General features: G+C 37.8%; 1 protein-coding gene across 2 annotated transcripts; it reads left to right on the top strand.

Annotated features, from left to right (window-relative positions):
- Nucleotides 1–33347: 33347 nt before the first annotated feature.
- On the top strand, nucleotides 33348–85278 carry GABRG1 (gamma-aminobutyric acid type A receptor subunit gamma1; the record flags this gene model as incomplete). Of its 2 annotated transcripts, XM_082050796.1 has the most annotated exons (10): nucleotides 33348–33439; nucleotides 48232–48380; nucleotides 56385–56452; nucleotides 56657–56695; nucleotides 72565–72785; nucleotides 75194–75276; nucleotides 76526–76663; nucleotides 76788–76940; nucleotides 80022–80233; nucleotides 85000–85278. In XM_082050796.1, 10 exons carry the CDS (start codon nucleotides 33348–33350, stop codon nucleotides 85276–85278), a joined length of 1434 nt encoding a protein of 477 aa, XP_081906922.1. The 2 variants fall into 2 exon arrangements, with proteins under 2 accessions (XP_081906922.1, XP_081906923.1); XM_082050797.1 differs by lacking the exon at nucleotides 56657–56695.
- Nucleotides 85279–144179: the final 58901 nt, after the last annotated feature.

A 144179-nucleotide genomic window follows, 5' to 3' on the forward strand; every position in this document is an offset into this window, starting at 1 on the left:
TTTCCTTAAGAGGTGTAACTTTCACTTAAGCACAGATAGTCAGCGTCCGTCCTCCATACCTCTCATTCCTATTCTGAAAGCGTAGGGCTGCACAAATTGTTGCTTTGGCCTTTCACAAAATAGATGAAGTCCATGCTTCTGAACATTTCCATTCCTAACAAATTTGCATGAAAGATGATTTCAGTATGGATATGAAGCTAACATCAGTCTATACCCCATTATGTGTAGACACATAATGCTAAAATTTAGAAAGCAATGCAATGGGTTTTAAAGCAGAGGAAGAAAACTTCTGAAAATAAGCCAAGACAGCTTAACAGCTTCATTTAAAAAGAAAAAAACAAACAGCATGATAAATGTACAAGTGTCTAAAGAAATCTAAATTTAATGTGTGAGTGTGGTATGATTTGGTGTCATAAATAAAGTATTTGTCTTAAATACTTCAAAACGTTTAAGTAATTAAGTGAATTTATGTGAAAGCTCATATTTCAGCCTCCAGTAAAGTGAGTGGTTCTTCAGAAAACACAGTTTTAGGATTCCTTCCACCTCTTCCCAGGGACAGTGTACCTTCTGCTAGAATGCTGTCAGTTTGTCATATAACTTTAAGTATCTCTTTAACGTTACCTTCTTTTATTTACTATTTTCTTTTAGTCAAGGAGATGTCCTCTGCCTCATTTCTGTAGATAACCAAAACTCCCTGACAACCAGAACTATTAATCCTATTCTGAATCCAATTATTAATTGCAGCCATTTGAGAATCAGTGAGTGATTTGTCACTTTAGACCTTTAGTAGTAGAAGCTGAAGGCTCAATAATTTATTTCAATTAAAGGCAGATGTTAATCACATGAGTTTTTTATCTAAACTATTTAATTTTTCAGCTTCAGGTCTTTCTAGGTGAATCCTTGAACTCATGTTTTGGAGTCTGTGATTGTTTCTTACTGGAAGAAGCTAAACTTTGAGGGCTTGACTTCTCTGAGATCAGTGCAAAATTTGCACTGAATTTAAAATAAAACTAGTTAGCATCCTCAGGATATTCATCTATGTCACTGAAGTCAGTAAGGATTTTTTACAGAAGGAGAGTACACCTAAGTTGCTTAGTTCTTTAATCCATGAAAATGAGCCCCTAAAGGAAGAGCCAACCATACTGAAATGAAGGACTTGATATCTCTTTCTTTCCTGCTATATATTAATGCCTTTTAAGAATACTGTGAAAGTGCTGTGTGTTAGGAGTAGGTGATAACACTCACAAAAAGGAATTTGGAGGATGTTTTAAAATATGCAAGATGATATATACTCTTTCTCTAGTGTTGATGTCTACATAAAGATATATGAAGATATTTTTTATTTTTGGATGATTTAAAAGTTATATTTTTCATTTAAAATTTTAATTCCTTATATAATGTTGTGAATACTTCACTTGATTAAGTGACCTGGAGTGTGTCTTTATGTGCTCAAGGTTGTTAATGATTGCACTGAGTGCTTTCATTTATCTAATATTCAATGAGGTGAGCTTCCACAGGTTGAAGTATTATATTTGTTTGCCAGTACTTCATCCAACTATCTATGCTATTGAGGATGGATGGAAATAGAGAATGAACAAGATATTGCTTTGATCAGTTGCTTTTGATATTCTTTATTAGATGTTCATTTTGGCTGAATTTATCAGTTTATAGGCTACTGTAGCTTTGCATTAGCACGGAATGCAATGTAGTACTTTACATCTATTAGAATACATATGTACAATATGCACCGTATCTATAAACTGTTAAAAAATCAGTTCCCAAACGGCACCTCTTCACCCTCTGCCCTCTGAATAGTCACTTTATTAGGAAACATTGGGAAGGCACTTTAATATTAATTGAAGTGATTACACTAAATCTTGTTATACTTGATTAAAAAAAAAAATAGTAAAGATAATATGGAGTCTGATTCAGACATTGTTAGCAATTTCTCAGCTGGGTTGGATGACAAATCTACTTTAGTGAGTCACTTGGGCATGAAAATGTATAAGAGTTTGAAAATAGATGCTTCCAGTATATTAAAAAGAAATAAGGAAACAGGAAGAATGGAACCAATAATTTTAAAGAAAACTAAACACCAGTCAAATATGCACAGTAAGAAACTGCATGATAAATATAAGTATACTTAACCTTGAACATTAGCATCATATAAAATCTTCTGGGTGACAGTTCACTTATTTAGTAGGTTTCATAGTTATAAATAATTAAAGAGGATAATAATATTCTGTAATTTGTGACCTTGTTTTAACTGGAAAAAGTTGTTACTTTTCTAAAATGTAAAAGAAATAACTGGATTTATGTTTGAATGTGTCACTGCTTGCTGTTGAAGAATATTTATTAATCACATGCAAAATATTGCTTAACATTATCTTTTTGTACTTCTTATTAAAGTTAATTTAAATATAGCACACTTTGTATATTTGTTTTTAATGCTTTGACAGAACAAATGTTTGATTCCCCTCATAGCTTTTCTCTCAGGATTTGTGTGTGGGTTTTTATTTGTTTTTGTTTACTTGTTTTAAAGCAATCCATTACAGCCGCTATGGAGGTGTGTTTTTATTGAGGATGGAATTTCCCAAAGAAAGCAAACAATATTTTGGAAATATTCCTTAGCATGGTGAGAGTTGAAGAGGGTTTTCTACTTATATGGTGAGAATGTCCTCATGTATTCAAATTCCACATGTCAATGTTTTATGTTTTTAGAAGGTTATAAAACATATTGCTGGAAGGTATACACTAACCATCAGCTGATGTGGAATGTAAGAAACACTAGACAGCTTGGTTCATCAATAGGAGTAGACTGGGTAACAAAGCTTACTCAGAAACAACCCCAAATGTGTATACTGATAGTAGGGTGTGGGTTTGTTTTATTTTTTTTTGTTTGTTTTGTATTGTTTGTTTGTTTTAAAATAAGTGCTCTAGGTTCTAAGTCTTTCTGTGAAAAGGCTATAACTATTTCAGAGATGGCCCTTTGTCTTCCTGTATAGCTGCAGCTTCTCATTATAAATACATAAACATTCTTTATGGAAGATGGAAGTAATTTTGCTTATCAGAAGGGATTTGGGTTTCCTTATATCTGGGCTGGAATACCTGGGAATGCCAGGACTATGTGTGAGCAATTTATGACAAAAATAGATATTTATATATAGTAGAGTTGTAATGATTTGCATTGGAAAGGATCTCTGGAGGTCATCCTGTCAAATCCGCTGCTCGAATACAGCCACATTACATTAAGCTGTGGGCATCCTTGTCCAATCAAGCGTTGAGCATCTCCAAGGATGGAGATCACACAGCATCCCTGGGTCTCTGCTCCCCTGTCACCACCCTCACAGCATAAAAACATTTATTTGTATTTGATTAGAATTTCCCATGTTGCAAATTGTGCCTGTTACTACTTGCTCTATCACTTTAGACTTCTGAGACGAGTGTTCCAAGGTATATAGTCCAAGCTATAGCTCTAAGTGGTTTGTCCTTATTGCTAATTTGGATTGAAAATGCTAACATGTGGGCCCAGGTGACACCATAAGGGTGGCTTTCCTTGGGTTTTCCTTGCATGATCACTGCTTAGATCCTACTTGCTTGTATCCCAAAATAGATATCTGGGCTGGGGGATAACAAATTCTGCCAGCCTCCATGAATGAGGATAATATTCTCTGCATGTATATGCAATGACTTCTGTCAGTTCAGAAGATGCAGTAGAAGAGCCTTGCTATTGAATATCCTCACATAATCAAACTAGCCGATTTTTCTACTTGCTTTCCCACAGTAAATTTCCCACAGGTACCGAGGTGACACAAAATACTATATCAGGTGAGGAAAGCCCTCCCTTTTATACATTGACTACCATTGGTGATGAGGTAAGGGTTACAATGTGGGTGATAGACTTACTTAATTTTTAAATTTTAAAAGCGTCTGGGTACTTGACTATGGAGTATTGTAGCTTCGGCAGCTGCAACCCTCAGCTCAAACAGTGGCATGCCTCTATGATGGAACAGAAGTGTGATGCTTCGTAGATAACTGTCTGCCCTGTCAGCATTGGAGCCTCTTGCGTGAGAAGCCCTGTAGTAGCAGGATTCCTCCCATAATAGGTGCTGAAAATATGTGGGGGATTTACAGGCAGGCAGTGTGCTCCCTTAGGGAAAGGGGCCTGCATTGCTTGCACAGCCTTTTGATCTGGAAAGCCCTGTGCTTCAGTGCCAGTACCTCCCTGCAGGAAGATGGGAACCTGTAAATGCAGGGCTGGGTAATTGCAGTTGTGGTCTCAAGGCAGTGGATTACAGTTCCTGCTTGTGCTTTGCCTTCAAACAACTACTGGCAGGATAAGCTACACCAGTTAGTTGCCTGGTGTCTGCATCAGTAACAGCCTTCAATTCAGAAACACAGCTGTAAACTCTTTTGTTCCTTGTTGCCCTTGGCTAGCATCTCCTTAAGAGCTCCATGGCATACCTTATATAGTTCAAGATACTGTGTTGCTTGTAGTTCAAATTATATTAGATGCTGAATCTTGAATTTCAGGCTTGTAAACTCTGAGTGTCAAAGGTACCAACAAATACCAACAAATATATTCCCAGGTGTTGGAATATTTGTCAGAGAACACAGCCTCCTTCCAGCTCTCATAAAATGTCGAAGAAAGTTCACTTATGTTCTTCAGGTCAAATCGCTATTTACAGCATGTCTCTAAATCTATCATGCATTAGGATGTACGCTTCATCTACAGATCGGCACAAGTTGAGTGAGGGATTGCCTTTCTGCTAATGGCCCAGCATTTTTTGCATAGCACACCTTACATAATTAATTAGTCTTGATCCTGAGGTCCCAAAGAGCCTGTATTCCTACTTTAGAGACTGATGTTGAAGTACAACATTCTTAGTGAACTCTACTTCTACTACAACACTGTCACCAACATTGTTCCCAGGGAATAGGCTATGAACAGCACAGAAGTACAATGCACACTGAGAAATACATTGGGCAACATGGGACCTTATTCTTATTGCCACTTCATAACTTGCCATTTCTTTGCCACTGCTTCAAAACCAACACAGGTGCTGAGAGTTTGGCTGACTCCATGAAACAAGGGATTCACACTGGGATGATACCAGCGAAAGGCTAGATGTGGTTCTTCAAAGACCCTTATAGGTGTGTGTTTGTGCCATTTGGGCATTGCTCCCTGCTTTCTCTGGAAATGTAAATCAGTAGCTGTTGAGTGATGTTGGACAGGGTCCATTCTCAGCTGTATGACCAGTACATTTCTTATGTATCTAATTTACTGATTTATTAGGACACTGCAAATAACACCTCCTGGAGCCACCGGGTGAATTTGACTTTTTAAAAAATTTCTTCCTTTGCAGAGACAATGTTTAATATAAAGCAAGGCAACAAAATAATGTCAAGATAAAAATAAGGATGAAGTTATTGGTGAAGAAGCAGTCTGTTCTGCTTGTCTCTTTATACATTTCCTTCTTCATGGATGCAAAAATATATGCAGACAGAATATGCTTGGAGGGCAAAATATGCTTTTAGTGTTCTCTTATTACCAACTGTGCAAAGATTCCTGTTGTTCCATTGGAAAGAGTTTTTCTTTAGTTATAATTATTTTTTTCTTTGAATATTCCACCAGCATTAAAGAGGATTTCATTGAATGCTGAAGGATTAATAGCAATGCAGAAAATGGTCTATAACATAGTACATTTTTTCAGGAAACTTAATCCAAAAATCAGGTTTTAATGGATGAGGATTTGTTTTTCAACAGCATGCTTTATGTACAGATATGAAGTAAACAGGGGACCTAGGTAATATTTACAGACTTGCAAATCATATGGGAGAAGTATTTAACTAGATACAGCACTGAAAACATTTTGAACTGTTGTCTTTGCCTTTGTGGTGGACAGGAGCCATAGTGAAAGTGAAGGATGAATATTCATAACGTTTTAAATATTGAAAGCAACTCTGCTTTCAATTTCTTTGTAGATATTTTGAGATCTTGGCGTAAATTATTAAAGAGGAAGGATGTGAATGTCTCTTCCACTTTCCAAAGACTAGCATAATTTTTGGCTAATGCTGGACATGATTGGCAAGTATAAGGAATGTGACTGAGTTTTATGAAGATTACTGTTTGGGCAGAGCAGCTTATTTCAGGGCTGCAGTCCTCACCCTTCCCCCCCAAGTCAATTGCGAATATTTTGAGATAGTCAGACTTGGCAGTGAAAGTTCTCTTAAGTTGTGGCGTGGCATATTGCTGTTATACCGTTCTGATGGAACGTATTTTCCTTTAAAAGCCCTTTGTGTTCTTCCTTTCTATCACAGCCACCTGACACTAAACAGGTTAGCGTTTGCAGAAATGACAGTGATGAGAGTTTAGAGTCAAACCATGTTTCATGCTGCATTATAGAGTTCAACTGCTTTTAATGTAGGCTGTGCATGGTGGTCAATGTTTCTATTTTTACGAAAAGAAGTCTGACAGAATTAATAAAGTAGAACAAGTGTCCAGTAATGAGCCAGTGTCCAGGAGGTACTGGGAATATCAAAGACTAGACCCATCTGGTCACCGTACCATTTACCAAAGAGTACCTTCACAGTTCACACCGAGAGACATCAGGGAAAAAAAGGTGGAAAAACCCCAAAGCAGTACAGGCGGCTTCTAGGGTGCATGGAGGACAACTTCCTGACACAGGTGATGGAGGAGCCAACCAGGGAAGACTCACCACTCTACCTCACACTCTCAAAGAAGAATGTGCAAGCTTTGGGTGCACTGACCATGAGATGGTGGTGTTCAGGATCCTGAGAGGAGGGAACAAGGCAAAAAGCAGGATTACATCCCTGGATTTCAGAAGAGCAGGCCCTGACTCTTGATCTCCCCACAGTGCGAACTCCATCCTCAGACCCAGGCTGCTGAGAGATTTGCTTGAAAGAGTTCCTTGGTAGATGTTGCTGGATAGAAAAAGGGTCCAGGGCATCTGGTTGATTTTCAAGGATCTCTTTCTCTAAGCTAGAGAAAAGTCCTACTCAGTATGCAAAAAGTTGAGCCAAGGCAGCAGGAAGCCTGCATGGATGAACAAGTTGGTCCTGGCTAAACTCAAGTATAAAAAGGAAGCATACAGGAGCTAGAAGCAGAGAGAGGTGACCTGGAAGGAATATAGAGACATTGTCTGAGTATGCAGGGAGTAATGAGAAAACAAAAGTCCACCAGGAGACAAATCTAATGACAGACATGGAAGGCAAAGTTAAGGAGGTATCATCAGCAAAAGGAAGACCAGGGAAAACATGGGCCCACTGTTGAATGGGACCCTGGTGACCAAGCACATAAAGAATGCCAAGGTACTCAGTGCCTTCTTTGTGTTGGTAAGATCTACCTTCAGGAATCCCATGCTGCTGAGTCCAGTGGGAAAGTTGAACAAAGAAGACTGAGCCTTGATAGAGGATCAGGTAGGGAACATTTAAAGAAACAGGACATACAGAAGTCTTCAGGTTCTGATGAGATGCACCCAAAAATGTTGCCTAATCTCACCTTGAGGCCACTCTTAATTACCTTGGAAAAAAATCACAGTCATAAGAAGTAGTTTCTGAGGACTAGAAGAAAGCAGATATTACTCCTACCTTCAAAGAGGGCAAGAAGGCAGGTCTGGTGAGCTACAGGCCAGTCATCTTTACCTGGATTCTTGGGAAGGTAATGGAGCAAATAATCCTGGAAAGCATTTTCAGATGTCTGAATAACAAGGTGGTGATCGGGCATGGTGAGCATTGATTTATGAAGGGGAAATCATGCTTGACCTACCTGATACTCTTCCATGATTAGACAACTAGCTTTGTGGACAAGGGGAGAACACTAGATTTTATCAGATTTCAGTAAAGCTTTTGACACTATCTCCTATAAAATCTGATTAGACAAACTGATAAAATGTAGGTGGGGTGGCCTGAAAAGTGTCTGAACTACCAGGCTCAGAGTATTGTGATCAGTTGCTCAAAGTTCACTTAGAAGTCAATCACTAGTTTTTTACCCAGGGGTAGATACTGGGGCAAATACTGTTTTAAAATGTTGAATAATGACTGCACTGGTGTGATGAAGTGCACCATCAGCAAGCTCACAGGCAATACAAAACTGGGAGGAGTGGGTTGTGTTACCCTTCAAAAGAGCCTTGACAAGTTAGAGAAATAGGCAGAGAGGAACCTCATGAAGTTCAATAAAAGGAAATGCAAGAAGAATAAGTCCATGCACCAGTGCAGACTGGAAAGCAGATCTGCAGAGTGGTACCTTGGGGTCCTGGTAGACAAGAAACTAAACCAGCTGTGTGCTGTTGTGGCAAAGAAGGCCTTTTGGGTTGCAATAGGAAGAGCATTGCCAACAGGTCTTGCTGCTACTCAGCACTGGTGATACTGTGTTTGGAATACTGTGTTTAGTGCTGGGCTCCCCTGTAGTACAAGAGGACATGAACACACTGTGGCAAGTCCTGTGAAATGCCACAAAGATGGCTAAGGGCCTGGAGATTTTGAAACATGAGGAAAGGCAGAGAAAGCTGGGACTAGTCAGCTTGGAAAAGAGAAAGCTCCGGGAGCATCTTATCTATGTGCATCCATATATGAGGGAGTAAAGAAAACCAGACTAGACTTCTGTCAGTGATATCCAGTGAAAGGACAAGAGGCAAAGGGCACAAATTGATACACAGAATATTCCAGCTCTGAAGATCTCTCCTTGTGGTCAGAGGAGATAATTTTGGCCTCTTGATTATGCAGCTCCACCAAAAATTCCTTGCTAGGGTAGACTATGGGGCAATCTGACACCAACAATGGCATTCTCTATAACACATGGCTGCCAAGTGCTTCTGCCCTTTTCATGTTCAAACCAAAAATCTGTAAGAATAGCAGCCAGGTTTTCTTCAGGTTCCACTACCAATACAGGCTATATAAAGAAAGTGTGAGTAAGTTACAAGTCACAATGATAGCCCTTTAATTCTAGAAATAGATTGACTTGAATATAAATCTATTTCAAAAAGAAATGAATACCTATATTTCTAAAAAGGAGCCTATAGATACATGGAGAACTTAATTTATCAAACTCCCAAAGATATATCTAGCCTTACAATTGTGCCTGAGGCAGTATATGACTCATCTGGCTTTCTGGTGCCCTTAAAGTGATCTAGCTAATCTGAAAAGTTCAGAATTTGGTTCTTGGTGAATTACATGGTAAGTTAAGAACAGCCTAGATTAAACAAACAAACAAACAAAAAAACAAACAAAAACAAAACAAAAAACCCCACCGACCAACCAAAAAAACGAAGGTAGGAAGGCTTATGGTGGTAGACATAAATGCCAGTATGCATGCATATATTTCAATCTTCACATTCTAAAACACTGAAAGAAATTGTTGAGCCCAACAGAGGGAATATAGTCTATTTCTGTATGGGAACAAACACGGATCATTATAATCTAGCTAGTGATTTGCTTTCTCTTTCAGAAAATGAGGAGCCTGATATGAGGGGAGCATTGGGTATGACCAAAGGCAAAGGATTCAGCACAATTTGAGTTAACACATGCTCATTGCTATTTTGCCAAACCTGACCAATTTGCTACCCTTCCACAGCCTTTAGTGTCTGCTTTCTGATCACACTGCAAACAAAGCATATGCAATGACAATTGGCTCAGAAAACAGAATTTAATATACTTTGTAACAGTTGTAATCCAATTAAAATCCATGTGTGTTTCATTAGAAGCAACAGTCATAATCTATAAATATGATACAGCCTGGATTTTGTTATGCAAGTTTATGTTTTTAAGCAAGTCATGAGTATCTTATAAAGGTAAAATGTATTCCAACAAAAAAAACCTGATACACACTGAACAGGGGATATGAGTTATACCTGATGTTAATGAACCATGCATTACTAGGGAAATGTCCTGCATAAACTGTGGGCCTAAGCTCTGGCTTTATGGCAATTGCATTTGTGTTTTAACTTGTGAATAACTAAAATGTGTTGCTGGGATCACATCTTAAGATACCTAAAGCAGAACGGCTAGCACTTCTTGAACTGAACTGTTACATGAATGAGTAAGTTTCCTAATCTGCATAGCTATAACAGTACAAAATGTTGAAATGCTACTACTGGTAGCAATGCTAAATGCTTATTTTATTTATTTTTGGCCAGATTAGCTACTTGGTTTGATCAGCTGAGCTAAAACAGAGAGCAATTGCTGGCCAAAAGGAAGAAATGGGTATGAGCATCCAAAGGTGAGGGGAGAGATTAGTGTTGCTGTGAACCCATAGCTTTCAGCTTTGCCTGCTCTGTTGCAGTTTGAATCCTTGGGTCAATCCTGGCCTGATTCCTGCAAGGTATGAAGCTCATTTTAGTGTCTTGTGGACTAATCAGTTAATCATTTAATTTCTACTCCAATTAAGATCATTTAAGTCATTCACATAAGAGGTTTGCTTCCTCTGCTAGGCTACAGATACATATTTTTAACTGTGTATAGTGCTTACAAAATGGGAAAGAGGAAATAATAAAAGAAGAGCAAACTGAGATTTGTGCAGTACAACACTACTGTGACTCAAATGGAACTAAATATTGCAGGTTGTAAGGCAAGGAAGAACTTATTAAAAAGTACCTACAAAAGTTATTAGAAAGTTGTAGATCTTAGGAACAATACAAACATGATGGGACACAGACTAGAATTTCAGCTACACCTGATTTTGGTGGTGTTAGGGAGAATTATTTTGTCCATCACAGAAAAAAGAAGTGTGTGAGGCGGCTTCACATGTTTCATGTTGTTAGCAGTTTCTTTTCCTTGACTGGATCTGTTATTACATTATTTTCCATTTTTCTTATTATACTATTACACTTATTTTCAATGACTGGGTCTCTTATTATACTTTGATTTCTTATATTTATTAGTCTAAAATTACATTAAATCATCCTTTTGATGTTATGATCCTACAACCAAATGATTGTTTCACCTCCTAGTCATTCTCCATTTTCACCATGAAAATTTCCAAATTATCCATTTGCTCTTGTAGAGCATTAATGGCAATCAGATGATTTCCATTTATTCTGAGTGTACTATAATGTCATAAAGAGGTGACTACTTTAGATTATTGCCTTTTTCACTACTCACACATTACACTTGTTACTGAAGTTTAAGTATTATGCCTGAAATATAGTTGCTTTGTTGTCAAGTTCTAATATTGGCAACAAATGATCTTTCAAGGCTAGTGAGTATGATGCACATATCAATACTGTTTTAATTATTTCACTGTTGAAATAGTGAACGTCAGTGCTAAAGGAACAACCATAATTAAGTGAGAATTTGAGTGATATTTTGTTGATTTTAGTAGTGTATTTAGGTTATGACAAGAAGTATATCTCAACTATTACTTTCCCCGCTAACTCCTATTGCAGATCTCGATCAGAATTTCTACTTGTTTATGTTACATGGGTTTTTCTTATAGAGATGGATAAACTATTCCCTTTCCACATATGAGAATTACTTCTGACATTTATTTTTTATGGATGTTGGCATTTGATTTCTCATGGTAATAATTATACCTGCATGCCTTACACCTGCTCAAGAACCAGTTGACTATTATATATTTGCATGCAATTAAATTTCCCAGTAACAATTTTTTTTTTTATTTTCATTGTGGTATGTGATGCAATCACAGATTAAATACTGCTCTTCAGAACATTTCTAAGTCTCCTTCATCAGAATTTATTTTGATCAATAGTGAAGGATACTTGCAAGTTTTGAATCTCTGATTAATATATGATACACATATTATTCACATTGATTAATGATTTAATTTGCAATTTCACTTATTGATTACATTTTCTAAAATGTAGACCATATATAAAATCTGAAACAAAAGGCTCAGACCACCTAAAGATTTCTTCAGTGGGGTAATGGGTTACTGCATATCAGAGTTACATACTTGCATTAGAAGAAATTAACATTCAGAAAATAAAGTCTGCTTTGTATCTATTCCTTAAGGAAAACCATAGCATTTGATTTTGTAATTAAATACAACATTATACTGCAAACAACCAAAGAGGCTGGAGTTGCACAGGCAGGTAAGCATTTTTTTTTGACACAGTGAGCAGCTGAAGTTATGATCTATGTGATGTTCTTACATGGAATTCTCTACATGTTATATCTCATTTAAGGAAAAAATCAAATCAAACGTTATTAAGTATAATACCAGTCCTTCACCTCACCAGCTCAGGCTTCTGCTGAAATGCACAGCAAGCTCTCCTAGAGTGCAGTTGAAGAGGGCTGGTATGGGTTGCATTCCCACCCTGCTGAACTTCAAAGGCTCCCTGTCATGGAGTCATTTCAGCCTCTGACAAGTGACCAGAATCCTCTCTGGAGGAAGGCACTAGGTATGTCTGCATTTAAGGGACACTCATAGTGAACCGAATGGAGAGCAGGATTCTCTTGAGGCAAACCCCTCTGGTACTCATTTCAGGTCTGATTTGTTCACTTGCTCTTATGGTGCTTACTTTCCTTAAGTAATGCTGCTCAAATTAATGGAGAATGAACCAGTTCTCCTGCCCAGGTGGAATGGGAGGGCAGGTCTGGTCTGTGTGACTTTGGTTTTCCCCTTCGGGTTCTCTGGTTCCCTTCAACATCAACCGGCACCCTGTGGGACCCACTGTATGAGAGCAAAGCTTAGTTGCTCTCTGTCCCACATCTTGTGAGGTCCTGGAGATCTATGACAATTTATTTGGTTTGGTATATAGTTACTGAACCACTGAAAGCTGGTTGAGGAAGACAAGTGCCATGCTGATTGTGTTCTCATGGTACAGCTGTCCAGCAGGAAGGGAAGGTCCATGATTGTCTCTGTGCTCTCTGACCTGCTCATTTGCAAGCCTAATTGCAGCGCCAATGGAAGCAGGATGGCATGCTGTGAAGGTGAGGCCATTGCTCTGCCCTCCTGCTGCAGTGGTCCATAGTGTGGTCTCATCACAGGAAAGACAATGACATTTGCATAGGAATTGTACCAAGAATTTACTTCGATCTACCTAATCAAAGAACCATGCTAACAGTTAAGCCTGAAGACACTATCTACCCTTCAGGAACCATTATGGTTTGCATTTTGCCTTTTTGCATAAAAGCTTTTAAAATATGTGATGTTGAGGCTGTGAAATAACCTGGATGTCTGTTTAACCTCCCACTCAAATGATATCTCAGTGAATTCCCTACAAAACAAAAATGAAAATGGTTTAAATGAAAGAGTAAAAAGCTATGGAAATAACATCTAATGCATGATATAGTACCATAGGGAACCAAAGAAAAGGAAAATGTGCAAAGAAGCTAAGAAAATAATTACTTTAATTGGGAAATAGTTGGAAGGGGAGGAAATCATCCAAGGAGAATACTTCAGAAGATGACTCACACTATTTTCGTAGCAAGTTACAAACAAGTTGTTTAGAAATATGGTATATTATTTGTATGTTTAAACACTTGGAATTGATTTTAAAGGCAAAACCCTGTAAAATATTATTATTTCTAATCTGGATTGCCTCCTAGTCCTACCTACCTTTAAAGAATCAAAGCTTTTAATTTTCTTTCGCACTTCAGAAAATCTGACTGCATAACGGAACATGATTTATTGATACATTTGTTTTAAAAAGTAATTCAGTAAAAAGTGCAACAAACATTTTTCTTGTCAAGTCAGAAACATGGCCATTTCAGTAAAGTGTTAAATCAGGATTAAAAATGGAGATTGCACAAACCATATCATATACACAAGCATGAAAACAAAGTTTCTCATTTATAGGAAGCACCTATAACCAAAATAAGAGAGAAAAGTCTTTTATGAGAGGGACCATTGATGCTTTAAGGATTATTTTAAAAGCAATCGTCACTGATATTTAGAACTTTTTTTTAAAAAATGTGTAACTTTTCCGTTCTACCTGCTCATGCAACTGTACAATTCCCTTTAAATCATAAAAGTATTTAACAGGCACGTGGATTTCAATAAATTTAATGGGGGATGAGAGTTGTATTTTCATTTCATGGTATATTTTCCTCATTGTGAGTCAGAAAGTCCGTCTAGGGAATTGACATCAGTTAGATAATTAGGGAATAATTCAAAGTTATCTCACACCCAGCGCAGCAGAATATGAATAACAGTACCTGTATTATTTGTGAATAATTTAAAATAATTATTTGTTTGTGAAAATGTATCACTGACTTTTATGGCAACTCACATCCTGTTGAAATCTCTGAATAAGTGAACCCTTGATTTCATCTCTTCTTTCCCCAGGCAGATGATGGTGCAGAGGTGTAGCTCTCACCTGGGCATGTTTCCCTCTGACATGGGCACTCACGAGAAAAGAGAAATGCAGATACTTTAAATTTCATGCAAAACCATCTGGTTTTGTGAGTTGCTCTCTCCTCTTCTATGTCTTTTCCTTCCCCAAAAGATTAATACTTAGATGTGCTATTTATTCAGAAGCCATGCTGCTGAGGTTTTGGAAGAAGTGGCTGTACTTAATAGGACTTTAACAGGGAACTCTTGTTGCAGTTGACTTTTACAGAACCTTCCTGTACTTAAGGTACCTCCCTTTTTGTTCTTACAACCTTCTATCAGCTTACAAGAGGCTGTATAACAAAGGGCAGGTTATATAATAATGTGCTGCTTGAACTAAAATGTATTTCATATTCATTCTCCATACTATATATCCCTTTCATAGTCATACTTGATAGTCACCATAAATAAATTCAGGGTTAGATTGTACCTCTCAAGGTGACTTGTGCAGGATGAAGGCAGTTGTTATTGTGTTTCAGCTCTTTGTAACAAATGTAGAAAGCAATGAAGGTTTTATCAAAAGAAAAATATTTCAGTTTAATGCTTTTTTTTTTTTTTATAGCAGAAAGTCAGACAAATGGAACTATTGAACTTGCACTTTCTCAAAGAAAACTTGCTGAGCAATTGAGGTGGAATAGCTTTTTCAAAAATCAGTTTGTTTAAATTCCATTGGGTTAAGGGCATTTTTTTTTTTCTTAGCACATTTCATCCTAGTGAATTTTCCCTTAGATTATTGAAAAGAATTCTTCCTTGACATCAGGCTTTTTCAGATCTTTTCAAATATTTTTACAGCTTTTCCAAGACTGATTTGTTTAAATTACACTTGTTAGGTTTTGTTTGTTTGGGTTTTTTTGTTTGTTTGGTTGGTCGATTTTTGTTTCATTTGGCTGGTTTTCTTTTGGTTTGGGTTTTGGTTGTTTTCCTAACATTTTAGTGCATTCCTTCTTAGCTTAGTGAAATGAATTTTTCCTTGGCTTCAATATTTAACATCAGATTTCTTTCTATAAAAGTATGAGAGCTTACAAGAGCATTTCCAATTTCCTTATCTCCCCCAACCCCAGAGAGATTAGATTCAGTGCACTTCTTACTTCTGAGGCACAGAAATCTGAGGAGGAAACACTTTTCAGAAACTTCTGCATGCATTGGAGAGAAGTCAATAACAGGTAAACCTCAGCTCCATAACATCCTTCGCATTTAGTTTGAAGGTATGAAGGCGCAAGCATTTATAATGTATGTAAAGCCATAATCCTTCCCTTAGCTTTTCTGAATCTGCCTGGTTCCCCTAGGCTGGCTCAGCCACGGGGTCAGGGAGGGGATAAAGCAGAAGTTTTTGGAGCTGCAGGTGGGTGCCAGAGGGGCGGTGAGGCCCTGGCTCCTGCAGGGCCACAAGAGCTGGCAGGGGGGACCTGCTGCTGTTTTTGCTCTTCCTGAGCAGCCACACTGTTTGCTGTCCCTTCTTTCTCTTTTGTAAAGTGACTTCAGACTGGTGGTGGGTCCCAGCCTTTTGCAGCAGAAGGCTTAGGTAAGAGGAAACAGCAGTAATGACAGTTATTCCAAAAGTCTGTGGTGGAGAATTACAGCGAATTTCCTGGAGAGAGTGGGAGAACTTACAAAGACGTAAAACAATACATGCATTTAAGTCAATTAGAGGATCCATATTGTTTTGTTTTTTCTACAGAAACAAAAATTTGCCCAGAAAGGGCCCAGGGATGATTCAAACTCTTACTAATTCCCAGCAAATCCCATGCTAGTAGTCTGTAATAAAAATGATCAAGTACATTTGTTCTGATAGCAAGATAGTAGGTGCCTTAGAAGTTTTTTTGAGAATAAAATTCCTTCTACATGCATAAGATGTTAGCAATCATTTTACCTGACGTATTTTGGCAAAGTAGCTTGCTATATTTTTTCCATTTAGAAGCAACTGGGATTGTTTAAGTATTGGAATAATGTGGGAGAAAATTAGAATTTGTAACAACTATTAAATAACCCTAAAGCATCTTCTTGGCTCATAAAACTCCCAATATCCTGACAAGGGATATTTAAGTTAAGTTTATGTAAGGTATTTTCTACCCCCTCCAACTTGCCTGGTGTCTCGAATTATTTCTGAAATGTAGAGTGAGAGAGTGTAATAATTCTTGCCCTTGAATGCATTTGACTGATCTCCAGGGAATTCTCCTAAAGCAGATCACATTGTAGCTTTTGATAAAATACAGCTCAGACTTTTACAACTTCCATTCCTTCAACTTTTCCATTCTCAATTCAGTTAGTCTGAATTGCATGAAAAATAAATTTATTTTGCTTGTTCTTTAACTTGCCTCACAAGAATTCTTCTCACTTTGCATGCACAAAGCACCCATCTGTCTGGGCAGGAAGAGCAAAACAGTCCTGTCATTTCCTTCTTTATAAATAACAACAAAGAACGGTTATCCTCAGAATCTTATTCTCTCAGGTATCTCTTCTTAAGTTTGATTCGGAGGCTTATGAGGCTTTTGCTAGCCCATAAGGTTCTTCCTTCTGACACTATGAAGTTCCTAGGAGTCCGTCCACAAACAGTGGCCTTTCACTTGCGCTTCAGCCCCAAAAAAGTAATTGTTGGAGTAATGCGTCACAAACTGTTATTCTTCAGTCCTGTAACAGATTTCATTTATTAGTAAATTTACTTACTTACACAAATTGCTTTCATTTTAGTTGTCTTTTCGTTGGTGCAAGCATTTTATGTTTATTGGCAAAAGAACATTTATAACTCACTGTCTGTAAACAGAGATTTGCCCGGGATTTAGAGCTGCTATGCAATCCTCAGTCACCATGGCATCTACAAGATGATGCATTTAAAGCTCAGCTGGTGACTTTGCAATGAATTTTAAGTGGGAATGGTTTGGTTTTGTTTTCCATTATAGCAGCCTTTACACAGCAACAGGTACAGTTGCAAGATGACTAAGCAGCAGCCATGTTCAGTGCTGCATAGTGTAAATGGTGGAGACCAAGAAGCCTTTTCTTATTCCAGGCACTTCCGTTTAGAGTGTATGAAAAATTACATGAGACATAGACTAATACTTAGGTAGTGACTGTGCTCTGCGAGACCTGTCTTTTAAAATACTTGTCTACTATAGTATCCAACATTTTTGTTTTGTGGTTTTTGGTTTTTTTTTTTCCTAAAATGAATTTCCACACTTAGATATAATTTCAGTCTTGAAGAACTACTATTTTAATCTGCTGAATGCTGGGTGGTCCCTAAGGGATTTTAGGACACCACTTAAAGTAAGCTTTTATAGCTCTTATATGCTTTATGCCTTTATGACTAACACAGCTATTTTGAAGAGGAAAGAATGCCTACAAAGTAGATAGAGGGCAAAAAAATTAAAAATTATGCTTTGGCAATTCAGCATAAGGAAAGGAACAAGGAAACACATTAATAATTTGCTATATTTAATCACGAACCACTGTATTACTCCCTTAAAGATATATTTCCTAAAGACATTCTGCTCAAAGATTATTGATTTATGTTAAGATGACAGATTATTTAAGAACTTCTGTGAACTGAAGGAATCATACACACCAGAGAGGTAAAAAGACATTAATTACCTGGAAAGAACTTTTGGGGGTTTGTGTATGTACATATTTCGGGTCTGCTGTATTTAAGGATACTTTATAAAAAACATGCTATGGTACATACAAAGTGATTCATTGCTCTTTACTCACTGTCTTGGTCTTGAGGCCATGATTTTATAGAGGACTCCAGCAGTTCATTTCAGAATTATTTACCACTACTTTATAAACAATTGTTTTCCCCAAACTGCTTCTATTAGTGAAAAACTTTAAGTATCTCAAAATAAATATCAAATATATTAGGAAGTTTTTTTTTTCTGATGATCTCACTGATGTTTCAGTAATGTTATCATTTTAGACACAGAAGACTTCTGCCGTCAGGAGGAAGTAGGACTTTCTGTGCAAATGGAAGAGTTTGACCTCCTCAGGTGCTCCACAGGCTGAATCGTGTCTGTCTGAACGAACTGAGGGTACAGTTAACTTGTACCTGTGTGACATGGGACTCCTTACTCACATGATTTAGGGAGTGCTGCTCACTGACTGCAACTACCTAATGCATGTGTTTCTAGCTCGTGCTATCTTTGTTTCTGGAGCATTAGAGGCTAGGGGGCAACCATAAAAGTCTTTTTACCACATTGCCACTATTCTAATTTTGATTCTTGTGGTATAAAAGCTGATGAAACGCACCTACGCAGTAGGCCCTCATATATGCACAGCACTTCGTTCAAAGAAAAGCTGTCCTATTAATCTGTTTATGATTACACTGGATGCACATGTTAAGAAGCAAAAGAGTAGAAGATACCTGCATTCCTCTACATACTTTAAGGAGCAATGCATTGAAATTACAATCATGCCTCAAGAGTGGGGTACCAGACCAAACTCTGTGCTCACTCTATGTGAGCTAAAGAAGTACACCTTATGCAAAGTCAAGAATTTATTGTTGGTCTGATTAAAATATTAGAAATCTAATCAAAGACTTATTGCTGATCTAGTTACAATGATACTAATACAGTCAAAATTATCCAATTACAGCTACTTCTCATTTATAATGCAATTGCTGAACACAGACTTCCTACTATCCTTGTCTCTTTTATGCTCACCTTTACCACTCTAGGTTGGCAGATTGATGATGTTACTGTTACTTAAGCAGGTATCCTTGTCTCTTTTATGCTCACCTTTACCACTCTAGGTTGGCAGATTGATGATGTTACTGTTACTTAAGCAGGATATAACAGGGAGGAAAACTATACTGAGGATCCAGCATCTCAGGTGCTTCACTGACAAGAACATGGTGGTTATAGTAGGATTTCTTCCTCCTCGTTTCTGGCTTTGCTTGAGGTTATTTTTGTATGTTTGCTGACAAACATATTTGCTCTTTCTTCAGCAGTCTGCAGGTTCCATGTTATCATTGGGTTTTAGCATATACACTATGTTTTTCATGTGTTGGATACTTATCTTTTGCTGTCTTTGCTGTCCCTAAATCCAGCACTAAATGCGTTCCTCAGCCTTAAGGCATCTGCTGTCATCCTGCTCTTGTACTGTCAAGGCCCATACTGTCATCTTGTACTTGAAATTCTGGAAGCCCCTGCTTTTTCTCAAAAGCCTTGGATCTGTTCTTTCCCAATAATGTAATTAACATTATATTAGCACAACTTAGTAAAGCATACATCCTTACTCAAGGGTTTTTCAAGAGTTCACTTCACAAAAAGTATGCTCCAGAGGCATATCTGTTTGTATACTAATATGCTCTGGGAACTTGTTGCTATTAATACCTGTTAGTTATTGCAGCATCACTGTTATCAAAATTGCTTTACAACAGGAGTGATTTCAGTCACTAGAATTGGAGTTGCTATTTTAAAAATCTTACAGTCTGTGTTACTTTTGGTGACTGTCCTAATGCATGTTTGTAACTGATTAGTGCAAGTTAGTGACTTCTAGAGCTTGCAGCAGATTTGAACAGTAGTATACTTGGCACATGGTCAAAAGCTGTGTAGGATTAATGGTGGAGTAATTCTGTTTGAATGTACTGCATATGAAAAATTCATTGGTAGGTAACACTGGGATGTGATGCCTAACTCTTTGATTCCAGTTCATTGTTATTACAAACATGATTGAATTCTGGCCACAAACACAGAACAAAGGCAGCCTGATATGCCTGTTACCTCTCCCATCCAAGACCAGACATTTTGACAGTTACATATTCCAAAGATGGTTTGGAATTTCTTGTTGAAAACCGCAGAGTGGCCCCATTAGGAGAACAAGCTATAAAAATAAAATATCCCAGCTACCAGAAAAAATTCTGGTAAAAAAATAAAAATGTTATAGAGAAGGAGAACTGGGAAGAAAACTCCTAAGGGCTTAATTAGTGAAGCCACTTCTGGGTGCAAGAGTTTGAAAAGATTTTTGAAAAGAATATTTGAATAAGTTTGGCAAGGAGTTGAGGAGGATTTAGTGAAAGACTTAAAAGCATTAAAAGGTATTGAAACTTACAGAATTTGATGGAAATATAGTGTCTGAAGACCTGGCAGCAGAACACTCCCCTGGTGTTTTGAGAAATCTGCCTGAAAAGTCAACACTTCTTCAGACCTTCAGGCACCAAACATCAGTTCTCTTAGTCCAGCAACTAAAAATTCAGAGAACTACTTAAACCTAAAATTCTGATTCAGAACTATGTAGAAAATGGATCATTAAACCAAACTACTTTGTCTCCTACATCCTGTACTTCTTTAACAGGTGCTAGTGCTTTTTGCTTTCAAATTGTCTGTTTGACAAATACAACTATGTTAAATCCAAAGCAACTGCACTTAATCTCTGTTGTGCTTGGAATTTTTCACAACATTTTTCAGCCTTGGTGATAACATTGTGTACTTGCAGGATTGTATGCTTTTTGCAGCTATTTCAGCTGGTCTAACATGCTTACATCTGTTTCCCTCAGAAAAAGGCAAAAATAATCAAAACAGATGTGTTTCTGGTATCCTGGGTGGTAGAGCAATATGGGGATAAGGTTGGACAATCCACGGGCAACATAAGATTCCAGGTCTGCAAGCCTGAGCACAAGTATGTGTATGGTGAAAGTGGGAAAAGCCTACTCATCTTCAGAGAAATACTAGGTAGAGTTAGTTGAGCACATTCATCTATGACTACAAGATTTTCAGAGAAGTTAATCAGTGCAGAACTTCTTTTGGTTATCTCTAGTTGGAAAAATTCTCAGTGATTACTTGTCAAGGGTTAAGATTGTGGGGTGACAATAAAACCCTGGCAGATGTATTGTTAGCCCCCTCTCCCCCACCCACTTCCCCCTTTTTGCCCCTCCCTCTCCCCCCTTCCACTAAGGACAGGCGATCAGGAGGGAAGGAAGGACAGAGAGAAGAGTTGGAAAAATTAACAATGTTTTACTAATGCTACTAATAAGAATAGAGACAATAATACAAAATATACAAAACCAATCTTGAAAGTCTCAGCAACTGCAGAGCCAGCAACCAAAGTCCTGGATTGGACTTTGCAGCCAACCGGAGCTGGATTCAGTCTGTCACTAGGCCTCAGTTCGCAGGGATGACTAGCAAGGTCCTCTCCTAATGTCGGCCATAAGCAGAAGGGAAAAAGCAAAGGCAAAAAGGGACAAGATCCTCGTGATCTCCCACTTTTATATGAAGTATTCATGTGAATGGAATGTTATACACAGTTGGTCAGTTTCTTGGTCACTGGTTTCTCGTTGCCCCTCTCGCGAGATGTCCATCCATGCTTATCAATAGGTTTGCATTCCATTGCTAGGTTTACCAAAACATGTATCTGGTTCTCCAGGAAAATGCAGTTAATATGAAGGCTTTAGCTGACTGGCAAAATTCACTGAAAGAGAAACTTGTTTTTAACAAAAGAAGGACATTACTATAGGTAGCATTAGCAGCATGAGATCTGCGCTATTAAGTTAAGAATTTAGTAGTTTTCTGGCTTTTACCACCTTAAAACTCCAAATAGCTGCACTGTGCAAGCAACAGTGCAAGAAGCTGTGTGGCGGGGCATAAAGAGTGATCATATTGAGCTTCCAGGAATTAAGTGCACTCTACTAATTTATCAGAAACAGTAATTACCAGTAGTGATATCTGCAGTGAAGTTCAGCTGAAGGATTGAGAGGGAAGGACTAGTCACACAGCTAAACTGTATGCTCTCTATGCCTCTGAGAAAGAGGAACTGAATCCTCCAGAAGATAATTATCTCCCTCTCCAGACTGCATAGGGATCCTGGGAAATAAATCTCTTAACCTAAGCAATTCAGAACAACATCAAAGTCAATTACATGTCACATTTATCTAGTTACTTGCTAAACTGGCATCTTAGTTGTTCACTTCCCAAGTGTTTAACCGTTAAAATAGTTATAAGATTATAAATGTCTGCTTTCATGGACACAAATACAGGAAAAAGTTTGAAATATATCGGGTGGGCCAATAAAGAGGTGCAATTCAGAGGGCTTGACGTACAACAGTGAGCTTTCTAACAGTGGTCACTTACTTCATTCCTGTCAGAGTAAGAAGTCATTCTTGCTGGTGTGAGATGGCAGTTCTTCAGTATGAATAATAACTCTTACAGTTAATACTAGCTGATGTAGTCATCAGTTTCAGAAATGGCATGAATGTCTAGGCCAAAAGAATGAGCCGGGTTTTCATTCTCTTACATCCCTTAGATAGAAAGATATCATACATTAGGGTTATGTGTGCTGTACCTATTTTGCTAGTAAATAGGAAGGTCACAGGGCTGCCAATTCAGGTGCTACTAGGATCTGTATGTCTGCACCAAAACCAAAGATATCAGAGTGATGTCTATAGCAGCATACTCACTGTTTCTTGCCTTTTCTTTTTTTTCTTAGAACCTCTATAAAGGTGATGAAAAAAGCCACTAGATTAACTGGTTAATCTTTATAAAATAGCAGATATAAAATATCAGGAGGTTCTGCAGCGTGTTTTTCTCTTGCTCTGATGGGAAAATTACCATTAAAAGACACCATCACAATTTACAGTGTGAGAGTTGTGCTTTATCTGACCTGTTTATTCCAGAAGCACTACAGCATTACAGCCATAATGTCATACTTACAGGTAAGAGGACAGGACTGCTGCAATACTGTACTCCTAAGGCATATGTGCTAATAAAGAAAAGTGGTAGTTTAAATAATTTAGGCTAATAAATAAGTTTAGTTTTATGGTAGCACTTGGCTACTCACATAATTTTGCCTGTTCTCAGGAGCTTTTCCATTTGGAGACAATGATAATAATGAGGTCAAGTTGTCCCTTTCTAAAGATAAGCTACAACTTGGACTTAATTACTTTGTTTTCCAAACAGAGACTAGCAAGCCATACACTTTTTAATTTTTATTTTCCCCTCTCCCCTATGGATAGATAAAAGAAGCAATATTGTTTCAGTATAGTGAAAATTTTTACCTAGATTAATTCCCCAAGGAAAATTTGACAATATTTCAGAGAGCATTCTTACAAGATAAAAGTTTGTCCTGCTAGCTTGAAATGCCTCTAAACAAGAAAAAAATGCAGTCACAACAACAAATATTAGGTGACATTACATTAGATACGTCTAGTAAGATGTCCTGCTATTTTATATTATCAAAAATGTAGGCTTCAATTAAGTCTATGGATTTATTTTCAAGATGTTCCTAATCATCAAGGGCTTGAATAAGATTAATGAACTCATCTACTCTCAATAGATGCAGTGCGTAAGGTCACCAGGTTACTACAACTCTTGAAGATTATATGCTTGTGAATGGGCAGCTTACTCAAAGTGCAAACAAGAAACAGGTGCTCCTGACCTGGACATTCACACAAGGCTTCAGCAAGAATACTTGCTGCTAGCAAGAATCTCCATCATCCCAAGAAGGCAAGTGGCTTTATTTTTTTAAAGACAGTTTTTAGTGTTTACTCACCGTGAGAAAAATGTTCTGTGATATCTATTTGGCAGAGGACTACACCACTGCTATTCTAAGGTATTTTGCAATTGCTGTAGGCTCCGGCAATCCCTGGTACCCATGCAGCTATGACTCACTTTATCTGGGGCTTACACAGGGAATGCTGCTCAGCATAATGTGGCAGTGACTCAATGCCAAGAGATAGCAGGAATGTGTCTTTTTCATTGGTGCTACATTTATTTGAAGGGACGGATCTCATTCTGTTACAGACCCACTCTATGGATCTTGCCATGATTTACCTAGAGAGCACAGTGGGACTTCTGGTAATGTTCACAGCCCAGGCTATAAATGTCAAAACCTGGAGGCAGGGCTTTTTCAGAAGATGACATATTCACTGGAAGGAATTTGTGGAACAAGCAAAGTCAAGCAGGGTTCATGACAGACACAAGGCTCTGCAGAGAGACAACACTGAAAAGGGTGACCGCCTTTATATCTTTCTGTGTTTTGTTTTCTTTCCATAAGATTTTCCACTCAAACCCTACACTTTTGACTAAGTGGAGTGCTTGCAACCACTGCTGAAATTTAATGAGGTAGTTTACAAAATTATACAAAGTTGCTGATATTATAGTAGCTACTTTGATGAAATTCTGAGGTGAGAGAGATACAAGTTGGAAAAATGGAAGTGGGGGTATGGTCCTCTTAAAATAATCTTTCATTAGCAGAAACAGTGTGACCCTGGAGGTACTGTAAACTCTCTTGTAAATAGACACTCAGGTCCTGGTATTGATCTGGAAGGAAGTGGAGACTATGATAAAGAGCTGTGGAAGATGGATGGTGGAAATTCCTCAGCTATGGGACACACTGCCAAACTCTGCACGAATGGTAGCTTCTACTCTACACTAAGGCTGTGACATATTGACATTGGCAGCTATTAACATACTGCAGTCTTTGCATTGCTTCTGAAAGAGGAAGGCTAGCCTCTGGCTGGACAACATTTTGCCAGGAGCTAATGAGTATTTAATGGTGAAAAAGGATTAGCAGTTTAGAAGAAATATTTTGAAGGAAAGGAACTATGAAACAAAATAGATTAGAAAATTAACTTTAAATTACATTTTACTTTATTATATCAGATTAAATTATAATTGTGTTTTTCAGACTAAATAAAGAATGTGTTTTACATGGCTAATACAGCATGGTAACTGAGGTGAAGCTTTACAAACACATGCTTTTAACAGCTATTAGGGAAATCAAAGACTGTAACATTCAGAGTATCATTTGCAACACAGCTGAAGCAGAAGATAATATGAATATCACCAATCCTGTTAGTGGAATTATTTTAGGAGATACTTTCAAGAGAATGGTTGAATTACCCCAGGGAAGGATCATACTCAAGAATAATAGAGTCATCAGTGATACAAACTGAAACAGCTGTTCCGTTAGTCTACAATCAAAAGAGTGAATTGGTTTTGATAATCATTACTGATAATGACCTTCCTGAGAGCATATGATAAACTGTAAGATAATTCCTCCACTTTTAAAAATAGTTTATTTCTACGTCATTCACTGGAATTATCTCTGCACAGCAACAATTTTTTGTCATGCTAGAATGATGAATTTTCATCATATGCAGATGCTAGTATATGCAAGCCAGTGGCTAAAGACAACTGCAGAAGCAAGAGCTTGTCTAGGAGCAAAAGACCTAAGACTAAGTGTTATCTAGCCCTTCTTTTCTAGTACTATTTCAGAGAGAAAAATACTCTTCTGTGGGTCATGTTAAAAAACAGTATCAAAGCACTTTTATATTGATGATGCAATGAAATAGTTTTGAAAACTTAGCATGAAATACATCTTTAGAAGATCAGCAGACATCTGCATTTTGACAAAGTGGAATGTGCATATTTTTTTTCTTTAAGCTCCACTCTATCTCAATACTGCTTTGCGTTGACATGCTTGATATTATCAGCAAATGGTTACTGGTAATTAACAGCATTTTCTTTACACAATCTAGTAGGACCTGTTATGACACACTACTTAGGAGGGTTTTGGGTTTAGTTATTTTGTTTTGTTTTGGTTGGTTGGTTTGTGGTTTGTTTTTCTCTCAGTAATTAGCTTAGAAGCAATGTTGGGTTTACATGACGCATTTTGACCTATTCCTGCCACTGCAAATAAATCCATTGACCTAACAGATGAGTTTACACCAAGCTATATTTTAGGATAGTTCTGTTTGATTATGTAGTGAATACTCAAGAATGATTAAAATAATTTGAAGCACAGCCAGATCCCTGCTTATCTCCCTGGTAAACACACGAGATACTGATGATTGTGATGTTTCAACATGGAAATTAAACACTTTTGGTTTTTTAAGTGTTCTATAGTAACTAATAATGAAAAGATGGAAAAAGAACCTTAAGAAAAATGGAGATGCAAAAGAAAAGGAGAAAATTCATTCAACTTCAGAGAATGTATACCCTCTGTAAAAGGCAGCAGAATACAATCTAATACACCAGAAAGCAACCTCTAAATATCTCAGGCTTTTGATACAATTGAGAGGTCTAGAGGTCAATTAATAACAATTACAGAAGTTCAGCAAGTGACATAATATATTGCAGAGAGAGTGTTAATGTTCTGGACAGCAATTATATTCCCCTTCATTTAGATTTGCTATGGGATTCTGTTACCAAGAGTTTAAATAGGCATTCTGGAGAGAATGTTTTTCAATTATCAGACAGACCAATCTTATGAAAAGACCTTTTTATGTCTTATGCTTTGCAGATTAAAAAATGTGTACTCTAAAGAGGATTGGTCAGGATAGGGCATACTGAAAAGTCACTTTCAACTTTCAACAAAGGCTGAGCCAAGTATCAACCGACTCTTTTTAAAACTGGAAAAAGTACAGACCACAGTTTTTTGCCTGCCCCATTATTTTTCATTTTCACATGTCTTTGTCCTCCTGATCTGGCTGGAACAGTAAGTGCTCACAGTAGTTGGGTAGAACAGCTGCCCTGTTAGCCTTTAACAAAATAAGAGCAGACAGATAATCAAATATTACCCTCCTGAGAGCACCCTATAATCCATGAAACATTCTTGTTCTTACCATTTGCAGGGAATTTCCATCCTGCAGCAAAAAGAAAAGAGCTCTTTGCTATGTGACTTCAAAATATGGGAGCACCTACACTGGCAGGCTGATTTGCTGTGATTCATGCCAGGGTCTTTGTCCTCTAATAATTCACTGTGGCTTTGGCTACATTGGCAAATGCCGTGGTGAAACAGAAGCAGGTCTTCAGAGAGAATCAATTGGTGTTGAGGATCCAACATCCACAGTATGTGTGTTTTGGGAGAGTTTTACTTCGGACTAGAACTATTCTAGTCCCATAAACTTAAGATCCGTTAGCAGGTTCAAGCACTCCTGAACACACTCTCTGGTTTAGTTGCCTCCAAAAAGATGCTGCAAGTATCTTCCTGTTTTCCAGGGTCTCTCTGTTATGGCAGGTAGAACTCAGGAGGAAGGGGTGATTGGGAGGTTCACTTTGAAAGCACACTTGTCATTTTAACTTAAGTGACAGTGTATATGATGCACCCTTAGTATGCTTGCACCACTGTGGTTTGCTGGAGTGAATTATATTCCTTGCTGGGGAAAACAGTGCATAGACTGGAGAGGAGTTTGAGCGAGTGCTTAAACCCTGCCCATGACACTGAAGTAATTCAAGCTAAATTTACCTTCCTAAATGAACTTGAGTGCATCTCGGTGTCCCAGTCCCCTGTAAGACTCCTTGCCTTGCCTGCATCTCACACGCATCTCACACTTGCAAGTATGACATACCGCTCTTCTAGCTGGTCACCATATTCTCTAGCAAAGTCTGCTGTCTTCGAAGATGTGTCCTGGCAGATGGGAAATCTGAGCTCTTGAGAAATCCAGGGCCATGGCTTCTATTTTCTGGGATATTGCTTGAAAGGTGAGGGAGAGGCAAAGACAAAACTATGCTCTTATGGAGAAGAAGACAGAAAGATTGTGGATTTCTGCCCTGTAAAAGATAAAGGATCAAAATGTATTTATATTCTGTTTTCTGATTCACATTGAAAATACTTAGAGGTCTAGTGAAAGGCAACAACAACACTCATAGACCAAGGGGATATGACTTTCAAGTTATCTTTCTGTGCCCAGGCACTTCAGCCGAGTTACCATAGATCTGCCTACACTTCAGTTTGTTTTTCATTCCATCATAGCTTAAATGGAGAAGAAGGGTAAGATGTTAAATGTAAAGGAATATCATTCTGTATACTCTAGCCCTTCCCTCTCCCCTGGATGCAAAGATGGGTGCAGTCTTTTCCTTGCCTACATATGTTTTTCTCTAGTTGAGATTACTTCTCTCATTTAATTTTTAAGTGCTGCTAAAGTTGTAGCATTAGTAATCATTTTAATGAATAACATAAGTGAGTGAGCAGTTAAATCAATGTATCAGAGATGAAATCTTAATTAAAATGGTATTTAGCTATGGGAAGTGAGAGTTTCATAATTTATTTTCTATTAAGATGTTGACTGTTTCACTGAATGCAATTATTTTGTGGTTTTAATCACAATATGAAAGCTGCACTGAAGTGACATTTCTGCATTTTTCTGTTGTCCCATGGAGATCCACCACCCTTATCTTTAAAGGCCCATTTTAAAAGGCCAGTGCCAAATGTTTTCCTTCATTTTGTTTGTTCTTCAGATATTTTTTGCATCTGTTGCAACAGTAAGCTCCTGAGCTGTTTAGGATACCTTTCTGGAATTTTATTAAAGTGTAAAGATTCAGGTAGGATTAAGCATGATTAATCATATTTAAAGCCCCTTTTTCTGAATTGCCCTGAGGAGAATGGAACTGTTTTCATTTGGGCTGCAGTTTTAAAATATTGCACATGTAACTTTGTACTTGCATTTGTGCTTGCTCAAATGCAAGCACATAACTCATGTGTGAATACTTTTTGAAGGCATCCCTGCTCATTGCATGGGGTTTGGACTAGATGACCTCTAAAGGTCCCTTTCAACCCAAACCATTCCATGGATCTAAGGGGTGAAGTACACACAAGAAATTTCTCTGTGCATCCACAGATAAGGTCTACAGATGGAACTTCGCCAAAGAAGAGTTATATAAATTTGAATTTACCCTTTTGAAGACACGACTGAGATGGTCCTTGAGCTCTTGCTATTGTATATGCTTTTCTTTTAACGGAGGACACAACAACATAATAATTTTCTCTTCCCTCTCCATGCACTGGATGACTTTACTCTCAGCAGGATAAGTGCTCCTTACACAACTACATGACTGAGGACCTCCAGCTTCCTTCAAGCACAGTAAATGAAGATGGGCCATCCACTAGGGGTAGATATTCAAAGCTTTTTATGCACTCAAGGTGGTATGCAGGCACACACACGTACCATCAAGTTTCACATATTTCTGTCAGGAAAACAGTTACATTCAAGAGAAATACAGCAGGTGTGTGATGTCCACTATGGAAAATAACTTACGAGTGTTTTTAGGTTCCTATATGGTCTTGAACAATTAAATTCTGAGGAATCACCATGCTTTTCAATGCTAGGCATGAAGGCTCCCAGTTGCAAACTATAGACATATTAGCTATCTTGTTTTTGTGTGGGGTTTGTTAGTTTTTGTTGGTTGGTTGGTTTGTTTGTTTTTCCCTCCTCCTTCTATTTGGACTTCAGCTTTCAGCATAAAAATTCTTTCTCATATCATTTTAGATGCATTACAGATTGTAGGTACCTTGAAGTTGAATAGGTGGCTTCCGGACTGGAAATCACAAGCTTGTGCCAAGTGCCTTTGCTTCTTTTACAGTGCCAGAGGGTTAGCTGTATTTGTATGGAATCCAAATCAATTCTTACACTTTTATGAAGTTAGGAAAGGGAGGAGCTACCCTGGCTGTGTTTTAGAGGACTTTTACATTGCATTTGATTTTCCTGCTATCTTGCACTCCTCAAACCTGGAGGTCAGAGAAAGCTTTCAGATGAGCTTGGGCAGAATTTAGGTGCTGAGCTGCTCAAACTAGTGCTCTTCTGGGTATTCGTATGCCTTCCGCTCTACAGTGCTGGAGAAATTTCATAATTAAATATAAATGCTTTCTCTGGATCTTCCACTATTATGTAGCAGTATCACTGATAGTTGAGATGTGATTTTACATTTAGGTATTTACCAAATTCACTTCTTGAATTATGTGTCGTTTTTGGTTTGCCAATGTATCTTTATAATTTTATAATTAATTTTTTGTACTCTGATGAATTGATCAGTATTCTTTTTCTATAGACTTGACTCAACTGAAATTTTCATCTGTAAATTTTTCTGTTTCTTGTCTTCAAAAGAATTACTTCAGTAAGGAATTAGTTAAATAAGATAGTCTCAAGAGAAGATTCATAAGAACTCACAATTCATCTTTTTAATGTGGAAAGTTGACCGCTTTGATAGTAGTCTCAAGCAGTTTCTGAAAGACGGCATTACTATCTTACTCATCCCATAACTATGCAGCTCCTTTAACAAACAACTGATAGACTCAAAAAAGGTTTTGAAAGATAGTGACTAATGTAGCCTTGTCCTTCTATTCACAGACTCTTTAAATATGACTGAAGAAGTTAGAGACAGTGGCTTTCCTTTGCAGAAGCAATTCTGATTTGTGCCTCTTCAATAGTAACAGTGATCTGAATCCTACAGTTTTGCTTGTACATGAACATTGTTCAATTTTCTGCTTCTGGAGTGATGCCTAGCAGGTGTGAAATTCCACTGTTGACCCTTTTCTTCACTTCCTTTTTTTTTTTTTTTAAAAAAAAAAGATAGCCATCCTACTTTGAGCAGGAGGAAATTATTTTAACTGAGAATTCAAATATTGTTGTTAGGTCAGCTGTTCCAGTACCAAGTGACTGATGAATATCAGCAGGCCTTGGTAACTCACTGTGCTTTAGTTTATTATCATACATCAGCATTTCCTTCTTTTGACACTCATCTAGGCAATTTCCCCAGCTTTTCTTCAATATTCTATTTTCCATTTTGCAATTTTCCTTTATTGCTTCTTTTGTTCCTTAGGAATACAGGCAATCTGAGATGATGTTTTTTTTCCCTCAAGTTTTCTTCTAGTAGTTAAGGAATTTTTATTTTTTCTTTCCTGTTTGCTTTTCACAAATTTTATACCTATTTTTCATCTCTTATTTTTTTTAATCATATAATATTTTCTTATCTGTTTTGGAGAGGGATGGATTTCTATTGTTTATGTTAAAGTACAAGGAAAATTCAGATTTGGGACTAACTGAAAACAGCTTGTTCATCCTTAGTCATGTATCACTTGAGAATCTCATTGGTGATGACTTTATTTTTAATTGCATTTTTATGTACCTTAGCATTCTAAACCCAGAAATCAAATGAAAAAAAAATTCTCACTATTCATGCTACATGTTATTTTAGTTGTAATCTTCCACCTCTTTCTGTGCTAGCGAGCTGCTGGACCTACACAGAGGTGAAATTAAGTGTTCTTAAATAGGTGCTCCAAACTGCTCACATAGAAAGAAGATGCCTTGTAATCCTGTAAGTACCCTTAAACTACTTACGTCAAACTTTCTCAGTAGTCACATTAATTATGTAATGCATTTTAGTGACAGGATGAAATTTTATAGATTAGTAAAGAGTTTTAATGGCTCCATAAACATCAACATGCGAAGGCATAAGAGTTCATTGCATATTTTGCAAACTGCAGGCAATTTGACAGATCAATCCATCATAAACCTAAAGACCACGGCTATTTTCAGGGCAAAATAACTTCCCAGAGAAAAAGGGACTTGGGGATGGGTTGTGCTTGCTTTCTTGCTGAGGGAAACAGCAAATCCTGTTCCTTGGAGCCAGAGCCACCAGCTGCAGCAGGGGAGCCACTTCTGCATTTATTCTGTAATAAATGCATGTTCTCTCCTCTGCCATCATGCTAGGACACTGACTGCTGTGTTAATCCACCAATAAAGAGAACCCAGGTCATACAATAGTATGTGCCTTTACCTTCTGCCAGTACCCCCAGGACTGGCTATTAATTTTCAAGTCATTGAATTTTCACTTAATGTATTGCAGCTTTCTGAACCGTGGTGAGTTTCTTTAACCATTAAAACAGCTGTAAGCTGTACATATAAAATAATTACCAGAGAATGACATGTAAAGAAGCAGAACCCAAAACAAAGCATTGTCTTTCATCGGAATAACCACTGAATGGGGGCTTATTTACATTACTGTGCAGTTCCATCTTGACTCAAAGGATGATGATGGTGATGACGACTATCCTTACACTGATAATCACGCAGCGCAGGTTAATTCAGGAGTACCCGATAGAGAGCTGCAAGCGGGGATATCTCCAGGGCCAGGGAAGTGGGAAGGGGAGAGATTCAGGGGCTACCCGACCTTGATGCCGTGCACAGAAATACGGTTTACTTAAGCGCTAGTCCCACCGCTGGACGAGAGGGCTGCAGGCGCGGAACCTCCCGCGCGTCTCCGCTACCGCGGTTGCTTTTCTGCCTCGGGTTTGGTTTTCGTGTGGGCTTTATTTGTGGTGTTTTGTTTTTGTTTTCCTGGTTTGGCTACTTTCCAGTGTAGGTCTCCCGAGAGAGGCAGGAGGAGGGAGCAGCAGAGGGGACATACACACACACACACACACACCCCCAAAAAAAAAAAAAAAAAGAAAAAGGCGCCTTTTTGCATGTTATTGCAAATCCCGGCTCATTTTATAGCGCGGCACCGCGCATCGGCCGCTTTCCTCCCCTTCCCCCCGGGGGCGCTCCGCGGCCGCGCAGAGCCACCTGCAGCCTCCGGGCTTGCGCGACTGTCGTTTACTGGGTGCGCGGAATTCCCGCGGTTGCAGTTGCGCGCCGAGCACGCCGCCTGTCTCCAGCACGGCTCTAGGGACCGCAGGTTGAAGGGAGGGCCTCGTGTCTTGGGGACGGATGAGGGGTTCCAGGAAGAACCCCTTTCCCGCGGCTGGTGCCGCCCTCCCCAGAATAGCGGTCGTGCCGGACGCGGGGCCGAGCATTTTCCGCCGGTGCCCGCGCACATCCCCTGGCGCTTCTCCTCCCCGCTGCGGGTCTCTGTCTGGCAGGGCCGAGGGGCTGCTTCCCAGGTTGCAAAACGCCCTCCGAGTAGCTTTAAAGAGAAAAATATTTAATTATACATATGTAGCTTTAGATATATATTTAACATTGTATATATATTATATATAAAAGATCTATTTTATTTTGTTCTTTGGAGAAAATAGCTAATTAATGCCACCCTTTCTCCCAAGCATGTTTCCCTTCTAGTAAAGGAGGCTCCACCTCTGCTAGGGACTGATTCGCCCAGCAGTTTTTAGGATAATTTATGGAGCAACCTGATGAGCCTATTGGGTGAGTTGCTCGGTCCTTGAAGAGTGGGTTCCTACCTGTTTGGGTTTTTTTTCTTTTTTTCTTTTTCCTTCCCCCCTTCCCCTCCCCTCCCTCTGCCTGCCGTGTGCCGTGAGGGGACGGTGAGATTGGCAGGGTCGCTATTCCCCAGCTTCTCCGGAGAAAACTCGTGAAAGGTAGAGCGCCTTCACGCCCATGGATACGTGGGGCGGCCCCGCACCCCGCTGGAGCCGCCGCCGCGGGGCCCGGCTGCTGCTGCTGCTGCTGACCGTGAGGCTGGGAAGCGGGTGAGTACGGCGGGGACCTCCGCACCAGCCCGGGCCGCCCGCATCCTCCCGCCGGCTCTCGGCTCTCTGCGCGTCGCGCCCCGGGCGTAGCTCGGGGGATGTCGGCCGGGCTTGGGGAGGGGGAAGGGAGAAGGGGAAGTGCGACGCGCCGCGAAACTTCAAAAAAAAGAAAAAAAAGTCTCGGTGCTGTGGCGACGGCTCCCGCGGGCGGCTGCGGGGGAAGCCGGCACCGGCAAAGTGAAACTTCTGCCGCATCCCACTTGTTCGCTGAGCGAGTTGGTGAGTCTAGGCTCAGCTCGGTGCAGGGAAAAGCGCGTCCCTCCCGGCAAGAGGGCGGCGGGGCCGGGCCGGGGGCCGGGCCGGGGCTGGCGGGGCAGCCCCGCACCCCGAGTTGGGGCGGCGGTGCGGCTGCTGCCAGCGCAAGGAGCTCCCTGCAGCGCCGGCACCTCCCCGCTGTGCCTGCCCGACCTCGCTCCCTCGCCGGTGGCTGCTGAGGGAGGAGGCTGGAGTTTCGCTGGCGAGCGGCTGCGGCGCTCATGACTTCTTTGGAAGAGCCTGGTCCAGCAGCTGGTGGAAACGCGAGGGAACGGCTAGTGGTGCTAGTACTTTTTCACTGTGCTGCCCGTGCAGCGGGAGGACATCCTGCACGGCACCGGCTTGTGCCTCTGCACCCCTCGGGAATGGGATTGGACCCACGCGTGGGATGGTGCCGGGCAGCTGCTCAAGTCCCAGAAGTTAGAAACGTGCATTTTAGGAGAGTTACAAAACTGTTCTGAAGGGCTTTGAAGAAACAGCAGTTTGGTAACTGTTGTGTAAAGGTGTCATTGGTACCCATAACAACGTAATGAAACGCAGGCTGAGCATTCAACTGCATTAATAATTCAGACCTAATGTGAATCATTCCACAGGTTATACTCTCATAAAAATCACAAGACAGTACTGAAAGGGTATTTGACTCTTGCCCAGTGTGTCTTTATTTTTAATGATAAACCAAATTATCATTCTAGGAGGATATAGCAAATGTGTAGTATAAAGGCTAGTAAAAAAAGAAAAAAATTCTATTAAACATTTTTTTGAGTCCAACAGACTCTAGACCCCTTCTCCATACTGAATGACAATTTATCAGTCTGTGTGAAGTGTGTTAATCTTGGCTCATCTCTCATCTTCAGAAGGCTGCTGTGTTATCCTGTTGATAGTCAGAAACACCACTGATCATATTCTTCTTATTCTGTGTCTTTGAAAACCTTGGCATATTATGGAAATATTTTTTCAAAAGCAGTGATGGAAATTATACCAGTGCAGCTGTGCATCTTTAGAATGTTTCTTAATGAACATATTGTACCTCAGGTATGAAAGAAATTATCAAGTGATTTGCGAGAAAAGAATCTGCATGCTAATTTATCAGTTCAAAGACTGAGTTACAAAGGAGGAGGACTAGCTAAAAAAAAAGTTATAATTTTTGTTTGTTTGTTTGTAAAGTGTGGTTGTGATTACAGGACTAGGTGTATATTATTATGTATACATCTCATTAGCAGTAGCATTTATAAATAAGTTCATAAGAAGTCTTCAGTGAGAAAAAGAGGTAATTTACGTGCATTATTTTATTTTGTGCTACAGAGTATCTCAGATAAAATGAAACTTTTGGTATAAGTATCCATGTACCTGAATCAACTCTTTTCCAGCTTGCCTTGCATTCAGAGATTACATGGGAAAAAGGTGGCTGTTGAGAGATTTTTCTCTGTCTTTTTTTTAAGTGACCACGAATTGACATGTTTTTGAGATCCTGATTCTCTGGTATGTAGTGCATTACAATTCAAGGATGTTTGCAGATAGCTCAGGAGCTCTAGGGCCCTTTAGCAGCCTGCCACAAAATAGGATGGAAATATTATTTTTCTGATTCTTTGGATGCATTTCTATAGTTTCAGCCAAAGCTTTTCCTTGAAGTTCAAACTGAAATACAGAAGTAAGGGCTTTCGCAAGAATAAACCAGGCTGCACCAATTCTGGCTGTTTTTCCAAAAACATCCTGAAGGAACCAGTCCACCTTTTCAACACACATGTTTAAAAGATTTCAAAATGCGTTGCTTTTAGTGCATTTGTACACAAAGTAGTTTGTGCTGAGCATGAGTAAAATTGCTTCAGTTATAACAAATGGAGCTAAAGCCTAAGGAAGAAAGTTGGAAGTTGAGTCCAACCAAGAGTTTATCCTTTTAATGTATCACCCCAAAAACTGTAGCATGGCATTAGATCAAACTTCTTTCACCACAGGGATTCACAGCAGTTGAACTCTGTCACACCAAACAGTTGTTTTCCCCAGTTTTGCACATGCACCACAAACACACCTGAATGGCCAATGCACTTGATGTAACTTCACAAGCCAGTTTCTTGAAGGCTTGTTTCTGTCAAGAGCTGACATCTCGTATGTAGCAGAAGTTGGGCTGTGAGCCTTTCTGTAAGGTATGTGCAGGAAAAGAGTAGTTACCCAGCAGTCTCTTCGGTCCTAGATGTTCAGCAAAACCATTGTTCTTGTTGAGCTAAAATAAATAGATAATTCATAGGGAGAACATAAGAGCTGACAATATAATTAATATTATTTCCTTAGTTTGAACCATACAGGTGCAGCATGGCTGTAACATTTCTTCTAATTTATACTGCTTTAAGTGCTATGTGCTGGTCAGCATTCCTGAAAGTCTATTGTAAGCTTGAGAATTTTGGCAATATCTTCTCTTTAGTTTTGTAACCTGATGTTCTAAAAAGCAATTGTAAATGCTCCATTGCATTGTAACTGTCATCAGGTGCAGACGTCAACTAATATTTTCTTTTCCACTCTAAGGTATCTCCTAGGAAAATACTTATATAATATGGCCTATGTTTTCTTGTTGTATAAATTACTGGATCAGAGTTGAGCCTGTCATAACAACATGGGTCTCTTAATGGTTGATAATAGTGATTTGCTGTTTCATTTGAACATCTGTGATGTTTATTCATAATTTTCCTCACTCTTATGTACGTTGTTCATTTGACAGTGAAGAACTTGTTATTTAGTGGTTTAAACTACTGTTTATTTTATTTAAACTTTATTAATATTTTATTTTGTTAGTATAAATGTTAATGAGACATAAGCGTTAAGAAATACTTACATTCTTTACACATAATTTTCTTATGGTGGATTTAAAGGAAATCTTCAAGCTATGGCAATATATTAAAAAAAAAAACCCTCTCATAACAAATTAAACTACATTTTTCATTACTTTTAACATTCTGTTTTTTAAATATGCCTGATGTTAAATAAAAACACCCTTGCTACCAATTCAAACCTTTCTGAGATGGATAGAAAAGATTACAGGTGAGCACTCGTTGACATTGGTCAACTTTTTTTGTGGATACAGAAGTGAATTACAAGGGGGCTGGGGATACTGTGATTTTTCTTTGAAGCTGTAGAGGAATTGTAATAAACAGGGTTGAACAGAACACCTAGTTTCTATGGCTAGTAGGTAGGACTACTTAAATGAACTTGCATTTGCACTGTTTGAAGGTGAATTGCCTTGGCTTGTGCTACCATATATATATTTAAGAAGTCATGTATGTTGAACTCATATAAAACCAAATGTGAGTATCTTCCAAGATGGGCAAAGAGCCATTTTTGTAGTAACATTTATAAGAGAAGAGTATTAGGGCTTTTTTAGTTACTTGCATAAGCCTTTCTTGCACTGCATACTCAATTGAGCATGTACTTAAATAAAATCATGATATCATAACTTATTTGGTAAAAAGTAACAGAGTAATAATTATAAGAAGTAACAAGTAATAATTATAAATGACAGTGTGTAGCATACTAACAGGAACCTTTCGAAGGGTGGTGAATGACGGTGCCACTAACTTTTATTTCTTACCGATCTCTCTGAATGGTAATAATTTGTAAGGAGTAATTCAGATGCAATTGAATTAACCTGGATATGACACAGAAGCCTCAATTTTTGCAGTTTTACACAGGCAAACAGTTTTAATAAGGCTGAAAATAGTGTGATGAATTCAGTGGCCTGCTGGCCTATGTAAAAACTTGATTCTACATGTCTAAACTTAAAATGGTAAGTCAATGCAACATTTAACTAATAGAGGTGACTGAAGAGACTAGAAAGGTCAGCAGGAGTTGATCTGGAACAGAACTTGCTTCAAAGAAGAAAATCTTAGTGATATGGCAAAGATGGAAAGAAATAGTTTCTAAAATATGCTTTAATTGCTGGATGTTCTAGTCAGTAGGATCTGTTGTGATAATTCAGTCTGATATCAGAATCATCAAAATTGGAGAATTTACCCTGGCTCTGCATCAGGTTTATGGTTTCAGTATAATTGTTGTAAGTCCTTGCATAAAAGCTTGGAGGAGGAGGAATTTGATGAAGTATTTTACATTATTTCTAGTTGGAGGTGTCTGTGGCTTCCAGCTAGTGGATCTTCTGACTTCTGCTAGCTGAAAAAAAGCCTGATATTTTTTCCCAGTACCACCTGCTACAGCTGCCTCATCCACTGGATCCCATGTCCATCTCCTTGTGGGGAAATCCAGGTCTTGGTTCATACCTCTGGTTCTGCAGGGCAGCCTCAGGCAGCCAGATCCACGGCTGCAGTGGCTCTTGGGGAATGGAGTGTGGTCTGCAGCCAGCTGCACTTCAACAGGAAAGCCACTCACCAAAGCTCTTTCTTGCCCCATGTACCTCTGCCGAGTTTTACCTTGAGTAGAACCCAGAGCACCTAAAATGAATCCTGGAAATTCTTAAAGGAATCAGCATTTTGGTCAGAAGATATCCTGCTGATTTCTTCTTTCCAGACTAGTCTTTCATGACGTTGTAGATTATTTGCTTAGGGAGACCTCCTCACCCCTTGGAGATGAGAAGCTGCAGTGCAGTTCTATGTCGAGCAGTTGTTGCAGGGTGAACGATCTAGTCTAAAAATCAAAGACGAATGTGTCACAATTTGCAATACTCTACATGGAGTGGAAATTTCAATTGCATTTGATTTACCCATGTCATACTAACTATTGTTAGAAGTATTTCCCTGGTATCTGTAGTTTAAGAGGCAACTTGTTAGCAGCTTCCATTTTTCTCCCAGATGAGTAAACTGAGCTTGTTACATTTCTTCAGAAAATATGAAGTTGTTTGTTTAACCATTCTATAAACCCTCTCAATTTTTTCTTTGAATAACATACCTAAATAAATAGATTATATAAATATTAGCCTCATTAATGGCAGGTACACACAGAATATTGCGTCCCTACTCCTGCTTCATACTACTGAGATACTCTATGTCAGGATTAGCCACAGTACTACTCTGGTGTACCTCATGTACTTTTTACTTTCTACCTTGATTCTCAAATCCTTTTCAGTTTCACTGCGTTCATCTCTGGTAACGTATGAATGGTTAATTCTCTGTTTCTAAATTTATATGCACTTATTTTTCTTGTTTTCAGGAAGGCAGACAGACATAGTGAAGAGGAAAGATCTGAGGTAACATGAGTTATGTTACCTTTGGATTAAATTATTTGAGGTCTTAAAAAAATTGTTAGTTCTTTCATCTAATATGGTTTTCTTCTTATTTAAGGCAGTATACCAAAGGGATTAAGTCTATTTATTATTAAGTCTTGTTAATGTAAGATTATGGTCCAATTTATCTTTCAGAATAGAGTTCAGCTGGATGGCATTTATATTTTATATTGGGGAAAACTTGTATTTTTTTGTATTAAGTATTAATTTAGGTGGCTAATTCTGTCACTATAACCCATGACATATTTTTTCTTCACTGTCCAATGCTGTAATTTATACGGTAGAACAAATTATGCAGATTCTTTTTTTTAAATGGAATACTAGATCTCACCAGCATACAGTCATAAAAAATGTACTGGATTGTATCAGACCTGCACAAGTCAGCTATGGACCTGTACCTTAGGTTCTTGCTTTGCAATGAGGGCCATCCAACTGATGGCCTGCAAGTTGCATCCAGCAGGGAACAACTCTGACAGCCATAAATTTTAGTCATTATCTGACAAGATGTTTAATACTCCTGTTGTAAAAGAGGTATTATATTTAAAACACAATAAATTACAACATAGAAGAGATAATCTTGCTTGCAGAGAGAGAGAGAGAGAGCGAGCAAGCTTTTTATTACATGGTTTAGGTATTTCCATTAACCCTCATGGGGTATATTCACCTCTTTGTATGATTATTCATTTATTTCATTGACCTTTGGATTAGTCCATCATTGCCTAATGGCAATTACAGTAAAATTCCAGTAGAACCCGTTGACCATATTCCTCTTGGGCACATATTGTCATCGTCTAGTTATTGTAGGCTTTTTCTGTGATTTAAAGTCAGATTCACCTGTAATCCATGATTATGGTGTGGAGTTCATTGCAAGTCTCTGGTTGTGTTGCTGCTTCTTTCTATACATATTTGTTTGTGTCCTGTGGGAGGAGACTGATACCTGCTCACATGTGTACCAGACCTTGGAATTATTTCAAATAAGCTTGTTTTTGTGAAGGGCTGCAGTAGATTCCTAGTTACCTGAAGATTTTGCAGGAAAACACAATTCTGTTGGAAACAATGTTCATATGAGTATGTTGAAGTATCAACAACTTAAAGGACTGAAAATGCCTCTTAAAGGAATCACAGAATCACAGAATGTTAGGGATTGGAAGGGACCTCGAAAGATCATCTAGTCCAATCCCCCTGCCGGAGAAGGAACCCCTAGATGAGGCTACACAGGAAGGCGTCCAGGCAGGTCTTGAATGCCTCCAGAGTAGGAGACTCCGCCCGTTCCAGTGCTCCGTCACCCTCACTGAGAAGAAGTTTCTTCTCAAATTGACATTTTAAAGTTACAATCTAACAAAATTGACTTTGCAATTTTATGAAAGTTATAGTGACTGTGGGATGGCATGAAATTAGGGTAACTACTTTTTATTGAGGTTATGGTTAGCATTTATTTATGTTAGCTTTAAGTCTAGTTCCACTATGAAAAGTGCTTCTTGGACCAAGGCACTTAATCCATCATCAGTAGATCAGTTCATTCTGAATTTGATGACAATAAACCTTTCATCAGTCAAGTGTAGACAGAGATCTGCAGATTCTTCAATGGGCTGCTGGCATGTGGCACATAAATTTGTGTGTCTTTGTGTGATGATTCAGTCTGAAACTCCCAGGAGAGCTGATACTTCTGTGGTTAGTACATGTTTCAGATATACAGAGAGGTGATACCTTTTCATCATCATATCCTTCCTTAACAGTTTGGTGATATTTAATGTCCTTTTTCAGTTATATCTACTTAGGCTCTATAATTTGCCATTGTTATCCTTTTATCTTCTGTTCTCTGAATCTCCACTCATTCCCCACTGTTTGGTCTGGATGGACAGGGACTATGGCTGTTTACATTTTAATAATTTGATTGCATGGTCTGGCCTAGACCCACAAAGAAGGTAAAGCTTACCAACTGAGAAGACTTACCAGTTTACATTTCTAGGTTTCATTCAAATCCATCTGAAATAAATTGTCCTAAGAATTTTAGTGGGTTTACACTTCAGTTTCAGTCAAGGCAACACACATTATCTGAAAAAGTATTTTATCTTCCCAATAAATTTTATTTTTAATTGCATGCAATGGCTGGAAGGCATTTCTTAAAAAACATTTTGTAGAGGAAGATGAATATATATTTGCCTGAACATTTTACAACAACAAAATGCTCTTGATCTCTAAGATTAAAATATAATTGGCAGAAGAGCCCCTACTAATTTTTCAGCTAGCATTAGAAATGTTTGTGCTAGAAAAAAGGAAGGACCTACTTACTGAAGATAATGGGTACTTCCAATTACTTTTCTAGGCAAAGAGGAGCTTTAAGATATTGTAGTAATGATTTTCTCAGAAGAGAAGAAGAGGTGTACTTACACTGTGAATGTGGGTGTTGCGATCAATACGTTACCCAGTTTTTGTTAGCCAAAACAAAACACACAACATGTTCTGCAAGTTTGTTATTTGAATGTGGAGTAATTGATATGAGAGAGAGAAGTGAGAAGTGTGTCTTATTTCCTCACTTGTCTGGGGTGGAACAAGAACTGCTCAGAGTGTCAGGAATAACAATATTAGCATAGTCTTTGCTGAAGACAATTCAATTTTTTCCATGTTGAAAGATTGTTTTTAAAAAGTTGTATGTTTGCAGGCAGGACAGCTGTTCAGAGGGAGCTGGAGAGGTTGGGGTAATGGGTTGACAGGAACATTATGAAGTTCATCAAGGATGAATGTTAAGTTCTGCACTTGGGCGCAAAGTCCCCCTCAGCAGGACAGGTTGGGGACTATCTAGCTGGGGAGCAGCTCTGCCAGAAAGGATCTAGAGTTCCTGGTAGACACCATGGTGCTGTGGCTGCGAAGAGAACTAGCAGCCTCCTGGGATGTTTGAGCAGGTGCACACTCAGGAGGTTGAGGGAAGTGATCATTGTGAAACTGCATCTAGATACTGCATCCAGTTTTGGGTCTAAACTGGAGGGACCTCAGCAGAGGACTACCCAGCTGGTCAGGCAGGAACACTGGCCCTGTGAGGACAGGGCTCTTCAGCCTGGGGAAGAGACGGCTTGTGGTGGGGAGTGGGCAACAGCAGCCCCCAGCACTTGCAGGAAGGTGATCAAGAAGACAGAGGTAGGCTCTTCACAGGGGTGCATGGTAAGAGCCTGAGGAACAATAGTGATGAATTGCAACAGGGGAAGTTCCAACTAGGTACTAAGGGAGAAAAATAACTGTGTGATAATTATTAATAAGCAGTGGAATAAGTTGTCCAGTGAGGTTGTGTGATCTCTGTCCACGGAGCTTTGAAAGACCCAACTGGACTAAGCTCTAAGCATCCTGGTCTGAAGTCAGTATTGGCTCTCCTTTGAGTCGAAGTCAGCTTCTCAAGGTTCTTTCTAAATTGCATGATTCTGTAGAAAATGTCAGGAATCAGCTTTTTTTTTTTTTTTCTTATTTCTTTTTAGTATGGTTTGGTGTCTTGTGCGAGGTTCAAGGTTCTTGCTTTCTATTGTATAGCATAAAAGGGAAGCGTACAGACACAGATAGTTGTCTCCATCAGGTCTACAAAACTGGGAAGAGTATTTTTGTGGCCACATAAGGGAGTAAAGAGGTATTTTTGCTAAGATGGTTAAAGTGAGAACACTATACCATTTAAGCTGAATATGTTTGAGAATCCAGTAGCTCTGAACTGGCACAGAGAATTACCTGTGGTTAGATAGATAGATGGGAGGAGAATTTTCAGTTGATTTCTGGAACATAACTTGGTAAGAGTAGAGGTGGCAGTTATACTGGTCTGAGCATATCAATATTTGGCTGAACTTTCAAAGAGATAAGATTAACTCTGTATTATATAAGGATGACTGATGGATAAAGAATGTCTATAAGGCTTTCAGTCCAGATGATAATTTTTGTGATGCATTTGAATTAGTACCAAATTTGACCATTGTAATTTCAAATAATATGTAGCATTATCTGAAAGTTGACTTGGAGGATGGCAATTTATGTGGATCCCAGAACAAGATTGTTCTTCTGGAAAACATGTTGTTCTTGATGTTAAAAATTTATATTTATATAAATGCTCTTTTCAGTCAGGTTGTGCCTTTATTTAGTGCTCAGAGTTAAGTCTGGTTATATTGTTCAGTAATTTCTATTCAGATTAGTTTTTCTTATCTTAGTATCACAGAGATGTTGAAGATCATTTTATAAGAAATGTGGTGATACTTTTAAGTGATGGTCTTGCTGGGACTAAGATGAATTGTACTGAAGTTACTATGTGTGGGAGAAAATGGTTCTTTTAGAGATGTACTGGAGTCGAAGCTCTAATGGCTCAAAAGAGCTTGTTCGCCTGATGATTGTAATATGTATTAAGATATGTATTAAGATATCACAAGTCTGAGAATCTAGACCGAAAATATGTAGCCAACTCTTTTCATTACAGGGAATGAACAGCAGAGGTACCTGATTTTATTCTGTTAGTGCTATGATTGTTCTTCTTTTTTTTTTTTTTTTTCTTAGCAAAGCTTTACTTATTTAACACGAAGTGAACTTCTTTATGTAGCATATCCTAAAACTCTGATGTTTCTTTCTGTAGAAGAATTTCTAATATTTTTCCCATGCTTTTCCATTCTAATTTTACTGCCAACTTAATGTCCAGAATCATCCCTTCAGTAAAAACTCAGGGAGGAGTTTCTGCTGCTTCTTCAGGAGCCTACGGGTTCCCCACAATCAGCCTCACTTGTAGGACTGGGTGGCATTGGGTGAGTTGACTTGGAACAGGAGCCTGGAAATGGACAACTAAATGAATCCCTGTCTGTGTTTAAATACTCCCAACTATGCTATATGTGTAAAACTTTGATATGCATGATGCAAATAGCAGTAGGAGCACTTTAATCATATCTTTTCTTTTTCTTCAGTTCATTACATAACCGGACAGATGTTCATTGCAACTTAAAGCTAGTCTGATTGGTTTTCCTCTTATTTAAAGGAGAACAAAGGCCTATGATATTAATACATGAATATAAGCATATTGCCTGATGTTGAAAAGACTTATTTAGTCATAAGTCACTTGTGCTAAGGGATTTATTAGTTATGGTAATGTCTCCAATTAGCTGAAGGACAGAGAGCATAATTAGGGCACTTTTTGCCTAATTACTGTTAACTGTATACATGAAGTTTACTGTTGAATTTATGAGGCTAGCTGAAGTGTTATAACAACAAGAGTGTTAAGAAATGAGGTCTCTAATTTATAAAATAATTAAATTTAAAATTATCACCTGCAGTAATAGATGTGAAACAGGTAGTGCCGTGGAACAGAAATGTTTTAATGTTTGATGTCATATTTTTTCTAAGTCATTGTCTCTACAGACATTCTGAAAAATACCTACTCAGTGAACTTTGAAAGAAAAAAAATATTACAGTAAATGGAGAAAGGGTCAAGTATTATGTTCCATGTATAATGAAATAACCTTTAGATGAACTTGGAAAGGAAAGGAATTCCTCTTTAATTAAGTTTGCTTTTCTTCCTGGGACTGTGAGATAAAAGGGAAAGTGCTACTGTTAAAGTAAGGATGGAGTTAATTGACATTAATCTTCCTGGGTTTGTTAGATTTATTTTAACTGCAAAGAAGTAAAAAGGTGCTCAGCCCAAATTACCTGTTGCTAAATATTTGAATGGCATACCTGAATTTAAAATTTTATTTTCTGGGTTGGAATGAAGTTTGCTGTCTTCTGCCTTTCTTTCTACCCCATTCCAAACCCTGTGGAAAAAACTGGACTTTGCCACGTGAGACACACAGAAACTTGGGTAAAAGGTCAACAGCTTTGAATGATCTTATTTTCCAAAGTAAATGTTTCTTTGAAGGATGTGGTTGAGCATCCTCAGTTAGATCCTAGTAACACTGTCTCAGCTGGTCCTGCCAATGGTGTAATTCTGAAGGGACTTCTACCTGTGAAACCGAGTGGGTCGAATCTATTTAGTGTGACAAAGATCAGTAATTCAGATTCCTAGAAATGAACAGGTACACAGTGTCTGTCCTGTTGCCTTTGTGTGTCTAGATGCGCTTTTTGGGGAGTTTTATGCAACTCCCCCCAAAACATCTGAATTGAGAATACAGAAGGCTTCCAAATATTCTGGTCACTTCCTTTCTCCAGCCAGCATCATTCCTGTCTTATCTCAGTCCTCCGACTGCACATCAGAGGCTATAGATTAGGAATCAAAAGCATAAAACTGGATGCCATCAGTGCTGCCAAGACATTACGGTCTTTATTTCATGCTCAATGGTCTTGAGCACATTCTAAAGAGGAGTTAAAAAGATGGTATTCTGCCAGCAAGGTGGGTTAATCACCGTCAACCATCGGGGGCCAGTAAGATAGGAATGGAGTGAGAATGTCTCCTTGTACTGTGTGGAGCAGCAATAGTCCAGTTGCTCTGCACTTGGTTATATTAGTTTCTGATTTGCATTGGTTTATTTGCTGGTTTAGCTAATGGATTAGATAGCCAAAAGTTCTTGTTAACCTAGTGTACTGGTGTGGAAGTCTAGTTTATTTCTTTTCTAGCAGCTGGCAATTTTTTCAGTGTGTGATGTTTTCTAGATAAAACTAGAGAGTTCCATGTAAATAGTAGGAATGCACATTTTAAGCCAAGACTCTTGTCAGACACTAATTAAAGAAATGTTGCCTCTAATAAAAGTGCCTCCTTAAGGGGATTTATTTAGTAGTGACTGGAAAAGCTGTCAGATGTTGGAATGGAATTGTCCCTTCTCCCCTGGTATTGCATTATTAATAGCTTTCTGTAAGCTCTTGGTGTCCTTATCTGTATACCTACTTGTAGTTCAGAGTTTTAAAATTTGAGGGGAACAAGAGGTGCTGCAATCAAGCCTTTGGCGTGACTCTTGCACTTTTCATTTTGGCTAAATCTATGCTGTTCTTAATAGCAATGTGGAAAGAACATGAAAATGGGATAAAATTGTGTCATCATCACTTCAAATTCTCTGCAAATAGTTGGGTTGATCCTGAGAGTCGAGTGCCCTGGGTCTGTACAGAGCTGTGGTAGTTTCAGTGTGCTTTCTACTGCTTGTGGGATGGAGGACAAAAAGAGGAAAAGATCAGTTTTGTAGGGGGCATGTCTTTTTCCTTAGAGGGCAGCTTGTAAATTAAGTTTTACTTCTCATCATCTTAATGTACCTGGGGAGAGGGTGGCTTTGCCTCTGCACTCTTAGCAACCGTTAGCTAATTTGTATTGTAACTAGATGACATAAAGTGCAAGCAGACCAAAAATACATTTTTAAAAAAAGCAGTGTGGTAACAAAACATGGAAGAGGTGGCAATAGGTAGCTGTGAGGGAAAAAGGGTGTACATTTGCAAAACTTAACTTCCTACTTCTTTTAGTTTTCCCATTAGTGAGATCCTCCTGATGGGAAATGTTAAATATTTAATATCTGACATTTCTATAACATCTATGTAATGCATTAAAGATTAAGTATTTTATGGTGCGTTTCAATTTAAAAGAGTGAAAACGCTTTTCAGACGGTTACAGGGGAAGCTGTCAGCAAACCTTGTATTTAGATTACATATTACTTGCAGCTATAATAGACTCTTGTGATTTGTTTGCAGCAAGTTAGGTATGAAAGTCCTGATATCTGAGCAGTACCTTTTGTTCATCCTCTGGGCATCCGTTGAGCTGTGGGAACCTCCCTGTTGCACTTCCCAAAATAAGCAGGCATACCAAAACCACCAAGCAGTTTCCGCGGCCATGATAGTCTTGATTTTTCAGTGATGCTTGCTAGGGTTATCTCAGAGGTGATGCGAGGTCTTACAGAGGTTTGGTGCTTTCTTACAAAGGAGTGCAATAAAAACCAGGCATGCCTACTCCATCTCTGTCCTTTCCTGACTTTTTCTGTCCTTTCCCCATGAAGGTGTAGTATCATGTCCATGTGTAAGATGCTGGTAGTCTTCATTCCTGTGGGAAATTTACTGAAATATTCCACTCTTAGTTTTGGGGGCAGTGTATGGCCGTGTAATTTAGAAGCCCTTAAACACCTTTCTAATAATACAGCAATAATATTTTTAGTTTTGGTGTACAATGCAAATTGGTATGAGGAGAGTAATTTAATTCCTTTCTTTTCCTGGAATATCTGTGCTTATGTTAACATTGGAACTGATTTATATGGATTGCATACATTCTGTAATAATCGCTAGCCAGTGTCCATTTGTGAAGTTGTGTGACTGTCAGAGTTACTGTCATCAATCTGATGCACTTTGCTTGACTTGAAGCCCGTAGCAGTTCCCTGAAATAAGCTGGATGAGTAATATAGATCGCAAACTCTAGCACTGGAGGAATACTTAAGTCCACACTCATTTGATTCAACTGGAAAGAAAACTACTTTCAGGCATTCTTTGACCTTTCGGTGTTATCTGAATGAATCTGCAGATGCAACCAAGGTATAGTGATTTTTTTCTAATGGCTTAGTGATTAACTATATTTGCAGCTTATCTAATTAAAAGATAGGCAATACATGAATGTGTAAATGTTTTCCTTGTACATTTATTTCATCTTCATAAAATAGGGAGCTAACAAATGATCTTCTTAACTGAAAGGAACAGTACAGCATTTTAACTATACCACATATACATGCAGATACATAATTGACACACTAATGCAGCTTCTATGAATGTTTAGTCATAGCACATGGATGTAATATTTGTTTGCTTCCTTAAAATTTAAATGGAGTTGAATATGTGTATGTCTTATTTTTTTTATATCATAGCTAGAATGGAGGTTACTAGGAAGGAGATTCTATTAATGTTCTTGACACCAAGATGTACCTATTACCATGATTGAGCATCTCTTAGAAATATTAGCACCACTACTTGAAAATAAAATACATGTAGGGAAAAGCTCGAGAATTACATTTTGTGTTTTAAAACAGGAAGAGGCTGTCTGTAAGAGGATGCCTACTGCTGTTTTTCAGGGTTTGAGGCATGGCTTGAATTTTTCCATATGGGTAATGTGATAATGCCTCTCTTGACATGTGTAGTAGCTTACACTCTCTACTACTGCAAAAGAAAAAGTTGGTGTTTTAAATAGCAGCCTGCCTCTTTCTGTGGCACCAGAATACATTTGGATTTTTACAAAGTACTCTAAATAGTCTTCAATATTTTATCAGTTTATTTTCTCTTGTATATTTAGTTTCACTGTTTGTTTTTGTGGTCTTTTTTCTAACCTTTTTTTTTTTTTTTTTTTATTCACTCACCATAGAGCTGATAAAGCAGATGATGAGGATGATGAAGATCTAACAGTGAATAAAACATGGGTCCTTGCACCAAAGATTCATGGTGGGGATGTAACTCACATACTGGACTCCTTACTTCAAGGATATGACAATAAGCTTCGGCCAGATATTGGGGGTAAGCCCATAAAATAATTCAGTAAGTAGAAGATGTGAACCAGAGATGGTGTACTTTTTTTTCAAAGATGGCAAAAATCAGCTTAATGCAATTTTTTAAATTTAGTATAGCAAGCTAAATATAACAGCAATAAAATGGAATGGTTTTCTGGAACTGGTAAAGATGTTCTATACATAAGTAGAATTTTTATGTTCTATTTACAATTTATTTTTCTTATGCAAAGTATTGCTTTTTGGGGACAGAGAATGAATCATTAAAAGGCAATTATAATTTGCTTTGTTTAACTAAGATCTTCTGACAGAAAGAAATGTAGATATAAACCAGCCATGGTTATTTAAAAAATTGATCTTTAGTCTGCAGGAGTTTGTTAAAGAATTATTTGTAGATATTTTTACTCTTATTGTAGAAAATACATTGTAAGTGTGTATTTTGAGCAGATTTAGCTCAACCCAGTTCTCTTCTTCCCTTGGCTCAGATTTTGGAAAACTTCAAATGAATCCAAAAGATATAACTTAAGACTATATCTTTTCTAGAGTATCGGAAGGACGACTGCTTTACTATAGATCAAACTTTGAAGCTATTAGGAAGGTGGTTTTGTCTTTCAATACTCAAAATATCAGTTTGCATACACCTGCTAAGTGTAAATATTTGGAAGAATCTTGTGTTGAAAACATGGAACACATTAAGCCTTGCCAGTTCTTGTACACCACAGACACACTGGATCAAACTAAGAAAAATACTTTCTCTGAGTTTGTTTCCTGAACTGTGAAGGGAGAAGTGGAGGACATAATTGTTCATTAAATATTTGGCATTCCCTGTCAAAGAAATGCCATGTAGGTCTGTAAGCTGCTTCTATGATAAACAACACAACAATCCAGACTTGTTTCATTTATGTAGAACAGAGAGATGCAATCTCAAACTAAGTGTTTTCTTTTGAAAGCTACTGATGAATTGTTTTCTTCCCCAAATTTCTTAGTTCTGTTTTATTTTTGACTAGTACACTGAAGATGTTGAATGGCAATTTTTTCTCACTGTCATAATATAATCACATGCGAGTCACAAAGGTTCTTGTAAGTCTATGCCTTCATGTTCATTTAATTGAATTACTGCAAACATTTAGACAACAATAAAGGTCTTTCAGCATGTTTTTCCTTAAATTCTCCATGTGAAAGATGTACAGCCTGAAGTTCCCTCCAACCCCTGCCCGCCCACCTGCTTGATGCAACAGATAGCAAAGTGATTATGAGAGAATGAACTGTCTCCAGTAGGATTCCTTCTAGTTGGATTAGCTGGTAGATGAGGATGAAAGAAAATAGAATGCTCTTTCTCTTCTCTCACCATAAAACTTAGAAACAAAGAAAAGGAAAATAGAGGAAGAGCAGTTTATTCTGATGTCAAATGGATTTAGATGGGCATGGAAGAATTTTGGTATAATCCTTACCTTCACGTTTCTGGTCATGTAAAGAGTCTTTATAGGTCAAAGACTCTGCCTTTTTGCGAATAACTCAGTGGACAGGTTTTTTTAATTAAAAGTATCAGGTCTTAAAAGAAGATACTTGGTTCTAGCTTCTCTTACATAAATGCTCCTTTTCTTTTTCTTCTCTCTCTTGATACAATACTTCTGTACCAATCTGACCTTTGCTGTTTGAGACCTGCCTCCATCCCTTCATCCAATATATTAAAACACAAGCTTTATGAATAATCAGCCTGAGTGATGAGAACAGGAGATGTCTGGGAGTATTCACTTTGTTGCTGGGAGAACAAATGTTAAGACTGGCTCTCTGCTGGATGGAAGTTACAGACTTCTGCCCCATGGCAGAAATATTGGACAACATAAGATGAAGTTTCCAGCCTTGAGCAAAGGCATCACATTCTGTCCAGCTACTTGGGAACTGCAGCAGATACTTAGCAGACAGGAAACCAAAATCAGGCTACAGTGCATTCATCGTAGTCTACCTCAATTATATGGATAAAATCACATGTCAGATTCTACTTCTTCAGCGTATATGTCAGCACTTGTACAACAAGGTTATTGAACTGGAATTATAATTATCTTTCAAAGCAATAATGGCCCACAGAACATTTTTGCTATTGAATTTCGAAGCTCAGTTATAATAGCAACATTTTTTTGTTTAGAACCTGGACTTTTTGCATTTGAATATCAGAGCAGAATTTAGTTTTCTTCCTCATGCTGACACAGAATTTCAGCATCTCGGAGTGAGAAAAGGGGTTTCATTGTTAAAAATGCAGTTAGTTGAGGGAGATGATAAAAGAAAGCCAAAAGCAAATTGAAACATCAGAGGCAATACTGAAATTTAATAGGAGAAACCCACACTCTGTCATTTTCTGTTTGTCTCATTCAAATATCCACAAGTGTAGTGATTTCTTAACTGATACTCTTTGCTATGCTTATTAATCTTGCTATTCTTTATCTCAATTTATGTAATATACTTTGAGGTGTTTGGAGCATAAAGGCAGTAGTATTAACGTACCTTCTGCTCAGTATGAGGTAATAGCAGTTACCAGATGAAGTCTCTTATCTGTAGCACAAATCCTTTAACAGCAGATGCAAACTTGGAGTGTTGATATATTAATAAAATAGTATTATTCTCACTGTAACTTTACCTTTTCGCTACCTGATTTTATAATCATACTGTTTTAGCTTCCATTCTGCATCAAAATAGCTGCTATTTTTCAACTTTCCTTTTTAAATGAAAGAATTTTGGCTGCATACTGTTCCATCTCCAACATCTTAGGGACACTGTTATATTAATATTAGTGTATTAATGTACAGCACATTTTTTCCAGCTATGTCTCATGTCCAATGTATTGTAATATATGGGTGAAATACAACCAGTCAATCTGAAAGTTTAATTAAAAATAGGGAATAATCATCACATATCTGCAACTCTAAGGGTGTGTTTTCAGTCAATAATTTGAGGAAAGATATAACTGATCGAATGGTGATGATGACTGCTCATGGACATAGAAAAATTGGACACCTAGAGAAATCTGGGTAGTTGTAATTGCCCTATAAGCAGGGCATGGGTAAGTAATTATATCTCAGTGTACTAATGTGAAAAGTCATGTACTGAGGGATATAAAGGATACAGGAACAAGAAGTGGACTTTCAAGAGACTAGTAGAAGCACTAATTCTGAAAAGATAAGGAGATTAGGTGAATATTCTGTTGAACAGGTATGCTTAGTGTAGCATTGATCAAAGCATGATATAGACAGGAAAGTAATAAGCCGCAATAAGCAGGAAAATATCAGGTAAAGAAGTATGTATTCTGAGATTAAGAATATTTTGCAAGAATTGAAGGAAATTGAAATACAAGAGCAACATGTAGAAGAGCATATGCAGTAAATGTTAAAGGTACAGAATGTGTGCACTGCATAGAAAATGATGGAAATAATAAAAACAGTGGGGCAGGAGTATTTTTTTAAAGATGGGTTTCTTTCAAATAAAAAAGTAAAAGAAGAAATGAAGAGAACAGGGAACTGCTTTCATCCAAATAACTTTGAAAAAAATATTCAGAAGTGGAACTGGAAGCCTGCTGCAGACACTTGAGGCTGAAGTTTCAAAATAGATAACCATATAAGCAATACTCTTAGATAACTTGTGAGAATTGTCTTATTCCATTTAAAACTATTACAAGTCGAAGGCCTCTGTTATTCCTGAATGTGGTACTCAATTAATTTGCTGAATAACTTCTTTATCACCAAGAAGAGATGCATCTTTAGGCAATTAATGAGGAGTTATAGAAAACATGCTCAAAGAACATAAGTCTGGATGAAATTATAAAAAATGGTCTTAGTGTAAATTAAATAGCATGATAATTAATAATAAAAAGGTTATATATCTTAGACTTTCATTTCAAAATGGAGAATTGTGGTAAACTATGGGAACTCATTAGTGAATTTAGATGGGCTAACACGCTACTGGGTAATGTTGAGGATTGGAGTAATGAAAATATAGCAATATTAAGCAATAAAACATGCAATGTTATGCAGTATTATGATAATGATCATAATTTCTGTCAGGAGATGCAGTTTATAAACTGAAAATAACAGACAAGGAGAGCTCTTCAATATAGCAGGCAGAGACATTTTAAATATCAAAACCTGCAAATTGGGCCTGGATAAATATAGGGTAAGAAAGAGACACTTCTGGTAGCAAGAGCAATTACTAAAATAATTTGTCAATGATTGAGGCAGATTTTCAGCACTATGGTTTTTCTAATAGAGAGTAAACTTTTTTCAAAGTACATATTTTGAACTCAAACTGGGGTTCCCAATATGCCTGGTGGTAAGACAGCATCATCCCTTACTAGAAGGGTGGTGGTCTGTGCCTGCTGAGAGAGACTTCTTTCCAGATCTTGTTGCTTGTCCGGAAGTTCATTCTTGCTCTTGAATCCCAGGCACAAGAGCCACTGTATTTATTTATTGGGACAAGCCTGTCCTTAGCTATGTGCTTGTGTTAAATGATGCTCAATACCAGTCAAACCTTTTAAACCAGTAAAAGAGAAGTTTAGTCTAGTGAAGAAAAGATGTAAAAGCAGGAAATCAGAAAGTGTGAGTAGATCTCTCCAGATCAGGCTTAGCAAACAGGTTTTCTGTGTGCTTCAGTTATGTTGGCAGCCAATGAGCAATCCCTTGAGGGCACCTGCCCCTTCTTGATATTCTTCTCTTTATCTGTTGAATATGCAATCTGCTGTCCTCTCACCTCGTTATTCTACTCTAGTCTGGCTCATATTTAAAGTGTGCCATCTCTTTGTCCCATCCCTTAGAAGCTTCTATAAGTTTACAGTACTGTTTTGCACTTCACGCAGGATGTGTTAAACAGCCTTCTTCCTACTCGTAATGTTTTCAATGCTGATACAGAATTTTTAAATTAAAATAAGAAGTATTCACTGTAGAAGCATCTCAAAACATCTTTCTCTGTTAGCTCTTTGTGGAGAGTAAATGAACAATAGTAATTATGTGGATGTCAAATGAGTACTAAGAATATATTTTCCTTCAGCATTTGTGATTTTCATGGACTCATGTCACTTCTAGTTCAAGAACATGAGAAGAATGAATTCTTTCTTCTAATTCACAGAAGTACTTCACTCTGTACCATACAGGAGAATTAAGGTAACAAACAGCCTCTTCCAGTCCTCTTGAATTGGATCTGTTTCTCTGGATCATTTGGGTCAATTAAAATAATTTCAACACAGGCAGATTTTCAGACTCTTCACTGGCTCTTAATATCACTAATAATCTTACTCAGAGCAGTATGGAAAAGGCAAATTGAACTCCATGGCACGTTATAAGAGAGCTCTTGTGGCAGATCAAGTGCTGCTTGCTGCAAGCTGGAATTTCATAAAATTGACACAGCCTTATTAAAAACTGGCTCGCTGACAGATCTCAAAATGTAGTTGTTAATAAGGAAATATCAGTGGTTTGGCTGTCTGTTGTTGGGTCTCATAGGAAAGTCTTGATCAAGAATAATGATATTTTGCATTATTTCAGCAATGAATTTTTGTAGTAAATTTGGCAGATGACACAAAGTCTGTTGGAGAGGAGGAGGTTGTATATGCAGAGTAATAATTTGCTCCTTCAGTAAAACTGGAAACACAAAAATTGAGAGGGGAAAAAAAAGAGGTGGGGAGGAGGAAGCCCGTGGGTCATATTTCAAGATGAGAGATTCTACACAGTAAAGCAGTCATTTAGGGCAAAACTTAGAGATTTTGAGTAGTATAAGATCTTAGGTATGCATTCTCTGAGCACTGACCTGAGATAACTCCCTTTTGAAAAGGAACACAACAAGGAAAAATCTGGAAATTCTCATGGAGTGTTGGTAACACTTTTACAAAAATTTCTCGCTCTGGTGTGCACATTTCAAGATGGATCTGGAAACAATGGAGCAAAATTGGAAGTTAAAGCTGAACATTTTATCTGTGGGTTGCATTTGTGGTTTGCAATATGAACTGTGCAGTATACTGAAGGCAAGTTTCAGAGGTGACAGTCTCTGTGTGGAGGTACTTGTGTCTGAAGAAGAGGTTTGATGTATGGCTAGGGAGTACTGAAAGCTGGAATCAAGGACTTGAACCTCAGAACAAAACAAGATTTCCTAGCCCTAAGAAGAATTAAACATTACCTACAAATACAGGGAAAAATATAGCTGATTCAGCATTGTTTGAGCAATGAGGCAAGGTACACTTTGATCCACCTCCTTGTGTTTTAGTCTAGCAGTGGAGTTGCTATTATAGATAAATAGGATTGCAAAATTAAAGAGAGAGGATATGTGTTTGTGAGATATGGCATATGTAAATGTGTTATAAATACGTGTATATACACACATGCATTGTATACTTTCTTTACTCTGATTTTTCAGTCTGTGGATATGAGTTCTTGTGTTGTTCTCCCTTTATGAGTCCTGCAGGTATCGAAAACATTTGCAGCTCAAGAAGTACCTTTTTTTTTACCCAGGCAATAAATTGGTTTCCAGAGTCTGTTTTAACTTTCTGTGAAGCATGTTGGGGACAGGATGGTGATGAAGTGACATGGTGATCAAGTGACACTGTGCTCTGTGGTTGTAGAGAAAATCCTTTGTGCAGCCTCACTAGTGTGTCTCACTGTCAGGCTCAGGGTCACACAAGTAATTGGATTTGGAATCAGGGAGAATTACCTCCCAGGTGAGATTGGCAGGGAAAGATTATCTTAGGATATTTAGGAAATGTATATCGCCTGTCATTGTAGCTTGCAAGGATGTTAATGATACTTTGTTTCTTTTCACGTGTCTGCTTGAGTTTTAGATTTTTGAGATTTAAAAAATCCTGTTACTTAAGATTTTAGGTTTGTTATAGAGCACTTGGGTGATCTCTGGTTTGCAATATAAAGAAATCAAATCTGATGACGTAGGGTCCCTCTCCTATGAAATCAAATTGCCTTTTTTTGGTGTACTCCTGGTTTTCCATCTGCGGATGAGCAGAGATGCTTCATTTTTATGTGCCAGGTCGTGGAATAAAGACCAGCAGAGATTTATTATTAACCCTCTTAATTTCATTGGGGATGAGAACATATGTCCTCTTGTGTCCACATTCTGACTCTCCAGGACAGGCTAGGAGAAAATGCTTAGTAAACTGATGATGTTAAAATGCATCCTGGCCTCTCCATTTGTATGTTTTTTCCCTATAAGCCAGTTAGGAGGAAACAACTGGATTTTCTGTGCCACCTGTACTTCAGATGTGACGTTTGTAGGGAGTCATGTAAACTTTTTGCCCTCTTTGAATGCACAAAATAAGAGAGTATAATCTCTAAGAGAATATATGTTAAAAACAGTTAATTTTTGTCTGCCTTGTGAGAGTGGTTTCACTGTGTTTTTTAAGAAAAATAAGTTTGGAAATGTTTAACTTTTAAATTATTTTCACTTGATGAGCTTTCAGTTTGGTATGTGAAGGAGTGTATTAATCAAGCTGATGAAAGGACGTTATTAATCCTTAGGTGTGCTACAGTCTCATGAATTGAAGAAATCTGTGGTGAAAATTATCTTATTTTTGTTACACATCTTCAGCAGGAATTGACAGAAAGCACTGCATATTGATTCCTTACAGCTGACAAACACATCTACTCCTGGACCTCATGGTTTGTTATATGAGCAGTATTTTTACAAACATTTTCTTTCTGTTTATGATTCAATTTTTATGCTGGAAGACACTTTTCATTTTTATTTCTCCTGCTTCCTCTACCTTTTATACTTTTTTATATCTGTCTTATATCTGTTCACAAAACACAGATGGGAATTGCATTACCAAGTAAAAAATTCATCTTGATAACAATTCATAAATAGAGGAGGCAAGTCATAAATGATCCTTCACAGAATGAACAAACCAGAGATTTAATTATTCTGAATCTAATAAAAGAATATCAGATTTGTTGTTGTTTAAGTAAATAAGTTAAATTACTTTAACAGTGTACAGAGTTAATTAAATAATTACTATGGTTACTGTTTTGTTTAGTGAGAACTACGGTAATTGAAACAGATGTCTATGTTAACAGCATTGGCCCAGTTGACCCAATCAATATGGTAAGTTCTGATTATTGACAGAAAACATTATCTGAATGATGCTATGGTTAATATTATGAAATAATTCTAGTCTCATTCAAATAAGTTTATTTCTTACTGTGTTTTCTTATGCTCTTGGATATAATTGTGATTATTACAGAAACAGGTTTAGATTCCCTCCATTTGAAATGGTTGTGATTTTAAAAATATATTTCTTGAACAAAGTGGGGTCACACAAGGACACTGTATCAGGTCCTTATTTTTGTTTGCATTGAGCACTTTCACTATGTTTGTGTATACTTGCTTTATCTCTGGTTTAGTACAATTTCCTGAAGCTACTCTTCAGAAAAATAACAATTAACCCAGAATTTGTGAATAAAACTATTTTCATTGCAGTGATTTATTATTATTTTTCAAATTCATAGAAATAAAAATTTGAAATTAACTATTTTGTCCTCATTTTTCATGTCTTATTTGGTCTTATGGGTTGTCTTTAGTGTGTGTGTACACATAGCTGGTTTCTTCAGAAGTTAAACAATGCATCTCATCTAGTTTCTCGTTGACCTGTGACCCAGCTATTTGGTACCAATGCTGAAGTAACAGCACTTATGAGGATGTTGAGTCTGGCCTTTTCTTAAATCACTTAGATTTTTTTGTTACAATGTACGTTGTCTGAAGTGGTGGTGTTGGAGACTTAGAAAGGCCTTGTTGCATGACTTCTCTTGGGGACTGCTGCCCAGCGGTGGCTGCGGCTCCTGTCAGCCAGTCAGGACCTGAAGGACTGAGACTGATGTTTAGGTGAGTTTGAGCTCAGCCCCCTCCTGCCTTTTTCCTTTCCTCCTCCCTACAGAATTACTCACAGTGAGTTTGTGTGGCAAAGAGGCTTTTTGTTCAATCTGAGGCTGGAGTATGCCACTGCTTCTGTGAATTTGGTGAAAGCACAGTAATTCCAGATTAAGGATCTTGTGGTTTACATGTATGTCATCATGCTTGGATGGAGAATATTGACTTTCAGGGATGGGAAGCCAAGCAAGGAAGACCAGTGGTACTTATGTACTACAGGTAAAGGTGCCATAAGTAGATGATGCAGATTTGTGGCAAAGGATATTCATTCCACTTTAACAGTCTAATGAGCTTAGGGGTTGTCATTACCTGGGGCTGTATCAGACAAGTTCCATGTCTCAGGCCAGGGCTGTATGTAAACAAATGCATGAAAAAGCAGAAGAGTGATGGGGTAGGGGAAAATTTCCATGTCTGGTATAAGTGGTTTCTTAGGTTTTGTCTAACTTCCTACTGCAATCTTTCTGTTTTGCTTCTCTACATCCTATCCTCTTCTGAAGGAACTTATTGTGGGGGCAAAATGTGCGGACAGGCCGCTACCTGAAAGGAGAATATAGCAAATGGTAAAGGCTTCCTTTTCCAGTAACCAATGTGAGTTCTTCAGCCGGTGGCCAGTAGGTATTGCACACACTGGGACCAAAAATGGGAAATGCTTACAGGTTCAGTTTTCAGTTTTTGATGTGGCTGGCTTTGCAAGGTACGCCTGCCCCATTTCCTGTGCCCCTCTTCTTGTCTTTGCAGCCCCCGGGCAATCTCCTCACTGCCATGTACTGTGGCCTCGCCTGTGCCTTCTGCTTTCTCAACCCAGAGCCTGGGAGGCAGTGTTATCACACTGCACACTTGCAGCAATGACAGTATCAGCCATGGGACTCTTTCTTGTCACTTCTTTGGACATCTCCCTACCTCTGCTAGAGCTCTGCTAGACCTGTCCTGGAGCTGGGTGGTGGTATTCTTGCCATGGCGCTAATAAAATTCAGTCGTACTGGCTTTAAGTCCAAGATAAAGATAGTATCATATTGGAATGCATATTACTTCATTAGAAAGCAGGCTCCTAATAGTTATAATGTATATCAACTGAATGTTTATCCCTCTAACCATCTGATTTCTGATTAAAAACCAAAAAAGTATAACAATGGATCATACCACCAAAGGTTAATAAGGTCAATGTCATTAAGACATAGAACTTTATAAACTATTCTATGTTTTTTTTAAAATGGGCAGAGAACTATTTAGCAATTTAAATTATAGTATAAAGGCACTATGGCCTTCATAAGAGAGCAATTGCTTTCACTGGACTTTGACTTCAGGAACCTGGATCATACGAGCATCTCATATCACTACAAGAATAAAATGTTTGTGAAAATAAATAAAATTATATATGTAAATAATTTGTTTACGGTTTCAAAAAAAAAAAAAGATGTTTTTAATCTGGGAAACATTCTCAGAAAAAAACAAACAAATGAACAGATTTGACCCTGTAAGCTCTTTTGATATGAGCTGTTGATTTCATTAGGAAAGCACTTTCCCTGGAGTCAATATTTTTTCAGATTGTTAACCAATAATCTAAAAATTGTTTCAATTTCAAGGGCTGTCCTTAGCCCTTCATGTGATCACTTAATGTGAGAATGCCTATCTGTGATTCTCCATGGCATTACTCATTTGCCAGACATGTCAGTTCACTCTTACAAATGGTGTCCTTTAACTATTTAGTTCAGATACAATATGACACATGTTATGAGAGAAAACTGATTTATTTTTATAATTCAGTCTGTTTTCCTCTTGCTATCTGATAGACTTTTGCTTCAATAAAAAGCGGTGCTTTAAATGTATATGTGACATTCATTAGAATTTGATTTTGAAGGCTGTTGTGTTTTGGCTTTCACTGTCACAGAATCACAGAATCGACGGGGTTGGAAAAGACCTCAGAGATCATCGAGTTCAACCCTTGGTCCAACTCTAATCCATTTATTAGATCATGGCACTAAGTGCCATGTCCAATCTGAGTTTAAAAACCTCCAGGGACGGTGAGTCCACCACCTCCCTGGGCAGGCCATTCCAATGCCTGACCACTCTCTCTGTAAAGAATTTCTTTCTAATATCCAGCCTAAATTTCCCCTGGCAGAGTTTAAGCCCATGCCCCCTTGTCCTATTACTAACTGCCTGGGAGAAGAGACCAATCCCCACCTGGCTATAACTTCCCTTCAGGTAGTTACAGAGAGTGATGAGGTCACCTCTAAGCCTCCTCTTCTCTAGACTAAACAACCCCAGCTCCCTCAGCCTCTCCCCATAGGTCGTAACAAAGGTCTACACTGTATAGACACTCCATGCTTAAGGATATGCTTTTCTATAGCATGTCATCTCTTCAGGCATCCACAACCTAAGTACACATTTTTAACAAGCATCTGGACCTGCAGAGTAATTAGGCTTCTAACACTCATTAAGTTTAAAGATTTTTTTAATCAGTCTTTCAGAGCTAACCTGTGCTATGCATCATGCAACAATAATGCAGCTAAATGCATTTTTATGGCCAAAGTCTTGATCTTCAATAGCTCTGCAGTAGTACAGGGATTTGTTAGCAAAATTTAGACATGGAGTGAATATTTAGAGCCTGTTTTTCCTCTATGTGGAATCTCATTCAGTTGAGCACTTAATGTAGTTGTACTAGGCTCTTACTATCTTTCCTCCTTAACTAGGACCAAGATGGAAAAAAACCCACTCTATTTGATGGTACAAGTAGCAGAGATATGGTCCCTATGAAGAAATGTATGTTGATCTGTGTTGCTGGTGGGCCTCATTATCTTTCTCTGCGTTGTATTCATCCCCCAAACCCTATGTGTTCATAAATACATGAAGTTTTGTACTACTGGTGCTCCAAGGGGTCCAGGAGAGAATGATGCCAGAGCCACAGGTTTTGTGGTTTGACAAGACCATGCAAGTGTGTAATGCAGTGGGCTGATAGAGGCATGGCCAGCCTCCAAGACATTTTTACCTTCCTTTAACTAAGAGAATATCTGATCTTGTAATTTGTGGTCAAAACTCTCACGACAATAAAAGAGTGCTACCCCAAATGTGGGAAATTTTTGGAGAAGGAATACAGCAGCAGTTCCTTAAATAAGAAGCAGTGTTGCATCATTGTGTCAAAAATGAAGAGTAAAGAGAAAAGTTTATACTTTCCCTGCCCTTAATGTCTATTTAATCGAGTTTCATATAGTAAATAGTAGAGCAATACTCAAGTAACAAACATGGGGGAGGGGTTATTAAGAGGCAGATCATTTCTATAGAGATACATAGACATCATAACTGATAGATTAAAAACTAACCAAAATAAAATGCTCTATGTCTGTCCTTGTTAAGTGTATAGATATATAAATATGTATGTTTACAGAAACAAAATTATGTTTTAAAATTCCCTTGTGGTTTCATGTGTTTCTAACTCATGATTTAACATTTTGAAACATGATGTGATCATTGCCATTCTAGGGTGTTTGAGAGCTACATATTTTTTCTTCCTTTGCTGTGGATGCAGATGATGGCCTCTATTCAGATTGTGTATTTACTAATGGAACTCAGAAGATCCAGACTGAAGGCACCAGGATAAATTTTTAGGACTGCAATTCACTGAGGCAGTTCAGCTTCCTTGTTATTTCCCAACGTTTCTGTTTCTAGTTATCCATTGAAGGCTGCTGTGACCGCAAGCTGAAGGCCATACTTCGAAGCATAGCACTCTTATTTTTAACAAGATAGCTAAACCCCTGAGCAAATCAGATATTCACAGAATACACGATGTGCTAGTTTGGTACACGGGCTGTAAGGCCTGGACACTGTTAGGATGCAATATTTCCCGTCATATTGTACCATTTATGACTTCGTGTAGAATGTACTGATGATGAATTTTAAATATCCTTTGACTTCTAAATTCCATTTCATTCTCAAGTTGTAGTAACTAGTGGCAGATTTTTAATATTTTTTTTTTTAGGCATTCAAGTATCAATGTGATCAGTATCCTAATACAGATCGCTCAATATTATTGTAGTAATGGAGGATGCTTTGTGGTCAGGTGTGTCACTGCACTTATTCTACTAGTCACTAAATTTGTATTAAAGGTTTGAAGGTTTTGTATTTTTACTTTACAGGGCCACGTAATTTACATTACCACTCTAGAATAGAAGTAATTATGACACAAAAATACATTATCTGAAGCTACCCTGAAATCCAGCACACTCTGTGTGCATTATTCTGTAAATCAATCTACTTTTAAGTGGCTTTGAATGATATTAGATGTTTTGTTACTGAATGAGTAGTAACTATCATATAGGAAATATGAGGCTTAGAAAAAGGCAGACATAGATACTGGAATTAACAAGACCCTGATCCTGCAAATATCTAGGAATGTACTTCAGTTTACATGTGTCAGCCCTATCACGTTGACTTAAGGATGTAACAAACACAATAGGAAAAAAAAAAACAAAGTAAGAAGTGTGTAAATGGAAAAATACAAATGCTCTCTCTCCTTCTCTGTCTGTCTGTTACAGAGAGCTGTGTGTCTAAGTGAATGTAGTTCCATACAAGAAGCATAACCATAATAAATCATAATGCTACCCAAATGCTGCAGTGTATAGTAATATTTCAGGACTGGGTGAACACTGCTCGATAGGGCTTGTCATGGTCTGTGAACTGCATTTTAAGCTTTTCCTGGAGGTTGGAATTGCTTTCATGTTTGAAGAAGATCATTTTGAGGAGAATCATTGTCTCTGTGAGCTTTATGATGATAGACTGAGAAGAAGAGCATGAGGGATGCACTCCTGCCCTTAACGTTTCCTGAGGCTGCGTGGGTTCAGTGTGCAAGCACTGCAAATTTTCAGAGAGGTGTGTGCATTTTATGCAAACTGGTTCCACTCTCTTTCAAATGGCAGGAATATTTGTTCATAATCAGGACAGAAGTACCAGTAAGTATTTTAAATATTACCTGTTTCTTACTGTACAGCATCTTCTTTGGATTGAGCTGGAGTAGGACTTTGTTTTTTTTCCTAACTTAGTCTTTTATTTTTATTAGGAAAGATAGATTCCAGTCATTTTGGTGCCTGTCAGCACTGCAAGTGATCAGAGTTAATTGACTGTTACTCAAATGAGTGTTTGAGATTGATGACATAGTGTGCATTTACGGTAGCTGAGTAAATATTCCTTCAGTAGGCTTGAGTATTGTTTTTTCTTTGTTATGAGATATATTTGTGTCAAAACCCATATGTCTGTTAGTATTTCTTATTTTATCAGCCCTAGAAACTTGAGTAATATTCCACAAGTACAATTTTATGAATGTTTTCTGGTTTATTCTGAAAAAAAATAGCCTAAATTGCTTATTCTGGCTCTTGCAGGCAGCTACTTTGCCTACTATTATTGCAAGGTACCTCTAAGCTTGCCCTATTCAGTTTCAGGGGAACTGGCCAAGTATAGGCCATATTCTGCTCATGCTGGCTCAGCACAGCAGTTCCTGTGTCACTCCCACTACATTTTGAAGGTAATGGTGAGGGCTGAGGGAAAAGGCAGCCACTGTACGACAGTCAAATGTTGCAGTATCTTTCTGAAACCAAACCAGAGTACAGGCATCTTTTCAGCCCCCACTTTAAACAGTATTCAGTACTTTCCTGTTCTCAGCTGCAGTTTGATGGTTGCCCCTTAACAGATACGAAGTCAGGAAAGTGGTTAAGATGCCAGAAAAATCAATGTTCTTTGCTGTAAAATATGTCCTAATTGGTGTGTCCCACTTAGCAATGCTAATATCTAAGGCTTCAGTCTTTTTGTGCTGTGGTTCATCCTTAAATTTTGTGTTTGACGAGTTAATACTTTAGGAAATACTGTTTTTGTATAGTACCATTGTATCACTTAAACCACAGTTGGCTTTGTTTCAATGTAAATAAAGAAAAATAAATATTGCTTTGACTGTTTATACTAAGTCATTTCTTGCTCAGGTTCTTCCTCTCTTTCACTGGACCTCACACATAAACAGTTCCCTTTCACATTCAAGGCACTTCAAAGCCTATTCCCAGACATAATATTTTTTTAATTTTTATTTTTCTTCCCTAAGACCCCATTTCCTATCTCAGATCTCACTAGCTTCTGCTCCCATCCTTTCAACTTTTCATGCTACTTTCTCTGAAGCTGCCCTTTAAGCTTGAAATGAATTTTCTATAGATGTCTGCAAAGCCACTTTGTTTCTCATCATGTTCCTGTTTTAATATTTTTGTTTCTTCTTTTTGTGGAAGCTACAAAATATCACATCCCTTTAGCTTTTGTTGTGCTAGGATCACTAGCTGTACTTCTGACTGGTATTGGGTTTTCTGTTTTCTGTCACTTATGCCATTGTTGTCTTTCCAAATCTTGTCTTTTATGTTAATTCAAACCACAAGTTCCTTGTAGAGGATGTGTATCCTGTATAAGCAGTATTGAGTGCCTGCACAATTCAGTTGTCATCTCAGATGACCTAAATCAAGAATAATGTTAATGTACTTAACTGGGAAGGTAAAGGTATTGGCTAGCACTAAAGCTAATCTAAACAGTCCTTTACTCCTGCTTTTCTTCCCAAAACTGCAGAGACTGCTTGGCTGCTCTGTTATACAGCTTATTGTTACTTCTGATTCTTTAATATCCTCTCCAAATACATTCTGTCTGCTTCTGCTGTGATTGTCTCCCTTGTGTCTGCAGCTGAGACAAGCTACATTTAGTTCTTTGTCTTGTACCTCTTATCTTTTTGTCTAACAGATGATAAATATTTTGAAAAACATTACACACATGTTCTTTGTTATTAATTCCTAATCTGTCTTTCTATATGGAAATTTGTGATGTTGCATTCCAGTTTTAGGAATGATTTTGCTGGCCTAGATTTGAACTGGGTTTCAGGAAGAAAGGCAGGGAATGTGCTTGGATTGTTATAATAGACGTAACAGCTGGTTGCACTAGAAACTGTCCTTGGCAATGGCTCCTGCCATGCAGGTTATCATGGCCTCTGCTGCTGTGCTCCAGAGGAAAGCTGCTGCCATTCACTGGTCCTTACAATGGCTGGTGCCAGCGCCTGTGACGACACTAGAAGACCTCATTCTCTGCTAAAAGCTGGGCAGCTGTAGGAACAGGACTTTTCTCCTCAGAGTGCATGCTGTGGGAAGTTCACTTGACAAAGTGAGGGAATGGTCTGGATGCCCTTTCCTGCTGCAGCACCTCAAAGCTGTTCACCAAGGAAGCAGGTCTGTGCTTGAACAGAGTGTTACCGCACCCCCTCATTACTAAGGGTGACAGCACTGACAAAATAGCTATTGTGCTTCTGCTAGTAAGTGAATGTTCCTTCCCTGCCTGTTGATCTTGGCCTTCATTACTTTTATTATGTTGTTGTATGATAAGTCTTCTACATTCTAGATGGTTATTTTGACCAGCATGGAGAATGCACATCTAAAACACTTTTTGCTGGACTGTTTTGGCATTTGTTATTCATTGGCATACAGTAAGTTCTGCATGAGGTTTCACCTTTTTGAATAACAGTGGTGACTTTATTGTAGAGGGTTATCCCCGTGAAGGGTTACGCCCTTGGCACCAATAAGTAAACAGAGACTCTTTTAGGAAGTTCTTAACAGTTGCTTATGCTCTTATGTACGCAGTGTAGCAGATGATTGATATTTGGAGTTGTACAACTGCTTAATCAAAAACTAAACTGATAGGAGTGCTGTATTCCATGTGGGATCATGTATCTCACAGGAGATGCAGGGTAGAAACCAAACCAAGATAAGTCTCCTTGCCGTCAACGTTAGGATTGTGGATCATGGCAGGAGAACCTCGGAAATAAAAAAAGCAAACAGTAATTGTGTGATTAATCTTGCTTTGGAAGTAGTTACACCATGCTGGAAGGTGAATCATTATATTTGAGACTTTATCATTTATTTATAAAATGAAACTGGAGAAAACCATGTATGCTTGAGTAATGTGCAGTTCTATTGCTAAAGTTGTTCATGAGACCAATTTTGACTGCTTGAGTCTCTCTAGTTGCAGGAAGGTAGATATAGCTGCAGAATTTAGAAAACAGTTATTGGAGTTGATAAATCACTATTGGCAACCTCAAAGCCAAACCCTTAATCTGTATCAGTATTCGCTCCTGGGTTTCTAACATATATATGTCTGTATTTCTGTCTGTTGTTGTTTTTTTTTTTTTTTGTCTTCCTTGATTCTTTCTATAGTTTGATGTTTGTTTATGAGTAGCAGCAGCTGAAACGTTCGAATTTTAACCAAAAAGCAAAACAAAACTTTTTGTGTAGTTTTCAGGGTGGGAATGTATATAGATCATATATATAATCTGCTTCCTCTCCTCATGCTCTCTTCAAATGCCCAAAATCTAAGCTGATCAAATAAAAGCAGAGAATTTGCTGAAGTGCTTTTCTAGCTAATCTTTTGACTATTGGCAAGATTTTAATTACAGTTTCTAATCTTCAAAGCATTGAAGTAAATCTTTATTCATATTTTTGTTTGCATCTGTCACTTTGCATATTCAAAATAAGGACTGGATAAGCACAGATGCCAAATTATGAGTGATAGATTTTTTTCTGTGTTGTGACTACATAGGTCTCACTGTACTCCCTCACCTTCAATAGATATGGTTTGCCATATTTCCACTTACCCCATGCATATGTTCTCATAGCATCCTCCAGTGTGACTGTCTGTACGATTATAACAGTCTGACTGATTACAAGACTCTGGGAGCAGATGCTGTGCACTTCTGTTCAGTGCATTTCCTGCAGCTCCCACCTCTTCCACTGCTGTGATATCATTAATTTAATATTACAGGTACATGTCAGAATCATTGTGATTTGCTGGATCTTTGAGATCTCACCCTACGGTCACAAGGTTTAGCTTGCTCTAGTGAGCGAACTAACATGGTTTACCAAAACAAGAAATTTTACTTTTGCTTCAGTCCCAGCCATGGGGATGAAGCGCTGAAACCATCATTAAGCCTGAAGCAGTTCCGAGAACTTTTTAAAGGGCTTTTAAAGTAACCCACCAGACAGAACAACCACACTTTAGGCCTTTTGTTAAGAGCAGTTATACAACAAAGATAGGTTAAGTATTTTAATAAATTACATATTAGCCCCTTATTGATGTCCAGAGATAGTTGGCTGAAGGAAAATGTAAAGGTTACAAGTGTTTATTGGCAGCATGCTGGAAAGATGAATATAAATTAGCTAATACTTGATGCTTTATTTGGTGCTTACCTCTTAGGGAAGTATGTGGTTACCAGTTTTATCTATGAATTTCTTTGTTGTTTAAACCCCTTAATCAGCATACTAAACTGGGTCATTGATGTTAAATCACATCTCTTAATGTTGAAAAATAGAAATCGGTAGAATGCTTTCTTTAGTTTCCCCTTCTTATTTTTTTTTTTCCCTGACTCCTTCACATTGAGGTCTGGTTTAAAGAATTAGAAAACTGGATAGTATGAAGAAACATGGGGAAAATATCTTGAAGCTCAGATAGCTGAATAAGATGAAGTCATCTCACAGTTGGTAATCAAACTGAGTTTGGGGGCTCCCTGTGAAACAGATTTCTGAATTAGCTTGTTGCATTCAAGAAAACTCCAGGTGCCTATTCAGCTAAAATTTTGAATCTAGGTGAAAAGCTGAGGTGGGTTTCTTGGGCAAAGATGAAATGACATGAGTATGTTTTTATTCATTTTTCTCTGAAGTTCACTGGTAATGAACTGTATTGCAATTCTGTAGTTCACACAATTTTTCAGTTCTGCGGTTGGTTTTAGAACTTTTCATTGCTTTTGTGTTTGACTCCAGAAAACTAGGCCACTTTTTTCCTGTTCTCAAACAAAATGTGTTGCAGTTAACATAATTCAGCCAACAATTTAGCTGCTTGTTGCTTGACTTCTCCACACGTTTTACTGTGCAATATCAAATCAGTTGTGAGACTGCCAGGCAAAATATCCAAGAAAAATGTTTTTTTTTTCTGCTTTGTGAGGCTTTTCCAACTTATTGATATGTTGGAATTCATGTGATGGGGTTTGCACTGAGAAACAATCATGTAGGGTGGTATCTGCCTCCATTTCTCTCACAACTTTCAATAAAAAAGCTAATCCACTGGTCCATTTTCATGTCTGACTGTAATTGAACTGTGTGTGACAATGAAACTGATGTTGAGGATTCCATTTATTCCCATACAGTAGCCATTCCTATTTTATTTGAAGTAATTGCTTTTATTTATTAAATTATTTTCTCTGAGGCAGTACACCTGCTTATCAACATTCACAGTTTGTTCACTGCCTGGCCCTTTAATGGTAATCTCTGATTAGTCACTCTGTTCCCAGCCTTTGGAGTTTGTGATGATCTTTTAGAGAGGAAAGAGATGGAGGAGGATTTCAGTTATCTGTAAATAATTAGGCAGGTGGGCTCTTTATGCCAGCTGTGCAAAAAATGTTCAGTGATCTAATCAAATGCCAAATATGAGCTAACATGCGCCGTGGTTATTGAACCCTGTGAATAACCATGCATTTTGCTATGGTTGTGACTAACACAGCACAAATTGATTCCATTTTGTTCTGCATGGCCATTTTATCATTAGTTTCATTTGAAAGAGAGAGTAGTAAACCAATTTTTATGGTTACACAGTGGCATTGAATGGTGAGCTTTATGAAAGACTAATAGAAGTAATGATAAGAGTATTAAATTTAACTTTGTATTAAAAAAAAAACCACAAGGAAAACAAAATAGCTGCTCAGAAAGATTTGTTGCACTAAAATGGTATTGTATAAATCTGGTGTGCTGTTGTGCTTGCTCATATGATGTTTAAACGAAGACAGGGCTTTTATTTAGCTAGTTTTGGAAACAAAATACTTCCATAAAATGAAGTATAATGAATTTTCTAGCTGATTTTCCACAATCTTTAGTGACCCAGATTTCTCTTTCTTATAGGGGAATATGAAATATTGTTCAGGAACTGCAAATTTAAGGGACTTCAGTGTATCAGTCCATAAACCCTGCAAATTTAGGGGAATTAAGTGTTTGAATTCATAAAACCTGAAAATTTCAGTCTCATTTCAAAACTAGATTTTCAGAAAGAATCCAACTTTCTTCACAGTCTACCTAGCATAGTTTCCCTTTCAGGTTATTGCTCTCAAGCGTCTATACTGTCACAGCTGCATGCTACCAGATTCTCAGGTGTCTGATCATCCTGTATGTTTGCTTCTGCTTGGTGACTGGTTGGGGTCTGTTTGGACCCGTGCCATATGACCTCTTCTGTGGGGGAACTTGTATTCAGAAAGAAGGCTAATATACATTTGAGTCCCATTTCCACATACTTTGCACCTCCACAATGTGAGCATGTGTATGTGCTTGGACATTGTGCTAAAGTTCACTTGAATGAAAGATAGTGCAGATATAATGGATTGAAAAATGTGATCCCGTGTGAGATGCATTGTATGAAGAATATATGCAGCCTAAGTATGTATTATGGACCCTCAAAGACAGAGAGGTCTCAGGGAGGCATAGGACAAATAGTCATGCTGAAGAAGTAGGTAGTAATATCCACCAAGGCAAATGTTAGAAGTGGAATAAATGATCTTGGGAGAAATCAGAGAGCACTGACTCTGGGTCCCAGCTGAAGAGAGGGGTGAACTGCTGCTGCTACCCACCTCGTGGCTGCAAGATTAGTAGGATTATGCCTTTGGTTAGCTGACTCCTGAGGGAGATGGAGTGCTGACATGTCAGCTTACAAATGGAGGACCACTCCTTGCAGGTATGTATGTATGTGACAAAATGGTAGCAATTGGATCTCTTGTTATACATTCAGCAAGATACTTGAAAACAGGTAGTTACTAATGTCATCATATTAAACTATTCTGTATTAGATTCTTTTTGAACAGTGACGAATGTAATGTGAAGGAGTTTAACTATTTTTTTTCTTTTTTCTTTTCTTGCACGTTTAATACTGAAAGGTAAGAGAATACAAGTATCTGGGTACACTGAGGCTGTTCCTTTGCTTTGTGTGTTCAAAATATTCTGTGAGCTCCTCTTCTATCTTAATTTGTTAGGGTGGCTGATATTCTGTGACAACATGAGTTTTCTTGCTCTGTGTGGATTTGACTGCAATGACACTTTGATAATTTCTGTTTCTCAGATACTGTAGTGCTACTGTGAAGTGACTGCTTAGAGGAGCACCTTCAAACAGACATTTTTCCTCTTTTCATGCATTTGGTTGTGTCTGTTGATTTCACTCAGTGACTTTTTTTTTTTTCGTACTTGTACTGTAAAGGCAACACATAAATCTTTGTTCATTCTGTTCCATTTAAACCTATTAAAGCACCTATCTGGTGGACTGCCTCAGGCCTTTACTTCCACTACAGCAAGACAAGCTTCCTTTCCAGTTGTAACCACAGAGAAATTCAGCAGAGAAAGCTGAATTTTAATGTTAAATGGGCTTTGGGTTTTCACAGGTGTCTTGAACATTGTTTACAGAAATAAAATAATCAAGGAGGACTTGTTTTGACTTGCAGAATCTTCCCCTGGTGGTGGTGACTCTCAAGGAATAAGCAAAGTTTTAGAGTGAAGTCATCTCTTAAACGCGTTTTTGATTAGTCCTTTTGCTCCTTCTGTCTCTCCACTATTTGCCTCATACACTAATTATTCATAACCTTTGAGAGTCATTGAGTTACCACAGTCCAGGTGGTAATTCATCTGTCATACATCACAGAGCAAGGGCAAGCCTCCCTCTTGTGTATTTATTTCCTAAACTGTTCTTCTCCCACCTGGAGAGGTGGGAAAATTGACAGGGATTTAGTTAGTCCTGAAATATGTGCCTTGCCACTTCTCAAGGAGGAAGCACTAAATACACAAACTTTTCTGGGAGATCACAGTATCACAGTATGTTTGGGATTGGAAGGGACCTCAAAAGATCATCTAGTCCAATCCCCCTGCTGGAGCAGGAACGCCTAGGTGAGGTCGCACAGGAACGTGTCCGGGCGGGTTTTGAATGTCTCCAGAGAAGGAGACTCCACAACCTCTCTGGGCAGCCTGTTCCAGTGCTCTGTCACCCTTACTGAGAAGAAGTTTTTTTCTCAAATTTAAGTGGAACCTCTTGTGTTCCAGCTTGATCCCATTACCCCTTGTCCTATCATTGTTTGCCACTGAGAAGAGCCTGGCTCCATCCTCGTGGCACTCACCCTTTATATATTTATAAACATTAATAAGGTCCCCCCTTAGTCTCCTCTTCTCCGAACTAAAGAGACCCAGCTCCCTCAGCCTTTCTTCATAAGGGAGCTGCTCCACTCCCTTAATCATCTTGGTTGCCCTACGCTGGACCCTCTCCAGCAGTTCCCTGTCCTTCTTGAACTGAGGGGCCCAGAACTGGACACAATATTCCAGATGTGGTCTCACCAGGGCGGAGTAGAGGGGAAGGAGGACCTCTCTCGATCTACTAACCACCCCCCTTCTAATACACCCCAGGATGCCATTGGCCTTCCTGGCCACAAGGGCACAGTGCTGGCTCATGGTCATCCTGTTGTCCACCAGGACCCCCAGGTCCCTTTCCCCTACACTGCTCTCTAATATGTAATTTCCCAACCTATACTAGAACCTGGGGTTGTTCCTGCCCAGATGCAGGACTCTACACTTTCCCTTGTTAAATTTCATTAGGTTATTCCCCGCCCAACTCTCCAGCTTGTCCAGGTCTCGCTGGATGGCAGCACAGCCTTCTGGCATGTCAGCCACTCCTCCCAGCTTAGTGTCATCAGCAAACTTGCTGATAGCACACTCTATTCCCTCGTCTAAATCGTTAATGAATATATTGAATAATACTGGCCCCAGTACTGACCCCTGAGGCACTCCACTAGATACTGGCCTCCAACTAGACTCTGTACCATTGACTACCACTCTCTGGCTTCTCTCCTTAAGCCAGTTTGCAACCCACCTCACTACTCTATTGTCTAGACCACACCTCCTCAACTTAGCTGTGAGGATGCTGTGGGAGACTGTGTCAAAGGCTTTACTGAAGTCAATGGGTGCAAAAATGAGTGAAGAGTCTGTAACTCATACAGTTGGCTGCTCTTATTATTTGAAAGTAAAATACACAAAACCCCCTACTCCAACCAGCAAAGCCTTCCGCTTTTATTTTATTTTAAGCCAGAATTCACTGTCTGCGCTGTGCATTTTTATTGACCAAGTAAACTAGTAGTAACCCCTTTGGCTCAAGCCAAAGGTTTGAACCACTGTCTCACTTTTATCTTCCCCCGCCCACCCATCCTGTAACTGAGAGATGAGCAACCAACACCAAGTGTTTAAGTCTGGTCTCCAGCTCTTTTTTTTCCCTGCAGAGGAGCTGCTGAGTTGCTCATTGGAACCCTCATTGGGCAGCTGTGCAGGAAAGATCACATCTGCCATCAAGTAGGGAGACCATTGCTCTTAAGGTCAGAGTTGTGGTCAGGAGTGACAAATACAGCAAAGAAGAGACTGCTGCCTTGCTCCTTTGTCTGGACTGATGAAACAACTGGCTTGGTTCTTTGAAAAACAATATTTCATTGTATCTAATGTTTATCTCCCTCAAGGTTTACTGTGTCAAGAATTGTATCACTAAAAGGCTGTGGGGCTTCCATTTATTTATTATATTTTTCACCTTTCTTTTCTGGCCATAAGTCTACTGAGGAATTTGACATTCTGTCACAAAAGGAGCTTTCTTTAGACTTTTGTAAGTAAAGTGAAATTGCTTTGGGGAAATTTCATTCCTGATTATGATTATGTATACTTTTGTGTGTATATAAGTAGATATACGAGGCAGATGGTATCAAATAGTTCTGCAAGCTGTGATGTTTAGTTCCCACATATTTGTGAACTTTTCAAAATCTGAAATTTCTTGAAGGATCTTAAATTGTATGTTGTGAAGTTTGGGGAAAAATATAGAAAATTTACTTGGTTTGTTTCTTAAGAGATGTAGAATCTCTGTCTTAACAAGCCTATTCTAGCCCTGAAGTACACAGGTTACCCTTATATTTCTGTCTAGGGCCACCAGAAGTGGTTGCATTGTGTGGTGGCCTCCAAGTTGCAGCAAGCTTCCATGTCTCCTCTTTAATTCATGTGTGTCAGGGGAGAGGAGGTAGAGACAGAATTCTGTGTGTGTCTTCCTCAGTCTGTAATTTCTTAGTTTGAGGCTACAGGCTGCTGTGCGCTGTGCAAATAGCAGTATGAAAGATAATAGAAGTAGCCTTAGATTATATATAAATTAAAAATTCTTGGTAATATACATAAGTATGGCTGTTTCTCTGTTTTTAGGAATATACCATAGATATAATTTTTGCCCAGACATGGTATGACAGTCGTCTAAAATTTAACAGCTCAATGAAAGTGCTTATGCTTAATAGCAACATGGTTGGAAAAATTTGGATTCCAGACACTTTCTTCCGTAACTCAAGGAAATCTGATGCTCACTGGATTACAACTCCAAATCGTTTGCTCCGAATCTGGAGTGATGGAAGAGTATTATACACTCTAAGGTAGGTTTTTATTAACTGACTAGAAAAAAAAAAAATTATGACCAGAAATATGAAAATAATGAATATGAATCAAATCCTTGGCATCTGTTTTGTTGTGGACCACAGGAATTTACAAGGACTTTACCAAAGGAGGAAAAAAAAAAAAATATTGATCATTAAAAACATGAAATTAGTAGCATTGAAATATATTGACTAGATTATTGAGTAAAGACAATTGAATGGGATAGCAAATTTTAATCTCATTTATGTACAGGCAAGATTTTTAAAAGATGTTATATAGCATGTAGAATGATGTGGTGGTCTGTCACTAATATATTGCAGATCTAGTCATAATGTGTTTTGCAGATTTTCTGTTCTCTAAATCATTCAGTATCTAATTTCCACCAAATTGTGTTCTGTAAGTAAAAAGTTAAAAGCTTCAGATAATAAAAATCATAAAAACTTTGATTAAAGCTAAGTCCCCAGTCCTGGATATACTACTTCACATGTTTACCCTTGCAAGCTATTAAGATGAACAAATCTGTTCATCCAAATTAGGCATAAGCAAATATGTTGGTGATAATTCTTGGCAAATGGGGGATGCTTGGGCTGGTTTTAAGCTTACCATCTAGGCTATCTGTAACGATCTTTGAGACACTTATAAAACAGTTATTGAAAGGCTGTAGTCTACAGAAAGCATTTTAAGATCATCCCTCTCAGTTTTATTTTTTTAAGTACACCTAAAAACTCTTGTAATCAATTAGGAGCTGATCACGAAGCAGTCCATGCAGAGCATCCCATAAAGCTGATTCTACTCTTAGGAGTTTATTTAGTTAGGTATTTTTAACAAAACCTAGCACCTTTTAATTACTTTCTTTTCAGTCATTTATGCTGTTTTCATATGCAGGCTAGTAGTGTTGTATGAACAATTTATAAAAATCTTCTATGTCAGAAGTAAAAAGAATTAGAATATTTCAAAAGTATTCTCTTTATTGATTTTTTTTTTCTTAAGATGTTTAATTTGAGAGCATACAAATATCTCCAAAGAACACTTTTTAAACAGTTTATTATACTGGTGTTTATAAAAATCTCTAGACAGCCTCTTCTCTTAACGTGCTAATATTTTTTTTTTCTTTTTGTAGCTAAAAAATCTGGAATCATACTTTGGACCTTATGCTTCCATTGCCCATTGAGTTTCAATGTACAATTTCTTTTAAGCAGGGTATAAGTAAAACAAAGAACAAATGCAACAAAAAAACCCCATGTGAGCTCTCCCAGAGCAATGGGTTAGAATTATTGTGCTAGAGTATGAGCTATGAAGTACAATGAGCTAGTAATAAAACAGCAGGACACACAAACATCTGTATAGGTGAGGACATGGCCTGAATTTGGCCTCAGGTGGAGTAACATTGAGAGGTTCACATATTGGTTATTGAAGGAACAATAATAGGATCTGACAGTGCTCCAGGTTTGCTGACTCCCCTGTACCATCACTCTTTGCCTGTTGGTACTTGAGGGAGCAGACGTGGTGATTGTTAGTTTGCTCACAGACTTACAGGGCTTTCGGGCAGCGTGTGGCAGAATCTTCCTTTCCCCATCCCTTTTAGTCTAGTATGCAAGTATTGCACACAATCAAGTATGTAAGTATTATGTTAATTTTCAAAGTTGATTTTAGAAAACATTCTGACTTTCTTCATAGCGTTACCAACAAAAGAGGAGATATTTTAAATGCAAGGAGGGCAGTTTGGAGTCTAAGCCATTATCTAGTTTCCTAGTGGAAGTTAGTGGAACTGGACTTTACATTGGTTGTGTTGAAGCTCTTTGGAAATCTATGATAATATTTTCAAATGCAGCAAGTGATTCAGTTGATACATCATGAGTCCTAAACTGCTTCTAAAATGTATATTAATTGTGTGAATTACCTTAATGCCTTAGACATTAAATGAGTAGAAATATCAAGGCTGCTCTTTCTTTCCCATGCTGCTGTTTTCACCAAAGCTGCTTCCATGAATACAGAGCAAGCCAAAGTGTGTCCCCACTGAATGCAATTTGACTTGACAGATGTGTTCTTCAGAAGCTTCCTTTATTTGCTGTTACAAACTCCCCTCCTTGCCCTGCCTTCAGTCCTTCTCTTTTATCCCATTTCTGGAAGAGAGCCAAGAGATCCCACCAAATCAACTGAAAGTTTTTTAAATGGCTCAAAATGCCAACTGAAACAATGCAGGTCCTCAGGTTTCCTATTATGAGAGGTTCTGTTCTTTGCTGGTGATGATGGATGTTTTTTGCAGATACACAGCTGACTATGCATAACATCCATTAATTGCCAAAATTGATTTCTGTGCATGTTCTTTACTATCTAGTCTGAAGTGTGTGGATGATTGAATATAATCTTTTTTCTCCCTCCCCTCACCCCTTCCTTTTCTAATTAGGCTGACAATTAATGCTGAATGTTATCTTCAGCTTCATAACTTTCCTATGGATGAACACTCCTGTCCACTGGAGTTTTCAAGCTGTAGGTGGTATTTTTTTTTCCTTTTAAATACAGTCTTTAAATTTCCTTAATTTCTGGTAACAAGAGAGCAAGTTTTTACTTTTTAAAACCTTTTAGTGAAGGAAAGAACCGACCTGTTTATGTTTTGATTAGATACGTCACATTTTTTAATGCATTATTAAATGCAGTAATGAATACGTTGAATTACATGCATTTCAGTTAGTTGCAACTTTAAAAATATTCGTATTGCTTAGGAGACTGATACAATGCCCATTCCAGTTAATAGAAGTCTATTGCCCTGAAATAACTTCATTTTTTGTGCCTGTCAGTTTCGCCAGTTTTGAATTAGTTCTGTGTAGTATACCTAAAAGGAAAACTAAGCTCTCTTCTTCAACCTGTTCCTGTAAATGCTTAATCAGTATAAAAAGTCCTTCTCCCTTCAGTAGGACTTACTTATGTGAGCAAGAAACACAAATTCCAGGCTTCATTTATTTTATATAAAATCTATTAAAAAAAGTGTTCCTAAGGGAATTGTGCTATTACTGGCAAAAGAAACCCGAACCACCTGAACAAGGTTAAGTGACTTATTTCTAAATGCAAAATCCAATAGCCAATGAAATCAAACTTCAGTGATTCTTTTTAAATTAATGTTTTTGTTTAGTACTTCCTTCTTGAGTGCTTCCAGCTGAATGAGCTTTGGTAGGTCCATTGATTAAGCAGTTGTGCCGCAGAAGCAATTCTTGCTTAATTTCATTTCTGCCTTGCTGCAAGATAATGTGGGACAACATGTGAGGGACTTGAAATTCAAGAAGGTTGCACTTCCTTAAAGTACTGGACAGTGAGTCAGGCCACAAAAATCCGTTCTGTGAAAAACAGACATTGTCAATAAATATCAATAGGAATTTTATCAAATTGTGTAATAATAAGTGTCTGTCCTTTTAAGCTCTTTGTAGTCTTTTAATGATAATATATATTACATTTGTGTATTAATTTATAGTAATGATTCTGAGCTAGTTTTTCATATCTGAGTTCCAGAATATTGTGTATATATTTCCTCAACATTTATATATACATAGTTTTTGATCGATCATATATTTAGCTAGGCTAAAAACTGAGGCTAGATATTTCATGGTTAAATTTTAAGTCTGGCTTTCTCTCTGACCCACTTTATGTATAGCCCTGCTTTAGTTTATAAACAACTTCAGAGGTCACAAAACATGCCTTGGTACATACTGTGGTTGAATGCTTGATTTTCTCTGTTTTATTTCAGATGGATATCCCAGAAATGAAATTGAATACAAATGGAAGAAAACCTCTGTTGAAGTGGCAGATCCAAAATACTGGAGATTGTATCAGTTTGCATTTGTAGGGTTACGAAATACAACTGAAATTTCTCATACCTTGTCTGGTAAGGCAAAGTTTAAACTTTTATTTCATGTAATATCTATGTAGAACAAGGCTCACTGCTGAAGATACAACTGAAAACCATTTTCAGTGTCATGAATGTTTTGTCTTTTTTTTTTTTTTAATAGGTGATTATATTATTATGACAATCTTCTTTGATCTCAGCAGACGTATGGGATATTTTACTATTCAGACATACATTCCTTGTATACTCACAGTTGTTCTTTCATGGGTATCATTTTGGATCAATAAAGATGCAGTTCCTGCAAGGACTTCTCTGGGTAAGAATGTATTTTTTCAACCTTGAAGGGTCTGGTACTCCTGAGCAATACAAATCTGCAGCAGGGAGCAAATTAACCACAGTTTATTCCCCTTCAGTGTGTGACCATTGTTCACCCTTTCTCTTGAACTGCAAGATTAAGAGTAGGAGGATCCTGCTGTGGTTGCACAGCAGGGCTTAAGGAGGGAGCATCCTGATCCAAGCCTTGTGGATCTGCTGTTGTTCACATAAATACATATTTTCTCCTTCATGTTCTTCTTGTCATCTCCAGAGATGGCAACAGATAGTCATTAGTCTGATTAGTATGACTGGGCTTCACATCTCATCATGGAACAAAGGATGTCATTACCACACAGATAAAAACTGTAAAGATCTGGTGGTGTCCGTTTTTGTTTGGTTTTTATTTATAATGCTGTTTTTGTTTATTTTTAATAACAGAAATTTTTCAAATTATTCAGTTGTTCTTTTAAGCCCAGGATAGGACAGAAAATTTGCAACCAAAGTTGCACTTCAGGCAGTTAGGCATTTAACTCACAAAAACTGACCCACTGTCCTGATTTTACTATGGACAGTACTGAAGTGTGTTGCAAGTTCTGCTACAGGGATAATTTTGTGTTAGTGTCATCTTGGCTGACCTGTTTAGCATGGTGTCAGTCCCCAGTATTTGACTGTTTAGGATTCATGTGCTGCCTTGGAGAGGCATCATAGTCCCCACATAAGGCAGGCAGGATAGACAGGGGTGCGTGGAGGACACACGGTAGCAACTTCCAGTTTAGCAGCAATGGAGGCTTCTAGTGAAACTGGTGATAGCAGTATGACCTATTTTGGGGGGAAGATCAAGAGCTGAGAATGTATCTTAGGAAGTGAGAAATGTGTTACTTTTCCTCATCAACTCATAGGGTTGTGGACAAACCATTCTCACGTTCTAGGAGCATTTCCTGTTGGAAGGGTGAGCCCAGGCTCTAACTCTCTGCCTTTCCCACTGAAACTGGACCACTGTGTAGTCAAGGCTGCAAGATTAATGAGTCAAGGTACAGAAAATAAGAAAAATGAGCATGGCTCAGTAGCATAATGAAAAGACAAGGGAAGAAAATCTGAACTTCGGATCTTAACATTATGCTATTTAAAAGTACTGCAAAGTTTGGTGAGGAGAGCCTGAAGTGTTGAATAAATAAGCGAAACTTGATAGTTTCAGGTCTTCATTTAGAAATTTATTGTAAGGTTTCTTTGACTAATCATTGAACATCATTGTGGGTACTGTCTGGAAAGGCAGTAGCTATGACGGAAAAACTGTTGTATTGCTATCCTGCTAGTTCTGTATCCAGTTTGTTCTTTTTTACAGAGTACTTTCCCTGTGCCACGAACCTAGCAAATTTGCCTTTGATCTCATGGTTAAGCTAGAGTTTTCATGCTCCCACTTCAGCAGTACTAAACTTCATCTACTTGAGATGTACTACAGATGTTTGCAACGTCGAGTTTGCAGTTCCCTGCCGTTTACTCTGAGCTCCTTTTGTGTGAACAGGTGGAAGCCATTGTTTGGCGGATTGTAGGAAGACTTTTCCCATACAGATATTCTGGTGAAGAAGAGAGACAGTATCAGTCAGTAGACACAATTTTATAGAAAAAAATATAAGAAACTAAGACAAGATAGCCAAAACTAAGGAAGGTCCATCATTGCAAGCAGTCGTGATGCTGTGGAAGATTTGCTCCCTGTGGCAGCCTCCTATATGCCTTTCACACAGTGAAGAGGACTGGGAAAGTCCACGTCTCTTTTTGTCCTCTCTGAACAGAAGTCAGTAAGAGGAATCATGTCACTTCCCCCTGGATGCTGTGCTGGGTTCTGGTACACTGAAAAGACTTGGGCCTTTGGCATATGTTGAAAGATCCTGGCAGATTGTGGTTTCCCGAAGGAAAACGTTTGAGATTATTTAGATTTATTTAGATATTTAGTTATGCAAAGAAATGCCTGATTGATTTGCAAAAGCATCTAGTGGGGGTGGAGCACTTTTAAAAACTCTGTGGTTATCTGTTTGTCCTTTTAGGCATGTAATTTCATTGGGAGATCTGTTGCAAAATCACCACTGCTTTCCTGCTGCAGGATCAGTCCAACAACCCCTGATTCCATGCTTTGATTTAAAAGGCATAGACAGCCTTAGATTGGTGTAACACATTTTTGGGAATAAGCTTGTGCATGTAAATAACCTTATTTGTGTGTTCAAGTATTGTTCTCCAAGGGAAAGGTCACATCTTAATTTTAGCCTGCTGTGAAAAAGGCTTTGCATCTCCCTGAAGCATCAAATATAAGAAGAAAGTGTTAACACCTTCCAAATGTTAAACCAGTGACGAGTAGTATAGTTGAGATTCTGAACACATGGCTATTAAGGCCAGCTTGTTCTTTTAATTAACTTGTATGTAAGTGAATCAATGGAAACATTTTCTATTACTTAAGACACAGTATTGAAAAACCACCTAGTAACTTAGAATGAGACCAGAAAGGCCATGAAGGTCATCTGGTTTGACCTGCTACATGTCAGAAGCAAACAATTGAAAACATTACTTTTTCTCGTGTTTTCTGAAAGTTTGAAGTCATTGATAAATAACACTTTTTTTTTTTTTTTTTTTTTTTTCTGAAGGAGTCCTTTCGTACATTTTGAACTTTCAAGAGTGAAAGGACTTTTTTGTGTTAGTAGAATTTGTGTGCTTATTTGTACCTCCTTGTCTATTGTATTTGTTTTATGTGGGTATTCTATAACATTTATAAAATTACACAAACTGTTTGGGTGTCATTGTTTATTCAGTGTGTGTTGAAAATGGGAGGAAGTTAAACTGAAGGTGAAATGTGCTGCCTTCTTCATGATCCCATGGTGGCCACTGGATCCATAGGGAGGGCTTGTTGCATTAGCCCTAATGTGTGCGGGTGTGATCAGTAGTGAATCCTGATGTGGCTCAGTTCTTGTATGCATTGTGAAAGACTTAAGGGTTAATTTGAAGATTTTTTTGGTGACGATATGATTGGATTACTTATACACTTCCTTCTTCCTGTTTTATTTTGTTTTGTTTTCTTTCTTTTTTTCTCGTGCAGGCATTACAACGGTGCTGACCATGACGACATTGAGTACAATTGCTAGGAAGTCACTCCCAAAGGTTTCGTACGTGACAGCAATGGACCTTTTTGTTTCAGTTTGCTTCATTTTTGTGTTTGCTGCTTTGATGGAATATGGCACCTTGCATTACTTTACCAGCAACAGAAAAGGGGACAAAGGAAAAGAAAAGAAGGCAAAATCTAAGCCATCAGTAAGTTTACCCAAACAAGAAGAAAATACAGAATGCTCTTTATTGTAGCATTAATTTTGAGAGACTAGTTCTTAAGAAGAAAGGCTAATGTTAAAAGTTTACTACCACTAGTATTTATCATTTTGTCATTCTCATTTTCTGTAAATACTGCTAATGAACAAAGGGTTTAGATCATTCCACTCATATGTGAATGAGAACACATAAGCCTAAGCTATAGGGTGGTTTTAATATTCTGTGTTTGCATGCCATGTTCAAGCCCTTGGTGCTTCTAGAGCTGCCTGTGAAGTGTGTGCCCATGTAGACAATTCTGTCTGGGCACAGTGCTACTGAAAACAGCACCTGGCAAAGATCCATAGATAAGACTGTAGCAGTATAAATAATGTATATGGATTGAAGGTATGAGGATTTGTTTAGGTCTGCGTCACCTACCTTGGGTCTTATCTTGCTATCTTTGCAAAAGAAAAAGTGCTTATTATTGGTCAGTGTTCTGACTCCCATTTCAGAAAATATACTTTTTTTTTTTTTTTCATGTACTTCATGTTTCTTTCTGGTAAAATGAGCCTCCTGCTTTTACAAGTTGGTATTTGTATGGTATGAATCCCCACATATTCCAAGAGAAAGTCTTACTCGATTTTAAGAGGCTTTCTGTTTGTGTAGTCAGAATACTGGAACTTCCAATCTATTGTTGGAAGCCAGTACAAATATTTAAAGCTAATTTTTAAACTAATAAAATGTTGAGGAAAAGGTTCTAAATAGTTGTATTCATTCAAACACTAGTCTTAATATCTGAGGCTTGACTGTAGTAATCTTTTAGAGAGAGTAAGAGGAAAGACAATGTTATAAAGCCCCCTTCCAGATCATTTCATGAGAGGAATGTGGAGCACAGCTGAATCATATAAGTTGTCTTTTCAGGGTACAGGCTGATCAAGCTGTGTAAGATCAAACAGAAATCAAAATGAAATTACAGAAGCCCAGATATAGAAATGCAGAAACCCTGTTATGAACCCTGTTATGCAACTAGTGCTGGAAAGCAATGGCATGCCCATTTTGAGCAGCACTGCTGTGGGAGACTGTCTTATGGGGGCACCGCAAGGCTGCTCTGGCTTAACATGGGGTAAATGAGAGCCCTGACATTTCATACGGTGAGCTGTTCTGAGTGCTTCAGATCTGTATTTAGGACAAGGCTAGTGGATTAATCCAGCACAGCCAAGAGGAAACCTCACAACTGGAAAATGAAAACCTCAGACCTCCTTACTGCTAGTGATAGAAGCAAATGTGGGCACAATGGGAAGAATGGAAAACAAGCTTTGGCAAGGGCCACAGCTGAGGAATGAAGGTAAAAGATAACAGATGCTGCAGAATTTGGGGCACTTCCCTGTGTTAGCAAGGTAGATTCAATTTTAGGTGGTGGTTGCAATGAGTTCTCAAAAACACTTAGGGAAAAGGGAACTGAAATAAGTTTACTCTCAGCATGCACAACAAGAAGAAAAGAAAGAGGGGAGGAAGTGCTGTTTATTCAAACCAGGCAGATAGTAAAGAAATGCTGCTGGCAGATCAAAAGCCATGGAAGTGGTTTGCAAGTATACACCATTGAATGGAGTAACGAGACTTTCTAGAAACTGTTCACACATCAGCCATTTGTGCAATTATCTGCCAAATGCTTTGAGATTTTCAGCGTATATGACAATTTAAAGTGTAGAGTAATGGTGAGATAGCAACTATGTGACTTATTGAATAAATAGCTGGAGTTTGGTTAAAATTAGCAATATAATACTCAAAACACTGTTCAGTTGTGTTTTGCTGTTTTCTTAAAGCATGCTTGTTTTTCTTAGTTGAAAACCAGCCATCTTTTCACACAGAATTCTTCAGACATGTTTCAACACATTGTGGCTATAAGATCATACTAGATAAAAGCTTACTCTAAAAAAAGGGGATTAAATTTAATATAGTTACATGCAGGGATTCTAATTTGATAATTAGGGGTTTTGTTTGGTGACATTTTATAAAGAGCTATAAAATTTCTTGTTCCAAATAGAACAATTAAATAAGCTATCTGATTAATTAATGTGAGGTTGTACAATTACAAATTCATGTTTTTCTTTTTTCTTTTTTTCCCCCGTTGTCAAAGACTTCTATTAATACTTTTTCTCTTGTAGTTATGGGTATGTAACTCAACAAACCATTTTAATTAAAATAGTTACTTTAATTCCTTCTGAAAGGTTCTCCTTTACAGATGTTTTTTTTCCTTGGACAACTTGCCTTGCGTAGGTCTTCTATTTCTACTGCAAAATGCAATAAAAGCCTATTACTCGAGAAACTGATGCCAAGAAAGTGCAATAAATAATCTTGTGCAAAAAAATGATGGGATTTTACAAATGATTCCAGCAGTTTCATCTTACAAAATATGTGCTGGCATCATTCAAGAAAGGTAGTATAAATTGGCTTATGTAAATCCACATTAGTAAGGATAATGAGTTTGGGCAGGAAAGATTAAAGTTAATTAGTTGTGGATCTTGTTCTGATCATCATTTCACCTGAAGTGAATGCATCACTTTTGCTATCCACAGACAATCACTTTCTTTTGTACATATATTAGTGTTAATGCAGAATAATTTGATTTTGGCCCTAGTAGAGTGTATTAAAAATTCTTCTTACTATATGTGGGGTTTTATCTACAATCACACTAGGCATGTACATGAACAATCAGCATGTAGTACTGTATCTAAATGTAATTTTTTCACTTTTTTCACCATTTTCTCTCATGCTGCCTCTTTCTTACACACATTTATGTATTCCCTGTAGGCAGTTAGGCCTATAAGGTGGCATCATCTTTCTGCCTCTTTCAGGCAACTTCTAATTCAGCCTGTAACTCAGTAGCCAGCTTCAGTCTGTACTGGTGACATGAGCAGTGAAAAGCCGTACTATTGTTTTTTTCTTCCTCTCACGGTGTTTCTGAGTTGGGGATACCTGTTTTACCCCACTAGTAGAAACAAATCATGACATGAATCTTACATTGGCAGAACCAACAGTCAAAAAATTATTGTAAAGCCAAAGTAGGTGTGAATCAGAAATAACAATATTTCCCTATATATCTTCAACAAAATAAAAATTTTCTAAGTTAAAAAAATTGAACTTACTTTTTAAGTTTTATAAATACAAGCCCTGTTTGTAATACCTCAATTTAAGGTAGAAGCACGTAACTGCTGTTTGTTAGTGTTGTCAGTATTTTATCATAACTGAAAAGAATAATGAGGTCCTTTAGGATGATAATTAGCTCCTTAGGTCACTATGTCTAAAAAGTGTTGAAACAGCAGTCTGCGTGAAACTTCTCTGATAAAGACTCTTATTAAACAAAGCTATCTGAACAAGTGATGGATACTGAACTGCTTTAGCTTCAACCCTTTGGGCCATCAGGTAAAATGTGCCTACAGCAATAGAGTGCCTCCTTAACAATGTATAGAGATCTGTGCAATGTCCAAAGTAGTTCCCTGGAAGTGGGACAACAGCACTCTAAAACATAACAAGAATCGAAACAATGTGGCTTCCTGCTTTTCATAATTTTTTCATATTTTTAAATTGCCTATCATTTATAGTTGTTTAAGAGAGATTCTTCTCTACACTTCAATACGCACTTAGTTCTTCTGACTGCATCTTTTCCTGCTGGATTTACTCCTTACATGACAAAATATGGAGGTGGTAGAGAAAAGACAATGTAAGAGTAGTGTTGATGTAACCCCTATGTCTGAAGATCTTAGAAGAGGTGCCAAAGATGGTGGGGTGGGGGGATGGAGGTTGAAAGAAAGAGTATTATGGAGTAGTTTAAAAAGGCTATGAGATTTAGAAAGAGAAAAAAGGACAGAGAGAGAAAGACGTTTGAAATATTGAAGATTAAGAGAATTGTGTGGAAACAAAAGAATAAAAGTGGGAAAGATGGGCTGTGATAGCACAAGTAAAAGGAAAATGAAAAGCCAAAAGTATATGTACTAGGGCACACAGCTTTTTTCTATGAAAAATATATATAAACCTTAACATTTATTACACCGAGTTTTTACCAGATTGCAAGAGGGTTGAGTTATGGCGGCAGAAAGTAAGATTAAGAATTAAGAGCTGAATTAATCAGTTTCACTGACTTGAATGGCATTCTCCTGAGTTGTATTATGTCTTCATTTCTAAAGGTGAGGCATATTGTTTAGGGATTTTACATCAGAGGGTTAGATGATGTAGCCTGACCTTATATTTCTCAGTGTATTAAACTTCCCTAGTGATGCTGTACTAATCCCCTTAGCCTTTTTTGCTGTAGCTTCCAGAAACACATCCAGTCTCCTTCTAAAGACTCTAAGTGATGGGAGAACCATCATTCACTTGCTAGCAATGCTTATAGCCTGCTTGTGGGCTTGCTTGTGACCCAGTTTTCGGCTGTGACTGACTTAAAAATGTTCATTTCTGTTGTGTAGATGGAATCAGCTAACCCTGTCTGTGTAACTAATTATCTACTATTCCCAAATCCCAGTACAACCCAGTTTTCACTGTGGCAGGTGAAAATCATTCATGATCTTTTGCCTGCATGAGCTAATTATATACAGTTCATAATTTGCAATGCTCCCCACACTGTTTTTTTAAATATTGGAATTCCTGTGTGTTATACTGAATGTGCTTATATTAGCCTTTGCTATGAAAACCTATGGAATAATTTAATGGGAGAATAATAAAACCTGCAAAACTTTATTTATTTATTTATTTATTTATTATTTTTTTTTTTTCTTAAGAAACCACCTGCAATTGCTGTTCGACCTGGATCAACGCTAATTCCAATTAATAACATAAATCATCTCCCTGAACGTGATGATGATTATGGATATGAGTGCCTAGAAGGGAAAGACTGTGCTAGCTTCTTTTGTTGTTTTGAAGACTGCCGCACAGGATCTTGGAGAGAAGGAAGGATACACATCCGGATTGCGAAAATTGACTCCTATTCTCGCATATTCTTTCCAACAGCCTTTGCATTGTTCAATCTTGTTTACTGGATTGGCTATCTTTACCTATAAATTTCAGAGGTTTGGCAAACTCAGAAAGAAATGCTAATTGAACAGTCATTAACAGTTTTTAGTGAGCAGTCAAAGATTAGAGCTGATCCAAAATGTTTGAATGCTTTAAAAATTTGAAACAATGAGAAGAAATATGGTGATATAGTCTCCCTCTTGTGATCAACTATATAACTGATACTGGTATTTTGAAAAGAAAATTTAAAAATAAATACCCTTAAGGTTTAACTTGCCTGAGCATACACTATCTTTGTCCAGCTCTAACAAAATGCAGAGTCAAGAGGCTATGTTATTTAACTGGACAGTTCTACATAAGCTTTCAATTTTAATCTGAAATGATAATGCAGATGAATTTTGTAGCATCTCTTACACCTTCACAAAGAAAGCCTTAATAGAATGGGATTAGTTATTCTCATCCATTTCATCCATTTCATCTATAAGGTGATGATTTTATTAATCCTGATTTTTAAAAGTTGAAATGGAACATTTCTATTTTTCAACCAGATGTTTGTTCTCTGCGGCATGTTAAGAAGAGTGATTAAGTCATAATTAATCACATTCAGATTTATACAGAATGCAGAGATTAGAGCAGTGAGAAATAGATATATCAAAAAATGAAGGGTAATTCTGAGCTTGTCTTATCCTAACTATTGATACAGGCTTTTGGCTTTCAAACTTAGATTACATTTACGTCTGTGCTCCATCTCCTGTTACTTCACTGTTGTGAGTTCCCCAAAGTTCTCCAAGAGGGCTATAACTATCAAAAATTCCTACCCAGCTGCCATTGCTTACTCATTTAATGGAAACCAGACTGATGCTGGCTGAGATTCTGGTCATTAAACATAACGCTCTTCACATCCTCCCCATTCCCCTCTTGTTTGTCTGGTTCATACTCAGGGCCAGAGAAAAAGTCATAACTCTATATTCAGTAGAATTTGTATCAGCAGAGTTTCAAAAAACTGTAACAGTGCTACAGTCATTGTATTCAAAGCCACTGTATTAAATCTCCAGCCCTAAGAGTATAGTGCATGCTGGCTCCACTTCACATACAGTATGATTTTGTAGATCATTTTCTTGTCACTGAAAAAGTTACTCACTGAGTCAAAACCAAATGGTATAAATTTACTGAACCCACATTATGGATTGTTGTGTAAATATCAATGAGGTAATTGTTTCTTTCTAATGGAAAAGCCCTGTTATGGGCAGAGGGATTTAAAATAATCCCTATGCATTGCAGATCCCTCTTCAAGATGGGATATGTTGTCCCAAAAATCTCCAGTGACCAGTTCTCCAGCCTTTCTGTGGTCAGAGCTTCTGTTCACTTTGGTAGCAATTCTTCCATAGTAGTCTTTCTGGACTGACTTATCTGTGTTGACTATTGCTGGCTGACAGCATTTAGTATCTCATTTCTGTTTTTAAATCCATTGTCTTCATTATGGTAAAGTGCAGTCTTTCCTTCTTCCTCAAAAAGAAACTGGTCTCAAGTGAGCTTGCAAAAATCACTGTAAAATTAAGATATGCATTAAGTAAAAGTCAGAATTACACAGAATACCTTACAGATCTTTAAAGAGGATTAATGGGATTAACAATTGTCTATAGGTAAGGATGTTCTGTACTGGAGATAAAGACATGATTAATGGCTAATAATAGAAAATAATACATGAAGGACTCTCCCCACCCCAATATTTCTGTTGAATGCTCTCCCTCCTCTGAATTTCTCAGAAAAGATTAATGTATTTTTATACTCTAGTTGGTACCAGACATTATAAGGTATGATATGCAATACACATTTTGGATTAAATGTTACTGCAGTATTCAGCCCCGAAGTTTAATATAGAATGCAAGACTATGTGCAGTGATTCTGGAAGAATGTGTGACAGAGAAGATCCTGTTATAATGCAAACTTTATTTCAGTGTTTAGCTGATGAAATACGAAAGTGGTTGAGAGAATCTGAAAGCCCGCTATCAAGGTTGTCTGACATTATTTGTTGTGTGACCTTTCTGAGCACCAGCTTCTTCTGACTGTTAGACTGAGTGTAGAAGTGCAGCATCATTAACAACACTGATCTACTATAATTTATTGTTTCTTTAGAGTCTCATTTTCAGACAGTATTCAGTACAATGGAAGTGTGTCAGTTTTAATTCCATAGTACAGCTTGATATTTTTTGACAGCACACTAAACACATTCCTCTGTAGGAGGGATGAAGGTGGCTTCAGCAGCAGTATGTTGGATGTGTACTTGAAAAGCAGTCTACTTGCTATACAACACAAGGCCCAGATTTTGTGAGATCATTATGTGAGTTTCATTAATTCACCTTTAAACAAAAGGAACTTGAAAGAACTTGGCACTTCACAAAAGGAAATAGAAATTTTACAGCCTGCTCTCCTCTGGCATATCTGGTTAGCTTTTTCTATTCATGTGGTTGTCAGGTGCCAATCAGCCTCCAGTGACTGAATTGGAGAACAGAAAGCATCCAAAATTGGCAAGGGATGGATAAGAAGTCTTTAATCTCTAATTTCTATGAAACAATGTAATGCAGCATTAAACCTATTGAATGTTACGGCTGTTTGGCTTATGGATACACTTGCTTATGTCTGTTGACAATCTTTCTGTGTACTTCATTTGTTTCTGATTAAATAATTTTAGTCCCATAGTATTGTGAGTGCAAACAGAAATGGGAACGCAGTGAACTGTAACAGGGCATGTAAGAAATGTGTTATTTCAGTCCTGTGTGTTTTCTTTCTAATCTGCATGTAAATACTTGGTTCCAAGAAAACTAAGTGATACTAAAAAAAAAGAAATAAGAAACAGAGACTATAATTACTTGGACTTAGATGCTGCAATCATTTTGAAACCTGCCTTGGTAAAAGTTCGTTTACTGGCAGCTGGGATCACAGTATTTGGAATCATATTATTCTGACCATTACTGTTAAGCACATGCTTAAACCTATTTCTAATCAGTACTGTAATTAGACCAGAATTCAGTAAAGCGTATACTTATGTACTGTCATAAAGAGTGATGCTATCGTGAGTTGATGCCATTAACACACGCTTAATTTGCTCTAATTTCAATAATCAGTGTTAAGTAGCTCAAATGATGGAACATTAAGAATATGAGCCAGAACCTCTTCAGTAAGAAGTTTTCTCACTGAAAGAGAGGGACATGATAGGAAGAATTGCCAGAAAGGCAGGGAGGTGAAAAAGTCTGGGGAAACTTATACTGCACCTATCTTGGGCTTCTCCTGAAATGTATTTTCCAAAAAAGATAATTTTCCTTGATATTTCTGTATTAGTGTTCACCACTTGTCTGTTTTAGTAGTGAGTACAGCTCAGTGTGTTATTTTTTGGTAAGGTTTTGTCTATGATTGTACCTCACTGGTCTTCAGCACATGTCTTCTGTGTCTGAATGGATCTATTTTATGTGGTGGCAGTGCAACCAAAGCATGAGCTCTGGGTAATGTATTTAATATTCTCATGTTGATGTGCTTCAAAGTCTTTAACCTTATCCAGTTTTCTGACATTCAGAAACATAGGGTTGTGTAAGACTTTGAAGGAGAGTCACCTCCAACATGTTTTTTATAATTTTCTGTAATAGATTTGTTTAAAATTGATGTATGAACTGTGCTTTGTAATTTGTGAACACCTTTGACCTTTCAATTGAAAGCCCAACAGGAAAAGTCTGGATTTAAATATCTGTCTGCCTAAAGTAATATATGTTTTGTTTAATTGCATCAGTCATAATTTCAGTTTACTGTTTCCAAATATCTGAGAAATATACACCTAATTTAAATGTTTTAAAATAATTGTTAATATATTTTTAAAAAAATTATTGTATTTTGTCTCAGTTATACATTAAATGTGATCTTTTATGTTTGTGAAATAATACTGTATTTTTTGTCCTAAGATACAGAAACAGAAACTAATATAGAATGCCTGAACTAAAGCATACAAGGCCAGGAATTAGAAAGAATTACTATGCTTGCATTCCTGTAAAACCTCAGTGAATGTCCACATGCCCCGATGAATGTGCTGTGGGGGAGACTGACTCACGGTGAGAGGCAGAATATTCTCCAGGGTGTAGAAAAGGTCTCTGCATTGGTTCATGCCATGGGCTTGCTACCCAAGTAGTTTAAGTCATTGAAAGGAATAGATCTGTCTGTCCTTTTTCAATTGTCTGTTGCTTTTGCTTCACTTGTACCAGCAATAGCATTTGTAAAGCCATGTTGCCAGATGAACCTGAACATTTTTCTTCATTTACTCTTTTGTAAGTTAATGATTCAACCAGATGGGTGAATGAGCAATGGACTGTTATCATTCTGGTGAAATATCAGATAGAAAATCAGGTTAAATCAGGAAAAGTTTATCTTTTTGCCCTCCTTTTATTATTAACGATAAAACTATTTTAAAATTGAGTATTAATTAGTAGAATAGACACTGCTAAAGAGCTAGTACCCAGGTGTCCACATGACTTTTACTCCCCTGGAGGGCTCAACATTTGTGAATGGAAACCTGACCCAGACTGCATTCAATCATTGAGTCCCTCTGTCCTTCAAAGAGTGGGAAAGGCTGATTGTGATCATGCCAGGTGTGAACTGGGGCAGCCAGTGTACTCCAGGGACATTGGTAACAGCTTCTGGTTAAAATGAAGGGTGATTTCTTCCTGCAAGACTACAATTTGAAGCAGGTTATATGCTTCCCTTCCAAAAAAGCTTGTGTGCCATGACTTCCAGAACGATGGAAAAGCATCCCTTCACTTAATGTTTATCTTTGCACAGAAGAGGTTTCATTGAGTTCATTGAGTTGACTGATACCCTGTGTGGTATAGAGGGAGAGTTTTCACTGCACTCCTAGGCAAGGCATCTAAATTTTGTCACAGGGCTCAGTATTGTGGGTTCTGAGTTGTCTTTCAATCTGTTATGATGCTAGTGAAAAGGTAGTGAATACTAAACTTTTGATTTTACTTACTAGTACATCTCACTGGGAAAGCCAGAGCATTAATGAAAGCTTTAGAGGAAATCACAGGCAGCCCATGGAGATAAGAGATTAGCTAAAACTGTAATAAACTAAAGTATGTAGCCCTTTCTTTTTCCACAAGTGGGTCTTGTTGCCCACTAGCAAGATATTGTTTCTAAATCTAAAATGTGAAACTCTCATGATATTTTAAGGAGAAAATAAATAAAACAGTCTGTAAAATTCCTGAGCAATGTCATTCCCCTTCCCAGTGACAAATCTTGCTTTGCCTGCACATTTTCCTTATGGTAGATCAACATTACTTGAGCTGTGTGAAGAGAGCCACAGGGCATGTAAGACAAAAGACCTGTAAACTATTCTACTTTGTTCTTCCTCTCAGTTCCTTTTCTAAGTCAAGAAAAGAAGAGTTTCAGAAGAGACAGTGTATGGCATGTATAAATGAGGGCAATTTTGCTACTGAAAAAAGGACCTGGGTCCCACTAGCTGACAGGATCAAGAGAGGAGTCTGCTTGCAGTAATAATGCTTTTCTTTTGTAATTCTTTTTAATAGCTGCTTTTCCATACATCTCTGCATGCTTACCTGAGACTCAAACATTTTTCAGGTTGGAAGCAATTCTTTTGTGTGTTTCTGGCTTCAAAGAATGATCTTTATCATCAGGGTTTGAGCCATGCTGTATTCAAAAGAAAAGGTTTCCTCTTGAAGTTTCCCTGTCCGGGCATTGCAGGTAGGAGGTGACTTGCCATCAAACATTGGAAAAGTGATTTTTAGTTGATCCTGCTGAGCAGGCAGCCTCGCTCTGTAGGGTGGCATTAAGATTGCTCTGTCATTCAGACTTTGAAAGGCTGAAGATTGTTAACAACAAAGACCAGTACTGCCCCCACAGAGGATATATTGCTTTTGCCAATTTGATATTTAAAACCTAAAACTGAAACCAGCTACTGTGGGTGGGAAGTAAGGATGAGTCATTATTTCACTACATGTCTATTTCCCCTTGAATTGTTTTTCCTCCTTAGGGACGTGGTAAATAAGAATATTTTGACTTGTGAAATCTGCAGAAAACAGATCGTGGTCATTTTAAACAGGTAAAGTCATGTTTGTCCCTTTGTCCACTGATGGTATGGGAGCAGGAACAATGAAGGCGTTTGCACTATGGCTCAGATTTCCCAAGACAGGTAGATCTGGACATTTACTTATTCATAGGACTACTGTAAATATACAATGTGTGTTAACATTTTCATCACTGAAAAAATTTTAAGGGTTTGTGCATCTTCACAGTATCTTTTGTATTTCCCACTGTTGTCCACTGTGGATGCCTAGACTTTTTGTGTGAACATAAAGCATTGCATTATGATACCTTTACTTACAGTTTAAATTGCTATAGAATATAAATATTTCCTTAAATGAAACTGAGAGATAACAATCTGATTCCTATCTTGAAAAATCTAATATTTGTTTTTAATTACGGTTTCATATTAAATAAATAATACTGCTATGTTCTGTATTCCCTTGACTGAAGTTTTATAAACAATTACAGTATATGGTCTAAAAATTAAATTTACAGAAATATCCTTAAAAAAATAAAACTTGTTGATTTATTATGTCTCAGTATTTATTATATTGAGGTTCCATTATTCAAATACACTGTTAATGCAAGTCTCTGTCGCAGCATCTATAAGTCACATAGTATTTCACTGAGTCACAGTTTGCCCCTTACTAGTGTGTCCTTTTTTTTCATTCTTTCTTAAAAAACTGATGATATTTTTAATTACCTAAGAAAGCATTCATACCATGCAGTTGATTTTATAGTGTTTAGGCACCAGTGGACAATGTTGTAATATTAAGCATCAGTGTTCCTTTTGATATTATTTATTAAAGCCCTTGTGGGTAACTTAAAAAAATATGGAACATTAAGATAAATTTTGTAACTCTCAACGCTGTGTCTAAGGATTATATATAAAGTATACACTATTGATGCAAATTTATTCTTCCATTTCAGTTTTCCTTCCAGAAGCCTCTCCAGTTGTGCTAATATTATTATGATAATTGTGCTGATATTTACAGTTCTACTCAGTTTTTTGGTACTTTTCCAATAGCCTTGGTATGCACTCATCCATTATTATATTCCATTACCTAGAAGCATCAAGGTATCCTCACAGGCTTTTAATGTGATTAAACCATGACTTCTTCAGCCTCTCTTAAAATACCGTAATCTTTTGTGTGCAACATCAAAACCAAAAAAACTATTGTTATTTGCTTCTCCATTTTGATAAAGTTTATCTGCCGGGCTAGAGTGAAACATTGATATCATCATTGCATTATTTGACAACATTATTGAGCATGGCTGAACCAGAAGACTTCAGAGATGGTAAACTGATGATGCTCTTGCCTAAAACCCATACAGCTGTGACTTTGTGAGTGTGATAGTAATTATATTGGCAATGGCAACGACATATGTATATATATCCATATGTAGACTGAAAAGCAAGTTATGAAAATTTTTACATACATCAAGTTCTGATTGTTATTTAAACAAGCTTTTATTTTCCCCCTACAAAATTTATGTTCTTAATGTGACTAAAAAGGTTCTAAAAAAAAACATTTAGATTTGCACTGTTAGAATGTAGAAGTGGTTCAGAAACATAAAATAATTATGGCTATATTTGATGGGTCTTTTAATTCATTTTAAATTTAACTCCTTTTACGAAAGAAGAAAGGGAGAACACAAATGTTCTAGCTGAAGATAGGCATTTGTGTCACTGAAGGTAAACATGACAATTCCCTCTGGTGAAAAGTTGATAGGTACGAGCAAATTTCCTCAGTGCTGAGGACGTTGCTGTGATTGCATTGTGGAGTCGATGGATTCTGCTTTTTTTTTTTTTGAGAACTCTATGGTAAAATATCAACTCAGAGTTTTACACTATTTAGTATGCTCTTAGTCTTTGGATGCCTCATTTTCTGGTGTGCTGTTTAAGACATATGAAAAAGACATGCTTTTCAGATTGTGAATGTTTATCCCTTTCTAAAAATCATCCCTTAAGCTATCAGTTTAAAGCAGTCCAAAAGTGAGTAACTAGGCATCACTGGTAGTGTTTTAAATATATGTGAAGTTTAGGTTGTTATAGAATATTGCAGAAAGTTAAATACGGTTCAAGGCTGGAATTCTCTGGCATTTTGTTCTCTCTTGCCTGTGCGATTTCACTTTATTTAATTATTTTTCTTGAGGTCTAGGGAGAAATGAAGGCAAATGTAGGGATTACACCCTATGGTGTTTTTTTTGCCAACAGTATACCTCATGCAGAATAGTACATTAGCTGCTAAAAGCTAATTTTATTTGAGGACCGATGAGACTTTGAGACTGATGACAGGAATAATACTAACAAGTTCAGAAGGGAGGTGCCTGTGGACCTCGTTATCAGAAGGGGCTTGATTGGTTAAGGCTTTGAAAACAGAATTTCTGAAGTAAGATTATGGAAGAGAGATGGGTTATAAGGACTTCTAGAAAAAAAAAACAACAAACTCAGAAACCTCTTGCCAGGAGAAGACTGACAGTAGTTTGAAGGACAGGTTGTATAGCTCATGACTGTACTGTGAATGTTAATGTCTATTGAATTTTCATATAAATGTTGCACTAGTCCTTGTGCATTGAATAGAAATGTGCTTGCACCCTGGTGCATGGTTCATAAGATGTTTCTGAGATGTAGCCTGTAATCTTCTAAATGTAAAACTCTGAAAGCCATAGTCTTAGAAAATAAAAAAGATATTTAAAAAATCACCATTGAATACCTTGTGTTCTGTGCAAAGTGAAAATATTAGGTGTTTTTGCTCTGATATCTCTTAAACTGGTAAGAATCAAGATAATTTGAACACTGAACTTTGTAAAGCAGTTGTAATGCATTGTTATTACTGTATCTGCTGTGAAGTTGATTGGTTACACTGTGAAAAAATAAATAGTGCCTGGCTACTTACTTTCTGATATTATCTATTTTCTACATGCCATACATTATTTTCTCTTTAGGACCTGGTGATAATAGTCATTCTGGTGAAAATAGTCTCACACACTGCTCTGATCGAGAGCGATGCCTTTACTTGCTTTTAAAAATTTTCCTTCCCCCTTCCTTCTCTCTCCTCTTTCCCTTCCTGAAATAATAATGTAAATAGAATATGAGTCATCTCAGAAGTAAAGCTCTGGAGCTAAAATACCGCTTTATCGGCCATGTTGGTTGTGACCAGTTTCATATCACTGATCTAATGAAATATCTCTTGCTTGCTACTCCCAAAAGGAGTGGTCCTGCTCTGCCCCACAGCCCCTTTGCTTCTGCCAGAGCTGATGTGTGGCTAATCCTGCTCTCCTTCCCCTTCCAGGATCCTTCATGGCCATGATGTGTGGCCCCCTCTTCTTTGTCTTGTTTGTCATTTTAGAAAAGTTGTAACTTTCTATTAGATTTACCAGGGGCAAGGAGCAAGGCTCAACACTGAAAGCAAATACGCAGAGAGAAATCAATCCTCATTTTTCTCCTCAAGTTTTGTTCTCTGGCTCACTGGAGGATTTGCCTATAAGCATCAGTTTCCTCATGTGGTCAGTTCCAGGAAATGTTTTTAATTCATTCTAAACAGAGTGTGGAAAGGTGGTGAAAGGGATGCAGTCGACATAAAAACTCTGGGAAAGCAGTCGAAGATATTCTAAGCATCTCAGAGTTCTGGAAAATGCCACAGATTTCTGCAGGCTCTTGTACATCGTTTTCACATTCAAGTCAGGGATCCCAGCAATACCTACATTCCTTTTAGCATTTTATGTTTTTTTTTTTTTTTTTTCCTTGGTAACTACCTCCAGTATTATGTCTTCCCAGCTGTTACTTAAATTGTTAAGGTTACTTAAGGTATAATAGAATCTATTTATCTTTTTCTTTTAGATTGTTGATGTCCTCTCTGTTGCATAAATGGTACAACGAACTGTGGTATTTCAAAACACCAAACCTCTGAGAGCATCTTGTTTTGAATGGCTTTTTAGCTCAAAAGAATCAAACCTCTAGCTTCCACAGTATTGAAGTAGCTGATAAATGAGGAAATTAGGCAAAGCCTTTATGTACAGACTTCAAAGTGAAATCTGTCATCTATATTTTTAAGGTAAACATTTTTCATTATTACTGTCAATAGGGTGAATTTCAGCAGTACATGCCCGCAAGGAGCTAAAACGAATTCATTTCTCATTGACAGGCCAAAATATATTATTTTCTACCAAACTGAGATTGCTAAGACTCAGGGTGGGCACAGGCCTTGCTGACTGAAGTTACTAAATGTCAGTGCAGAACCAGAATAAGGCAGTAAATTTTTAAAGAGTTCCCAAATACTTCATCTTAGTAATATCTAATATTAGATATCACTTTGTAATAGTAAAAAAAATTAACTATAAATCAATATTTCTTAGTAATATCCAGTATTATTATTTGCTAATAATATCTGCAGTAGAAATTGAAGAGCTCTTTTGAAATGTGGATTAGGAGGTTGAAGTCTACAAATGAAACCTGTGGATATTTAACAATCCTAGTCAAAAAGAAGCAACTGCTGCTTTCCAAAGTACTGGGTAAAGCTGCCTCTGCACCCCACCTCATGCCCTAAGGTCCTGCCCTGAGTCTTGTTGTGAGGCAGTAACCCAGCCCATGTGCCCTGAGACTGCCAACAGAGCTGCCCTTGGTAAGGGTGAATCCTGTGATGCTCTCCCCTTACTTTTGGGAAAGGAACCGCGAGCACTGCTGTCATTCCACATGGGCCAGTGAGCAGCCAGCATACGGTAACAGCTTTCAGACCCAGCTAGCTAGTGTTAGGTACATACTGGTCACTGAAAATTTTCATAATCTGTTACCAGTCCCTGATGGATTATGCCAGGTCATCTGCTGCTGTTTTCTAATGTATTCACTCCTGTGAGAAGCAGGACCTCAAGTTTCCCCACCTTTTATGCTTGGTTAGAGATATTAGCTACCATCTTCTCCCAACTTTCCTCAGCAAATCTAATACCTGGTTCTTCCGCTTGCATTAGAAATCATTGGCTCTTCCTGAATTTCCACTGCACCATTCATCCTTCTACCTGCTTCTGCACCTTCATTTTCTCATTTTCTGTTTAGTGCTGGCTTAATTCATACATTCACAGATGAGAACTATGGAAGGTGAGAGATGATTGCTCTGAAAGTGATGCTGACATAAGAAATGAGACCTTTCCTCCCCACACACCACCAGCGGTCTGATGATGCAGTATATCAGCCTCCTGCTGTCTGAAGAACCCCTCAGAGACTTCTGTCTGGTGTGAAGTCATCTGACAAGAAATGGTAAATACACAGCAGATCTTGCCTAGCACTCTCTTAAGGATGTCAAAAGACAAAAAGGACAAAACATCCTCGAGAATGATTTTTTTTTTTGTCGGGGATCGAGACCCCGGCATGGGTTCTGGCCTGCGGCGATGGAGGGAGAAATGCAGCCGACCCAATGTGGGTGATAAGCATACTTCAGTTTATTGAAGCAAAGCACCGACTTTTATAGCAATGCAGAGCACAGACCTTTATAGCAGTTCTATTTATAGCAATTCTATTTATAGCAGACCTTTATAAAGCAATTCTATTAATTATGCCTACTCGTCAGACACCGATTTGATAGCATACATAATGAGCCCATCCCAGCATACATAATGAGCCCATCCTCTTCTGTGGTTTCTCTGGTATGTGACTCCCTCGTTATCTCGGAGCTGCCTCCTAAACTTGTTCACTGAGGCTCTCTTTTGACTGAGTGTGACCGAGGCCTCTCTCGGTCAGTACCTTCCCACTTACCCTTGCTCAGCTCATGCTAACTGAGGCCTACTCATGTTAACTAGAAGAGACTTTCTTCGTAGAGAGGGTCTCTGGGCCCATGCCCTTTCTCTTTTAGCCATTCTCCAACAATTTTTGTTTTGGATGTTCTTACATGGCCCTGCCGTTGTGGTCAGTGAGCTCTCAGTAGCCATGTCTTCGAAGCTGGTTGGGTTCTTGATTGCATTTTCACTGTGGCATGGTAAGATAGATAACCTGGCAAAAGTTCAGATACTTTACTAAGCTTCCCAAATAGGGACATTAATACCTCAAAACCGACCTTATTTTCCTGCTCCTAACTGTTACTTACCATAGCGACTACTACAAGAAGCCCTAGCTTAAGATTGATCCTGGGGGCTGTGCTCAGAGCATGAATCAAAGGTTAGATATGAGCCTTAAGACTTAGACTTTTAAGGTTCTTCTGTTCCTATGCTACTGCAGAATCTACAGGATTCAAATATTTTCTGTTTTGTTTGAGATAAGTAATTTCCCTGTGCCTCAGTTTGTATCTACAAGATGTCAATAATGCTACTCATGGACCTGCTAATATTAACACTGAATTAATAAATGCAAAGTACTCAGCTTTTCTTGTAAAGAAGGACCTGTCAGAGAACTAGAACAAATGACATTGTTGACCTTTAATTCTGAGAAGGCAAACATGTGCAACTCTTTAGTGAGAACTACGCTGATTAAGCAGATGTGATAGTTGTGTGCCTGGAACATCCCTACCAATGCAAGTATTTTTGATGCAAGTATTAAAAGGTTAATAAAACAGTCCTTAAGGAAGCTAGATCCTCAGAAGAACTTAGTGATCAAGGTTCACCTCAAGATGTAACCAAGAGCAGACATACCTGGACAGTATTCTCTGAATATGAAAACTCCCTGGAAAGAGGTGTGAACAATAATATCTTTCTGCTATTATTGATGATAATACACAAAAGCAATTTTATCCTGCTTATCTGTTGCCTGTTCTGAGTCTGTTGCTGATATCAAAGCATGCTATCTTAATAATGGTTTTATTTGTAGTTTGTCCTAAAGGCAGTATTAGAAGACTCTAAGACCCTCGTAGGTGCAGTAACTTAAGCTGTAGTCACAAGTGCGGGTCAGCACTGCCTGAAGTCTGAATGAGTGGGAGAAAAAAATCTATTAGAGAATAAATGAAGTTAATAGCAAAGTTTAGTCTGTGTAGTAAGACTGCTGATCTAATTTTATTTAAAAGTTGACAGGATCAGAGTCTCAGTGAAAGGCAGAATTGCTCCTCTGAAATCAATAGAATTAAACTGATTTACAGCTGCAACTGCATGACCAAAATCATTTTATACCTAAGAGCTGTGTATTCTGACATGGTAAGAAATATCACCAGTGTTTTGCATCAAAGAAGTATTTGGTTTGGAATTACGGCCTTTTCAGCACATAGTAAACTCATAGTGAGATCATACTGTCATTGTTCAGTCAATTAATGTTCAGCACTCTTCTCATCAGTAGCTGCTACTTAATCCATGCAATCGGTTGCATTGAATTCATACATTCATGGTTTAACACTAGTCATCTCTATTCAGAAATGTTTTTTATTCCCTGTGTTTGGAATTCTACAGCAATGTGCAGAAGGGCTTTGAAATATTATTTGCTATAATATCCTAATCCACATACCATTTGTTAGGTTGGAGATCTGTTGCTGCCTTCTGATAACATAGAGTGCTTTGAAATCCTAATATGACTATTTAACTAAATGGGAAAATCCTGTTACAGACAACTTTCAAATATTCCAGCAGCAACAGTGAAGATAAATGTCCATGTGTTATCATCACAGTATTCCAAAAAACACATTAAGGGAAGTTATACATCAAAACTGATTTGTCCTCCAGACTACTGGGGATTAGTGATCAATAGCTGGGCAGCAGATTCAGAAGCATGCAGATAGCCATTAATGGTGCACTTGCTATCAGCCAGAGTTTCCTGTGACACAGGCAGCAGTCATGAACTTACAAAAACTTGGATGTCACGAGGAGGAAGGAGACTTCTATCATTCTCCTCTTACACCAACCCCACAGTCCATATTGACATTTTTTCAGGGCTACTTGGTTCAGTACCTCAGAATAAAACAATAAATGGATATCAGAGAGAAAAACCTGTATTCTTCTTGCTAGGTGAAAAATAACATTTGTAGAATTAATTCTGCAAAGTATCTCCTGGCCAGTGTGATCAGGTAACCCAAAATAATGTATTTTGCTGTTCTACTGGGCAAGCTGTTGTTTTCCTCATGAGTTTGCCTCAGTTTTACCAGCACAGCTCTTTGTCTGTTTTTCTGTATTATCTTGCCTGTCACCATTTCACTTTCAGACTGCTGTCTTTAATATACCAATCAGTCAGATTCACAACTGTACATTTTAAATGGATTATAGCAGAAATGAAAATCTCTGTATTCGAGGCCTTTCCAACCACTTGAGGCTCTGGACTGCTGAGAGAAGGGAGAAAGCTTGCACCAAGCTGCGATTAACCTTTCTTTGCTTTGTATTATTTTGAAGCTTTTTGTGTTCTCAGTTGAAAATATTCCCTTTGAAGGTTTTCCCTCATGAAAGGGATTATTGCTTGCCTGAGAAATAATAATTAGCTGATAATTTAGACTGAAAATAAACCACTACTTCTTGATTCATAGTCCAGCAGAGGAATTATAGTCTTCTGTGCAATAAACCAAAGCTGCATTCCAATAGTCATTATGCCCCTGGGAAAAGGCCATGTGAAGGCAACATTTTACCTGGAGACACCTTCACTGGAAGATGGGAACCGTGGACACCTCCTTGCTCCTGCTTGTTACCCAGATAAAGCTTTCCAAGAGTAGTCTCTTCCCAGTGTCCTGCTACGGGGACATTTGCCAATAAAGAGGAAGAAATAGAAAGCAGAAAGATTTAAGCAGCGAAGAAGCTAAACAAGACTTTAAATGTCAGTGCAAGACCATACCTTTTGTGCATCACCAAATGTTTTGGTCTTCAAGGCACTGAAAGTTTGAGAACAATATGATTAGCTGCTGGGGATTCTATCTGCAGGGCCTAGTGTTAAAGAGTGTTAGGATCATGGAAATAATTGTTAAAGCTGATTCAAGCTGTCTGAGGAAAACTGCATCTTGAAATCTTAAACATTATGGGAAAAAGAATTAAAATCTACCTAAATCATCTGAAATACTGCAACATCTATAATGTGGAACTTTTGTTATCAGCAAACTGCTTGCTGGACATTTTACTGAGATATTTTTGTTGATCTCTTGGTGATCTGTATAGCCAATACAGTCTTAGTGCAAGAGACTACTCACAAAATTATGTTTGATGTAGTAGTTTTCATCATGAAAGCTGGGAAAGCATCAGAGCAGGATGAGAGGTGAGGGGTTGTATTACAGAAAGTGAAGGAAAAAGGGAATGAAATAGTTTCCTGCTCTTTCTGTTTAAAGCACCTGAAGAGTGACCAAAAAAGGTAGAGACTGATGTCTATGGTTTCTCCCTTGCAGATCTGAGTTACTCAACTGGAAAAGCAGAAGCAGAAATGAGTTTTGTGTCTCTTTGCATGGACTTAAGAAAAAATAAAGTAGTATAACCAAGAAGGTATTATGAAGAAGCCTGTGAAAGCTTACAAATAGTGTAGGAAGGTTTTCTAAGAATATGCCAAGGAGGAACAGAGAAAGCTGTGCTAAGAGATATGAAGTAAGAATTGGTTGTAGAAAGAGAGAACGAATATGTCAGGTCGTAAAGGTTGGAACTTATGGAAGTTGTTTCCTATACCTTAAAGGACTGTGAGTAGTTGCTTTAAATTGTTGGATAAAGGATATAAACTAAACCTAGGAGCTGGACTGTTCAGAACTTCTCTGGGGAGAGGGGAAGGATTTTACAGAGAAATTTGATGGGAAATGTTTCAAATGTTTGCTTTCAACTAGAAACAGAGGAAAGGTGGGAGTGAGTGAGTCCAAATATCTTCAGAGTTAACTCATTAAAAAATAAACTAGTCCCCAAAATTTCTTTTTAATGAATTTTGGTTATTTTGGACAGCTCAGAAGTAAAGACTTATCCCTGACTTATTTGTAAGAGTCCCTAACTTTCTTTGTAGCAAGAACATTATATAATACTTTTTTTTTTCTTCCCCAAAAAAGTCTATATCTTCTATTTATTTTTTTCTTACAAAGAAAATTTTTATATTTTTTTCATGGTGGTAATGTCTTAAAGGTGTACTCACTGTGTCTAGGACAGCTGGACAAATCACTGCTATTTTAATGCAAAGTGCTTTAGAAGGATGCTTTAAGGAGATAAAATCCATAGTCAGTGAATAACACGGGTAAACAGCTAGTGAGGACTGTCTTTGAGACCAAAATAACACCTATTGCTGAAAGTTTTATGTTCTTTTGGGTATTGCTTTCCAGAATATAAACATGTTGTTCTTATTTTTGTTTGGGGATATGGAGGAGATTCCAGGGGATTATCTGGTGTGACCTACTGTATTTTGTAAAATGGTACATTTTATATCGTTCATGTAAGAATACAGAATCCAAAAAACGTGAGTCTGACTGCATCAGGCTTTCAAAAGGGTGTCTGTTCATGACTTAAAACTCAGAAAATGGAGATGCTACCATTTAACTTGGTAATGTAGGAAAAAAAAGTCAGTTTTTCCTCAGTGTTTTTTTATTGTTGCTTGTTTTTCTATGAATGTTGTGGTTTAAAGTGCTAGTCAGTGTAGCTATAATGTTTGTGTCTAAAGAACTAACGAGCCTGTGAGTACCCAATACCTTCTACCTGGAAGTGAACTTGACATTTTACTTCATCATGTAATGTAATTCTCTTTATTATAACAAGGCTTTATTATAAAAAGGCTCGTTTTCAAAGGCATCTTTCTTTGTGCTTTGAAATGTATTTGGAGCTCATTTGTGTTCCCTGAGAGCTCTTCAGTGTTGAGGATGAGCACAATATTCTCTTATCAGCTTAATCAGTGGCCTAGTTGAAAGAAAACCTCTAGTTCCAGTATTTTAATTAACTGTGTATATTTATATGTGACCAATTCTTAAGGAGGAAACCCCTCATCTGGAGACATTGTCAAAGAGGTGGTCTAAGGCTTAAGGTACCAAAATGTTTATTAACTGCACATGCTACAACATGCCTACAATGGAAAAGCACTTCCTCAAAACAGTGAACGGTGGGTATTCATCTCCCTAAGGTAAGTCCATCTGCTGGCTGTAGTTTTTCCATGATTACAAATTATTTCAAATTCTGTGTTTCACCTGTCTCTTGTGCTGCATTGACCATTTGAGTTATGGACTGAGAAGTATAGCACAGAGTTGATTTGATGTGCCAACTACATTTTGTTGTTTTATTAACAACAACTACAACTGAAATGCAGGAAAGACTTCTAGAAAAATTTGAAGGTTCAATTAATTTTTCATGGCAAATACTGTAAGCAAGGTATATAAACTTGATGTCTATGTTAATTTCCTGGTATTCTCTCCACTACTGGATGCTGTTCTCAGAACTTAAGGTCTATATGTGCTTCTTCCTAGAGGTGGTTCCTCCCAGAAGAGCTATATTCCATTGACACAGTAAAACTCATCGAGGAAGAGGATTCACATGTGTATACAGAGACAGTACTCAGACACTTGACATAGATTAGGAAGCAGATTCATATAGCAGAACAGAATTAAAATGGAGCAGATAATTTAAAAAACACTATGCAATATTGTTTCTATATAGTTTTCTTGACTAGTTCATCATGTACTTATAGAGGCTTCTGAAACTAATAAAGAAATTGCTGAGCACCTTGCAGAAAGGGCAGTGATTAATGATGAATGGAAAAAAAATTCAGATCCAGGAAGTACAGAACTATTTAAATACACTGAATTAGAGTCAAATATAAATGGCAAATGTGGAAAAGGTACTAAAATACACATACAATGCAGAGTTTGACTCTGTTTTCGTTGTTGTTTCCATTGTGGTTTTAAATTTTATTTTTTATTTTCCTGTTCTTAAAATCTAGTGGAAGTACTGTGGCATGTATTTAACTGTGAATGGAATACTATATCCATATCTGTGGTTGACCTCAAGGAAGAAAGGTAACACTTTGACTCTAGTAGGTTTCCTTACCGAATGTCCAAAGCTCATTAGTAACCCATCAACTATTAAACATTTGTTTTTTAATTTTTAGTTTTGAATGCTATTGAGATATAAAGAAATTGGCAGGTGGCTACCTGGAGTTCCCGCTACCATTTTATGTGTCTTACAGCTGTCTTTCTTTAAACCATTTTTCATACTGTTCTGTATGAACAATTTTCTTGCTCTGATACATAATTTCCATATATTTTAAATTGTTGTCTCAATGATCAATACCTCCTTGCTATGAATGGGAAATTGACCACTTAAAATAGATTGAACACACTTCAGTCTTTGGTGACTTGCAGTAACCTGTAAACTCACTTTATTTACGGAAGAGGTCATCAGATCATTCTGACATAGTCCAAAACACTCTTCTTCTGAACATATCTTTGACATGGCATTCTGCATTACTTGTTTCAGTTTTTAGGAGCTTCTTTCATGAGTGACTGCACAAGGTTCCCAGTGATTTGTCTTTGCTAATAATTTGTTCCTGAGGCAGAACTGCTTGCTGGAGATAAGTAATGATGTTTGGCCCTGGAATATAACTCTTAGAATCATAGAATCACATAATAGTTTGGGTTGAAAGTGACCTTCAAAGGCCCTCTAGTCCAACCCCCCTGCAATGAACAGGGACATATTCAACTAGATCAGGTTGCTCAGAGCCCCATCCAGCCTGGCCTCTTCCTGCATTGCTCTGTGAAGGGGTGTTCTTATACCCCTTCTATGGCTGAGGTAGATGTGAAACGGACAAATCACAGATTTATCAGCAGCTTCTCCAAAGTAGGAAGTTATTGAATCCTGACAACTGGTAGCTGGTAACAGTTGTGTTAACATCTTTAAATGACACTTCTATGTGAAATGTAGACTTGCAGAGATTTTCACAAGTGTTTTTGAAACTTGAGAGCCCAGGGATCTGTTTTCATGGATCATGTTGTAGAAGTTTTAACAAGGATAAGTGATTTGTTGAATCAGCTTTAAAATGCCAACTTATTCTCCCACACATCTCACGTCCAAACAGCAGAGCCTTGAGGATGTGTACTTCTGACTGTTCAGAAATGCCTTGTGCCTCTCATGAGCTAAGCTCATCCAAAATCACCAGCTCTTGTTTGGAGCTGTGTTTCTAGACACTAATTTAGCCTAAGCCCAGTGCAGGAACACCTGTAGAACTAATTAGAAAGTGGCAATCCATTGTGTGGGACCTGAAAGAAAGAATCAATTGGGTTACACCTTTGGCTTGGACAGGAGATGAAAATAATGGAGACAAGGAGAACTGTATGGATGTTATAGAGTTTGTTTTGAATTTAAATTGAATTGCAGTCTCTTTTTAGGCTCTAGATTTCTTATTTATTTATTTATTTACTTACTTACTTACTTACTTACTTAAGCGGCTCACAGAGTCAACTGACAAATGAAAATATGTAAATTTAATAGAAATATTAAGCAAGTCTTCCTCTGCAATTGAAACTATAGGGTTTGTATAATCTTGTGTAGAGTCCTGCTGGATATTACAAAGTGTTTTAAACTGAGTCTTGATCACATTATAGATTTTTTTTTTTTCTGATTTAATTGGTAAATCTTTGGGAAAGTAAAGAAGTTCATTAAAAACATACCTGAAGGGAAAGTATCTCAACTGTTGTTGAGACTTCTCTTTGGCAAGGCATATCAAGAAAGTCTACCGAAATGCCTTCTTAACAAATATTTTTTTAATCCCAATAGTGGAAGATCTGTTTGTCAGAGACAAAGCAGATTGCAGGTGCTTGGGACTACTTTTACATAGTGGCCAGGATGACTGAGTTATACTTTTACTGAATTACCCTCTGGTCAGCAAAAGATGTTTCTAAGAGTACCATCCGGAGGGGATTTGATATGTATACTGTCCTGTTTTTTGGACTGTGCTAGAATAACAGTCTTGTTCTTTCTGAGGTAAAAGAAGAACATTCTGTAAATCTGGAAACCGGAACTTCAGAGAATTGCTACAATCCCATTATGGAGACATATGACATTAGCAGATTGTTCTCATATCTCTGTCAGTAGTTTTTATAAGACTGAAGCAAGGAAACAAAACAAAACACAGAAATTTAGGCCTTTTGACATTTACACAAGTGAATCAAGCTGTGAAGATATTGCTTTGGAAAGAACTGGCTCTTGTCATTGCAGCATGGCCAGCCTTTGTTATTGATCTGCAGAGCAGCCTTCCTGACACGATATTTCTGGTATCTGTGTTGTGGAAATGCTAGTAAGCCCTTTTGAAATGTTTTTCTTTTGTTGTGGTGAAGTATCTGGCTGTTCTTGGATGGCAGGTAAAATGCCCCCCTCTGTTTCTAGTGTCTCTGAAAAAAATGATTGTGTCTGTAGTGGATTAGCCTTGGCCAGCAACTGAACTCCCACCCAGCTGCTTGTTCACTCTCCCTTCCTTAGCCAGCTGAGGGGAGACAAAATAGGAAAAAAATGAGGTGATAAAGCTCATGCGCCAAAATACAGATAAGGAGATTCCTTGCCAATTACCATCACAGGCAAAACAAACTCAACTTGGGGAAAATTAATTTACTGCAATATAACATACATATTTAATTACTTATTTGGGTAGTGGGAAACAAGAAGATGAACATTGAAACAACACTTTTCCTCCACTTTTCCAAGCTCAATATTACTACACTCCAGAATCCTCTGCTTCCCCACCAAGAGGTGCAGAAGGGTGGGGAGTGGGAGGTTGCCATCAGGAAGCAGTGGTTCCTCTCTGCCACTCCTTCCTCCTCACATTTTTCCTCTACTTTGACTAGGGCTCTCCAAGGGCTGCAGTTGTCCAGGAGGATCTGCTGTGCCATGCAGCACCTCCTCCTTCTCTTCTGGCCTTGGAGTTCCCTTTGCCATTTCTCACTCTTTTGTTCCCTTCTCCAGTGTCTGCATTTTCTGACCTTTTAAAAATGCTTTTCCACAGAGATGCCACCAGTTTGTCTGATAGGCTCAGCCGTGTCCTGTGGTGGGTCTGTTGGACCCTGGTCTCTTCCCAATGGGCAATTTTGCACAAATTCCTAGCTATGTCTGAAATTTACTTTGAGAAGTAGATTTTGTGAAAGCACTTTGAAACTTGAAACATTTTATTTTGTACTATGATGAGTCATAAGACAAATATAATATGGGATGACTATACTGAGAAAACCACTCTCCACCTTGAAGTCCACCAGGACCCAAGGGCGGTTGGAGAAACTTGATGTTCCTTAACACAGAAGGTTAAAATTCAGTCATTCATCTCAATGAATGCAGTCTGAAAACATAGGTGTTGATCACAAAATACCTCATCTTCACTGGGTCTCTATGTACTACCATTGATTTAAATCAGTGATGGATTACAAATTCTGCAAGCAAACCTCAAAGTTTAGAGATCATTTCAGACAGTCAGTAAGCTACATTCTTCTGATCAATTTATGTATGGTTTTCATACTATTAAATTATTCTAATTGCTTGAGTGATGTTAAGAATGGCCAAGTTAAAGTAAAGCTATTGCTAACAAAACATTGCAATGGAGTCCAGTAACAAACTAAGTGTTCCTTTGGCAAGAAGAATACTATTTATACTACCTAAATAGTTTTTCAGCTTACATTGTTTTTGTTTGTCCCTGTAGATGCATGGTACTTGATCCCGTTTTACCTAAGGATAACATCTTTCATGAGACTGAATATTTACCATTTCGAAGTCCTACCCCCTTCATAATGTTTGCTAATGTTACTAAAACACAAAAGCAAAATTGTTGCTGTTCAGAGTACACCATCAGGGAAAGGACAGACTGTTGATCAGCCTGATGCAGAGACATGCTGACAGCAGAATATTTATTTACCATTTTTAATTCCTAGGCTGCCCCCCAAAATGTCATTTGTTTTTAGCACTGATTCAAGCTGACATTTACATCACATTGCATTACATTAAGCAGTGTTATGATCTGAAGAAATACTAAGCTAGGTAGGTAGACTAGACAATTTGAAACAGGAGCTCAAAATTAAAAATATGGCTAAGAAAAGGCCTTTGAGGTTTAGCACAGCTGCTGCAGGAGATTTGAATTGAATTTGGTCTATAAATACTGAAATACACCATTTCAGAAAGATAAGTGATCTCATCATCTTAACCAGGGCCCAGAGCTACTTCCTGAGATGCTTAAGTTGATTACATCTGCCTGAGAGCTTTTTGCATGCATGCAAAATGGTTATTTCCTAAAACTCTGTGTAGCTGCAGTGATTAAAAAAGGTCTCAAACGAACCAGCACCCTTTCTTTGTAGTTCACTGTGCCTTTAGATCAGTAATACTGATCTAAATCAAAAATTTTACCCATTGACTTCCCAACTGACCTCTAACCAGACTTGCGTATTCTGAGTTCCATTAGTCTCAACAATCTAGTAGAAGGTGAAAATCTAATGTTTTTCCTCCAATGTCTTGTTCTTTTCTTTCTAGGGAAGCTTGCTGTCTTGCAGCTGGCTTTATAATGGACAAGTCATCTTCTTTTTTTATTTGCCCCTGTGTTTACTCTTAGAAAAACATTTAAGTGGCTCTGGCATGAGCTATAGGGACTCTAATGTAATGCTGTGTAGCAGTTCATGTTATTCAACAGTAGAAGTATGCTTAGATGCTCAGAAATATGTGGAAGTTTGGTGAGTTGTCCAATGAAATAAAGACCTAGTTTTGCTCAATAGAAAAATGTTAGTATTCAGCAACAGTTTAAAGATGGACTAAATCTGCCCATTCAAATGTCTGTATTAGGATTTTGTCAGATCAGCAAGAAGAAGAACTACACATACATGTACCAAAACTCTTGTAACAAACCAAGGAACAAAATAACAGGCTTTCTACTTCTTGTAGACTTCCACTTGATGATGATGCTACAGCAATGGCTGAAGATAGTCCCAAGTTTTTAGCCACTACTCTCACAATCTCTAATCACCACAACACCAGTAGATCTTCATTAACCACATTCTGAAAGACCTGACTAAAATAAGTCAGAGAAGTATTTCTACAGCTGAATTTAACAACACTAAATTTGAATGTGTAATATGGATTCCTTCTTTTCTCTTCCTCTTCTGTGTTTCCTTTTCCTTCCCCAGCCACATTTATTTTCTATCTCTTTCTCCGTTTGCGTTCAGCTGACTATTTGGCTGGCACACTTTCTTTAACAAAAATGCTTTACTCTTCTGATTAGGAAGGTGGCAAAAAGAACTGCCTCAAATATCCTTATACTGGCACAAGTTTGTGAGGTCTTGGCAAAGCTAATATGATCAGGGACCAGACATTGTAAAGGATTAAGATTTCTGTAGCAGGATTCATGTGAGCATTTAGTGCCGAAATCTGAAACTGTGACCTCAGGTTGTATCTCCTTAATCTTGAAGCTGTCTGAAACCACCAAGACTTAATTTCTGTCAGTGTGGAATTCAATTCTTAGACTGATGATGAATATGTGTAGCTCCACAAATCTTGTTCCCAGATATATTTTCAAAAATCAGAATGTCAGAGGATCACAGTATTTCAGCACAGCAGCAAAGTGCCTTTTCTGTTTTTCACCTCTGTTTCTGTTGCTCTGACCTGTTTATGAAATGCCAGCAGATAATACCGGCTGCTTCTATTTTAAAAAGTTGTGGCAGTGGAGACTTGATGATACTGCGGACTCCTAAAACTACATTTCTTTTTCAGGAGGTTTGATTTATGCTGATGTGAGAGTATTAGGGATTAAAGAGAGCAAGAACAGGGGAAGGAGTCTTAAAAATAGCAATGAAAGTGTTCTCTTTGGGTCATTTTTAAATGCCTTGATCCAGGTCAGCATCCTGGGCTTGAAATCTGGTCTATTTGTTCTTGATATTTTTTGGTTTTCATTTATCTGCGCCACTTCCCATTGTGCCCACTCTGTTGCTGACTAGGGACTGCATAGCAAGTCTTCAAACTGCAGTTGCAATAACTGAGCTGTTATTTTGGGATATAGTTACCTGAAACTTTCTGGTATGGGGAAGCTCAGTCTGGCAGTTTAGAAGAGAGTGTTTCCGACTGAGATAAGACGTGTTGTATTTAGCTCCCCTCAGCTGTGAATTTCCTTTGCTTGTTGCAAGTTTAGGAGGGCAGAACTGTTCTCTCTCTCTTTGATTATGCAGGAGCAGCTTTACTGCATGTGAGCATCAGTCAAAGACCAATTACTTCCACACAGACTCATTTATAAGTGTCTATGTACTAGCATACAGATAAAGACAACTGATAGAAAAAATAGAACAGATGCTATTTAAATGCATATTTCTGTGTGCCTGCTTGTTTTCTGATGGTTAAAAATGGTGATTAAAAGATAATATCTGCTAGAATGACAGTGGTATTGGTAAATAATACTCCCAGTGATCTTATGGCAATAAAATTCCTCTTGTGTCCATTAGGAAAATGGAAAGCAATAATATTTAACAGCGTGATACCAATTAAAAAAATGCCTTCTTAGACATTGTTAGCTCAGACTAAAACCTAACTGAAAGAGGAAAAAGGATGTTTATTTGTCAGATGACAGTAGAAGATAATTCATTGTCATTAAAGAAAAGACTGCAATCAAAACTTGGACCTTGATTTCAAATTATCTGGCAAATTATTGCCAGCAGATCATTGTAGGAATAGACAATGGTAAAGTGCTGATGAAAACTTTTAAAACACCCTATTAATTAAAAAATTGGAAAAAATGTAAATCCTTTAATGAAGTTCAGATAAAAAGAAACAGATTAACAGATTAACAGATTTTTTTTTTTTCTCTCTGCAAAGAAACTCATTCTTTGTGCAAATTGTGTGCCGTAGGTGAAAACATGTTTTCATCAATAGACCCAGCATTTCAGACCCCTAGTAAAATGGTTAGCATGTTGATATTGTCTCTTGGTAGGGTTAAAATCAGTAACTAGGCAGTAATTATTACCTCTTTACTGAACCTGATGATGGAAGACCAGACTGTTTTCAAAGCTGACCAGGAATTTGACCAGCTGACTCTGTCCTACAGTAAGTAATGTGATTTGTCATTGCTCCATGTGATTGTCAGTGCTTCCATTTGGAATGTCTTCATCAGAGAGGTATGGGACTTCATACACCATAGCTTTGATTTCTTACTAATAAGTGCTTTTATATTTAGAACTTCTTCTCTGTGCTTTGTATATGTGTAAAGTGAGTAACAAAGTGGCAATGGAAAGAAAAAAAAGGCAAAAAAGTGAAAAAAAATGTCCTGTAAAATTGTGTATGCTTCATTGGTACCTTTAGAATAAAGAAATAAAATGTAAGATGAATTTCTGATTTTTATTATCTACTAGTTGGTATACAAGTGTGTCTTCTAAATTTACTTTAAAACAAGAATAGAGCTTTTGCTTTTCAGCAAGGCAAATGCTTTGTCTGAAAATGCTTCTAAGTTCAGTGACTTAATTTTTTCCCTATGACATTTGCAAAGAGCAAGTGGTAGACTTACTAATAAGCTCTAATAATTATTCACAGAGAAATATGAGAGAGAGAGAAATATAGTAAATATAGATAAATATGGTAAAAAGGAATATAGCAAAAAAAAGAAATATAGTTAGAAAAAAAAAAACAAACAGCTTTTCAGTCTTTTCAACAACATTCTCCTGAAGAAACAGATGGGAAAAAAAAAAAAAAAAGCAAAAAAGACAAAATGCATTTAGTATGTGGGCAAGTATGATATTACGGTACTTACACAGTGAACCTAAAACAGCTCTTCTCCTGCATAATCTTGCTTCAAATTCAGATGTTTAGTAAGATGATCAGGAGAAACAGAGTAGCACAGACTAGTGTCTGTCACTCTGTGTGTGTTCCATAAAGAGTGTCTATTGGGCAGCTGAGTGAACAGTAAAGTAAAACCATTTTCTTCAGAAAGACGGCTGGGTAGGATGCCTCTGTCCTTGTTACTGCAAGACAAGGGAAACTGAAAGCTGTCCTTAGATGTTATTACGGCATTTTATAAAGTGGACTTTTGGGTGGAAGAAGATCCTCAGCTGCACTAGCAAACTATTGTGATAGGTGTAAATAAGCAAATGTTGGGAACAGAGAGAGAGGTTACCTTCATGGGTGTGCAGGACAGGTTCATCAGCATGACAGAGCAAAGGTAATCACCAACAATAATCATCAGCTGGAATTCAGCAGGAATGTTCGAGAAGAAAATATTATGTTCTTTACAAAATAATTATGATGATCTTTTACAGAACACACATTAATGTTTGGAGATAATCATAGGAAAAATCAAATAGCTAATATAGCTAATAAAAGGAAAGTTTTTAACATTCAAGTCACACAGTTTTACTTGCTTCCTACACAATCAGTTCCTTTCCTTTTGATTGCTTACTTCTGCATCGATGGCTTATAGCGACTAAAATTTAATTTTCAGCATCATTCCAGTGTGCTATTGCTCATGAAATTACTGATGTATTACTTGAAGAAAGTGCTGTGGATTGGGGCACAGGGAGAAAAAGGTCTATTGTTCAGGTTCTGCAAATGAAGAACAGTGATCAAGAACTGTACCTCCAGTGTGCATCCTCGCTGCTAAACTGAGAAAGTGTGGTCTGGACAACTGTGAGGTGGACTGTGAACTGGCTGAAGAAAAGAAGCCAGATAGTTGTGGTCAACGGGACGGAGTCTATTTGGAGGCCTGTATCTAGTGGGGTCCCTCAAGGGTTGGTGCTGGAACCTGTACTATTCAACATATTCATCAGTTACTTGGACAAGGGAATAGAGTGCATTGTCAGCAGTTTGCTGATGAAACCAAGCTGGGAGGAGTAGTTGACATGCCCAAAGGCTGTGCTGCCATCCAGCAAGATCTGGACAGGCTGGAGAGTTGGGTGGGGAAAATTTAATGAAATATAACAAGGGCAAGTGTAGAATCTTGCATCTGGGCAGGAACAACCCCAGGTTCCAGTATAAGTTGGGGAACGACCTGCTAGCTTGGGGAAGAGGAGACTGAGGGGTGACCTTATTAATGTTTACAAATATGTAAAGGGTGAGTGTCATGAGGATGGAGCCAGGCTGTTCTCGGTGACAACCAATGGTAAGATAAGGGGTAATGGGTTCAAACTGAAACACAAGAGATTCCACTTAAATTTGAGAAGAAACTTCTCAGTGAGGGTAACAGAGCACTGGAACAGGCTGCCCAGGGAGGTTCTGGAGTCTCCTTCTCTGGAGGCATTCAAAACCTGCCTGTATGCGTTCTTGAGTAACCTGATCTGGGTGTTCCTGCTCTGGTGGGGGATTGGACTAGATCTAACATTCTGTGACTCTGTGCAGCCTTCCAGTTGTGAAATCAGTGGTGGTGCTCTCCATCTCTTTTCAGAATTTATATATAGCCACTAGCTGAGACAGGCAGACTGTGCAGGCTGTGTGACACATGGTCATTCTTAGCCTGCCTCACGTGACTCCACATTTGCTAGCAAAATGGCCTAGAGCACATAAAAGGTCAGCTCATGGATGAACGACAGCTGGCTAAAGCTGAACCCAGATGAATTTGGATCGGCTGTGAATTCATGCCCTAGTTTTGTTTTCTGCTTGGATTCTTCATCAATACTAACATTTCCCACAGCAAATACCAGCTTAGTTATTTTTGTTCTTAGTAGGAAAGCAATCTTCAACTGTTTATACCTTTGACTGCTGCTGGTTGGACTGTAGCGATAAGCTATGTCTGAAGTGGTGTGCTTACAAAATTCTAGTTCAGAGCACTGAAGATTCTCAGAAACACAAGATCTAGACTATTTTTCCACTCTACTTCATATGTTTCTCATCTACTGACAAAATATTTTCTGAGGTATGAAGGCCAATATCAAATCTAGAATATTTTCAAGAAGATAGACTCTTCTCAGAACTGGTGGAAAAGAAACAAAATGGTAAAGAAGGCAGAAGGCTCTTTGGAGAATTGAGGGGAGCTGCAGAGACCTTACATAATTTTGGATCCAGGCTGCGTTTTGTGATCAAAACAAAACTGCAAATAGGCAAATCTTTTTCTTTTTTTCTTTTTTTTTTCTGTCTGTTAGGATTAATTAAAAATTAGCATTTTGCTGTGAATAATCTTTACAATGATATTGTTTTCTGAAAAGTCACTGAAAAGCAACATGGAACTTGATAAAATTAGAAGAAATAATTATTTGAAGTTTAGAAAAATGAACCAGCGGTCAAAAGCAAATGATAGAAATTTTCTCAGAAGCTAGAAAGAAAAACAGTAAGAAAATCCTGTTAATAGTTAAAGATTAATGAAAAAAATGATTTTCATTAAGTTCTCTGAAAGGCATAAGAACATCCAAAATATCCAATATCTCATTATCCAGCAGAGATGTTATTAACAAGACAGTACACCAGAAAGAGGCACTGTGTTTTTTGCCTCTACTGTTCTCTTCTCTTGTTTTTAAGCATATGGGAATGTATGTGTGTATGATACACACACATCTGTAATTACATAATTTTAAATAATTATATATAGACAGCTTCATAAACACCTGTGTATATTTGTGTGTGTATATATATATATATATATATAAAATTACAAACCAAAGAGAAATCTATGTCTTTAACCCATTACAACAAAATTGCTTATTAAAGCCAAATTCTATTCCATGTAGATCTTCATATGCAGCAAACGTACTCCTATGGAGTGAGAAATAGCATTTGACTTCCAGTTTCTGTCTGTCAGATGGCATTATAAACATTCAGTCAATCTGGCGATAGCTGTAACATTCTCTTTTTGGGACACTGTGGCAAATTGGGTCTGCATGTATAATTGTGATTATTCTGCAAAAAGGTTAACTATCAAACTCCAATGACACCTACACAACTGTATACGTATATTTCTGTTTGCCCAATTTCAAATTAATTGTTGCAATCAGGGTGTCATCTGAAATTAGTCTGTGCTCTTTATCTAAAATGTTTGGGCTACAGCTTTATGACACAAACTGTCCTCTACTTTGCCTCAACAGCTCCAGTTCATTTAAACTATGTTATCATCACGATCTGTTCAAGTCAATAAGCCTTGGTACCAGTAAAATGCAGTATTCATCTATTACCCTCAGCAGTACTGCAATGCTTATTTATGACTAATCAGGCTGCTCCGCAGAAGGTATATTCATGCCAATTATATGCTGCCCATTGCATGAAATGCCTAATTAAAGTTTTCTCTATAAATATTAGCCTGATTGGAGTCAACATGCAAGCAGACACATAGTCAGAGTTGTGCCAAGACCTATATAAGTCCTGGGAGGTTACTGAAACATATTTGTCTTTAACTCAGTTTGCATTAAGCCATTCTGTATGTAATGAATTCAAAGAGAAAAGGTAGGTCTAAAATCCCTCATATGTACTAAGTAGAATTTTAAAGTACTTGTAGGTAGTGCAACACAATCTCTGTCTTTTTTGTAGTTTGTCACTATTCCTCCTGAGTTTCCCTATAATTTAGGAATTCCATGTTTTATTGCTGTTAATATTATGACTCGGCTGATAGAAAAGCTATTGGAAATTTGTGTTCAGTTACACTAACAATTATGATAACTATAAGTGGAAATATGGTTGGTCTTGTAGCTATGAAAAGGTCGGGAGGGACCTTGTGCAAGTGAAACTGAATCTCTGTTGTAATGTATCTAGAAGTGGACAGCATTTGTGAAGGGGCTAATCCAGATTGTACAGTGGGGATCACCTCTTCTGCAACTCTCTAGGACACAGGTCCTTTCTGGTGGAAGCACTACATTGTAAGGTACATCCTATCTGTTCACCACAATCTCAAATCAAATGAGAATGTGCACCTTTTAAACTTTATTTTGTATTTCTGAGCACATAAGCATAGTCCAGCAGATAGGATAAAGTCTGAAAATGTGATGTTTCCTTTTAATATTGTCTGTTTTGCTATTGTTTTCCTATGTAGATTTTCAGATAATGACTTTTGTTTGTCCAAATCTATCTTTTTTTTTTTCCCATTCCAATCACATTTGTATGAGTACTTAGAGCTCTTTAGAGGACTGATGCAGATTCAGGTACTTTTGGATGCTTGTCTACAGCCAGTAATGGAAATTGCCTTAGCATGTAAGGTAGTTGATTTTACTAGTCCAATCTATGATCCTTGAAGTGTCCATGAGGCAATATTGATCTCAATAAATATGTGTGAGAAACCAGCATTGATGCACATCACATCCAGGCCAATGGGTCTTTTCTCTTGAGTTTAAACATTTCATTAAAGTTACTGTAAGTGATAAATTGAGACAATTTTTTATTTTTCTATATTTTATTAATAAATTATGAAAATAAGATTATATTTTATTAATAGAGAACCATTTTTTAAAAAGCTATTATGCTTTTAAATGTAACTCGTGACACCATCTAAAGGTTAGTTGAGTAAGGCAGTAAGAACCTCAAATGAAACAGTTTGCTTTTGTTAAGTGAGCATATCCCATTGTTTACACACCAACAGTTATGTAGTACAAGCAGGGACAATTAAACTAGATAGTTTTAAAGTGTTTCATTATATTGAACTGTATTATGTGGTTTTTGGAAAGAACATGACACATTTAGTGTAGTAATAATAATTTTCCAGCACACAAGTCATTTAAATGGAGATAGATCTGATAATAGTCAGCAAAAGTGGTTTTCCTAAAACTCATACTCTAGTTCAGTTTCACTGCCTGGAGCTTATGAAGGATGACATTTCAACATCCTTTTCCATGGCCTTTGGCAGGAATAAGGTGGCATCTCATTAAGATAAGTTGAATATACGTCGGTGAGCAGATTATCATCATTTCTGGGAAGCTGTGGGTATGGAGATGTTCTAAGCTTTTCTATGATTCTGACTATTGAGAAGCTGAAAGGAATATAACTTGGCTTCTTTTTACCCTTTACCTCCATCCTAACAAGAAAGCACACCTGTTTTCATTATGTGCAGACATTACTGGCAATTTTTATAATGTTTTGAATAAAATTTTACAATAGCAGGAAAGTGCAAAGAGTAAATACGAAGACAGCTGAAAGAATTAGGTAGCTGAAAACAACACATGGAGCCAGACATTTATTGCCTTTCTATTGTGAGCTCTGGAACAGCAGTTCTCTCAGGTTTTTTACATGACATTGTTTAGATAACAAAGTAAGGAAAGGAACTGGAGTGAAGGTCTGGCCATTGAAAATCAATAAAAATCCGAAGTTGGGGTAAAGAGATCAGAGCTTCTAAGGAATAGGCATCAAATATTCTAGAGTTACTGTTGTGTCCAGACCTATTTGATTTGTAAAAGTGTGATAATTGCTTGCAGGATGATAACTTTTTAAAGGGAAACAGAACCAGCACAAAAACAGGAAATGGAGGCATTGTTTCCTACTGTCCTCTCTTCAAGGCTTTTAAAGGAAGGGACACTCACAAATAATAAATTAGACCTCTTTTTATCCTTCCATAGGGAGAAACCACGAACTTTCTGAATCCTTGCTGTTTGGTACCTGCGGAGATACTGAACTCTATTGTGCAGGTTATTGTAGCAAGAACAGGCATTGTCATTATGTACAAAATAAGAAGCACTTTTTCATCCTTATCTCCCTTCAATATATATATATATTTAAACATTGTGCATTCACAAGTTATCTTTAAGAGACGTTGTCTTGAAAAGAATAGAAATCACAGATAAAGCAAAACCTCTTTATGAAAGCAAATGCAAATTTTTCTTTATAATACCTGAGAATGTTTTTCTCTTGCTGAAAGATATGAGGCCTGTGAATACAAAATGACCTTTTCTTTATGAACCTCTACAATAGGGATTTGAAACCTAAGATAAAAATGGTTCTTTCAGATTCTTCATGCTAAAGCTAATCTTCACAGAATTTACTTTTAACTTCTGAGGTAGCAGCTGTACACTTTCCCCTGGAAAAAAAAAAAAAAAAAAAAAAAAAAAAAAGATATATATATATATAGCACCCACTTAATAATTTCTACTTACTCCACTCTAGAAACATAGGTCTTTCTCAAACAATCGATGTTTTTTTCCACAAAAAATCATGACAGGAATTACTCTAGGTAAAACCATATATTACATTGTTCTATTCATTATGAAGGGAAAAACAAAGCATGACAATACTGCTTACCTGCTTTCCCAGAAAGCAAGTCTCCCTTGAAAAGTAAAACACCCATGCTAATTGCAATAATTAATATAATCATGGTAGATTCAGTATTTGAATTTCATTAGACTATGCATTATGTATGGTCCAGAATACTGTAAAAATTGAAAGGGGCAGGGAATGTGATTTTTTTAAATAAATGTATCTATAAATCTATTTATGTCAAGAAGTCATACAGGAAAGAAAATTATAAAATTGTTTTCCATCATGAGTTCAAAGAAAATGCATTATTATTTTTTCCTATAATAATTTTTAATTTTTTTCAGACTGAAAATATATTTCATGCCAAAGGCAGATATTCCTGATTTATTTTTTTTATATTAAGTTGAAAAAATGCTATACTCTTGGAGATTAAATACTACACTGGAACAGAATATGACTATCAAATTATTAGAATTCAGCTTGCAAAAATTTTCAAGGCATCTTTGCCTAAATGTGTAATTATTAATAAATCACACTAACAGTTGCAAAAGCCAGATAGCCAAAGATCCACACCAGTGAGATTTTTGTCTGCAGATTCTTACAAGCTCTCATAATATTGAAAAACTTTATCTGGCTGTGACAGGTGCTTTAATAGCAGCTGTAGTTCCTAATATCAGGTGGAACAGGTGACAGCTCTATTCAAGGGAGTTACGAGAGTAAGAGATCTCCTCCTGCGAGAAAATAATGTGTATAGGGGAAAATACAGGTTCTTTTAGGATATGTCTTTGTTAGCATCTAGTATAGCTCAATAGAAGTGGTCTGTACAGAGAAACAGCTGTCCCTGAGGACCTGTCAACTGTCTTATAATTATAGTGGAGGTGATATGAAATAGCTCTAATCTGGTATGCTCCTGGACTTTATCGCCCAGTTCAGCTTTAGACAAAAGGAATATGGTGGAGACACTTTCAGGCCACCCCACAATGCCAACCAAAGTTCAGCAGGTGGTAGTAAGCACAAGGTTTACTTCCAAAGTGCAGTCCTCAGCTTCTCTAAAATGCTAGTATGGATGCACCCTCTGTTTCAGTTTTTTGAGTGTGCTGGTTATCGATGCTCTGTAAAACTGGGACACGTGGGTGTTAATTCACCAGGAGAAGCTGCTAATCCTTTTATAATATTATGAGAAGGCAAAGAAAACTCAATAAAATCAAAGGTTCAATTTTTCTTTAGAAAAGGTGACTTTATTGGGTAACTGCCAAGACCATAAAATGCACTGAAGAAATTAACTCTGCTATTGAAAAAAAGCTTGAACTGTGATTACCTTCAGTTTACATATGTTATTTCAGTATGTAATCATTCAGGCTTTTACCTATAGTTGTGAATCTAATTAGGATCTATGGGTCCAGACAAAAGGATGTGAAAGAGTCTTACTCTGTGGTTGATACTGATATATTTCAAAGTACATGCTATGACTATTTAACGCACAAGACTGTATTTGAGAGTTTGACTTATTTCAGCAGATTTTTCTGGATGGCATTTCACCTGGGTCTCATGAAGTCTGTGGGATCAATTCTCTGTATCTACAACAAAATAAGGAAATCAATACATCTTGTAGATATGACTATATCATGGTTCATATTGCATTGTTTCACTCCGTTCACTAGCATGTTTAATGTGGACACTGAAAGATTCTATGTGGTATGGTCACCTGTATGTGCACCAACCAGCAGTGCATAAAGAGATTTCCTCCTGCTGGGGCAGACAGAACAAGGGTTTTTTTACTATATGCATTTTTATTATATGCAGATGTGGCCTTTAAATTAAAATCTACAGCAGACACACGAGTTTCATTAGCTTTGAATTGAAAAAAATATAATCATAGGTATGCTTAGGCCTCTGAACCCTCAGGATATTATAAAACTGTTAAAGGTCTTCTACAGATAAGAAACACATTTCTAAGTCTGCTTTTGGCTCTTTTCTACTACTACCAGAAAACCTCAGAAATTTTTGTTTGAATTTTCTGCTACACTCTGAGCAAAGTGACATGCCTTCTTAAAGCCTCAGGCAAATGCTGGAAGTTGCTTTTTAGATGTGAGATTATGAGCAAAGAAGTTCTCAAAATGAAAGTCTTCCAATGTTTTGGAAAGAGCTAGGTCTTTCAAAATTAAATGCAAACTTCGGGCTCAATATTCTTGAGTCAGTACCAGTCCATTTACTATGGTGCTTCCAGAGTTCTTGTCTATAACCAGAAAGATCAGCTGGCTATTAAAAACAAACATACATAACAGCTCAAACCAAGACTACACATTTCACATTCGGAGTATGAAATAAGTTATATATAGACCTAAATCTTTAACTGAAAACTGGTTTAAACTTTATTTTTTCCATATGTTGTCTTGGCAAGTAGACTCAGTAAAAGGTATGTTAATATGGTGTTGTATCTACAGAACTGACATGTTTCTCTTATTGCTAACTTACAAGTTAGTAAAATATTCTCAAGATATAGCAAATAAGAGCTTCATAAATATTTATGTGGAATCTTGGTGCAGTATTGCAATTTAAATAACAATATTAGTACATGCTTTTTGTATTGTTTTCCATTGACCATATTAAAACCAAGACTACTAAATATATTAAGACTTAACATCATTTTGATGAACTAGGCATTTCTTCAAAAGAAATATAAATTTGATGTATTTCCAGTTTACACTAAATTCCAGCAAGCTAGCTAATCCAACTCAGTTGTTTTGTGTGATGTGGAAACTGTAAGGTTTATGATATCTTCATGGTATGGCTGATATCATTAAGGACTGCAGCATCTCTCTGTTGTGAGGAGAGGCTGAGAGAGCTGAGGAGCTGTTTAGCCTAGAGAAGACAAGAATCAAGGGAGGTGTTATCTATGTATATATTATAAATACTTTATGGGAGGATGTAAAGAGGATGGAGCCAGGCTCTTCTCAGTGGTATCCAGTGAAAAGCCAAGAGGAAATAAGTACAACCTGAAACACATCTGAACAGAAGAAACCTTTTTTTTTTTTTACTGTGAGGTTGGCCAAACACTAGAAAAGCTTGCCCAGAAAGGCTGTGGAGTCTCTATCCATCAAAACATGACTGAACATGGCTCTGAGCAAGCTGCTGTAGATTACTCTCTTTGTGCAGGAGGTTGTACTAGATCTCCAGAGGTCCCTGTCCACCTCAGTGATCCTGTGATTGTGTGATCTTTGATCTCCAGTGCATGATTATGTATGTGATGGATAGGGACCAAATATAAAAATGACCTAGAGTTTAGCTAAATTTAATATCTCCCCTGGTTATTGTTGGAAGGCACTCAGATTTTCTGAAGAAGTTAATTAGAATGATAATGATATGGCTATATGAAGACTGGAAAGTCATGACATGCAAGAGCTGGGAACTGCCCAAGGACACATCAGACACAAGGTTTATATGCTGCCCCTATGTAACCTATTGTGATGTGGTAGAACATCACAGAATCACAGAATCACAGAATCACAGAATATTAGGGATTGGAAGGGACCTTAAAAGATCATCTAGTCCAATCCCCCCACCAGAGCAGGAAGACCCAGATCAGGTTACTCAGGAAGGCGTTCAGGCAGATCTTGAATGCCTCCAGAGTAGGAGACTCCACAACCTCTCTGGGCAGCCTGTTCCAGTGCTCTGTTACTCTCACTGAGAAGAAGTTTCTTCTCAAATTTAAGTGGAACCTTTTGTGTTCCAGTTTGTACCCATTACCCCTTGTCCTATCATTGGTTGTCACCGAGAAGAGCCTGCCTCCATCCTCGTGACACTCACCCTTTATATATCTGTAAACATTAATGAGGTCACCCCTCAGTCTCCTCCAAGCTAAAGAGACCCAGCTCCCTCAGCCTTTCTTCATAAGGGAGATGCTCCACTCCCTTCAGCATCTTTGTTGCCCTACGCTGGACTCTCTCCAGCAGTTCCCTGTCCTTCTTGAACTGAGGGGCCCAGAAATTGACACAATATTCCAGGTGTGGTCTCACCAGGGCAGAGGAGAGGGGAAGGAGAACCTCTCTCGACCTCCTAACCACCCCGCTTCTAATACACCCCAGGATGCCATTGGCCTTCTTGGCCACAAGGGCACAGTGCTGGCTCATAGTCATCCTACTGTCCACCAGAACTTCCCATATGCTCAAGCAGAAGCTGCAGCCTGTAACTTAAGGGCAGGTGACCAGAATGCCAGCACTGATATGCAGAGCTCTCTGAATGACATTATACTGCTTTTACTACATCACGGCACTTAAAATCATGAGCATGCTAAACACTCCCCCATCTTTTCCATTTGAACTGTTGGCTTCATTTTTGGATTGGTTATTGTGTTCTGCATCCTGCTTTTCAGCATCAGACTTGCTCCTATTCTTCACAGAAACACAGAATCATAGAATAGTTTGGGTCAGAAGGGTCCCTCAAAGGTCATCTAGTCCAACCCGCCCTGTGCTGACCAGGGACATCTTCAAGGTGATCGGGTTGCTCAGAGCCTTTTTCAGCCTGGCCTTGAATGTTTCCAGGGATGGGGCATTTACCACCTCTCTGGGCAATCTGGGCCAGTGTTTTACCACTCTCTTTGTAAAAAAAATGATTCTTCATGTATAGCCTGAATCTCCCCTCTTTCAGTTTAAAACCATTACCCCTTGTCCTATCACAACAGGTCCTGCTAAAAAGTCTGTCTCCATCTTTCTTATAGGTCCCTTTTAAGTACTGAAAGGCTGCAATAAGGTCTCCCTGGAGCCTCCTCCAGTCTGAACAGCCCTACCTCTCTCAGATTTTCCTTATAGAAGAGGTATTTTATCCCTCTGATCATTTTGGTGGCCTCCTCTGGACCATGTTCAACAGGTCCATGTCTTTCCTGTACTGAAGGCTCCGGAGCTGGACATAGGACTCCAGGTGAGGTCTCACCAGAGTAGAGTAGAAAGGGAGAACCGCCTCCTTTGACCTGCTGACCACAGTCCTTTTGATGTAGCCCAGGATGTGGTTGGCCTTCTGGGATGCGTATGGCTAGGTTAAAACAAGATAGTTGCCAAGTTCAGTAAAGCAGGGATGGCAACTGAATATTACATCTATAACCTAGCCAGCAAACCAAGTGGAACAGGGCTTTTTTTGGATGACAGGCTAATCAATTGTGTTCAATTCAGCTCTAGAATTTACTCTTTTTTTTTAGTTTTTACAAAACAGCTGTTTATCTGCTCCTTGTAATCATCCTTCCATAAGTCTGTTGTATTTTTCTTCCTTTTATTTAATTTGTTTTCTGTATGTTACTAGTTTCTGGGGGGGGGGAAGAAATGTATGGTGATGTTAGTATTGTCAATACTTTTGTCCAAATTTGTTTTGTCAGAAGTACAACTATTACAAACAATTGTATTGTTGATGTTTATTGAAAAGTTAAAATACATTTCACTCATTTGGCTCCGTAAGTCATTCTATACCATGTGTTGATCTGGTTTCTCCTTGCTCAGGGTTCCAGATCAGGAAAAGAATGCAAATCTTTAAATATATATGTACATATATAGACATACATATATATGAAGAACAGTTATTTCTTCTAGGTTTAACCTCTCCCAGCAGTGTACTTTGGCTGCTAAAACTCAGTAGCAGGGGAAAAATCTCATCTTGGGAGAGTTCCAGAAAACTTCAAACAAGTTTGTACAATTTCTTCATTAGTGCTCATAATATGAAACAAATTATTTTGTCCAATGCGATGTAATAATTATTTAAAACCTTAGTAAGGTTGAGTACTGAAGAAGGAGATAACAGATAGTGTTTTTAATTCTACGATGCCAAAACATTTAACTGAAAAAAAAATATAGTAAGGAAATACAAGCACAAAATATTTGTCACAGAGCTAGCTAATATTACAACTAATATTACAGTCAATAAACCCAATTCTTGCTTACCAGAAGGAGAAAGTAATAGGCTATTTCTTCTGTTGGGAAACCTGCAAAAGCAGCTTCTGACTACTTAATGTAGTTGTGTATTTCCATTTGTATTTAGTTTTCTCTATAGATGTATCTACTGATTCAGGACGTACTAATATGGAACATTGTTTATCGCACAGAAGCCAGTATTTCAGACTGGGTTTCAGAGACAGTAGTTGCATTCCATGCACATAACAAAGCTCACTTATCTCAATGGTCTTGCAGTGTGTGAACTTTGAATAACTATCATTTGCAGGTACTGTTGTTTTCAATAAAAATGCGTTGTAAAAGATGAAGTTAAATCTTTTCACTTTTAGAACCATTAGTGGTAATATAAATGCCTTAGACAAATAATAGAAATCCTGTTTCTGGTCCATTTATAACTGCTGAGTACATTATGAAACTGAATAGGAGAAAATAAATCTGCAACAGTAGGTGGTAACTTTGAAGAGTAATCTGACTTTTTGGTGTTGCTTCTGTTGCACAGAGCTGTGCAAATAAGAGGAAGAAGGTGAAAATGACTTGGCATAATGGAAGTGGAAATAGGTCATGAAGATTTTTGTTTGTTTAACCAGTACACACTATCTAAAGCTTAAGCTGAGAACTGCAAAGCCTGCAAAACTTGTTCTGGTTGTTATGGGTTTTTTATGTGTGAAACCAGATATGACAGAAATCCAGTTGTGGATTGGATTTTGAGGTACTAACACAGTATTAATTACAGTAAGTAGAAGAACCACAAGCTAGTGATCAATCTGATTTATTTTAGGTGAAATTAATTGAGGTAGGCAATATAACTACAGTTACCAGTACTTATGAGGCAGTTGGACACCCTTATAGAAATGGATGATAGTATTTCACAGAATCACAGAATATTAGGGATTGGAAGGGACTTCAAAAGATCATCTAGTCCAATCCCCCCACCAGAGCAGGAACACCCAGATCAGGTTACTCAGGAACGCATCCAGGCGGGTTTTGAATGTCTCCAGAGAAGGAGACTCCACAACCTCCCTGGGCAGCCTGTTCCAGTTCTCTGGCAACCTCACCATGAAGAAGTTTCTTCTCATATTTAAGTGGAACCTCCTATGTTTCAGTTTGCACGCATTGCCCCTTGTCCTATCATTGGTTGTCACTGAGAAGAGCCTGGCTCCATCCTCATGACACTCACCCTTTACATATTTATAAACGTTAATTATGTCACCTCTCAGTCTCCTCCAAGCTGAAGAGACTCAGCTCCCTCAGTCTTTCCTCATAAGGGAGATGCTCCACTCCCTTCAGCATCTTTGTTGCCCTGCACTGGACTCTCTCCAGCAGCTCCCTGTCCTTCTTGAACTGAGGGGCCCAGAACTGGACACAATATTCCAGTTGTGGTCTCACCAGGGCAGAGGAGAGGGGAAGGAGAACCTCTCTCGACCTACTAACCAAACCCCTTCTAATACAGCCCAGGTTCCCTTCTTGGCCACAAGGGCACAATGCTTGCTCATGGTCATCCTGCTGTCCACCAGGACCCCCAGGTCCCTTTCCCCTACACTGCTCTCTAGCAGGTCGTTCCCCAGCTTATACTGGAATCTGTGGTTGTTCCTGCCCAGATGTAAGACTCTACAGTTTCCTTTGTTATACTTAATTAAATTTTTCCCTGCCCTTCTCTCCAGCCTGTCCAGGTCTCACTGGATGGCAGCACAACCTTCTGGCGTGTCAGCTACTCCTCTCAGCTTGGTTTCATCAGCAAACTTGCTGACAGTGCACTCTATTCCCTCATCCAAGCCATTGATGAATATGTTGAATAGTACTGGTCCCAGTACCAACCCTTGGGGGACTCCACTAGATACAGGCCTCCAAATAGGCTCTGTCCCATTGACCACAACTCTCTGGCTTCTTTCCTTCAGCCAGTTCCCAACCCGCCTCACTACCCAATTGTCCAGGCCACACTCTCTCAGTTTAGCTGTGAAGATGGTGTGGGAGACTGTGTCAAATGCTTTACTGAAGTCAAAGTAGACCACATCCACCATTCTGCCATCATCTATCCACCTCATTATGTCCTCATAAAAGGCTATGAGGATTTCCTTTTGATTGGAACTGAAAAAATGCCTATGTTGTAAGAATGAATATTGAATTTCACTAGTATAGGTAAGTGCTCTTCTCCTGGGTCATTACTACCAAAATACTGAGACCAACCTGTTCTATATTAAGTTCACTTTTTTTCACTTATAGTGTACCTGAAGATCTCTCAGAAAAAAAAAACCAGATCTTGACTGGCATCTCACTGAAAATGGATCCTAGCAACAATGTGTAGGGTGCCAATGCTGAAGTTCGTATCAGGGATGATGTACTGGAAGACATAAATTTAGGTAAGCAAAGTCATGTTTTGACTTGTGAACAGCTGAATGACAGCTGCATCCCAATGACATACACTAAACAAAGTGAACCAACTATCCAGAACATGCAGCTGAGCAATGTTCTATGTATCCTCCTAGAGACATTTTCTGGCACTTCCCAGAAAGCAGATGTTGTGCCATTCTGTCATGGAGGAACCCCAAAGTCAGTTTTAGGGTGCAAAACAAGTTCCAAAATAGACTTTATTCTGGACAGAAGAGTACAGCCCACGAACTGACCAAAACAGGGTTTATACAATTAGTTAGCTCTCCGATAACATAAGATAAAGGTTTGGATATCAGTTGAGGAGATTATTGGGGTGCAGCAAATGAGAATAATGAAGATCCACAGCACGCATGCATGTACTCGCAGGGAACAAAGCCAGAGCCCTCTGACTCCAGGATACTACACTCGCCTGATTCGGCAAGGACTACACTTGCCTGGTCGGCAAGGACTACAGCAGATTATCAGTCACCCAAACAAGGAGGTGAGGCACTTCCAATCCCAGGAAGTTTCTTTAGATGGTGTCCCAGTCTAAGGGGAGAGCTCCGGCACAGACCCGTTCCAAGAAGACCACACAAAGGGAATCTGTGACGGGGACCCCATTTCATAGTCTGATCAGATCTGGCTGTGGGCATTCCAGAAGCTTCTCGGCTTCTCTGGGCCCCTCATTCTCTGCTAACAACCCTGTCCAACTGACTCTGGGTCCCACGAAAGAGCCATTAACTGCCCCATAGAAGGAGAGGGGGATGTACAACTGCCACAGCAGTTCTCAGAGCGGGGGAAGACTGCAACTGCCACAGATCCACTGACACCAATGAGAATAGGAAGACCAAGGAGAAGGCAAAAGCCTGCCCAAGCCAAGAAGAGTGAGTCTACCCCCTTCTCATCTTGGAATCTTTCCCTTCTACAACATTCAGCTCAATGGACCATTGTCAACCAAGCAGAACACAGGGACTAAACTTGCTGGTATGTTTCTCACTGCTTTGTTAATCATTCACTGTGTTTAACATTCATCTAAGATGTTTGTTCTGTTCTGTTTTGTTTTGTTTTGTTTTTTTAACAGGTCTTTATGTTTAAAAGTAATATACTTACATTGTTAATACAAATGATACCCTAATTCAGTGTTTTAACTGCAGTGCAAAGGAAGCTATGGGGAAATAAATGCTTTTGGTTTTACCTTTCCTATGGAAAGTACGAGAAATACTGATGAAAAAAGTTTTTTTTTTTAGTGTTAACACATTTAAGGGTCCTTCTGCTAATTGATGCCTGGACAAACTTTCCCACTGTCACCTGTCAAAATGGAGAGAATTAAGTGGCAAGTGTCTTGGTGAAAAAGTTGACAATTCTTTTTAAGTCTACATTTATTATTCTAACACTAAGATAGCATGCACCTATTAGTATCGACTGGAACATTACTTCCGTGTCTGAGGGAAACTTAATTTTTGTGTATGCTATGTTAGCTATGGAAAAACTTAGGAGACACGGTGTCAAATATTCCAGTTTATATTCTGGAAGAGGGATATGCAGGCCCTCAACTCCATTCCTGTGATTTGCAGGTGGTTTGGGATGTTATTGTTGCTAGTTGTCCAAAGCCTGATTTTAAGCACAAGGATATAAATTTTGTTTACTCACTTCATTGTACAGAACATTTCAACAAAACAGTGAATTGTGGGCCAGATCTGCAGCTGGTGGTAAATGGACACAGTCCACTAACTTCAATGAAGATGCATTTGTCCATACTGTCTGAAGCTCTGTTAAAATGTATTTAGAAACACAAACAGATAAAAGCTTGAAACAAAGTCATAGAAGAAATAAAATTTTCATGGTCCTACTTTCGAACTTACCTACATGAAATTGACTTTCAAATCCCCTGTTAAGTGACTGAGTGCTAATTTGAAATTCTAAATGTCTGAGTAAATGAATAAGTATATATTTTATCCTTTAACTTCATATTTTAGCTTCTGCTATATTTTTCATACCAGTTGTATGCAGAATGAAATTGGAATAGAGAAGCCTACTAAGCTTAGTGTTTGTGGTGAACTAGAGAAAGATAACAAGAAATTTATGCTGACATTAGAGGCTTTGATTTCACCTAGACTTATGTGGAGGAGTCAGTAATTCCCTAAGATACATGCAGTTGAAATTTTTCCAGGTAAGCTTGAATAATTCACATTTCATTGCCTCAAAGTAAGAATTTTCCTGAAAAAAAAATAAAAATCCATTTTCTTTCTTTGAATCCTATGAAAAATAAAGGTTCTGCAGTGAGGCTCAGAGCAGTGTGCTTTTGATGTAACAGTTTTGCCACCCAAGCAATTCCAATTTAGAAATACTCCAGTAGTACCTTGGGAATTTCAGGAATAGTCTACGGCCTGTAAAATGACACTTTTCTATTTGTGTATCTTTAAGACTGCTTTTGAAAATGTAGAGTGCCTTCCATTAATTCAAACATTCGCTACAAGGAGGATTCCTTTCAGTGCAGGGAGTCTGATGTTAGATGAGACTTAATGTTTGTCTTCTTCCTGGCTGGGATTTTAGTTGCTAAGTACCTTTCGAGTAATTCCCTCTTCAGAATCCACATACGTATTCTGGAATTGAGAAAGATATCAGTTCTAGACAATAAAGGAGATATTCCTGTTGCACAGAAATATAGTCAAGAACTGCCACAGTCTGACATATATTTCATACAGCAGAATTTGCACTATGTAAAAAACAGCATGTAGAAATCCAGAAACATCAGCTGGGAGCTTTGCTGCTGCCCGAGGCCTTGAACTTCCTGCACATACAATGTGTGCTTGGGCTGTTCCCCATTTCCCCATTCTTACATGTTATGACATGGTTTGTTGATAAAATCGCACCCTTTTTTTTTTTTTTTTTTAAGGAAATACAAGTTTTCTTTTAGGAGAGTTCCTTCATCAGATTTTTTACTCTAAGTATCTTGACAGGAAAATGTATATTGCCTTTAAAAATTAATCAAGATCTCGTGTAAGATAAATTTATCTGTGGGGTATTCCCACTGTAGCAGGATCACAGGTTTTTGTTACAAATAGAGGTCCAAGATGGATGTGAAGGCTGTTTGCTGTGGAGTGTTTTGTTGTTGGTGCTGATTTGTTTTTTGCTTTTTGTTTCTTCTTTTTTTTTAAAAAGAAATTTTCTTTGTCTTTTTTTGGCCTTTTAAGTGTCACTTAAGGCTTTGTTCATCAATTAAAATACTCTTGTATGAGTTCTCAAATTCCAACTCTTGTGAAAAGAAGAATGGGTGCCAGAAAAAAATAAAAATCTCATTTTAAAACTAAGGTTTTTATCAGATTTCTGGGAAAGATGCTATTTCAGGTTTTTTTTTTTTTTTTGTAATGTTTGGGAAAATGGTAGTTCAGATTGATTGCTGGATTATTTAAGTTCCTTAGCATTTAAATTAGTGCTGCAATTATATTCACATTTGCTTTCTTTTAATTTTAAAATATTTTCTAATACAAAGATGAATTACTTTGCTCTTCCATGAGCATATTGGAACTCAATGTAGAGCGTGTATGTAAAACTTTAAACAAGTACTTAAAACTGTTGAAGATCAGTACAGACCATTTTTTTTTGATGATTTGGTACACTATCAGGGAGAAATTAAATGAGCAATCTCACATTGCAGCCTTTCACATTTAGGGTTAATCTAACCTATCAAACATTCTTAGACCTGTGGTGACTACCCGATCAACACTTTACCACCTCATTTTTCTGTAGCTGCAGTAAGGCTGCTTTGCATGTCTTAGCATCACTGTGCTAAACTACTCACTCACAATCATTCATGTCTCTTCCAGTAACCTTTGCATTCCTGTCAGGTGTCTTGGAATCTCATTAGCTTTACTTTCTTTTATATTTCCTCCTTTTACAATTCCTTTTTTTGCCAGAAAACATCAGGGAAGATATGGTGTTTAATGGTCCTGCTTTTCTAGCAGTGGAAAATGTGTTGCTCCCATTGCACTGTGGTGACCACAACCGATGTACAGGGCTATGTCTGAAATCTCTTCCTAATTTTCCATAACTAACTCTTCACTCCAAAGCATTGTTGTTTTGAGAATATATAAACAAAGTGTGTTCTTACAACATCCTAAACTGTTGTATGTTGAATTGCATTAAAATATAGCATTGAACTGAAGTGTTTCAAGCATATTTCCATGTCAGAAATCTCTCATGGTACTATCACCCTCAATTCTTTTGGTGGTATCCTGCTCATTCATCAGGATGCAGCAAGCAGAGATAGCTACTCAGGACTGTTCACTGTCTATGAATAATAGATAGAATAACAAGATCTTAGTAGAAAAAAAAGTAGTAACTTACTTTTTCTACAATACTAGTACAGTTACGTAGTGTTTAAAAAAATAATCATTTTTGGTGGTTAGCAACACTTGGAAATGACCTCAGGGAAAATGATTCTTAATGACTTTTCTTATTTCAAGAACAAAGATTACTCCCTTTCTTAGGGCAGCTTACTTTGCTCTGGTAGAATAATTGTCAATATTTTCCTCAGTGACTTCAGGCTCTATTGTGCTTTCCTTCTCATTCATTCAACACATGTTGAAATGAACCCACAATGTATCTCATAAAGAAAACTTCCATAAAAATCTGAGAAGACCCCGATGTGGGTCATTTCAATAATTTTATGAAAGTTACACCTCTTTCCTGACTATCTCAGTGATCATTTTTGTTGTTACAGTAGATTAAAATATTGAGGAGGATAATTTAGGGAAAAAAAAAAAAAAAAGTTGTTTACTGAAAGAATAATTGAAACAGAAGAATAACTCATAAGGTCTAAGACCAACACTCTAGTACAAGAATGAGCAAATACTGAATAATAACTAACCCGTAGTAAGACAGCAAAGCTGTGGCTATTGCTTTACCACCTTCTCAGAACAGGCACATCCTCATTTACTATATCTGATCCACAGAAATAGTTTCCTAATCCCATCTAGTATTTAATTAGAATCAAAAGATTTTCAGACAGGTTTTCAACTTTGCAGAATATGGGGCTTAGACTTTTCCTGATGTCATGGAATAACAGGCCTTAGCTCTAACTTGACTCACTTATATACAAAATAAAACTACCCTCTTTTGCCACTGTCCCTTCCTCACTGCCCTTAGGCTCGACAGCTGATACTTTGCCAGGATACTGACAATCCATGCAGCTCTAAAGGGAAGGCTAAGATTATTTCCAGCACAGATGGCAAATTTCAGCAGGACAAAGCCACTATTAGAGCTGTTAGGATTTGTCAGCTTTGGTTCACCTGCAAGGTCTGTGTCTCATACTCTTACAGAGAACTTGTCTTTCTCTGGTGAATATTTTGTCTAATTCTCAAAGAAAGTAAAAAGTGGAGCAAAGGTGTGGAATTTTTTTAATCTCTATTATCAACATAGTTTTAATATTTTAATAATTTTAATCTTTATTACTTTCAATTGACATTTTTTTAGTTTGTTTTCTTAGGAAAAAAAAATCTTTTAACAGATAACTTTTAAAACTTCGACCTGTATCATTTCTTCTCAAGGTTTAAAGATGCCACAGAAAGATGCATGTTAGCCAGATTAACCCCTGGTACAGTGCATTATCTCTTCTATTAGACAGCTGAAGAATGAGTCAGTGAATTTAGCTTACAGCAAAGTGCACAGTAACTGGGCAGTTAAAGCATTTTAGGAGGGTCATTTCACGGGCTTTTTCTCATAACACATCTATATTTTTTACAATTAATGAAATATCACATAATTTTGCTCTTTGATGGACAAATCTTTAGACTTGAATGTTCATTTATTGATGTGTTGCCTGTAAAATGAGCTGAAAAAGATGTATAATCTTATTGTGTAATCTCTGGCATTAGTAAATCTTTAATGGATATTAAAGGTGTTAATGAACATTTTTATAATGCAGTAACATGACTGATTTTACTGTTATCACCTTTTCTTTGTCCTATTCATGATCATTATTCTATTTCTCTACATTTCTCTTTGAATCTGAAAGTGCAAGATGGTAGCAGGTGTAAATGCTCAGCGCGTCTCTGAAACATTCAGCCAGCCAATCTTTTCTCCCATCATGGCTCTTCTGGACTAGCTGAGGTGAGTTCATGGCTTTTTTTCTATTAGGTCACTTTGTTCTAGGGTAATTGTGTAGATCTACTAATCTTCTACCCCAAGTACCTTTCTGTCTTTCAGTTTCTTTTCCTGCTGCATCTTAGATAAACTTCAGCTTACTGCATAGAAATTATCTGAAAACACAAATTTTTCAATTTTTAAGTTCACATTTAGGAAGAAGCAATCCTGTGTTCTGCTGTAATTTAAAGACTAAAAATATAATCTGAAACACTTGAGCTGTTTTGTCTTCAACATCTCTTTTCTCTGGTAGTAATTTTAAGGGTGGGTCACATTTAACTATCTGTCTACAATTCCAAAAGTTTACAGCAACGACAATCTTTGGATATTATGCTACAAAGGAGCCATAGGGAGCCAGAGGGAGACTACTTCAGAAGTTGTCTTCTTTCATCTGTTTCTGAATAGGGAGATGACTACTAGAAAGGTGCTTCATCTGAGTAGACTATGTAGGACTTTATTGGTGACTTTGAAAGTCACTGCAACTCCACACAAAGCCAGAGTTGGGTCAGAAAACTGCCTGCATAAAGAGGTTTATATATTCTTGAGGAAAAGAGGTGATAATTTCCCACAATAAGTGTTGTGGATGAACTGCAGTGGGCACCTCAGGCCCACACAGTTGCTTGCTCACTACACCCCAGGTCAACAGGGATGAGAATGAGAAAGATAAAAGTGAGAAAACCTGTGGGTTGAGACAAAGGCAGTTTAACAACTAAAGCAAATGCTGCATGTGCAAGCATAGCTCAAGAATGTCTCCCCTTCCTCCTTTTTTCTCCCAGCTTTTAAAGCTGAGCACGATGTCACACAGTATGGGATGGATATCCCTTTGGTCAGTTGGGGTCACCTGTCCTGGCTGTGTCCCCTCTCAACTTGCTCACAGCGGACTACTCACATGGTGGGGCAGCATGAGAAACAGAAATGCCTTGATGCAGCAACAGTTAAAAAACCCAACAAACCAAACAATGCGTTGCTCATACTGTTTTGATCACAAATCTGAAACATATCACCATGGGAAAGTGATACCACATAGAAATGTTTGCTGTTCTGATGCTCCTAAGAGAGACTGCCTGCTAAAATGTTGATATCAATAATTACCTTGAAACAAGACTTTAGGGTGTAACAAAAGTGGCATTTTGACCAGAGTCCTGTTCCCAGGTGGCAGTGTCATAGTTGCTTATGCACTGAGTGCACTGCTCATAGGGTTTAAAGAACATGATTATTCCAATTATTTTGTGCATTCTGATGAGAACCATTCAGAGCTATAAGCTACAATTTCACTATGAAATCTAAATAACAAAGTCCAAGGTCTGAATTTTTAATGTTGGTAAATTGCACAGCAATTTGGCTGAACTTTTACTGTTAATTATATATGGACTATTTTTTATTGAATCAGATTATTTTTAGACAAAAAACAAGTAATATAACTTTCTACTTTTCCAGTTTTAACAAAATCATATTATCCAGGTTTCATGAAAGTCAGGTAAATAGAGTTTTCCTACTGGTATTTAAATTTATTGAATGGAATTATTATTTGTTTTGAAAAAAAAAATCCAATGAAAAACACACAACAGCTCTCCCCATGGAAATGTTTTTGGCTAGTGGCTTTTCTTTTTCAATTATACAGCAGAGTCTGCCTCAGGGTTTGTGTGGCAATGACTTATAACAGTCTGAAAGGTGAAAAGAAGATTCTTTCACTTGCTGAGTCTAATGGAAACTTATTACCCAGAGTTACAGTATTTCTTCTTAAAACACCTTTCCTTCTGTAGAATTTTAATTGTTTCTATACACAGCCCAAATCTTTAGCTGAAATACATAAATTGTGCGGTAAGGTACCGCTGTTTAGATCTATGGTTTGTTACAATGGTAATTTTACATAATAACTCGAAGTGTGAGGAGGGGTATTTTTATTCAAATTTCTCCCTTCAGTGTGTCACACTGTTATAAATAGCATTAATATTCAAAGTAATTAATTATATTTAATTTTAATATGGGGATAAGTGATCATAAACACCAAGCTCCTTAAAGATACAAAGGCAGCTAAAAGGGCCACCAATTGTCCTGCTCTGTGCTACCATGAGTGCATTTCCAAGTACAAGGCTATGTGGTGACTCACATATCTTTGCATGTGTTTACAGTGCTTTCAGTCGGGGGAAATTATCTTTACATTGCAACTGGGGATATTGAGCTGGAAAGCATTGTGAATATAATGAATACAGAACAGTAGAATTTAATTTTGAAAGCCGTTCTGAACTTTGCTGCATTCACATTAAAAAATACACTGAAACAAACCAAAACAAAATCACCAGGAACTATACTCATCAAACTATAATAAAATAGCCTGTGGACACTATTGGTCACCATAGGAAACAATTGGAAGCAGCCAGTTCAGTAGGATACTAGAAGAGTTGTGCCCCATTTGTTATGGGGCTACTGTCTCACCCAGTTTGTTTTTGAACAAATTTTGGAGAGAAAGGAAAGGTTATTTTGTTAAGCTTGGCAGCTCTCATTGAGCTCATGTGTGACTGCTGGCTGATCCAAGGAAGATAATGATTTGTAGACATTGAATGTCATTAGGAATGACAGTGAGTCAGTGTGTAAGCTCCAGCTTCTGGGCACTTAAGATGTGAGGCAGAAATGTACACCTCCCAGAAAACGTAATTTATCTTTTTTTTTTTTTTTTTTTTACATGACATAAATGTAAGCAAACAGCTCATTGTTAGTTCAGAACTTGGAATTTTTAAACCAATAACACTGTGCGATAAAAAACAAATTATCAGCAGCATTTTCTGCTTAATTTAATCAGGGGCTATGTACACTTCAAAAAATGAAATAAAGCTGAAATAATCTGAAAGCCTTTAGATTCTGAACAGAAGCTTTATTTTCCCCATGAGAAGACAGCCTTTCCTTTAAGTTCAACTTACTGGATCACTGTTGGTTTCAGTGCATTTACACCACTGATAACATTGAGTTGTGAACATATGGAACACTAATTCCTTCTTCTGGACTGAGCAGTCGGTAGCACAAGCCTCAGGGAGGTATTTCACCAAGTAATATTGATTATATACTCTCCATACAGGACTCCAGAAGGATGTAGGAAGATTTGATTGCCATAGCGCTCGACTGGAATAAGCAAGCAGAATTTAGATTTAGTTGTTGGCAAGGGAATGAGCTGGAAATCTAAAACCTACTGGTCTGTAAGCTGGCTATTAGTACCCTGAAACAAAATATGGGGATTTTAATAATAATATTTTATCCTTCTGTGTAAGTCTGAGGTAGTCCTGTATCTTATCTATCTGCATGGTTCTGAACATCTGCCTCTCTCACATGCTGTCCTTCTTGAAAAGACTGTAGTAAAGCTAGAAAAACTTCAGAGGTGGGTAACAAGGATGACAAAATATATGGAATCATTTTCTACAAGGAACAGCTGGGAAAAAACTAAGACTCTTTACTTGGAAAAGAAATAGTGGAACAAACATGGTAACAATCTGTGAAAACATAAACATCTTGGAAAAGATGCATTACACTATTTCTTCCAGTACAAGGGCAAGGGGCCAGATGATAGGCTTATGCAAAAGAAACTAAAGGAAGTGCATCTATCCATAATAGATACTTGAGCTATGGAGTTCCATGACATGACATACTGTGACTGTTGAAAGCCTATAGAAGTTCAAAAAGCCATTATGAAACCAGTGGAATCACCAAGGACTATTAAGTACATGCAGAATAAGACCTTGAGCTGTAAAATATTGGAGGCTGGGAGAGTGTTCTGGGAGAGCATTGCTGCCCAGTTGCCCTGTTCTAGTATGCTTCCCTCAGCATCTGCTCTTGACCACTACTGGGGATGAGACATGTTCAGCAGAGGGACATTTGTTCTGACCCAGGACAGTAATTCCCAGGTAAACAGGTAAAGAAGGCTTTCTGAGATAAGAAAACCATAGAAAAATACTAGGATAATAGAAACCATGGGAACATTGCCTCAGTATTCCTATAAGGATGCCAAGTTATGTTTCACTACCTACCTACAGAGACACTCACCCTTCTGCAAGGAAGAAGAAAATAGGACATCAAGATAGACACACTTATCCAACAGCTCTCTTAAGTTCCTAATTACAACCGAGGAGCAATTATTAATGATTTAGTACTTCAGGTAAATTATAGGACTCTGAACTGAGTCAATGTCACACAATATTTGTGGTTTATTGGCAATAAGGACCACATCTAAATGAAATCTATAAGGCTAAAAATACAGCTTAGGAACATAATTTGAAAAAGATTCCGTGAGAGAAGTTATCTTTTCATTATTATTAAGGAACTCAAATCTTGATTTCATTTAACAACCAGACACATTTTTCCCACCTCTTCCACATACAATCATTGAGAGCTTAAAAGACAAATTTTGTTTTCAGAAGGTCAGTGAGTACTGAATGTGCCCTGGCTCAGAGATGGCCTGCTAGGTCACATAAACAGCCTCGATAATAGTCTGAAAGTGGTAGGTTGTTTTTGTTTGTTTGTTTGTTTGTTTTTCCTTTGAAAGCTTCACAGCATTCTAAGACACAGAGCATGATTCATTCGTGACTTGGCAAATTTCAATTAGACAGTCCCTTGCTATGTAATGATGAGTTTTACCCTTCCTGCTATAACTCATCCTTGCTGGTGCCATGCTTTCACAGAAACCCAGTTATTTTGGATTAGCACCCTTCTGTCAGTATGATATTAGGTTATCTCACAACAACAAAAATTCACCATGACACTGACACAAAAACACAGGCGTGTTTTTCTAGATTCGGAAATTTGGGCACATTTCTAAGTAATGTATTTTCAAATGAAAGCATGCAGATCAACACCTCACTACAGCAAAAAGATCTCTTATTGACAATATGGAGTTGATTTCAGAAGTGAAGATTTTGGCAGCGAAAGCTATTCATTTCAGGCTGACTACAATAAATTGGTTCAAAATGGACATTTATTACTTTTGGGAATAGATAGTACTTTATACTTATTCCATGTAAGGCCTGGATAAATAGTTATCCCTTCCTGAAGACACACAGCATCAAAAGAAAAAAAAAAAGTTTAAAGCTGGCTGAAGACTATTTTGTTTTTTCCCCCAAGGATTCTTGGGTGATTACAAGTAACACCTTATTTGCCATTCTCTTGCAGCCCAGAATGCCTTCCAGAATGAAGCAGGTACATGCAAGGAGGAAGGCAGAGCACATAATGTGCTAATCATTCCAGTGGACTGTGGCAAGTCCTTTTCCCCCGTGCCCCCTCTCCCATGGATGGACTCCACACAGTGACTTGCCCCAATCGGGACATGGGAGAGGCAAGACCCCCTGGTTGGCTAATGGGGTCCTTGGCCAATGAAATGCTTTGGTTAAGAGAAGCTCCTGGGCCACTGACCACAGACCAGATTTCCACCTAAGGTTATTAACGGAACCCGCCAAAATCTTCATTTTGAGTTAGTCTTCTCAGAGCAGCATGTCTGCAGTTTGGGGGCTTTCTGCCCTTAGAATCAGGGTGCCAACTAAGGAAGGTCCTCAAGATTAAGTGCCCTTGCATTTTGGTGAGGAATTACATCTTCTGGACTATCCTTGAGTGCCCTTGTCCCATTGGTATGTGATTCTCAGTATCCTTGAAAGTTCTCTTTGTGTGTGGGTTAGTGCGTGCTTTGAATCACCATTCCAGAGCCTTGGGAATTGCCTATGTTCTGTGTGTGTTGTTTGTGCAGGCATTAGTTCCCAACCAGTATCTTGAACCTGTGTTTATAACATTGTCGGAGTGCTGAGTGATTTTGATAAACCTTGTTTCTAGTTCAGTTTTCTGTTGTGTTAATTTTATTTTAGTTATTTTAGTTAGAATGAAATTTGCTTTGAGTCTGTCTGTCTGGTTTGGTTGTGTGGTGCCTCCATGACACTGACACAGCGGCTTTATGGGAACTTACGTCTCCCACTGCAGCTTCCATCGCAGGTATCTGGAAATGGAAAGGAAAGTTGTCCAAGTATTGTGCAAATGAAAACATTGGGGACAACAGTGATTTATGTCCATGGTGAATTTTGTGTGCAGTTCTACTCCCAAGTAGCTGTCTAGCTTCCCTTTAGCATATTATTTTAATATAAATTAATTTTTCACCCATTAAAATGTTAATATTGAAAGGATGAAGGATTCAGAAGACGATGTAAGTCTCGTTTTCACTCAACAATCTCCTGAGTAATACTTTTCATCTCTTGCTCTTTTCATTATTAAAAAATAAACTTTTATATTTTAGGGTTTAATCTCCCAGGAAAATAAGGAGGTATGAACAGTAAAAGACATGTAGGCAAATTGCAAAAAAGTTCTGATAATCTAGAAGAGAAAATGTAACTGTCATGCATTGCTACATATAGCATATACAGAAACAGGATTATGTTGGTTACCTTTGAGTAACTGCAAACAGTAATTAGACATGCTGTCCTGTGAGTCCTGATGCTGTGAAGGCAGCAAATATTGAGGTATATAAATTATGACTGAAGTAATTTGTGGCAAATAATACTGAAAATTTTGCCTAGCAGATTCAGTGAGCATATGTACATGAAGGCATTCTTATGCAGCAGTTGCTGGAATGCGTTGAAAGTATATTGACTTTACACTCCAAATGAGATTTATTGGAATTTTTGGTATGGCTTGTGGATCACTTGTAACTAAAATATTTAGATCTGTTATTTTAGGATGCTAAATTCTTAATAAAATATGTCAGTCACCAAAGATTTTATATAATTTCAGTGGTGATTGAACATTACTTGAGATTATAATCTCTCATTGTGAGACAGACATGCAGCAAATAATTCTGTATACTTTCCATTTTATATGAACTACTAAAGAGGAGGAAGCATGTTTTTTTTTTTTTTAAAATAGAAATATTGCTGCAGTCTTAAGTAACAAAACATTAATAATGTTGCTATGGTAATGGTTTAAGAATTGCATTTGCTATTATCTTACACATGCTAATTCAGAAGTCAGTAGGGATATACCTTGGTTTATGAAGTTTTCTAAACATCAAACTTGGAGTTAGAAGTTTGACAGAATTAAACCACCTGCCACATAATAACCATGATGGTGGGTCATCTTATTTTCTTCTGCCTTCTCTCTCCTCCATCCTTTAACAAATGATTAGATTTCTTGGAAAGTTTTTGTAAGTCTAGTTCCCTTAGCAAATCTGTGAGGTATACATTAGCTTGAGTAGTGGCTATTATAATTCAAACAAAGTATCCCTGCTCTTCTCAAAGAAAATTATATACTTAGACTAGGGGCCTTATGTATATTGAATTAGAATTATATTCACCGTTCTCTTAGTCTGAAAGAAATGTTAAAACAATGTTACAAATGAAATGCTGGAGTTTACTGATTTTGCTAACCCGTCTGATTATACTCCTTGATATATATATATAAATTAAAATAAAATATATGGATCTCTAGACTAAGATGCAAAACTCATTGCACAAAATGTTTGAAAAGTTCTGATAGAATTTGCCAAACATTCTGTACACTTTCGGAGAAAAAAAAAATTCAAAATCACATCTACAGTTGGGAGTTCTGCTATCTACCTATATCAGGGAAAGCCATAAACCAAAAATAGAAAAGTATATAATTTTTTTTTTCTAGTTGAAGGATGTATTGGAAATCAACATCAGTTGCTTCAAGTGCCTATTAGATACTTGCTTTCCCTATTCCCAGAAAGTCCTCTTCACTCATATGCATCAGAACAGAAGCGAAGTACCTCACAAAATGCAGTATTGTTTAGTGTTGTTACCTACATGCTATGAACTATTAGGTGTCTTTTTGTGATTACTGCCTCTGTAGCTAGCACTAGAAATCAACCAGGAATCTACAGGATTTTCTTAGTAGGTAAACTGCTCCAAAACCTTTTCTGCTTTTGGGTATTTCTAAAGACTGATTTTTAGTAACTGCTGCTTCCTAGACCCTGATCAAGGTCAAGACTTTTGCTGTTGTGTCTGAGTATGACAAGAAAGTGGTTGCTCTGTGAAGCTAAACACTTGAGTATAAATTTCAAAGGTACCCAAAGGTGACTTTCAAAAGTGACTTAGTTTGTCTTCACAGACCAGTTAATAAACATTAAATGAGGGAAATAATTTATAGCACCACTTTCTTTGTGAGCAGCTACTAAATTACAGCACACAAACACTTGTAGATTAAGGTCACAAAGGTTAGCTTTAGCCTAGTAAGGTTAATCTCCTGAGGCTTCCCTTTGCTCACAGAAAGTAGGTAACTTTAACTAGAGAGGGATTCAGCATAGAGTCCCTCGGCACGGAGTGAGGTTTTCCAGGCATGTAGTTTGTGTGAAGAAATCACTGTGGTGTAATTACACTGCACTAACTATTCCATGCAGAAAAGTATTTACAAGCCTACGCTTTATTTTCATTCAAAAATGCAAATTAATATTCAAAACTATCTTTTGAAATTCAAATTGACCTATTTTTCACTGATGATGCCAGACATTTCATATGTTGTGTTATTGAGAAACGCTGACAGATTATACTTGACTTTATGCTTTACTCCTTGGATATTACTGAATTATTTGTAAAAGGTACATACTCCAGTTTCCACTCTTCAGTACTGTATCTCTTAGTCTAGGAAGAATGAACTCTTCCTACTATACCAAGTTCAATCATTATTTTGTCTAAAACAAAAACAAAAAGACAAAATGAAACATAGGTAACATCCTGTAAGAGAGTTAACAATCACATCTGCAAAAAAAACAGGAATATAGCTGCCTGGAAACACACCTAGATGAATAAATGAGTAGGGATAATTACATTGCCAGCAGCTGAATTTATCGTGAACTTTGTCAGCTAAAATGTCTCTCATGCCTCAAATAGTATAGTCAATTAAATCAGTTATAAAATATGCAGCAGCTGCTAAAATACTTCATTTTTACTATTTTGGGTTAAGTACATTGTTAAAAATCAACATTTCAAACCAAGGAACTCCATTATAGGGGCAGGTGCCTTCTATCATTAGTTCTGCAATGAGACTTTCTTTTATCTTCCTTTGAAAATGTCCATCCATATAATCCTATAGTACCCAATCAGTAGCATGATTAGCAAACATTTTTGAAACCTTTATGTATTCTGCTCTTTCATAGAGTCATAGAATAGTTTGGGTTGGAAGGGACCTTCAAAGGTCATCTAGTCCAAACCCCCTGCACTGAGCATGGTCATCTTCAACTAGATCAGGTTCCTCAGAGCCTCGTCCAGCCTGGCTCTTGAATGTTTCCAGGGATGGGGCATCTATCACCTCTCTGGGCAACCTGGGCCAGTGTTTACCACCCTCCTTGTAAAAAATTTCTTCCCCATGTCTAGCCTGAACATCCCCTCCTTTAGTTTAAAACCATTACCCCTTGACCTATTGTAACAGGCCCTGCTAAAAAGTCTGTTCCCATCTTTCTTATAAGCCCCTTTTATGTACTGAAAGACTGCAATAAAATCTCCCTGAAGCCTTCCCTTCTGCAGCCTGAACAATCCCAACTCTCTCAGCTTTTCTTTATGGGAGAGGTGTTCCATCCCTCTAATCATCTTGGTGGCCTTCCTCTGGACCATGTTCAACAGGTTCGTGTTTTTCCTATACTGAGGGCTCCAGTACAGGATGCAGTACTCCAGGTGGGATCTCACCAGAGTAGGGTAGAGGGGCAGAATCACCTCTCTTGATCTGCTGGCCATGCTCCTTGTGATGCAACCCAAGATACAGTTGGCCTTCTGGGCTGCAAGGGCACATTGCGGGCTCATGTCCAGGGTCTCATCTACCAATGTTCGCAAGTCCTTCTCTGCAGGGCTGCTCTTCTGACAGTATAAAAGGCTGCAGCTACATTTACAGATAATATGAAGAAAAATGGTGGCAAAATGACCATTCATATATATCTTTTTCCAAAGGAAGCTTGTATCTTGTATCCCTAGTAAGCCCAAGTTGGATAGCAATTATCCCTTTCATAACTTCATTATCTATCTTCTGTATGAAAAAGCTACAGCTATGTAATTAAAGGTCATAACAACAAATAGATGTGGACAATTGACATTGAGAGACACTTAACAAATACTCGACACCATATTAGAGCTGCCTTTCTAAGATGGATAAAAGCAAGGCATTCATAATTAAAGCAAGTGCTGTCCTTAGTTATTCTCTAGCTGCCTGTGTGTTAGACTTCCCAAGGGACAAGAACTTGGAGATGGGTCATGTTAGACAGGCACATTACTCGAAAGAAAACATACTTTCTATAAATCATACCTTCCATACTTTTGTACAAATTAAAGAACATTCTGGTCTGGGCTAACTCTAGAAGAAAGATACGTAGGGACAACTTTTGTTTCTGTTGCAGAGATGTATAGTACAGGTCAGTAAGAAATGGGCTTCTCCCTCCACTGTCAAGTCATGTGGTGACCTCTGCATCTAAAGCAGTGGCCACCTAACAAAGTAGAATAACTTATCCCAAACTGTCATTATTTTCAAAGTGGATCTCATAATCTTTTTGTCAAACACAAGAGCATTTCAGCTTGCTGCTCTTTGAAATACAAATGGCACAATTTGCCAAGAAAGGTTCCTTGTCCATTGCTCGGACAAACTAACCCCCCTCCCATCAGTCTCCCCCAAACACCTCTGCAGCAAGGACTAGTGAATGCTCTCTACAAGAACTCTGCTAATCTCTCAAATTTGAGATGCATTCACATACTTAGAATGTCGAAGTCTAGGAGGATCAGTAAATGGTTATGCAGCTGATCTCCAGCTATCCCTTTCCTGTGCCAATTAACTGTTTTGGCTATAGTTTAACTTCTGGAAAGCCAGTCTTAATGGGAAGAAATCAAGAGAGAAAGAAAATGTATCACTTCCTCTGATAATTTTTTTCCACATATTAATCAGTATTAAAACTCTGTGCATTTTCATACTGGATTTGTCTGATTTTAGCTTCCAGACATTGTTTTTTTGCCTTTCTTTTCTCTTAAAGCTCATGAAGTGCCTTAATAACAGAAATTTTCTCTCTAGGACAGTGTGAAGCCGCTGTCATTAACTTTCTTTTGCATAAACTGTAGTGATTGAATTATTTTTGTCTTCCATAGGAAGGCATTTCTCTAGTCTTTGGATACTTTTCTGGACCCTTTGTGACTTCTCAGTAATGTTTTTGTGTAGCATGAACCCCTGTTGCTACTCATTATGCTTATGTTGGTCTTATCATGCCATAAGGAGAAGTAAAAATCACTTCCCTGTTGTTGCTCAATAATCCCAGTTATATTCTTTCAAGACCATTAAAAATAATTTAAAAGTATGTGCTTTTGACATTTTTACAATACATATTCAATATTCAGCATCTCATATTGCATATGTGTGGTTTTGTCTGCAACTGAAAACAATGCACTTGGTGTCATTAACCACTGTTTATCATTATAGGAATATTGCCCTTTTATTTTGCACTGTCCCTGCTACCATTTACGATGCTACCACCCTTTGTTTTACCTGCATAGTTTATATGGCATAATTTTTCATTTAATTCAGTAAAGTGTTGAATGTACTTCAAATACAGTATCAGTCTCTGTAGAATAATACTTTTGGGTTGTGCTCTTATGCCTTACTTTCAGTGAACACTTCTCAACAGCCGTGAGGTACACCTTTCCTAATCACCTGATGTGCTTCCCCAGAGGAAGTCAGGACAATGGAGGAGTTTGCCTCGGTCAATGATGGGTTAGGGAGCAATTAGGCAATCTGGACATCCATAAATCCATGAGTCTGGATGGGATGCACCCACAGGTGCTGAGGGAGCTGGCTGAGGTCCTTGCTGGACCACTCTCCATCATCTTTGCCAAATCTTGGGAAACTGGAGAGGTGCCTGAGGACTGGAGGAAAGCAAATGTCACTCCAGTCTTCAAAAAGGGCAAGAAGGAGAACCTGGGTAACTATAGACCAGTCAGCCTCACCTGCATCTCTGGGAAAGTGATGGAACAACTTATCCTTGTTGCTATCTCAAGGCATATCAAGGATAAGAGGGTCATTAGGGGCAGTCAACATGGCTTCACCAAGGGGAAGTCATGCTTAACCAATCTCATAGCCTTTTATGAGGACATAACGAGGTGAATAGCTGATGGCAGAGCCGTGGATGTGGTCTACCTTGACGTCAGTAAAGCATTTGACACAGTCTCCCACACCATCCTTACAGCTAAACTGAGGGAGTGCAGTCTGGATGATTGGGTAGTGAGATGCTGTGAACTGGCTGAAGGAAAGAAGCCAGAGAGTCATGGTCAATGGGACAGAGTCTATTTGGAGGCCTGTATCTAGTGGAGTGCCTTAAGGGTCAGTACTGGGACCTGTACTATTCAACATATTCATCAATGGCTTGGATGGGGGAATAGAGTGTACTATCAGCAAGTTTGCTGATGACATCAAGCTGGGAGGAGTGGCTGACATGCCAGAAGGCTGTGCTGCCATCCAGCAAGACCTGGACAGGCTGGAGAGTTGGGCAGGGAAAAAAT

The sequence above is a fragment of the Streptopelia decaocto genome (genome assembly GCF_964273445.1).
Source record: "Streptopelia decaocto genome assembly, chromosome: 4".
Classification (NCBI taxonomy): Eukaryota; Metazoa; Chordata; class Aves; order Columbiformes; family Columbidae; genus Streptopelia; species Streptopelia decaocto.